Source organism: Eptesicus fuscus, chromosome 1 (genome assembly GCF_027574615.1).
Source record: "Eptesicus fuscus isolate TK198812 chromosome 1, DD_ASM_mEF_20220401, whole genome shotgun sequence".
NCBI lineage: Eukaryota > Metazoa > Chordata > Mammalia > Chiroptera > Vespertilionidae > Eptesicus > Eptesicus fuscus.
The window spans coordinates 130,095,783-130,232,080 of record NC_072473.1 but is presented as its reverse complement, the minus strand read 5'-3'; the positions used below and the strand labels follow the sequence as shown (position 1 = coordinate 130,232,080).

The following is a 136,298-nucleotide window of genomic DNA, read 5'->3' as shown; positions in this document are numbered from 1 at the left end:
GAGAAAAAAAGAGCAAGAGACAGATATGCAGAGAGAGAAAGGAGAAACAGAGACTCAGAATGAGATAGAGAGACAGCAGGAGAGCTGGAGACCCAGAAACAGAAATGAGAGTGAGACAAGAACGGGGGTAGGGGGATGGAGAAAGACTCACAACTAGAATCGTGGAGGGACAGAGATGAAAGAGATGGAGGATGAGATGAGGAGACAAGACCCCTTCCCTGGGGAGAGACCCTGGAGTCTAGGTTGGTTGTAGGCACATCCACAGGGCCATCTTTTTACCAGCATAACCCCCAACCCCGGGCCCAACCCTTAACATCAGCAAGGGGCCTTCCATTCTATCTCCATCACTCTATCCTACAGACAGGGACACGGAGGCCTTTAGGGTCACAGGACAAGTCAGGGGTACGTTTCCTGGGTCTTCATCTGGAGCTATGTGCAGTGGGGTCTGGTCCAGGATATGGGGATATTAAACAGATTTGGAAATAAGGCCAGAGGGCCCAGAGGGAGAGAAAGCAGTTAGAGACAAACAAGCAGAATGAGACAGAATGTGAAAGATGTCGATATGAGTAGAGAGGGAGAGAGAAGAGAAAGAGAAAAGGATATAAAGGATATAAAGGAAACGAAGAAAAGGAGAAACAAAAAGAGATAAAAAGGCAGAGAGATAGCCCTGGCTGGTGTGGCGCAGTTGGTTGAGTGTTGTCCCATGTACTGAGGGGTTGCCGGTTCAATTCCCCAGACAATGTTTTTTTTTTTCCTTCACTTCTCTCTCTCTCTCTCTCTCTCTCTCTCTCTCTCTCTTCTCTCTCTCATCAATAAAAACATACTTTCTAAAAAGACAGAGAGATACATCAAACCTCAGAGGGAAGGCAGGGGAGGGGGCAGTAAGAGATCAACCAAAGGACTTGTATCCATGCATATGAGCATGACCAATGGACACAGACAGTAGGGGGATGAGAGCATGTGCTGGGGGCGGGAGCGGGCGGGGAGTGGTCAATGGGGGGAAAAGGAGACATATGTAAAACTTTCAACAATAAAGAATTTTTTAAAAAGACAGAGAGATAAAGATGGAGAGGAACAATCATAGAGATAGAGACATGGAAAGACAGACAAAGCGAGAGAAAACCACTAGACATTTATAAAAGTAGAGAAAGAGGGAGAGCAATATATATCATGGTCACATAGAAATGATATGAAATACAGAGAGGAAAGGAACAGTGTTAGAGAAAAAGACCCAGGGAGACAGTGATACACACAGAGTAGTGGCAAAGGGACATAGACCAAGCTGCCATCTCACAGGTCTTAGCTTGGCCCTGCCACCACCTCCTATCTGGCAAATGGGGAAACTGAGGCCTGGGGATGGTGGGGGCTGAAGGAAGCAGAAAGCAGAACTATGGCCAGCCTCCCCAGGGAAGTGGGTAGGGGTAAAGGGAACACCTCCCACCTGTCCCCCTTCTCAGAGGAAGCCAGTGGCCTTGGGGTGATTTCAAAAGTTGGGCGGGGATGGCAGAGATAAGCAGTGGGGGGTACTGACCCCCCCACCATGGATGAGGGAGGAACTCTGTCTGCAGACCCAACTGAGGTGGGGGAGGGGGAGTCAAGCCGGAAACCTTGGGGTTTCTGAGAAAGTCAGAAGGCAAGATGCAGCAGATAGGGATGAAACTGGGGAACAGAAGAGGGTGAACCCCCAGGTCCAAGGGGGTGACCAAAGGGTTCATGGGACTCTAATTCTACACTCCATCCCACCCAACCCAGACTCCTCTAGAGGGGGAGGGAAGGGAAGATGGGGGCAGGAAAAGAAGAGGAAGAGGAAGAGGAGGACAGGAGGGAAAAATGAGCAGAGAGAAAGATGAGCAGAAAGAGAGGGAGAGAAGGATGAAGAAAAAGGAGGAGAGGAGAGAGGAGAGGAGCAGATGTAGAAAGGGGGGAAGGGATAGAAGGTGGCTCAGGGGGAGGAGAGGAGAGAAGAAGGAAGAGATAGAAGAGAAGAGAAAGGGGACCAGGGAGAGAGGATGAGGGGGTAAGGGAAGGGGAAGGGTGGGGGGAGAGTGAGGAGGAAGAAGGAGGAGTGGAAAGAGAAGGAAGAGGGAAGAGAGGAGAGAAGAAAGAAGGGAAGTTGAGTGAGAGGTGGGAAAAGAAGAGATGGGAGGGAGTGAAGAGGGAGAGGAAAGAGAAGAAAGGGTGGAGGAGGAGGAAGAAGAGAAGGAAAGGGAGGGAGGAAGAGGAGAGGAAGGAAGAGAAGGGGTGTAGGAGGGAGAGGAAGAGGGAAGAAGAAAAAACAAATGAGGCAAGAAGGGGAGGAGAATGGGAAAGGAGAGGAGGACGGGGAGTTAGAAGATAGAGTAGAAGAGTAGGGAGAGATGAGGTAGGAGTGGTAAGGGAAGAAAGAGAGGAGGGGAGGGGAGAAGGGACCTACAGAGATGGGAAGGAGGGATGTAAAGATGGAGTGGATGGAGTGGGGGGAGAAAGGAGGAAAGAGGGTGTGGAGAAGAGTGGAGGGGAATGATTTCAGTGTCTGAGGACCCCTCCTGTCCTCACAGGTCAAACCTCAGAGGACCCATGGAGTTCCCTGGCCTGGGGGCCCTGGGGGCCTCTGAGCCCCTGCCCCAGTTTGTGGACCCTGCCCTAGTGTCCTCACTACCAGAGTCAGGGGTCTTCTTCCCCTCTGGGCCTGAAGGCTTGGATGCAGCAGCTTCCTCCACTGCCCCAAGCACCGCCTCGGCTGCAGCTGCTGCACTGGCCTACTACAGGGATGCTGAGGCCTACAGACACTCCCCAGGTAACTCCTTTGGGTGTTTTTTATGGCATGGGTTCCATGCTGTTGGGGTTGCCATGGAGACCATTGGCTAGGGTAGAACCCAACAAAGAGGCCATCTTGGAAAGGGCCGGAAGCCTTCACGAGGCTATGTGGACCACATTGTCTACGTATGTGCAGGCCTGGGAATGTACATCCCCAGAAGGCCACATCAGGAATGAATGTTGTAAGTAGGTGGGGGTGGCCCTAGTTGTGAGTGGCCCATGGGGCTCCACACAGTTATGCTCAAAGCCCATTGGGAAATGGCTGCAGGTGACTACAGCTGCCAGGGTGACCAGTGGGGCTCAGATCCAGGAGTCCTTCAGGGCCAGCAGCTGTTCTGGCAACCTATGGGAAGGGGGGAAGGTGGGAGGGGGGAAGGTTGGCCACCATGCTGGGGCTGTTGGGCACCACTGCATCCTGAAAGCAGGATGGCGTCAGACCTTCTGTCCCCTTCTTTCTTCCTTCCCATACCCACCCCCTAACAGTCTTCCAGGTATACCCATTGCTCAACTGTATGGAAGGGATCCCAGGGGGCTCACCATACACCAGCTGGGCCTATGGCAAGACGGGGCTCTACCCTCCCTCCACTGTGTGCGCCACCCGCGAGGACTCCCCACCCCAGGCCTCAGAAGACCCGGATGGAAAAGGCAGTTTCCTAGAAACGTTAAAGACAGAGCGACTGAGTCCGGACCTGCTGACACTGGGACCTGCAGTGCCTTCCTCCATCCCTGTCCCCAGCAGTGCCTACGGGGGCCCTGACTTTCCCAATAACTTCTTTTCTCCCACCGGAAGCCCCCTCAATCCAGCAGCCTATTCCTCCCCCAAGCTTCGTGGAACCCTGCCCCTGGCCACCTGTGGTGAGGTTCCCCAAAAGGGACAGGGGGGTTCAGGAGGGGGATGGGGTCCAAGGCAAAGTTGGGCTGAGCCTGGTCCCTCTTCCCCCCTGTCCACCTCTCCAGAGGCCAGGGAGTGTGTGAACTGCGGAGCGACGGCCACTCCGCTGTGGCGGCGAGACAGGACAGGCCACTACCTGTGCAATGCCTGTGGCCTCTATCACAAGATGAATGGGCAAAACAGGCCCCTCATCCGACCCAAAAAGCGCCTGGTAAGACCCCAGGCCTGCCACCCCTCACCCAGGTACTACTGTTCCCACTCCGTGCAGGATCTCTGTCCTCACACTCTATGAGAACCCCGATCCCCCCCTGCCCCATCGACTCAGGGACCCAGCTCTGTACAGGAGTGTCTACCCTCAGCCCACCCTCAGGCTGCAAGCAGGAACGCTGTCCACTCCCTGCCCAGCAGTTTTCATACTTGGCTGCACACTGGGGTCACCATGGGGCCCTCCCTAGATGTGTTGATTTACTTGGTCTGGGGCGCTGCCTGGGCATCAGGATTGGTTCCGACTCCCCAAGTGAGTCCAATGTCCGCCAACGTTGAGAACCACTGATGCAGTCCCCCACACCATCTGGAAAGCCCCGGGACAGGAGGCCATGTCCTCGCCCCTTAGAGAACCCTCAGTCTACGCCTTGTCCAGGAAGCCCTGCCTTCACCTTGACCCTCACCTCCTGGGTCCCCCACCCACCCACCCCCAGTGCACTGACCCTCACATTCTTGCTGCCCCCAGATCGTCAGCAAGCGGGCAGGTACCCAGTGCACCAACTGCCAGACAACCACCACAACACTGTGGCGGAGAAATGCCAGCGGGGACCCTGTGTGCAATGCCTGCGGACTCTACTACAAATTACACCAGGTGTGCCCTGCCTCTTGGAACCTGCCCCCTCCCCCGTTCCACCAACCCTCCCTTCCTTCTCCTTTTCCTTTCTTGTATTCTTCCTATCTCCCTTCCCTCTCTTCTTCATCCCCTTCCTCTCTTGTCCGTTATTCTCCTCCCTCCTCCTTCCCCCTCATCCCTCTTCTCTGCACCTCCATCTTCTTCCTGACTTTCTTTTCCCTCCTGCTCCCTTCTCTCTCCTCCATTTCTCAGCTCCTTCCTCCTCCCCTCCAGCCATCAGCTAGTCCAGTGGTCAGCAAACTCATTAGTCAACAGAGCGGCAAACCGTGGCTCAAGAGCCGCATGTGGCTCGTGAGCCGCAGTTTGCCGACCACTGAGCTAGTCCTATGGCTAGAGGCTCCGCCAGCCTTTCCCCAGCTTAGGGCCTCACAAGCTCATGATTCCTTGGGGCATTATCTGTGCCACAGGTGGGGCCTGCTCCCCTAGTCCTGACCCAGTTCCCTACTCTTAAGGAATGGGGTGGAAAGGGTGTCCCTGGTGGAGACGCAGAGGCCAAAGTCTGAGATTAGGAAACACTCATGGCCTCTCTTTCATCAGGTGAACCGACCACTGACCATGCGGAAGGATGGTATCCAGACCAGAAACCGCAAGGCATCAGGAAAAGGAAAAAAGAAACGAGGGTCGAGTCTGGGAGGCGCAGGACCAGCTGATGGGCCAGCGGGTGGCTTCATGGTGGTGGCTGGGGGCAGCGATGGTGGGAATTTTGGGGAAGTGGCCTCAGGCTTGGCATTGGGCCCGCCTGGCACTGCCCATCTCTACCAAGGCCTGGGCCCCGTGGTGCTGTCAGGGCCTGTCAGCCACCTCATGCCTTTCCCCGGGCCCCTGTTGGGTTCACCCACAGGCTCCTTCCCCACAGGCCCCATGCCTCCCACCACCAGCAGCACTGTGGTGGCGCCACTCAGCTCATGAGGACACAGAGCATGGCCTCAGAGCAAGGGTGGGGTCCCGCTCCACAGTCCCTCTACAACCCAACCCTCTGGGCCCCCCAAACCCCTTGGTCTGGACCATCAAAGATTTGTAAAATAAAGCACCCATGTCCTGAAGTTGGAGGTGTGGGTCTGAGTGGGACTGAATAAAGAGCCGTGGTAGGGGGTGTGCCACGGTGCCCATGGCTCTCTGGTGATGGCGTGAGGCTGGGAGACAGCACCCGTGGCCCTTCATGATAGTGGGTTGGGATGTGCAAGTATAACATGATGTGTGTGTGAAACCGCTTGTGACAGCAACCAGGGTGTATGATATGGCGTGTACATGCCCACATCATGGGCAGAGACAGTGTGTGGTGGCTGATTGCTCTGTGAGGTGGTGACCATGGGGGTGAGGTTGTGAGAGATGGTGTGCCTGACACCAGGCGACTGTGAGGAACGGGGCACAATGACTGTGTGAGAGGACGTGGGGGTATGTGTGTAACGGGGTGTGCTGAGGCAACATGTGAGGTTGTGCTCATGTGACTGTGCACCACGCAGGGTGGTTCTGAGACGGTGTACCAGGCACAGCATGTGTACCAGGCTCAGCATTGGATAAACAAACATTTCTGGAATGCTGAGCAGGGACTGTGTAGATGGTATGTGGAGACCTAGCAGCATGTCAGGAGAGCTTTGTGGGTCTGGTAAGGGCAGTGCTTGTGCGACAGCATGTGTATGTGAGCGTATCCCATGTCATGTGCCCTGTCACGGTGCCTCTGAGTGGCTGACAGCGTGAGCAGCTCTGTACATGTGTTTGTGGAGGCATCAATACATATAGTTTCAGTCTGTAAGCTAGGGACCCACCTCCAAGGGACAGAAGACATGTTCAGGACAGCAATGGGAGGAAAGAGGGGCTGGAATGGCAGCCAGCAAGAAGGGCAGAAGGCCAATCTGAGACCCTGGGGTTGTCCATGGGCCCTCCTGTCCCTCATCTCTTCTCTCTCTCAGCCCAGCTCGGCCTGCAGCCCTGTGGGAAATGGTAGAGGAGGAGGGGGGAGATTAGGAGACAAAATAATCTCCAGGGGGGACATTTAGACCCCACAGGCGGGGAGCTCCCCACAGTGCCAACTCCCTCCCCAACACACCTACCCACCTGGGTGAACTGCTCCCCCTAAAGTGGAATCTGTTCTCCCATGGAACAAGCCCTCACATCGGACATGCACAGAGTCAGGTGACATCCCAACCCAGACAGGTTAAGTGGCTCTCCCGGGGCCACACAGCTGGTGGCACAGGGCTGAGCCAGGCTCCGGGGCTTTGCCTCCACACCGCCCAGAGGCTCCTCACCGCAAGCAGCACCGTCTCCTGGGTGCTCACTGTGCACCACAACAGCTGGAAGGCTCAGCTGCTTTCGTTCATGAACACCTGAAAAAACATCTAGTCCGGCCAGTGTGGCTCAGTGGTTGAGCATCCACCTATGAACCAGGAAGACAAGGTTGGATTCTTGGTCAGGGCACATGCCCAGGTTGCAGGCTGGAACCCCAGTGAGGTGCATGTAGGAGGCAGCCGATCCATGATTCTCTCTCATCGCTGATGTTTCTATCTCTCTCTCCCTCTCCCTTCCTCTCCGAAATCAATAAAAATATGTGTGTTTTTTAAAGAAATCCCCATCTGTAAACTCTTTGGGAACCCCAATTGAGTTCAGGAGCCTTGCTTCCATTGTTGACAATGAGTCCTGACGTCACTCTGCACAACAATCCCTACCTCACGCCCCACCCCACAGAGTCCACAGGAACCCGTGATCCAACTCTCAACATGAACCTGTCTTGAACTTACATGGAAAATCCTTTCCTGAACCTGTGGTGGGGCGCCTGTCCTGACCCCCTGCTTTAAGTCCAGACCTCATCCTATACGGGCACCTATGGCCTCACCTGGAACAGGTCCCCCTGCCCGTACACTGGAAACACTCTCCTGACCCTGTCTAGGAGCCCTGATGTGACTCTCTCTGACAGCCTTGTTCTAGAAGCCTTGCCCTCACCTTGTACAGGAGCCACTGTCCTGACTGTGGCTAGTGGCTACCACATGAAACAGCGTAGCTCTGGGGAGTCTACAGAATCCTGAAGCAGACACTGCTATAGGCTCATCAACCCTGTCCCCCTTTCTTCCTGACTCACTCCCTTTCCCAGCCTCCCTTACAATGACAGGTGGACATGTGACAGTTCTGGTCAATGGAGTGAGCAGAGTGACATACACGACTTCCAGGCCTGGCCCATAGGAACTTCTCATGGGCCCTGGCTGGTGTGCTCAGTGGTTAGAGCATGGGCCTGTGCACCAAAGGGTCTCGGGTTCAATTCCCAGTCAAGGGCACATACCTGGGTTACAGGATTGACCCTCGGCCCCAGTTACAGGAGGCAAGGGATTGATGTGTATCTTTCACATTGATGTGTATCTTTCACATCGATGTTTCTCTCACACACACATTAATCTTTCCCTCCCTCCCTCCCTCCCTCCCTCCCTCCCTTCCACTCTCTCTAAGAATCAATGGAAAAATATTGTCTGGTGAGAATTAACAAAAACAAAAAAACCTCTCATGGAATCCTCCCTTTCTCATCTACCAGCTGAACAGCGATAACTCCAAGGACTCAAAGGAGAGCAGAGCCACAAAATGGAAGTTGCTTGGGTCCATGAATAACCAGTAGTAAATATTCACATTGGATTTTGTATGAGCAAGAAACATTTACTTGTTAAGCCCCTGAGATTCTGGGTTTGTTTGTTACAACAGGTAGCCTAATTCAGCTCAATTAATAATAATCTTTTGACTGAATCTGGACATGAATACCTGATCTTACGTTCTATATGAACACAGCTCTGGAGCTGTACAGAAACACCTGTACTGAGCCTGAACTGCACCAACCAGTCATATGAACCTGTCATAATGCAGTCTAAGAAGCCCCATCCTGAATGTTTATGGGAACCCATAGTCTGGAGCTTTCTAAAAACATCCGTCTTGTCCTGTCTAGAAACCCCTGCTTGGTTCAGAAGAACATTACAGAAACTGTAGGAATCCCTAGCCTCACTCTGTACAGGAACATTTATTTATTTATTTTAAATATATTTTATTGATTTTTTTATAGAGAGGAAGGGAGAAGGAGAGAGAATTCGAAACATCGATGAGAGAGAAACATCAATCAGCCGCCTCTTGCACACCTCCTAATGGGGATGTGCCCGCAACCAAGGTACATGCCCTTGACCGGAATCGAACCTGGGACCCCTGAGTCCGCAGGCCGATGCTCTATCCACTGAGCCAAACCGGTTAGGGCTGTACAGGGACATTTACTTGACCCAGTAGGAAAACACCAGAAGTGATGGGACCCTGTCCATGAATCTGTCCTCACACCTCACACAAAAGGAACACCTCTGCTCAGGAAGCATGGAACTTCTGCCCTTAGTCCCTAGAAGGGAACCAAAGACCGACACTCGATTGCAGGGATCAGCAAACTAGAGCCTTCAGGCCCAAGCCAGACCACAGCCACTTTTTTGTCTTTTTAAAGGGAAAGAAAGAAGAAGGTACCAGAGGCTCTATGTGGCCTACGAAGCCTAAAATATTTACTATCTGGTCCTTCGTAGAAAAAGTTTGCCGACCTCTGCTCTCTTTTGACTATACAGAAAAATGGGCCTTGACCCTTACAAGACTCCCTACTCTATTACTTTGCAGGCATCACAACCTCAGAGGGTTCTTCGGGGTGTATTGTATCATTGTGTGTTCTTTGGTGTACGTGGGGGGGTTTAAAGGTCTTAAGGGCTGTGGCTCTCTTCCACTGGGACAAAAGACTTGTTCAGGCAGTAAGAGAGTGGAAGGGAAAAGGCGGCTGAAACTAGGGTTTTCAGGAGGGTTAGAGGGCCCGGCTAGTGGGTGGTGGGGCTGTCAATCTGTTTGTTAGTCAGCGAAGCTGAACCCCAGACCGCTTATCTTTCCGGCCCCAGCCTACAGCCCGGTAGGAAATGGTGAAGAATGAGAAAGGGAGATTAGGAGGACAAACCCGCCTCCTGCGGGGCTATTTAGACCCGGGGTGGGAGGGAATTGTCCCTCTCCCCCGCCCCCGCCCCCATCCCGCAAAGGGGCACCTAACTCCCCCTGCCCCTAGGCACACACTGGGAAGCAGAGGTTGCTGGGTGGAGGCTGACCAGGAGAGCTGCTGTTCAAGAACATTCTGGGCCTGGGCACTATTTTATCACCATTTTCCAGATGAGGAAACTGAAGCGCGGAGCTGTTCAGTAACTTGCCCAAGGTCACATGGCTAAGTCACGTAACCTCAGTTTCCTTATCTGCAGGGCGGCCTTCATAATGGGAACTACCTCCCAGAATCGCGGCTTACAACAATGCCTGACACATTAATACTTGCTATCATTACAGTTATTTGCCCTATTAAGACTCCTTCCGCGCCACCATTTCTGCAGCAGAATGTTAGTAACACGTGGTGAGCACCACCTCGTCTAGATGGAGAGCAGAACAGACTTTCTGGGCAATGTTTGACAGACCAATATGGAGTCTCTGTCAGCCATGACAGCTAGGTCAAGTGGCGATATGCCCAAGACTGAGGCAATGGGGTAACGGAATGCGCTTGGGATGGGACTCTGATAAGGACTCCATCTGGACACCGAGATGAGTGGGGCCGCCGCCCATTGCGGGCTATAAAAACTCAGAGCTTCGACCATTCCACGAGGCAGCTTGGCTGTACCTCGTGTCAGCTCGGAGCCCAACAGGACCTTGGTTCCCCCAGCCCCTGGAAGCCGCTGTAGACGCCTGGTTTGGGACCAGCGTGCGCCTCTCTAACCCTGGAGGCCACGGGTGACTGGGGCTTCGTGGGGCTTGCTCCGCTGCTCTATGGCTTAAGCTCTCCCTTCCTGCGTGTCACCTGCGTGTCCATCTATTGGCTTACTTATGGGGGCAGTCCCCCTTGATAAGCCCGGCATTGTGGAAAGACACAATCACGTGTGAGTGATTCCTTTCGGGGATGTTCCCTTGCTCACCACACACCCTGGTGAACATGGATTCAGAAGATCTTCACCACGTGCCCGACAGGTGTGGTTTCAGTGGCCGAGCATCCGTTTGATTCCCGGTCAGAGCACACCCCCAGTGTGGGGCGTGCAGGAGGCAGCTGATCCATGATTCCCTCTCATCATGGACGTTTCTGTCTCTCGCTCTCCCTTCCTCCCTGAAACCAATCAAAATATATATTTTAAAAAAGAAAAATCTTCACCACATTTAGCATCATCACCACTCCCACTGGACGGCCACCAGCCACCTTCCAGTTTCCACCAGGCCCCGGCCCGCCCGCGCCACGTCATCAGCGCGCGCAGCGCGGGAAAGCCGCTCGCGGCAGAGAAGCCGCCTTCGCCTAACTCCCTCGTTCGCTTGCCCGTTTGCTCTCTTGAGTCACCTCAAGGCACAGTTGTCGTGGGTCCGGAGGGCTCCTAAGGTGACTGGACGCGTGCGGAGGGACGGCGGCCAGGGCAGCGGGGACAAAGGCGGCGGCGGTTGGGGGCGGGGCGGACGGGAGCCTCGGCGTCGTGTGGAACCGCGGGCGCGCGCGCTCCGCGCATGCGCGGCACGGCCCGCGGCGCGCGATGATGACGTCCCCGCCGGCCGTTGGCGAGCTCGCGGGAGGCGGAGCTCTCAGGGAGCGCGGCCCTCAGGGTGTGGGCGGGAGCGGGGCGGTCAGTAGAGGGAACCGGCCCAATGGAGACGCGGGCCTCGGCCCCGGCAGCCTCTCACAGGTGGCGGGGAGTTGGGCGGCGCCAGTCCCGGGCGGGGTTTGAGGCCTGGGCCGCGCTGGGCCGTCTGTGCGGAGCCAAAGGGATTGGTTGGCGTCGACGGAGGGGGCGGGGGTTGGCGGGCGGTGGCTGGAATCTGGCCGAAGGGGTTTGGGAAAACGTCGGGGGGAGGGTTTGGGCGGGGGGTGGGGTTTGGTGGGGGAAAGGGGCCGTCCCCCTGAGGAGCGGTGCTGGTTGAAACGTTAGGGACGGAATCTGGCCTAGTGGAAGGTGCCCGGCGGCGGGGAAGGGGTGGGGTTAGGTGGATCGGTCGGGGTGGAGTGGGGCCGGGGCCGGCTGACTGAAAGGGTGGGTGATTTTCCCGGGGGATTGGGTGGAAAGGGCAAGTCTGCGAAGAGGTGGGGTCCGGGCGAGGCTGAGAGGAAGGAAAGAATCTGGGAATGGTTTGGTAGAGCGGAAGCGGCGTGATTTGTTGGAACGATCGGGCCCTCGAATAGACTGAATCTAGGGGGGGCAGGGTAATTGCTTTTTGAAAGGGCAAAACTTTGAAAGAAGAAAGAATAGTGTTAAAGGGGTGGAGTCTAGTGGAATGGGCGGGGCCAGGTGGAATGGACATCCCAGTGGAGGGAGAGAGCCTTGAGAGAGAGGGAGTTTTGGACGGCAGTGGGTGATAGGATAGCATAAGGGGCGGGGCCTGGGAAGAGGCTGGGGTGTAGGGTCCTCAGGATACCCGAGTCCCTTCAGTCACCTCCACCGCACCCCCTAGAACCGCGTCAGGGGTGAAGTCTCCCCGACCATGACCTCCACCGGCCAGGATTCCGCCACAACTAGGCAGCGAAGGAGCATACACAGCCCCCAGACGCCCCCCCAGGACGCCAGCATCATCTCGGTGAGGCCCCAGACCCGTCCTGATGAGGGGGAAGGGGAGCAGTGGGCCGTGCAGTGGATTCTGACCTTTCTCTCTGTTTGGCAGAAGCCAGGTGTTAAGAAGGGTACTGGACTCCGCCCCAGCCCCAGGCTAGCAGAGGTGAAGAAGAAAGGCAGAATGAAGAAGCTCAGCCAAGCAGCAGAGCAAGACCTAGTCGAGGGGATGCAAGGGCTGGTGAGAGAGGCCTGGCCATAATTTAGCCTTCTGTGACCGTCACAACCCTGAGGTCCTCCATCTTGGACATTACGGGATGTTACCTCGGCCTCAGACCCTAAATGGATCAGTGTCTCCCATTTTGTTCCCCTGCAGGATCTGACCCTTGAGGCCAAGACACTCTCCGGTACTGGCTTGGTGTTTGATGAGCAGCTAAATGACTTCCACTGCCTTTGGGATGACAGGTGAGACTTGACTCCCCCCGCTGTCCCCAAACCACACAAATATGCACACGCTGAGCCATTAGCAAGAACCGATCCTTTCTTGCGCTAGCCTAGAGACTGGCGGCAGATGACTTAGGGAGGTGGGGCTCAGGTTTGAAGGGGTTCTTTTCATTTAGCCAGCAAACATTTATTAAGTGCCTGCTGTGTGCCAGGAGTTGGTGATACAAATGTGTTGGACAAGACAGACAGAGTCCCTTCTCAAGGAGCTGATAGGTGAGTAGGAGAGCAGATCATTAAACAGCCAACAGCAGAATGAAGTGTTTAATACGGGAGGGAGGACTTAGGACCAGGGTCTTCAAAAGTGTTTAGTAAGGATTTTAGACTAGCGTCCAGGGTTCCCAGAAGGTATCCTTGAAAAGGAGACGTTTGTGCTGAAGCGGAAGAATTACACCTTCCATTTGCTCACACATGTGATCCATCAACACATTCTTTTGTCTCTGTGTGCACAATGTATCCCGTATCTGACTTCTCACTGCCACCACCGTCATCACTCACCTAAACTTGCAGAGGCCCCCCCCCCCTCACTTGTTTCCTGTTTCCACTCTCATCCATGCTGTCTGTTTTCCACACAGCAGCCTAAAAAAACATGTGCGAGATGATGTTCTCTTTCTTAAAATCTTTCAAGGACAGATCATTACCTTCAAGGTAAAGTTCAAACTCTTCATTTTGGCCTCTTAGGTTCCACGTGACCTGGCGCCACATCACCTTGGTGACTTCATCAGCCAGTCCCTCTTCCTCATTCGTTTCACTTCACTGCACTCACACTGGGCCCCTTGCTGCTCTTCCAACATGCCAGGCATTCCCTCAATTCCAGGTCTTCGCCTTGGCCAATCCCTTTTCCAGAGATCCGTTTCTGCCTTCTCTTCTTCCAGTTAACATTCCCATCTCAAGGAGACTCTCAGAGAGGACTGTGCCTGGCTACTCCCCCCCCCGCCCCCCGGCTCTTACACTTAATCTTTGAGATCTTCCTAGCTCATGTCATTGTTTGCTCATTATATGTACTATGTTTTACCAGTTCAAGTATCTATCTCCCCTATCCCAATGGAAGACTCAGAGTGGCAAAGGACTTCAGGGACATGGCAGTAGACAAAACAAAGAAACCCTAGTGTTTGTGGAGATTACAGTTTTGAGGGAGAACACAGATAGTAAAACAAAGTAAATGATACAGTGGGTTAGAAACAAAAGTTCTGTGATGCGCAGGAACACTGAAGCAGGAGGGAGAGTAGCAGAAAGAACAATGGAGGGAACTCTTCAGTTTGGAAAAGGATGGCCAAGGAGTGCCTCACTGATATCGGAAGGAGGTGAGGGAGTGAGCCATGAAGATAATGTGGAAACAGTGTCTAGGCAGGAGGGGAAGCTAGCAGGAAAGTATGTGGCGTGATGAGATGGGAACCATGAGAAAGTTTTGAGAATAAATATTTATCTTTGGTATTGCTAAAAAAAAAACAAAAAAAGTTTTGAGTTTAGGTGGGACATGATCTGATTTGGATTTTAACCAGTGTCTGGCTACTGTGGGGAGAAAGGACTGTTGGGGGAGTGAGGGCAGAAGTAGGAAGGACAATGAGGAGCTGACTGTAGGAGCCCAGGTGGGAGATTATGGTAGCAGCAGTGGGGGTGATGAGGAGAGGGACAGGCTCTGGATATGTTGTGAGAACGGAGCCAACAGGTATCAGGGGTAACTTCGAAGTTTCTGGTGTGCACTGTTGGATGGAGAAGAATGCAGGACCAGCTGTGTTGCTCACCAGTGTCCCTGTGTATGTCTGTGTGTTCATGTGACTTATCTCTGTCAACCCAGCTTCCCTGAATGCCCTGAGCGGCTCCATGCCATCAAGGAGCAGCTGATCCAGGAGGGCCTCCTGGACCGCTGCGTGTCCTTTCAGGTGAGTTCCCTGGCCAGCACCTTGGGTGGAGGGCAGGAGCTGGCAGGAGCTGGTTTTGGCCCGCACCTTAGCCCTTTGTTCCTTGTGTCTCCTCAGGCCCGGTTTGCTGAAAAGGAAGAGCTGATGTTGGTTCACAGGTGAATTCTTGGTAACCTTGTAGGGACAGGGAGGAGGCTACCCTGGGCCCACCAGGGCAGACTGGATGCTTTGGGAAGGAAGCTCATGGGCTCTGTGGCTTTGGGCAAGTTGCTGAACTTCTCTGAATCTCATTGTCATTGCCAATAACTGGGGGACTAGTAAATACAAGTTCCTCGGGAGGGTTTGATATATGTTGGGTGCTTAGAATGGTGCCTGACATACCATCAGCCTGATGAGCTATTGTTCTTATTACCATCTGGTATGTAAACAACTTGTTATTGAGGAAGTCTGGCTTGTCCAGGGGTCTGGTGCATAAAGGGCTTAGCTGGGGAGGAAACAGGGCCCCGGCTCAGGGCCAAGGAGGGAGGCAGGCCCTTGAATCTCATCTTCCCTGTCTGTATCCCCAGCCTAGAATATATAGATCTGATGGAGACAACCCAATACATGAATGAGGGAGAACTCCGAGGCCTAGCAGACACCTATGACTCAGTTTATCTGCATCCGGTAGGGATGAGAACTGTGAGGGCAGAGGGTGGTAGCAATCCTGGGGATGCCCATCCCCACACCTCCCCCACCCTAGGGGAAGCAGCTGAGTGGACAGGGCTGATCTCTCCCTCACTCCCTCTCTGGCTCCCCACTGTCTCTCCAGAACTCATACACCTGTGCCTGCCTGGCCTCAGGCTCTGTCCTCAGGCTGGTGGATGCGGTCCTGGGGGCTGAAATCAGGAATGGCATGGCTATTGTCAGGTAGGACCTGCCAGCATTTGGGTTTCTACGCTTTCTTCCGTCAAGTGTAAAATGTATTGATAATGGGTAGTATATTTGTAATGGGTAGGGTATTTATGTGCTTAAAATGCAAATGGGCGTACAAGAAAAAGTCTCCCTCCCACTCCGTCCCCCAGACACATGCTTCCTCTCCTGGAGGTAGTCACTGTAACCAGTAACTCATGTGTGCCCCAGAAATAGTCTGCGTTTTCATGGAGTAAATACCATATTTCGTTGATTCTAAGATGCATATTTTTCATATTGGTAACATCTTGAAATTCAGATGCATCTTGTAAACAGTGACATCTTAGAATTCAGTTGGCAGCATTTTCTGCTTTGTTGTTGGCATGTAAAAATCACAGTACATCTTATCATTGTTGGCACCCCAAGAACTGATGAAAGGCAGAAGATGGAGCCTTTCTCCTTCCTCCCCTATTTTAGGGGAGGGCTCCAGCATTCAAGATGCTCCCTTCCATACCATGCATTTTCCACTTAGACATTTCAAAAAGCTATTCTCTAACTGTACAGCTTAGACCCACGTAGAACGCCACTGTGCAACAGTAAGTTAACCGGCTCCCTACTGTTGGGCATTTTGGTTCTCCCCAATCATTTACTGTTTCCAAAAAATGCTGCACAAATATTGTTGTCCATTTATAAACAGGTGATTTTACCCTTTTTGCTATATAGGCTGTGGGCTAAGTCCCCAGGAGCAAAATGACTGGGTGTGAGGGTGTATACACTGATCATTTCAAGGAACATTATCAAGTTTCCTTCAAAGAGAGAGCAGTAAACTGGGGGTGAGAGTCTAAGGGCTCCAGTTACTCAGTTCCTGGCAGATTGGCAGGCATCAGCACTGGGGGAGTTGGTGGTCTAACAGGATTAGAGAGCAGGGGAGATTCTGTTCCTCCTCTGCAGAGGAGGAGCCCCCAATCTGTGGCTTTCCCTGTCCTGCCTAGGCCTCCTGGACACCACGCCCAGCACAGTCTTATGGATGGATATTGCATGTTCAACCATGTGGCCGTGGCTGCTCGCTATGCTCAACAGAAGCATGGCATTCAGAGGTCAGCAGCAAATAGCAGGGCAACGGTGATGGGGGGTGGCACAGGTGGGGTAGCCTGGTGTGGGCATTTCCCCCAGGTGCACCTGGATTACCTTATACAGCGCCCCCCTCTCTTCCGCTCACAGGGTCCTTATCGTGGATTGGGATGTGCACCATGGTCAAGGAACACAGTTTACCTTTGACCAGGACCCCAGGTATGCCCCCACATGCCACCTCAGATGCTAGATTCCCAGCCACCCCCCACCCTTAGAGGCCCAACCAGAAGGGGCCAGGAGGGAAGGGAAGGCATTCACATTACATTGGGCCTGCCCTGGGACCAGGTTCTGTGCTGCTCTCTGCGTGTCTGAGCTCTTAATTTCACTGAGGCAGGGACTGTTGAGTTCCCCATTTTACAGATGGGTGAACTGAGGCTTACAGGTTCACACAGAGAAGAATGGGAAGAGATGAAATTTGCTTCCACAAACATTTAGAGATCTTGCTTACCAATTTACCCTGGAGCTGGAGTGAACCTCAAATTACTACATCATTTTTTTGTAATTATGATTACTACAAATTATTTATTTAAAAAATTAAATAAGCCCAGCTGGTGTGACTGAGTGGTTTAGCATTGACCCATGAACCAAGAGGTCACTAGTTTGATCCCCAGTCAGGGCACATGCCTGGGTTGCAGGAGGCAGCTGATCGATGTTTCAGTCTCTATCTCTCTCCCTTCCTCTCTCTCTAAAACCAATAAAATACAATTTTAAAAAAATTAAAGAGGCCCTGGCTGGTGTGGCTCGGTTGGAGCATCGTTCCATGCACCAAAGGGGCGTGGGTTTGATTCCTGGTCAGGCCACATACCCCTGGTCAGGGTGCATGCGGGAGGCAGCCAATTGATATTTCTCACATTGGTATTTCTCTATCTCTTCCTTTCTCTCTCTAAAATCAATTTGAAAATTTTATAAAAAATAATACAGAACTGTCTATAGCAGTGACTCTCCTATAATCCCTATCACTTCAAAAATAATTGTTGATAGTTTATGTTATATCCTTACGGAATTTTTCATATAGATGTATAAATATTCATTATCATTATTAATACACTGCCTAATGGGGTAATCCTCTACATCAAGCGTGTCAGATTCAAAGGCTAACACAGGCCAAATAAACAAGGTTTAGGTTTACAAAACAAAAGCTTCAATTTTCATAGAAATGTAGGTTTATTTCTATAGAGACATGCTGAATACAAAGGGCTGAAATAAATGAGTCATCATTAACATAAAATAATAGAACATTTTAATAAAAATTAATATTTTTTCTTGAACATTAACTTACCTGACACTGAATAACTGCACAAATTAATAAGCGTAACGCAAATAAAACTATTTTTCTTGTTCTCCGAAAGCGAAATATTTCCTGTTGTGCACACCACACAAGTCAGTACAAGACTAATGATGTGGCAACCGGCTGCTAAAATATTCGCTTGTTAGTATTAGTGGAGAGAAATGGTGCGCCTGCACATAAGGGAAAAGAATGCAATACGATTATAGTAACCAGTCATTAGCGAACATTGTAGTTCATTATTAATAACTATGTATAACAGGATATTGTTAATAAGCTACGAAATTTTTATTAAAACGTTTCTTACATACTGTTATATTGGCTGTGCCGCAAAAATATTCATGGTGGGCTGCATGCAGCCTGTGGGCTGCGAGTTTGACATGCCTGCTCTACATGATCTGTGGCAATTTGCTTTTTGCATTTAACAGCATGTGGTAGACACTGCTCCATGTTAATACTTCTAAAAAGTACCTCCTTTGTAAGGGCTGTACAGTGTTCCATTGTATGGCTATACCTCTGGTCATTTAACTCCAGGACATTTACGATGCTTCCCAGGTTTTGCTATTACAACTCTACAGTGAATAGTACGGTAAATATTTAATTTCACACTTCTCTGAGTATATCTATAGGATGAATTTCCAGTCATGGATTACTGGGTCAGAGGGTTGGCATGCTTTAAAGTCTGGGATCTGCTGCCGGATTTCCTCCAGAAAGAGCAGCAGCTTACCCTTTCAGCAGAAAGTGATTGAACTAGTCCTCAGTAGGAGACGCTACTGAGTAATTTTTGTTTATCCAGTCTTCTGTCGGACAGACTGTGTAGAATCCGCTTCTTCCCATAGATCCCGAGCTCCCATAGCCCATTATCTAATCTAGATGGGCTGTTCCGTAGACATTGCTTTATTATTTTCTAGCATTCGATGTTGCTGACAGATGTCTGATGTCAGTGTGATTTTCATTCCTTTCTGAGTAATCTGGTTTGTATAAATGAACAAGAATTTATCCATGCCCTTCAATCTCCCTTCTCCCCATCTCTCTGTCTCTTAACTCCAACAGCAGGGTTTTGGGGTGGAGACAAGCTGGACGGTCCTTAAAAGACTATTATGAAGACAAGGAAAATTAAAGCAAAGTAGTTAAAAGAAAGAAGTAAACTTAGTGAATGGGCCATTGGGTGAGCTGGTTATTCAGGACTGATTTTGTGTGCAGTGACCTGGAACTGTGCTTGATTTCTCCAGAAGGGAAACCCCAGGTCATCCCTTGGGCCCCCGGAGCCTCAAAGTACTTTCCAGGGATTTGTTGAAGTCTCTTATTGTCTGAAGCCTTTCTCCCATTCTGTCTTTCTGGGTGGATACTTGTTTAACATTCCTTTAATGTCTTTTGCCTGGGATCGTAGCAGAGTGGGGAGGTAAACCTGTGCTATCAGTTCATCATTCCTTCACTGGAAGTGAGACTTATTTTCTTTCTTTATTTTAATTTTTTTTTTTTTTCTTTTTTAAACATATATTTTTAATTTATTTGGAGGAGATAAAGTTAGACATTCTTCTGGCAGTAATCTAGAGTTATGCCAAATCAATTACCCACCCCAACCCCATGTCTCTAGAAGCACTCTTTGTCACCTGGTGGCTCTAATTAACAAAAACAAATGTTTTCGGTGTTGTATTGTATATCTTTCCACTCTGAATTACAAAATAGCTTTCTTGATGTTCTTTTAGTTGTTTTACAAAGAATTGGCATTAAACCCATAGATAGATTTAATTTTGTAATAATGACCTAACTACCTATTTCGCAATTGTTTTACTTTCCTTTGGATTTACATCTTTTGCATATCTAAGTATGAGGACATATAATATAACTAATAAAATGGTGATTTATTCAAAAATTAGTCCAAAATTAATTTTATTAAGGCCTTGTTGACTCAATGGCAAACAAGATAATGTTGTTCTTTTTAATTTAGTGTGTTAATTTCTGCAAAACAAGCCCGTTCCCTGATGGAGGGGCAGAGATATGTTGAAGTTGTAGTGATGACATCAATATTTTAATTTTTATTTATTTATTTGAAGAGAGAGAGGAGTGGGTAGGGAAAGAGAGACATTGATTTGTTGTTCCACTTATTTATGCATTCATTGCTTGATTCTTTTTTATTTATTGACTTTTAGAGAGAGAGGAAGGAGGGGAGAGAAAGAAATATTGATCTGTTATTCCACTTACATATGCATTCATTAGTTGATTCTTGTATGTGCACTAACTGGGGATTGAACCCGCAACCTTGGCATATCCGGATGATGCTCTAAACAACCGAGCTACCCGGCCAGCGCCAGTCAAACTTATTTTAAAACTTCCTTCTGTTTGCTTCATAAGCTTCGTTTACTGAGTGTTAGTTCTCTTAATTCTGGTGGCTCTCTTGTGGGGTTGCCTTTCTTCACATCTTTTCTTTCGTTAGTTTCTCCCCCTGATAATAATCTTCATGTTCTATGGGCTATTCCTCTCCCTTTAATGGCTAACTTAGTAAAAAAAAGTTTAGAACTGGTGTTTACCTATCAGAGTAAAAATAAAATAAAACCCAATCATTTCCCCACCTACTCAATACCAGAGCTTTCACATAAATTTCCCTAATCCCAATACATTTTTCTGGATTTCATAAATCTTTTTTTGTCAATTTTATTAAATTGTACAACTACATTGTTAACATTCATTAAAATGGGACTGTCATGCATTTCCCTAAAAAGGGAAGAAAGCTGCCTTAAATCCTTCCTGGAACAAGGCAGGGAGCGATGAACCGATGGATGGATGGATAAGAGATTATTCATTTGGATTGCCTCAGTCAGGATTAAGCCCTCCCACGGCCCGCTGGAGGGACCATTGTGTCTTTTCAATATCTGTTCTGTGTGTCAATCCCCCTCACTGCTCTGAGTGCTCTGTTTCTCACCTACATAATAAAAGAAGTACTAGAGGTGGTCGAAAGGTATTGTGAGGAAGGAATTGTCCCCTCACTGGCCTCATGGAGCCCTAGCCAGCACCCCCACTCCAGTTCCACACACAGAACCAGCTCCTAACTCCAACTTCCCAGTCTCTCACTTTATTTAGGAGAAACACCAAGCTCCCCAGCCTGGCCTGATGCTCTGGGCAGCCTTAGCTGGCTCCCACCAATGGAAAGCCCCATGTGGGCCTCCCAAACTCACTGGGTTTGTCCTACTGTTACCACCTTGGACACAGGGACAGGTGGGTGGGTGGGCATGATCTAGTGTCCCCATGGGGTAAGGAGCTCTCAGGGGCTGAGATAGATCCACTCACTCTCAGGATCTCTGAGCAAGACCTGGGTGGGCATTGAGGGGGCAGCAGTGTTTGCCGAGGGAGGAGTTCCAGGAAGAGATGAAATGAATGAGTGAGTGATGTAATAGGTAAACATGAAAAAAATGAATGACTGTTTGAATTAAAGATTTAATAGGGAAAATAATGAGAAAATGAATGAGTGGTTGAACCAACTGTGGTAGCTGTATTTTGGGAGTGTCTGGTGCATTGACTCCTCAATCCCCCAATCTCTTTTTTCTCTCTGCCCGCAGTGTGCTCTATTTTTCCATCCACCGCTATGAGCAGGGTCGGTTCTGGCCCCACCTGAAGGCCTCTAACTGGTCCACCACCGGTTTTGGCCAAGGCCAGGGATATACCATCAATGTGCCTTGGAACCAGGTCAGTGTCTGTCCACCTGTTGCCCCCAGAGTGAAGCTCACCCCTGCCCTTCAGTGGTTCAAGGCAGAGGGCAGAGCGTCCCATCTCACCATCGTGTGCCTCTGTCTGCAGATTGGGATGCGAGATGCCGACTACATTGCTGCTTTCCTGCAAATCCTGCTGCCGGTCGCCCTTGAGGTCCGGGGGTCTGGGATGATTTGGTGCAGGGTGACAGTGAGGGGTGGGCCATGAGGACAGGTGGCCTCATGTAGTCCTTTCCCCCCTCAGTTCCAGCCCCAGCTGGTCCTGGTGGCCGCTGGATTTGATGCCCTCCAAGGGGACCCCAAGGTAAGGCGGGCTCTCTGGAATGGCAGGTAGGCAGAGGGAGGCTACTTGGAGCCAGACTGACCCTCCGTGTCTCCCCAGGGTGAAATGGCCGCCACTCCAGCAGGGTTTGCCCAGCTCACCCATCTGCTCATGGGTCTGGCAGGAGGCAGGCTGATCCTGTCTCTGGAGGTGAGTGACTCACTTCATCTCTGAGCCCGTAAATCCTAGAGGACATAATAACAAAGCTTGCAAGTCCAGCATGAGTTCCTGTCCCAGCATTTCCGCTTCCTAACTGGACGGCCTCGCCTAAGTCACTGGACTTGTGTGATACTAGTAGTAGTCATGTCATAGCACTGTTCATTGAGTGAAAGGAAGTCACCTTCTAAATTCTTTGTTGCTCAACATGTAGTCAGCACCCTAGTGCTCATGTTACTACTACTCTTCCCTGGTAACATCTGGTTCTTCCCTAACCCCCTCACCCTATTCTCCCAGGGTGGCTACAATCTTCGCTCCCTGGCTGAGGGAGTCAGCGCCTCACTCCACACCCTTCTGGGTGACCCCTGCCCCATGCTGGAGTCCCCCGGGGCCCCCTGCCGGAGGTAAGCTCGGGTGGTAGAGGGAGAAAGTGGGACCCTCACTGCCCACCTTGGGGCCGTTTGGTCACTCTTTCCCTTCCCCTGCCCTCCAGTGCCCAGTCATCCCTGTCCTGCACTCTGGAAGCTCTGGCGCCCTTCTGGGAGATCCTTGTGAGATCAGGTAGGAGGCAGGGAGCAGGTTTAATGGGGGGCGGGGGTTCAGGGATGGAATGAGCCGTGAGGCAAGACTGTCTTCTAGAACCTACTCTGACTTTCCTGGGCTGCCTTGGTGGGAGAGGGTCAGTCCCCCTCTCTCACTGGGCCCTGGTTTCAGGCCTCCCACCCCTTGTTACATTTGAGTAAACTGAGTTACTGAGTATTACATGACCCAGGCTCGGGGAGTAGGATGAGTGTGGTCTCCCCTTGCAGGTGACTCCCTGGACGAGGACGAGGATGGAGACAATGAGGAGGAGGAAGAGGAGGGATCGTGGCCACCCCCTGCGCTCCCAATACCAATGTGGCCAATATTTCAGACTCGCACAGGGCTGGTCTATGACCAACGGATGATGGATCACTACAACATGTGGGACAAGTATGCGACGGGAGCACTCGGCTAAGTGTAAGTGGGCAGGGGTTTTTCCCCTCCTCAAGCATTAAGCCCTGCCTCTGTGTCCCCACTTCCCAGCCAACACCCCGAGGTGCCCCAGCGTGTCTCACGGATCATGAGCCGTCTGGAGGAGCTGGGCCTTGCGGGGCGCTGTCTCACGCTGCCCGCACGTCCTGCCACAGACGCTGAGCTGCTCACCTGCCATAGGTCAGACTCTCGTGCCTGGGGGTGGGATGGGGCTTCGGTGCACACATGCCACCTGGGAGCTGGAGCCTGGGTATGAGTTGCTGCTGGGGGTCGCAAGAGGGGCCTTGGAGGGGACAGAACCACGTGTCTATTCCTGATGCCCGCTCTGTGCCTCCAGTGCTGAGTACGTGGCTCGTCTACGGGCCACAGAGAAAATGAGAACCCGGGAGCTGTACCGTGAGAGTGCCAGCTTTGACTCCATCTACATCTGCCCCAGCACCTTTGCCAGTGCCCAGTTGGCCACTGGTGCCACATGCTGCCTTGTGGAGGCTGTGCTGGCAGGAGAGGTATGGCTGCTTTGGGGTGGGGCTCTGGCTGGGAGAGGCGGTCCTGGGGGAGAGAGAGAGGCTACTCTGAGAAAGTTGGGCAGGGCCTGAGAAAGGGGGGGTGAGGAGGAGAGCCCTGCTCACCCGAGGCCTTGCTCACCGGGAAGTGCAGCCATGGGGATGTGGCTGCAGGACCGGGCCCCCCTGGCAGCTGGTAGTGGGAGGGAGGGGCGAGAACAAGCAAGGGGACAAGGAGCAGGAAAGCAGTGAGGGCGGTGGTTTGATCTTGGCTCCCTGCTCCTCCCTCCAGGTTTTGAATGGTGTTGCCCTGGTGCGTCCTCCAGGACACCACGCAGAGCAGGATGCTGCTTGCGGTTTCTGCTTTTTCAACTCTGTGGCTGTGGCTGCTCGCCATGCCCAGGCCATCAGTGGGCATCCACTGCGGTGAGGGCTCCCTGACCCCCCCGCCCCAGCTCAGTGCTTACTCAGCAGGCCCCCTAGTACAGCCCCCAGGACTTACCCAGAAATATCCAAGGGTCTAGCCTCTCAGTGCTTACTTGGAGAAGACTCCAACATTGTGATATCCAGGTGATATGAAACAGGATCCAGGGTCCCTTCCCAGCATTTCTGGCCCCTGACGACTATCCCAACAGAACCCAGGGTCCAAGCCCCCAGTGCTGACCTACATAGGGCCTGGCTCTGGCCCTGAGTACTTGTTCGGGACCCAGCCTCGGCTGTCATCCTTACTTCGATAGGAACCACGAACTTGCCACCCAACACTTTCCCTGGGGACGCAGTCTGGCCACCCACAATATATGCCCCTGCAGACAGGTCCCAGGGGTCTGGCCTCTGCCTTCTCCCAGGGGGCCGGTGTCCTGGGTAACTGACAAGCTCTCGGTCCTCAGGATCCTGATTGTAGACTGGGATGTCCATCATGGCAATGGAACTCAGCACATATTTGAGGAGGACCCCAGGTGAGGGGCGCGGCCAGGGAGTAGGTGCGGCCAGGGAGGTGGGTGCGCCATGCTTCAGGGGTGCCAGGCTGCTAACCAGGCATGGACCCCTCCCCATCCTGTCTCTGGCAGTGTGCTCTACATTTCCCTGCACCGCTATGATTATGGCACCTTCTTTCCCATGGGGGATGAGGGCGCCCCCAACCAGGTGGGCCGGGCCGCAGGCACAGGCTTCACCGTCAACGTGGCCTGGAATGGGCCTCGCATGGGGGACTCTGAGTACCTGGCTGCCTGGCATCGTCTGGTGCTGCCCATTGCCTATGAGGTACGCTTCAGGATGGATGTGACACAGCTGTGTGGGCAGCAGTGCGTGCACATGTGTCTGACTTCTGGGTGACTGATCCTGTGGGACAAACAGCAAAGGGGAGGGGGAGTGGCTGTGATGGCCTTTGCCTATGCGACTGCCTTCTCTGTGTGCAACTGTGAGGGACTTCCTGGTGTGCGGGGGTGGTCTTCGTGTTCCCAGCTGTGTGTCCTGTGTGTACACCATCACCAGTGGCTCTCTGTATGTGACGGTGGCCCCAGGTGACTGCTGTCTCTGTGGGGCTGCATGTGCAAACTGGGGAGGGGTTTGAGTGTATGTGAGCTACTGCACAAGCGGCTGTTTCTACCATTTCTGTGGCATGGGTGCTCTTTCTGTGACAGCCGGTTTGTGACTTTCTGCACGTGGAAGGCTGTGTGTGACAGTCAGCTTTCTGGCTGTTTGTGTGTGTCTGTCTCTGACTGGGGGTGGCCTGTATATATTTGCCTGGTTCTGCATGAGTGGCTGTAGGTAACCACCTTCTCCATGTGTAAACTGTATGTGTCTGTCTGTGGCAGATTGTATGTGTGTGGCTAACTCAGAAGGCTGATACATGCGTCATCTCTGACCTCTGTGCAGATGCACATGTTCAGATGTGTGCATGTGTCTGATGCACAGTGGCTGTGACTACCTTCTGTGTGTGTAACTGAAATCGTGTGTGACTATGTGTGTAAGTGACCAACTGTGTGTGTGCGCGTGCGTGTGTGTGTGTGTGTGTGTGTGTGTGTGTGTGTGACTGTTGTTACCATGTAGTGATGGCACATGTACAATTGTGTCTGTGCAGGGGTGACTGGATTACTGTCCCCTCTATGAGAAACTGTGTGTGCATGACTAGTAGGACGTGCAGTCCCATCCAAAGGTGACCATCTTCTGTGTGTGGCATTTGATTGTCATTTTCTGTGATGGAAGTATGTGTGCACTTCTCTTTGGCACCATATATATAAAACCTTGTAACTTCTGCACATGTCTCACATGTTTGACCCAGGGAGAGGAGCATGTATCTCTTTCTCTCACCCTTGGGCATGTGTGTGAGGACATATCTCTGTCTCTCTGTGTTTCATGTCATCATTTCTTGATGGCTGAATCTTCACGTCTCAGGACTCTGCCTCTAGGCCCCATCTGCCCATTTCTAGTGTTTCATGTCTCTAAATCTGTGTCTGATGTGTCCTTAACTGTCCATCTTCTCCATGACTCTCTGTCTTGTGTCTCTACGTCTTCCCTTCCTGGTTTCAGGGCTCTGATCTCTTGTTTCCCAGCCTCCAACTCTCATGTCTCAGTGTCTCTGGATCTACCTCACCTACTATATACCCAAGCCCGCCTCCTCTCACGTCCATGCATTTCTTCTCTCCCTACCCCAGTTTAATCCAGAACTGGTGCTGGTCTCAGCTGGCTTTGATGCGGCATGGGGAGACCCGCTGGGGGGCTGCCATCTGTCACCTGAGGGCTATGCCCACCTCACTCACCTGCTGATGGGCCTTGCCAGTGGCCGAATTATCCTAATCCTAGAGGTAACTCCTTTGGTCCCTCTTTCCACTGCGGGGGGGTGGTTGGGAAGACTTGGAATCCTGCCCTTTCTGCCAGCTGGCTGCAGCACTGGGGGCGATTTCCTAAAATCTTCTTTGAGTGTCCCCACCTGGGATTGTTGGCACACACTGGGCATTAATAATAACACCAGCATTGACCACTTCCATTGAGCGCTCATTATGTGCAGACACTCTTCTGACACTTGACAGGCATTATAAATTCATTGACAAAGCAGCCTTCTGAGGTGAGGTCCACTGACCTCATCATTTTCCTCTCTCAAGAGCAGGGGAACTGAGGCACAGAGAGAGATAGTGACTAGCCAGAAGCCACACATTTAATAGTGGCAGCCTGACCCCAGAGCCTATCCTTTTCACCACTACTTAAACTATCTCTATCAAGTTCCTGAGATAAAATAAATTCACTGACTTTTTGTAAATTATTCCGTGTTCCCACGCCCTGGGCCTCAGTCTCCTCATCTGTAAGATGGGGCTGGCTAATCGTGGACGAGTGCCTGGCATACGGTAAGCACTGTAGAAGTGCTAAAGCTTCTGATTATTATGCACTGTTAATACACTAGCAATCTTATGTGCTTGTTTTCACTACTTCACAGATGAAGACAGTAAGTCCCAGAGAGATTGATCGGCTAGTAAAAAGTCTCACAGTGTGCCCAGACTGCTTGTGGCACTGCAGAGTGAGGGTTAAGAACATGGACTCTTTCATCAGACAGCATAGGCTCTGAGCCCAGCGCTGCCTTTTCTCAGCTGTTAGGACCTCAGACAAGTCATGTAACCACTCTGAGCCTCCATTTCTTTATCTGTAATAACAGCAGAGACTGGGTTTCCTATAGAGTGTGAGAAAAGGGGGTCCCATACCAGGTCAGGACAGGGGTTCATGTGGGGAGAAAGACCAGTTGTTCCTGTGCTAGGTTTGAGGCAGGGGCATCTGTGGGTTCCTGTACTGTGAAGACACATTCCTACACAGATTGAGCATGTGTGGTTTGAGGACTGAGTTAATAGCATAAGATCCTTAGAATAGGGCCTAGCATACAGCAAGTACTTAATGAACAGCAGCTATTACTGATGTTACTCAGCATTATTGTTATAGTGGTTGTTATTATCTTGCACTTCACATCACAGTTTATCCCCCTCAACAACTGCCTCACACAAGGGGTACTGCCATCTGACAAATGTGGGTTCTATTCACTTGTCCCCAGTTGCCACCTTCTAGGCTTGCAGGGCCCTGAGGCAGGATTGGGAAGCAGGACATCTTGCCTCCCAAATTCCCTGAGGACACTCCATCATACCTTTCACTCTCTTTCTCCTTAAAAAGGGTGGCTATAACCTGGCATCCATCTCCGAGTCCATGGCTTCCTGTACCCGCACCCTCCTTGGGGACCCGCCACCCCTGCTGACCCTGTCTCGGCCCCCACTGTTAGGGGCCCTGGAATCAATCACTGATACCATCCAAGTCCATCGCAGATACTGGCGCAGCTTGCGGACCACGAGTGAGTGGGCATGGGGAATTGGGGACAATGGGGGGCTCGGGAGGGCAGGGATTAGAGGCAGGAGAGGGGATAGCACCCATACTCAAGGATCTCCCCCCCCCATGGTTTCAGAGATCGAAGACAAGGAAGAACCCTTCAGTTCTAAGCCGATCACCAAGGAGACACCCCAACCAGCCAATCCTGGGTCAGCTAAGAAGCTGACCGCGCTAGAAGAGAATATTCTGGATGAAAGCCTGGGGAAGGCCACATCAGCATCATCTGTGCAAGAGTCCACTCCAGCTGTTGTGGAGCTCACTCAGGACCAGCCCTCAGAGGCAGCCACGGGGGAAGCTATGCTGGACCATACCACCTCGGAGGCAGCCACACTGAACCAGACTACCTCAGAGGCAGCCGCGGGGGGAGCCACGCTGGACCAGACCACCACAGAGGAGGCTGTGGGAGGAGCCAAGCTGATCCAAACCCCTCAAGCCTCAAGCACTGACAACCAGACTCCTCCTACCTCACCTGTGCAAGGAGCCACATCCCAGATATCCCTCAGTACACTGATTGGGAATCTCAGGACCTTGGAACTAGACAACGAGGCTCAGGTAAGGCCCACCAGCACACCCAGGTAGGGGAGAAGAAGGGGGCAAGAATCAGGACTCTCAGATACATCTCTTGCCTCTGTGTATCCAGGAGGCCCCAGAGTCTGAGATCCCAGAAGAGGAGGGGCTACCAGAGGCAGCTGGGGGTCAAGACATAGATGATTCGATGCCAATGCAGGCCTTTGGGGACATTGACCAGGTGAGCTCAGGGAGTGGATGGAACTGTGGCTTCCTTCTTTTACCCATTTGTGCCTCCAGGTAGGAGCATATGATGCAGGGACATATAATGGGGAGATAAGTCCCTAGCTTACTCCGTTTTACCCACCTGGGCTATGTTCCCTCCCCCCCCCCAGGCCACGTTTTATGCTGTGACACCACTCCTCTGGTGTCCCCATCTGGAGGCAGTACGCCCCATTCCTGAAGCAGGCTTGGATGTGAGCCAACCTTGTCAGGACTGTGGAGCACTTCAGGAGAATTGGGTGTGTCTGTCTTGCTATGAGGTATGCAACAGAGAATGGGGATGGGGCTGAGGTTGGCCCAGGAACCAACCACAGGTGGGTGCTGATCCTGATCCCTGCCCAACATTCACTCCCTAACCTCAGGTCTACTGCAGCCGTTACATCAATGCCCATATGGTCCGGCACCATGAAAGCTCGGGACACCCACTGGTCCTCAGCTACACTGACCTGTCTACCTGGTGTTACCCATGTCAGGCCTATGTTCACCACCAGGTGAGCCCTAGGCAGGAGCCTCTAATGTATACACACTCACTCCCGCCACACCCCCCCCCCTTCTCTGATCAGATAAGGGGGAAATGGAGGCCCTTCTGCATGTGGGCTAGTCCAGGAGATAGGGCGGTTGAGGGCTGGAGTGGGGGCAGCCTCCTGGCTGAGGTAGAGGGGGTCCTCACTCTCTCTTCCCAACCCTCTCTTGCCTCCTCCTCAGACTCTCCTAGATGTGAAGAACGTCGCCCACCAGAACAAGTTTGGGCAAGACATGCCCCACTCACACTAACTCCCAGGATGTGCTCCTCTGCTCCACCTTCTGAGGCCCAAGATAGACCAGCATTAGTTCATTCCAACCTGTACCTTGGACGAGGGGCAGCTTCATCCATCCTTCCTGAAAACCCTTTGCAACCCCCCAAGGGTGCTGATTTAAGTTTAAATACATGTAAGAGGACTATGATGATTAATTGTAGCTCTCCCCCTGCCCACTGACTGCCCTAGGGACTCCCATCTGTTCTGCCCCAGAAAGAATGGGATAGCTTAGTTGCCTCAAGAGGGGGCTGATATCAAGAAGATGATACTTTGGAGGGAGTGGGGAGCAACTGGCAGGTATAGTGGGGTTGCATATGTAATAAAGTACAAGCTGTTACAAAACCTGGAGGAAGCCTTTTTTATTAAGTATTCTTATTGATTTTTAGAGAACAAGGAAGGGGGAGAGAGAAACATCGATCGGATGCCTCCTGCATGCCCCCTGTGGGGTATCAAGCACACAACCCAGTCATATGCCCCGACCAGGAATTGAACCCGCAACCTTTCAGTACACAGGACGATGCTCAACCAACTGAGCCACACCGACCAGGGCTGGAGAAAGCCTTTTAATCATGAGTGAGAGGAGAACCCACACTCCTGGCCAACGGGGCTGATGAGTATAGAGGAAATGAAGGCATGGGTGTTTGTCAGGTCAACCCCCTGCCCAGCCAGCACCCAAAAAGCTAACTGGAAATAGAGCAGTTTGACTGGCTCCACTATAGATTAAATGGTAGAATCCGTGAGGAAACAAGTGCCTTAGAAATAGGAGCCTCACAGCCAGTCCCAGCTACACCCTGGGCTGAGAAGGCAAGAAAACTATCAGGAAGTGTCCTCAGCAGGCCTCAGTCTCCCCACCTGTCTTTTTGTCCTGATTTGGATGAGGGGTGTGTCCAGGTTTAACATACTTGAATTTTGTAATCATGGGTAGTAGCTTCTTGGGGGAAGGAATACCTACTATGAACCAAGGGCTGGGAATTGGAGGATAATTTGGAGGTTTTATTTCTCCCACATGAGAATTTGGCAAAAGTCCAAGGCTGAGGTTTTCTGGACTTTTCTTCAGGGCCACATTATGGCCCCAAAATGATCACCAGAGCCCCACCCAGTCAAGAAGAATGGGGAAGGGGAAGGGAGCTGTGGCTAGCTCAGTCCTTCCTTTAAGGAACATTTTGGATGCCCCCTCCAGTAACCCCTGCTTATATCTCATTGGTCAGAACTGACTATGATAGCTGCAAGGGAGTCTGGGGAATGTTTTAGCCTTGGCACATGTCCACCTCATACCAGGTTCTTTATGCCCTGACAGAATAACCACTCCTCTGCCACTCTTTCCCTCCAGGAACGGACATGACGCTCTGTGGCACCTCTTTCCCTCCAGGAACAGACAACCCTCTCCCAAGCTACCAAAAAAGCCTGCTTGTGACAGAGCAGGCTCCATGGCCTCAAAGAGGCCCTCCCCAAACATTTCCCAAAGTCTAGCCACTCAAGTCAAAAACCCGACATCCCAAATACACTAAAAACCCAAAACCGCAGCCCTAATCGGGGCAAGGTAAGGGCGAGGCGCAGCCCCACGCAGAGGGTACACGCGCGCGCGGAGGTCTGGCCTCAGGCAGCGCACCCCAACCAGACTTCCTTGGCGGCACCAGCCGGCCGGGGCAAGACCTGCGCTCACCCTCTCACTCCGGGCGGGGGGCGAGGCGAGGGGAGGGGAGCTGCCGGTGGAGGGGCCTGAGGGCGGGCCAGGCGCATGCGTATCCCCCGCCCCCCGCTCTCTGCTCCGGGGTTAGTGCTGCACCTCTTCCACTGTTGGTCCTGTCAGAGCTGCAGCGAGTTCGGGTCCCAGCGCCAACTCCTCTCCCGGACTGAGGTGAGCCGCTGGCCGGGCCCTCAACCAAGCCCAGCCCCGACCTGGGAGGGCTCTCCACCTAGGGCTGTAGGTGGTCTTTACGGGGACCCTTCCTCTCCTGCCGCTTCTCCTCAGGGGGCCAGCCCCCACATCCCAGCCCCTCCGGCCTCCGGCTTTGTGGAGGCCGAGCTGGGCCGGGGCCGTGCCGGCGGGAACGGGGCTGCGAACCCGCAGCCCCAGCCTCAGGGCGAGGGGTCCGTGCCCTAGCCTGGCCCGCCTAAGGACAAACTGGCCGAGATGGTCCAGGCTGAGCACCAGGTCAGGGCTTTAGGGTCAAATTGGGGAGTCACTCCTCCCTGCCCCAAACTTCCCACTGCACCTGGCTTAGTCGCGGGGAAGGACGGTGGAGGCTGTCCCGCACTAGCCCTTTAAGGGGGCTTGTAAGGGCTCCCATTGGGGTGGTCCCCCCACCCCCCACTCTCCCCGAATCTGCCACCCCCAACCCACCCCCCACAGGTAGTTAGGCGAACACAAAGGACACACAAAGGATGCGGTCCTGGCAGCGGGGATGGGGGTGGGGTGCGATGGGGTGGGGGAGGGGGGTCTCCGGGTCTCCAGAACCCCATAATGACACTCCAATAGCACTTGGCGCAGCAAGTGGTTGCGAAGGTGAGACCTGTCTTCTGGTGATCTCTGATGGGCTGTGGGACCTCAGGCTCCTCACGGAGAGAGTGGCTGCGCTGATGATCGCCCCCTCCTCACCAGGGTGTCAGGAGGCCTGGGTGTTGGCATGGCCGGCAGGTAGATGGGGTCTCCGTAAATAATACCTAGGCTTTTAGGATCATAGTCACAGCCATGGCGACTTGCCAAGCGGGAAGAGCCCATCCCAAATGGCCCCACCCTCAAATAATGGAACCCTCAGATTTCCATCTGCCCAGGCCCCAAGCTGAGGAGTCATCCTTGACCCCCTCCCCTGCCTCTGAATTTCACCTGCCAGTTAATTCCACCTTCGGAATATACCAGAATCCGACCTCTCCTTGCCACATCCACCGCCCTCACCCGCTCCTCCCAGTTTGTCCTCGGAGCTAAATCTTCTCCCTCTTTCTGTCTCCCCAACGTTGGGGACCCCCAGACCTCTGTCCTGTTTAACTCTTTCCTCACCATGCCCCCCTTTCCGGGTGAGCGCATCCAATAACTGTTCAGGGATCTCTCTGGCTGGGCTGAGGACCACACAGCTGGACCTTACTGACCTCTGGCTCCGAAACTCAACAGAACCCCCCCACACACACATCTACCCCCAAACTGCCATTGCTCCTGGGTTTCCTGGGAGAGCAGCCATTAAGATGCATTTCCTGCGGCCACACACTGAACTGAGATCACGATGTGTATTGAATGAGTTAATGGTGACTTGCTGTTAATAGATAACACTCATTTCACTGAGCGCCTGCTGTGTGCCCATGCTCTTCTAATTGCTTGGTGATTTACTTGCTTATCTTCTTTACGGTCTCTTTCTCACTTTTAGAATCTAATCCTCCCAAGGGCAGGGACTTTATTTTGTTCACTGCCCCATACCCACCCCCACACCTCCCACTACCCCCATTCCCACGTCCGTCGCCATGCCCGGTATGCCAGGAGCTTCTCGAAGTAATGAATGAAAATTGAATCATAACAAACATGCTAACATTAACCAAGCACCTCTGCATGCTTACCACCTGTTGCTGACATATCTTTGTTGTTTTCTGGCTTCCTGACTACATCGTCACATTTTTGAGGGCCAAGGTTTGTTAATGAATTTCCCCCCACTTTGCCACACAGTAGGTTCCTGGTAGCGGTATGTTGAATAGGTAATAAAGACTGAATTTTAGACAATGGCTTACAGACCTCATAATTTGCTTATTTATTTGGTTCATTGTCCCCACCTTTTAGAACATATACTCCCGGGGGAGGGGGGGGGCGGGAGGCAGGAATATTGCTCAGCTCTTACTGTATGACAGGCATTGTGCTGGGCTGGGGTTCAACAGTTAAAAACTCAAAACCAAGCCAACGAAATCCCTGCCATCCATCCCTCTGGAGTGCGGCAGGACAGCTAACGGGCCGGGGGGGGGGGGGTCCCTTTTGGGGTGAAGAAAATGTTCTAAAATTAGATTGCTGATGGTTGCCCAACTCCGTGAATATACTGAGTCATTGATTGTACACTTTAACTAGGTTAACTTTATGGTATATAAACTATCTCAACAAAGCTGTTTCGAAAACCCCTGCCTTCACAGAGCTTATGTAGTAGAAGGGAATGGAAGAAAATAATATAAATAATGTGTATAGCATACTAGAAGGTGATTAGCACACACTGGGCACGCAGCAAATGTTGACTCAGTGACCCCAGCTGCCCCTGGCCCCCATGGTCTCCTCACCTAAACTGCTACTGCCTGGCCCCCGCCCCCCCCCTATTGTCTTTCTTCTCTTCCCAGTCGCAGGGCCTTCTGTCTGCATCTCTTCCCTGAGCATGGCGCGCCCCAAAAAGCCTAGCATGCTTGATCTGGGCCTGGGCACCTGGAGCCCTGGCACCCAGGAGGAGAGTCGCAAGGCTCCGGCACCTTCCAGGGGCCAGCAGCTGCCCGAGTACAAGGCGGTGGTGGTGGGCGCGAGTGGGGTGGGCAAGAGTGCACTGACCATCCAGCTGAACCACCAGTGCTTTGTGGAAGACCACGACCCCACGATCCAGGATTCCTACTGGAAGGAGGTGACCCTGGACCACGGCGGCTACATTCTGAATGTGCTGGATACAGCCGGGCAGCCCACTCACAAGGCCCTGCGTGACCAGTGCCTGGCTGTTGGGGATGGTGTGTTGGGTGTCTTCGCCCTGGATGACCCGTCATCTCTAACCCAGCTGCAGCAGATGCGGGCCACCTGGGGCCCTCACTATACCCGGCCCCTGGTCCTCGTGGGCAACAAGTGCGACCTTGTGACCACCGCTGGAGATGCTCATGCTGCGGCCGTAGCTCTGGCCAAGAGCTGGGGGGCCCCCTTCGTGGAGACCTCAGCCAAAACGCGGCAAGGCGTAGAGGAGGCCTTCGCCCTGCTCATCCACGAGATCCAGAAGGTTCAGGAGGCCGTGGCAAAGGAGGCTGAGACTAAGTCCCGCCAGCAGAAGACCACGTGCCACTGCGGCTGCTCTGTGGCCTGAAGGTCTTGATCAAGAAACATGGACCATCCCCCAGGCCAGGGGGGGATGCTTCCTTGCTAGGAGAACCCCAAGACTAGCTGTGTGGGACACCGGGTGTATTTAGGATAGATGGACCCCTCTTCTGGGGCGGTTTTCGTTCGGTGGTGGGCTTTTTGGTAATGTGGAACATACTGTTGGTTATGTCTTGTCAAGTTCAGAGATTTTGTGGAAAATGAAATAAATGGTGTTCTCTCTCAGGTTTCAAAGCTGCCTCCATGCCAAGCATTATGTGGGTGGGTGTGAAACTGGTTAGAATGGTAGTTGAATTGTGAGAGCTCTTTCATTCAAGAAATGTGGGGGAGCCCGCTCTGTGCCAGGCCTGGCTTTGGGTGCAAAGGATGTAGAGGCACACACACACACACACACACACACACACACACACACACACACAATCCCTGCCCTTGTATGACATACGGCTATGTATTAAAGGCGGATGAAGGGATAAAGCATGACAGGGAGGTCAAGGAAAGCCTTATTGAGTAGGTGACATTTAAGCACAAACTCGCAGATAACTAGGGGCAGAGGAAATAGCCAAGGCAAAGGCCATGACCACAGACCAGCTACCAACACCGACTCCCAGGATCTCCAGAACCAGGCAATACAGATAGGGTGGGTTCGATACAATGGAAATATGTAAACATTACAAGTCAAGCTAACAAATGTAAGCTATGTCCTATCATTCTACCTTGACCCATTTCTGGTACTGCTCAGTGCCAGCATGTGAATGGGTGGGGAGGGCTGAGCCCTGGCTTTGCAGCCCACTCCCTTTCTCTTATGCTGGTAGCTGGAAAGTGGCACCAAAGCCCGAGTGAGGCCTAGAAATGGGGCACAGACCAAAGAAGGGGTCTCTAAAGAGTCAGACCAAGGCGAGGGGGCCATCAAAAAAAAAGAAAAAGAAAAAAGAGCGGCCATTACCAACCCCTAGAAACTGCCACTGAGACAATGCATAGCTGCTTTAGATCTTATTTATTGTGGGGCCCGGGGTGGCTATCTTGGGGCGTTCTGAGGGCAGTAACTACGGCTGGGGGGGGGGGGGCCGCGGACCTGCGGGTGTCGGGGGAGGGGCGGCCATGGGTCCTCGCTGGCGGAGCAGCAGCCCAGCCAGCGGCTGAGGAGCCATCAGGGTGTTGGGGGAGGAGCGGGCAGCAGTCGGGTGTCGGGGGAGGGGTGGTCAAGGGCCCTCGCTGGCGGGGGGGAGCAGTCACGCCTTTGAGGAGTTGGGGTGTCGGGGGCGGGGTGAGGGGTGGCCCTGGACCCGAGGGCGAGCAGGATCCCCGGCGGTGCTCAGGGCGGCAAGAGGCGGCGCGCCTGGGGCGCGGGGGTCTCCAGGCGCTTCACGCGCAGCAGGGCCCCCAGCACCCCATCAGGTGGCACATCGGGGCCCAGGTCCTGGTCGGCGGCGGCGCGGCGGAGGCGGCGGCGCTGGGCAGCCACACCATCGGAATCCGGGCTTCCCGTGAGGATCCGCCCCAGCAGGTACCTGCAGGGGAGCAGGACGGACGGGTGTGTGGGCTTATCAACGCCCCGGCCCTAGGACCCAGACGGCCCTGCAACCCCATACTGTCCCCCCCCCAAAAAAAAAAAAAACACCAGGCTTCGAAGTCCCCAGCCAGACATCTATCTCTATACCCACACCCTGGTCCAGGGCCTTCCTCCCTCCCAGGGTCCCAGAACCCACGTGTTCGCCCGGGATGCAGGCGCCCGCCCATCCCCGCGCCCGCTACCTCAGCAGTTCAGGGTCCACATCAGACGTGTCGTCCCCGTCGTCCTCAGCCTCGGGGCCCGCGGGGCCATCGTCGTAGATCGGGGGCCGGGGTCGGAGCGCCGCGGCAGGGACGGGGGCGGGAGCCAGCTGCGCGGCCAGGGCGGCGGGGTCCAGGCGCGCGCGGAGCAGGGCGCGGGCCAGCTGCGCGGCGGGCGCGTCCGGATCGTCCTCCAGGCCCGCGGCCGGGTCGGGGGTGCGGGGGGCGCCCCACAGGCGCAACAGCTGCGCCAGGACGCGCGCCTGCTGGTCCTCGGCTTCCTGCGCCTCGGCCCGCGCCCGCTCCTGCCGTTCGGCCTCCAGCAGGTGCGCCAGCACCCGGGCCAGCTCCTGCACCGCCTCCGCCGCCTCGCCCCGAGCCGCCGCCCGTCGGAAGCGCCTGGGGACCCCGGCCTCACCCAAGGGCGCCGAGGCTGCGCCCAGGCCGCGGGGCTCCTGCGGAAAGACAAAGGGCGCCCATCAGGCCAGGGACCCCAAACCCGGGGGTCTCCAAAGGCACCGTGGCTCCTCAAATATACCCAGGCACCCCTAAAGCCACTGGAGACCCCCAAATATCTCCAGGCACACTTAAGACCACAAAAGACCCCTAGATCCCCCCCCCCCCCAACACACACACACACACACATAGCAATTTCCTAGTGATTCAGAACTTGCCCCAGGGCTTCTGGAAAAATGGCAGATAAAACAGCTATAGACTTTTCTATGTTAATATTGGGGACAATGGGAACCTATATTTGCATTTTATAGGCTCCCATTATCCACTTGTTTTACCCAAAAGGTAGCAGACTTCACACCTTGCTTTTGGGAATCTGGATCTACATCAGTCCCTTAAAAACATCCTTTCTTTCTTTTTTCTTTTTTCTTTTTTGTCTCCCCGCCCTCCCCCCACCTTCTGCATTGAATCCATTTTGTGTGGATGTACAATATTTAACCAGTCTTCAATGGATGAACATTTGGGGTGTTTCCAATCTTTTGCTGTCTTATAAATGATGCTGGAACGAATAATGGTGTTCATATATCATTTGGCATGTATGCAAGTCTATCTGTAGAATAAATTATCCAGGTGACGAATTTGCAGTTCAGTTTTGATATAATTTCAATCAGTTTAAAGAAATAAAAGAGGGTATCGCAAGTACGAGCCAGGACATCAAACTGGCTATGAATGAAGATTTGAGAAATAAAGATCCAGGTTCTAGAACATCTCAGGATATATTTTAAATCAAATTAAAAACTAAACAACTAAACGGAAACAGAAGATTAGACACAGCACAGGAAACAAGAGGGCTGAAGAGAGCATAGACACAGATGCACACATACTGACACATGCTGCATGACAGAGGTGGCACTGCAGGGCAGCGGGGACAGCTCAGACTTCTGCAATAAAGCATGCAGGAACAACTGACCCAAATTTGAGAAAACGGAAAAGAAAGAAATTTGACTACATTAAAATTGAGATTTTCTTTTTGTCTGAAGACACCGTAAAAAGAATGAGAAGTAGCCCTGGCCAGTGGCTGTGTTGGTTGGAGCATCGTCCAGTACACCAAAAGGTAGCGGGTTCAATTCCCACTCTGGCGCATGCAGTAGACAGCCCATCCCTGTTTCTCTCTCATGTCGACGTTTCTGTCTCTCACTCTAAAATCAATACAATAAAATAAAGTTAACTGTAAAAATAAGAACCATGCCCTGGCTGGTTTGGCTCAATGGATAGAGCGTCAGCCTGCGGACTGAGGGGTCCCAGGTTCGATTCCGGCCAAGGGCACATGCCCGGGTTGTGGGCTTGATCCCCAGTAGGGGGCATGCTGGAGGCAGCCGATCAATAATTCTCTCTCGTCATTGATGTTTCTATCTCTCTCTCCCTCTCCTTCCTCTCTGAAATCAATAAAATATATATATTTAAAAAAAAGAAGAAGAAGAACCGAAAGTAAGCCAGAGTGGGAGAAGATGCCTGCAACACAAACCAAATAAAAGGTTAGTATCCAATATTCAAAGAACATTTAAAAGCAATAAGAAGCAGGCAAAACTCATGATCAAGTATTTCACAAAGGAAACAAAAACAGTCACTAAACATATGAAACATAGTAAACTTAAGTAGTAATCAGGAAAGTGCAAATTAAAATACCAGTGAGATATGATGCATAACACAGCCAAAAAGTTGCTAAAAAGGCAAAAAGTCTTGCCCTAACCGGTTTGGCTCAGTGGATAGAGCATCAGCCTGCAGACTGGAGGGTCCCAGGTTCAATTCCGGTCAGGGGCATGTACCTTGGTTGTGGGCACATCCCCAGTGGGGGGTGTGCAGGAGGCGGCTGGTTGATGTTTCTCTCTCATCAATGTTTCTAGCTTTCTATCCCTCTTCCTTCCTCTCTGTAAAAAGTCAATAAAATATATATATTTTAAAAAGGCTAAAAGTCTAATAATGCCCAACGTTGGCATGGACGTGCAAAAAAAAAAATGGAAACTCTCATACGTTGCTGGTTGGCAATCAATTGCCAAAATAACTTCGAAGAGCATTTCGGCAATGTCTAAAATGATGTACGTCTCCTCTGACCCGCTCCTGGGGTATTACACTCCAGCGTAGCATGCATCCATAAGCCATGGTATACTCATATGCTTTTCAAATTTTTCTGTTTATTGATTTTTCAGAGAGAGGGATCTGTTGCTCCATTTCTTTATGCATTCGTTGGTTAATTCTCATGTGTGCTCTGAGCAGGGATTGAACCCGAAACCTTGGTGTAGCAGGACAACGCTCTAACCAACTGATCGACCTGGCCAAGGCACTCATATACTAATGATATACTCATAGGAGAGAATATTATGCAGCAATAAACAATGAATTATAGACCCTGGTTAGAGCAGCATCCCAATATGCCAAGGTTGCGGGTTAGGGCAAATCAATGACTCTCTCTTTCTCTCTCTCCCTCCTCCCTCCCTCTCTCTAAAATCAATAAATAAAAAGGATTAAAAATGAATTAGAGCCACACACTTCAATGTGGAGGTTATCTCACAACCAGTGTAGAGAGAGAAAACGAATTCCCCTGGAGATACCTAAGTCTAAGTCACCTAATGACTTCCTAGTGATGACCAGAGACCAGAACCGCTATGATTCCATTTCCATGAGGAAAAACTAAACAAGATATTGCATATGTCATAAGATACACACAAAAGTAAGGGATCAAAGAACAGGAAATGTTGGATCGTTACTATGGAAGAGAGGGGCTTCTTTGGTCACGTTCTGTTTCTTAACCTGAGTGGTAGATACCCATGGGGGTTATTTTCTCGTTATTCCTTCCATTGAACATATATGTTAATTATATTATGTCATAGATACAATATTGATTAGTTTTTGAAATCCTCCAGCTCTGAAGAGTTAGAGGAGGCTGTGACCCAAGTGCCCTTGGCATCCACCACCCCTCAGCCGCCAAGGAATCACAATCAGCAGCAATCACAGCCTCACACACACACACATGGACTGGCAGGCCTTGAGATGTCACATATGCAATGCAGCACTGCCACATGCACGGGAAAAGAACTGCACGCATTCACGCATGGCTGCTCATGCTGTGACAATGGCCAAGCTATCCAGATGCAAGGACACACCCCCCCCCAAAGACACAATGCAGCAGAGACATGACCCCTCTTTCCGCAACGACATAGCTGCACAAAGACACGGGCAGAAAACGAACACACGCCCAACATCTTAGTCACTCGGTCTAACAGAACCGAAATGGACACGGGGATGCGAAGATCACGCCCTCCCGAGCAAAACCGAAATCACACACGCGTGCGCGCGCGCGCACACACACACACACACACAAACACAGACACGCCCAAAGGTCACGTCATTGCTGTAGGATTCGCAAACATACACAGGGTGTGACTAAGAAAAGGCACACAGAAGCACCCCCGGCAGGCACCATTCCCGCGCACTGCACACCCGGACGCATGAACGACACCTTTGTGTGGGCCCTCGGAAGCGCTCACATCAAAGGACACACACAAGGACCCCACACCTCACCGCCTGTCATCACATCACACGCGCACACACATCCATGCGCGCATCCCTTCCCGTAATAGGTGCTGGTCCCATGGACAGCGCCACGGGCGCCGGGCGGGGAGGGATGGGCAGGGCGCGGCTGCGGGCTGAGCCCAAGAGACTGCCGCCCCCCCCCCCCATCCCCCCACGAATCCCCAGGGACCCAGCCTGGCCCTGGCGGCCGGACCCCGGGCCACCCTCACAGATGTCTCCGCACATCCGGGGAGCCGGGGCCAGCGAGGCTGGGGTAGCATCCTCCCCACCCCCACTGCCCGCCCCGGGGTCGCACCTTTACGGGCCGGGCGCAGAGAGCGGCGGGCGGCCGAAGTAAGCCCAGCAGCAGCAGGACCAGAAGGCCGACGCCCCCGGCCCGCGGCCCGCCGAGCAGTGGCGACCCCGCCATGCTGCCCCAGCGAGCCGGGCTCCGGACGGGCGGACTGGCTGGCAAATGCGCAGCGCCTGGGCTAGCGGGCCAGGCTGCGGTGCTCTGCGACTGCGCACTCCGGGGTGGAGGGTTGGGGGGGGGGACCTGCCATCTCCTGCCCACCCCCTCCCGCCACTAGACGCAGGCGCATCCTCCGATCCTCCGAGCTCCCCCTGCAACCTTTCCATCCGGCCCGTCTCCATGGAGATGCCCAAGGGGCAAGGTGGAGAGCTGGAGACAGTGATGGCGGTTGCCATGGCACTTGGAGGGCAGTTGCCCAGGCAACAGACCTTGCTGTCGCCTTAACAAACAGACTGGAAAAATGGACTCAGATGAGTGGAATGGGGGTCTGGTCCCCACCTCTTCTGCCTTGAGGAGCAGATATATGACTTTGTTTCCTGGATGGACAGTTGCAGAACGCCTCTGTGGACCAAGCCCTTTATGGGGCATTGGGTTCATTCAATTCGGCTGATGCGACCATGGACAAGTCAGTCCACCATTCTAAGGCTCGCCTCATCACCTGCATAAAGGGGTTACTACTAACTGCCTCTCATAGTGACTTCAAAGTTGTAATAAGAATGACACTCAGTAGGAGCTCAATACAGGCGCCTTTCCATCCTTGTCCTTATTTCTTTGCTAGTATCTTCATCCCTCTCTATGGCTCTCCGTGGTTCTCTTTGTCCTGCTGTGCCCACAGTGGTAACTGTCTTCCTCTGCCATCTGTCTCTCCCTGCCTCTCTTCCTCTCTCTTTCTCTTTCCAACCCTCCTACTGCCTCTGTCTTTATTTTACTGTCTGTATTTATTTGTTTTTATATAAATACATAGATAGGTAGGTTTTACCCATTCATTTGTTCCAGAGAGTATTTCAAGCCACTTAAAATGGCACATCAAAGGGAAAAAATCTTGGTAAAACTGTATCCATGGGAAGGAAATGTTAGTGGTGATGTATGGGTGGGGAGATAACTAATGATTTGTCACTTTCTTCTTTTTAAAAAAATATATATATTTTGTTGATTTTTTTACAGAGAGGAAGGGAGAGGGATAGAGAGCTAGAAACATCAATGAGAGAGAATCATCGACCAGCTGCCTCCTGCACACCCCCCACCAGGGATGTACATGCCCTTGACCGGAATCGAACCTGGGACCCTTCAGTCCGCAGGCCGACGCTCTATCCACTGAGCCACACCGGTTTCGGCTGTCACTTTCTTCTTCACACTTTTCTCTGTTGTCTGAAAAAAATGTTGCAATAAGTACATATTACTGTTATAATCAGATAAAGATATTTGTATTTTGGAGTTAAAATGAAGTATGGTAACATGGCATAAATTAAAAGCGAAGAAAAGAAAGATCCATTTATGTTGCTATGAGTTTATCTAATCCATTGATTCTAACTGCCTCCATCTCCTCAGTATTACAAACAACTTTACAATGAAAATCATTATATGCATCTCCTTATGGAGCTGAAGATTAAATACCCAAGGCTGGTATAATGGACACACGCTTAAGGTGGCTCCCATGATCCTTGCCTCCTGGCATTCACATTCTTGTGTAATACCCTCCCCTTGAGTGTGTGCATGACTAAGGTGACCAGAAGTATATGCTTACATGTATTTAATTATGTTAAAAACTAGAGGCCCGGTGTGTGGATTTGTGCACCCGTGGGGTCCCTTGGCCTGGCCTGTGGCTCTCCGACATCTCCTGAGGGGTCCTGGATTGCGAGAGGGCGCAGGACAGGCCAAGGGACCCCTATTAGGCTGGACGGCTGGAGAGGGACTGCGAGAGGGGTCCAGGACATGTCCGGCCTGTCTCGTCCAGTCTCAATCAGCCGGACTCCAGCAGCAAGTTAACCTACCAATCGGAGTGTCTGCCCCCTGGTGGTCAGTGCCCATCATAGCTATTGGAGGAACGGTCAAACGGTCACTTAGGCTTTTATATATATAGATGAGTTTGAGACAACCATCTTGTCATTTCAAGGGAGGAGACTTTCACTCCCTTGCTGGCTCTGATGAAGCAAGTGGCCACTTTGGGGAACCTCGTGCAGTAAGGAACTGAGGATGGCCTCTAAGAGCTGACAGTGGCCTCCAGGGCATAGCCAGCAAGAAATTAAAGCCCTGCCCTGACCGGTTTGGCTCAGTGGATAGAGCGTCGGCCTGTGGACTCAAGGGTCCCAGGTTCGATTCCGGTCAAGGGCATGTACCTTGGTTGCGGGTACATCCCCAGTAGGGGGTGTGCAAGAGGCAGCTGATGGATGTGTCTCTCTCATCGATGTTTCTCACTCTTTATCCCTCTCCCTTCCTCTCTGTAAAAAATCAATAAAATATATTTAAAGAAAAAAAAAAAAGAAAAGAAATTAAAGCCCTCAGGCCTTTGGCCCTGGCCAGGTAGCTCAGTTGGTTACAGCATTATCCTGATGCACCAAGGTTGTGGGTTTGATCCCCCATCAGGGCACATACAAGAATCAACCAATAAATGTGTCTCTCTCACATTGATGTTTCTCTCTGTCTCTCTCCTTTCTCCTCCTCCTCCTTCCACTCTTCCTAAAAAAAATCAATGGAACGAATATCCACGGGGTGGCGGGGGGGGGTGAGGGCATGAGTGGGGGGATGGGGGGTCAATGGGGGGGGATAAGGACACATTTTTAATACCTTAATCAATAAAGAAATTTGAAAAAAGAAAGAATAGCCACGGATAAGGATTAACAACAACAAAAATAAAGGTCTATGAATAGCTACATCAATTCTGCAGAAGGGGAAATATCACCTTACACCTGTCAGAATGGCTATCATCAATAGGTCAATAAACAGTCTTGACCAGTGTGGCCCCGTTGGTTGGAGTGTTGTCTCACACATATGCCTGGGTTGCCGGTTTAGTCCCCAGTTGTGGTGGGTGCAACCAATTGATATGTGCCCTGACCAGGAATTGAACCCGCTACCTTTTGGTGTATGGGACTGCCCTCCAACCAATTTAGCCACCTGGTCGGGTGATAGGGTAACTTTAAGGGTCTCACTGGGAAAGTACCCTTGAATGTCATACCTCCAATATGTAATCACTAGAGGCTTGGTGCACGAAATTTCATGCATTGGGGGGTCCCTCAGCCCAGCCTGCACCCTCTCGCAGTCTGGGACCCCTCGCTCCTTACCACCCGCCTGCAGTGGAGGCGGGAGAGGCTCCAGCCACCACCACTGTGCTCGCCAGCCGTGAGCCCAGCTTCTGGCTGAGTGGCTCTCCCCCTGTGGGAGCGCACTGACCACCAGGGGGCAGCTCCTGCATTGAGTGGCTGCCCCCTGGTGGTCAGTACGCATCATAGTGACTGGTCATTCTGCCGTTCGGTTGATTTGCATATTAGGGTGTTATTATACAGGTTGGCAAAGACTGTAAAGGCAGGATGTGGATAGGAACCAAAGACTCAAGGCCCTTTTAAACACTTCCAAAGGGGCCATGAGCATATTCTGTGGTTTCTTTTCCAGGTGAATTAAGCTTCTCCTGAAATGATAGGGGAGATGGCTCCCTTTTGTATTCCTGACGGGGTGTCTCATCTTTCCAATAACAGGGACACGCATTGCACATATTTAAATAACTCTATAATTGCTCAGCTGGCGGTTCAGTGGTTGAGCATCAACCTATGAACCAGGAGGCCCTGGTTCAATTCCAGGTCAGGGCACATGCCTGGTTATGAGTTTTATCCCCAGTGTATGGCATGCAGGAAGCAGCTGACCAATGATCCTCTCTCATCATTGATGTTTCTGTCGCTCTCTCTCCCTCTCCTTTCCTCTTTAAAATAAAAAATATATTTAAAAAATAACTCTGTTATTTTAAAACTCTGTATAGTTTTTTATGCTTTATAGTAGCTTTATTTTTTATTTTTTTACAATATACAAAGTAAATCTATTACCAGATTGTAGATACAAAATAATTAGCCATTTACATGCAATAAACATTAATATTTCAAAAGAAAGATTTTAAATATAATATCACCAAAACTGTACTAACAGTATAATATCACAAAAGTTGTAGGAAATATTAAAAATCTGCAAATAGCCCTAACCGGTTTGGCTCAGTGGATAGAGCGTCGGCCTGCGGCCTGAAAGGTCCCAGGTTCGATTCTGGTCAAGGGCATGTAACTTGGTTGCGGGCACATCCCCAGTGGGAGGTGTGCAGGAGGCAGCTGATCTATGTTTCTCTCTCATCGATGTTTCTAACTCTCTATCCCTCTCTCTTCCTCTCTGTAAAAAATCAATAAAATATATTTTTTTAAAAATCTGCAAATAGCAGGATTACTTCTATTATATTCTAAAATATTTTTTTCTCTGGCTCTATTTTTGTTCATCAGTTTATGTTGTTCATTATATTCCACAAATGAGTGAGATCATGTGATGTTTATCTTTCTCTGACTGGCTTATTTCGTGTAGCATAATGCTCTCCAGGTCCATCCATGCTGTTGCAAATGGTAGGAGTTCCTTCCTTTTTATAGCAGCGTAGTATTCCATTGTGTAGATGTACCACAGTTTTTTAATCCACTCATCTGCTGATGGACACTTAGGCTGTTTCCAAATCTTAGCTATGGCAAATTGTGCTGCTATGAACATAGGGGTGCATATATCCTTTCTGATTGATGTTTCTAGTTTCTTTGGATATATTCCTAGAAGTGGGATCACTGGGTCAAATGGGAGTTCCATTTTTAATTTTTTAAAAATATATTTTGTTGATTTTTTACAGAGAGGAAGAGAGAGGGATAGAGAGTTAGAAACATCGATGAGAGAGAAACATCGATCAGCTGCCTCCTGCACACCCCCCACTGGGGATGTGCCCGCAACCAAGGTACATGCCCCTGACCGGAATCGAACCTAGGACCTTTCAGTCCACAGGCCGACGCTCTAGCCACTGAGCCAAACCGGTTTCGGCCCATTTTTAATTTTTTGAGGAAGCTCCATACTGTTCTCCACAGTGGCTGCACCAGTCTGCATTCCCACCAGCAGTGCACGAGGGTTCCTTTTTCTCCACATCCTCGCCAGCACTTGTCATTTGTTGATCTGTTGATGACAGCCATTCTGACAGGTGTGAGATGGTACCTCATTGTCGTTTTGATTTGCATCTCTCGGATGATTAGTGACTTTGAGCATGTTTTCATGTGTCTCTTGGCCTTCTGTATGTCAAAAACTCTGTATAGTTTTAACCCTCAGAAACTCCACAGCCATTATCATTCCTAATTTTCAGAAAAAGTATAGAGAGACCAAACGAAATTCTAAAAACAAAATTAACCAAATCCTGAGAAAGCCTCAGCCTGCCAAGGACTGAGGTGTTGCCATTAGCCCGGATGGCAATCAGATCGAATTTCCCCCAGGGACCACCTCTCCTCAGCTACTTCTCGGTTAATAAGGTTAATAACAGACTACCCGCCGTGTTTTGTCATTTCACTTGGAATCCTAGGGTCTACGCCTTTCCAGACCGATGTGATTTAATACAACTGGAGTCTCCGATGACGCCTCCAGGTGTCTGCGTTTGCGAGGCACCCACCTAAACAAAGCCGGCATGATCAAAGGGAAAACCGCCCTGGGGCAGCAATGGAAAACAGTCAAGGGCGGGTTCTGAGGAATTCTCCAGAAGCTGATGGCTACGGAAGTGTTCAGCTTCTGCCCGAGACCACTGAGCCACATTTTAGTGCAAGTGGTCAGTGCGCATCATAGATTAATGTTAAGTACCGGAGAGACATTGTGGGTTTGATCCCCCATCAGGGCACATACAAGAATCAGCCAATCAATGTGTCTCTCTGATACTGACTATATCAGAAAATCTCCCTTGGGATATAGTCAATATTATTCTGCCCTGGCTGGGGAGCTCCGTTGGTTGGAGCATCGTCCCCACCCACCAAGGTTTCGGGTTCAATCCCGGGTCAGGGCACAATCCCAGGTCAGGGCACATCAACCAATGAATGCATAAATAAATCAAACAACAACTTGATGCTTCTCTCTCTCTGTCTGTCTGTCTCCCTTCCTCTCTTTCTCTAAAATAAAAAAAAAAATTAAAAATGCCCTAGCTGGTTTGGCTCAGTGGATAGAGTGTCAGCCTGTGGACTGAAGAGTCCTGGGTTCGATTCCAGTCAAGAGCACATGCCTCGGTTGTGGGCTAGATCCCCAGTCAGGGGTTTGCAGGGGGCAGCTGATCAATGATTCTCTCTCATCATTGATGTTTCTCTCTCTCTCTTCCTCTCCCTTCCTCTCTGAAATCAATAAAAATATATTTAAAAAATAAATTAAAACATACGTTGTTAAAAATATATATGTATTTTTAAAATTAAAAATAATAGCCCTAGCTGGTTTGACTCAGTGGATACAGTGTTGGCCTGCGGAATGAAGGGTCCCAGGTTCGATTCCAGTCAAGGGCACATGCCCGGGTTGCGGGCTCGATTCCCAGTGAGGGGCATGCAGGAGGCAGCCAATCAATGATTCTCTCTTATCATTGATGTTTCTATCTCTCTCTCCCTCTCCCTTCCTCTCTGAAATCAATAAAGACATATATTTTTAAAAATTTTTAAATAATAATATTGTAATAACTGTGTATGTTGTTAGATGGGTGCTAGACTTATCTGCGTGATCCTTTTGTAAGGTACATAAATGTCTAATCACTATGTTGTATACCTGAAACTAATATAATACTGTATGCCAAATGTAATTCAAAAATAGATTAATAGCCCTACCTGTTTTGTTTTTAATATATTTTATTGATTTTTTACAGAGAGGAAGGGAGAGGGATAGAGTTAGAAACATCGATGAGAGAGAAACATCGATCAGCTGCCTCCTGCACACCTCCCACCGGGGATGTGCCTACAACCAAGGTACATACATGCCCTTGACCGGAATTGAACCTGGGACCCCTGAGTCCGCAGGCCGACGCTCTATCCACTGAGCCAAACCGGTTTTGGCAGCCCTACCTGTTTTGGCTCAGTGGATAGAACATAGGCCTGCAGACTGAAGGGTCCCAGGTTCGATTCCAATCAAGGGCACATTCTGGTCAAGGGCACGTACCTTGGTTGCATGTTCCCAGCCCTGGTCGGGGTGCATGTGGGACGCAACCAATCAAAGTGTCTCTATCTCTTGCCCTAGCCAGTTTGGCTGAGTGGATAGAGCAAAGTGTCTCTCTCACATCGATGTTTTTCTCTCTCTGTCTCTCCCTCTCCCTTCCACTCTCTCTTTAAAAAAATCAATGGAAAAATATCCTCAGGTAAGGATTTAAAATGAATAAATACAAAAATAGATTAATAAATTAATTTTGATTCTTCAGTATTTTTTCTTTGTATTCCACTATTCATTTTAACTATTATTGTACTTTGACACTATCTAGTAAGCAAATAAAATATCCCTAGTTGGTATGGATCAGTGGATAGAGCTGCAGACTGAAGGGTCCCGGGTTCGATTCCGGTTAGGGGCACATGCCCAGGTTGCAGGCTTGATCCCCAGTGTGGGGGTGTGCAGGAGGTAGCCGATCAATGATTCTCTCTCATCTTTGATGTTTCTATCTCTCTTCCTCCCTCTCCCTTCCTCTCTGAAATCAATAAAAAATATATTAAAAATATATATCTCTCTCAGTATGATCTCCCTTATTCTTTGATCTCCTATGGTCTCCTCTACCATTTAAGAAAAAAAAAAAACAACTCTCTTGTGTGTTTTCTTAGACTGGCTGAAACTCTGAATTTGATTGCTAAATCTCTCTCTCTCTCTCTCTCTCACACACACACACACACACACACCTGCAACTGATAAAAAAATTAATAATGCTGTTCTTTTCATTACCTCAGAAGGGAACTTTGCTCCTATAAGCCCCTTCTGGTACTTAACATTACTCTCAAACCTTGACCTTGTAAAATTTGGACAGTGGTCTCCCAGACTGTTTCTGCTGAAGTCATTACAACTAAGTCAGCATGACCTCGCCCTTCAGAACTGGGACCTAACCCGGGGGCACTTTGTTCTCTTCGGAGACACTCCAACCTGTTTTGCTCCTGTTGAACTTCACTCAAGAAACACGTCCCTCTTGCCCTAGTCGGTTTGGCTCAGGGAATAGAGCATCGGCCTGAGGACTGAAGGGTTCGATTCCAGTCAGGTCAAGGGCACGTACCTCAGTTGCAGGCTCCTCCCTGGCCCGGGGCCCTGGTTGGGGTGCGTGCAGGAGGCAACCAATCAATGTGTCTCTCTCACATCGATGTTTCTCTTGGTCTTTCCCTTTCCCACTCTCTCTAAAAATCAATGAAAAAATATTCTCAGCCGAAACTGGTTCGGCTCAGTGGATGGAGCGTCGGCCTGCGGACTGAAGGGTCCCAGGTTCGATTCCGGTCAAGGGCATGTACCTTGGTTGCGGGCACATCCCCAGTAGGGGGTGTGCAAGAGGCAGCTGATCTATGTTTCTAACTCTCTATCCCTCTCTCTTCCTCTCTGTGAAGAATCAATAAAATATATTTTAAAAAATATATTCTCAGGTGAGGATTAACAAAACACCCCCCCACACAAATATGTCCCTCTTGAGGCATACAAATTGCCTTTTTCATCCTCTGTGGTCCACCTTAAACTAATATAATATTTTTAACTAATGTAATATTGTATATTAACTGTAATGGAAAAATAGATTTGAAAAATAAATGATATATCTACTCCCAATACAGTCTGTGCTCCACAAGGATACATGAGGCTTACACCTGCCCTGCCCGCGGCACACTAACTTGCTCTGTGTATTCAGGAAAATCATTGCAGACATTCAAATATTTAGATTTACGTTCCTCCTGTGGGCCAGGTGCCCTGCGGATTTTCAGAGCTCCGAAAATGAGACCAGCACAGGCTCCTCAGAACTGCCAGTAGGGGGAGCTGACTTCCTCTTCAAGTGAACTGCAGTTCTCACGTGGGAACAGTCTCTCACAGATGACACAACGGCTACTCTCGAAGTTCGACAAACCAATTTACATGGGAGGCACCCGGAGAGTATCATGCTAAGTGAAATAAGTGAAAGACAAGTATCACGTGATCTCACTCATATGTGGAATCTAAGGAACAAAATAAACTGATGAACAAAATAGATCCAGAGACAAAAGAAGCAACAAACAGACTGTGGAATCTCAGAGGGAAGGCGGGGGAGGGTGGGTGGGTGGGAAGAGATTAACCAAAGACCTTGTATGCATATATGCATAACCCATGGACACAGACAATGCAGTGGTGAAGGCCTAGGGTAGGGGGGAGGTGAGGGGGGTAGAGAGGGGGCTGCTAAAAGGGGTGTCAATGAAGGAAAAAGGGGACATAGGTAATGCTTTCAACAATAAAGTTTTTTTAAAAAAAAAAAAAAAAAAGAAAGCAGCCCTAACCGGTTTAGCTCAGTGGATAGAGCGTCCGCCTGCGGACTGAAGGGTCCCAGGTTCGATTCCCATCAAGGGCATGTACCTTGGTTGCGGGCACATCCCCAGTAGGAGGTGTGCAAGAGTCAGCTGATCGATGTTTCTCTCTCATCGATGTTTCTAACTCTCTATCCCTCTCTCTTCCTCTCTGTAAAAAATCAATAAAAATAAAAAAGAAAAGAAAGCAGAAGGAAAATGAATGAATGAAGGGAGATTGAAGGGCATGGATAAATTCTTGTTCATTTATACAAATCAGATTACTCAGAAAGGAATGAAAATCACACTGACATCAGACATCTGTCAGCAACATCGAATGCTAGAAAATAATAAAGCAATGTCTACGGAACAGCCCATCTAGATTAGATAATGGGCTATGGGAGCTCAGGATCTATGGGAAGAAGCGGATTCTACACAGTCTGTCCGACAGAAGACTGGATAAACAAAAATTACTCGGTAGTGTCCCCTACTGAGAAGGAAAATGAGTGAATGAATGAATGAATGAATGAATTCATTACCAGAGTTGTCATGAGCAAGCTCATAACCCTTGATTTCCTTTGGCCTGCCAATGGGGCACCTATGCTTTAGCAAACTCTTCTTGCTGTACTTACCTAAATAGTATCGGTCAGGTAGAATAATTTCTGATGAGGCTAAAAGAAAAAGCCACCTGACTGTCTCCAAGACACCAATTGGACTTTGGGACATGTTTCCATGGCCTGGGTGCGTTGGGTCAACTAGGCCCTTGTCTCCAGGGTCTATTCTGAGGACCGATCACTATCATTTCTGGAACTGGCTGTGGTGCATTCAAATGCCACAGCGCAGCCCTTGTCACATCAGAGGAGTCCGCGGCTCCGTCTGCAACAGAAGGAGCGGAGGGACTGGCCCCGGTCCTACTAGAAGCAACTCGCTGTGAGCCACCTCCAGATTGGCAAAATCTCGGCAATGGTGGAGACCAGAATACACAGATGCGTGTCCTGACTTCATCTGACTATAATAAAGAATCTGTCCCTCCTTTTTTTTTTTTTTTGTTTTCTTTGACTGGTGACAGCTTTTAAGGTTCATGCCCTCCCTCTCCCCCTTTCCCCCGTATCTAGGCAAGCTATAAGAAAGACTCGGTGCTCCTTCCTTTGGCACCGGCAGGAAGTTCAAACCACCCCAAAATTTGGTTGTGTGTGGGATCCCTCACCCTGGCTCCATCCCCTAACCACAATAAAATCCCAGACCAGCCCTGCTGGCGTGGCTCAGTGGTTGAGCATCAACCTAGAAACCGGAAGGTCAGGGTTTGATTCCAGGTCAGGGCATATGCCTGGGTTGCTGGCTCCATTCCCAGTGGGGGGCATGCAGGAGGTGGCTGATCAAATGATTCTCTCTCATTACTGATGTTTCTTTTTTATTTAATATATTTTTATTGATTATAGAGAGGAAGGGAGAAGGAGAGGGAGAGAAAAACATCAATAATGAGAGAAGCATTTGATTGGCTGCCTCCTGCATGCCCCACACTGGAGATTGAGCCCGAAACCCAGGGCATGTGCCCCAACTGAGGCCTCCAGGTTCATAGATGGATGCTAAACCATGATGTTTCTCTCTCTCTCTCCCTTCCTCTCTGAAATCAATAAAAAATATTTTTAAAAAAATTTATTTAAAAAAAAAATTTTAAATCCCAAACCAGTCTCCTTTTTCTGCTCTCTCCAGAAAGCCTCATTCTATAAGAAACCATTTCATACCTTCGTTGTGCCTGTGTGTGTGGCTTAACCTGCGAACTAAATTTTGGGGGGGTGTGGGGAGGGGCGGGGGGGTCCGTCTGTCTCTGCAGGGCGATCACAACACTGACTTGGACAAAAAGGATCCTGAAAAAGAGAAATGACATCCTGGAGCGGGCCTGATGCTAACTCCCAGGCCTTGGTGTGTCGAGGGGCTGGCTTGGCCCTCACATGTAGGCCTTGGTGCTCTCCTGTTGAACAAGAACGAGCGCACAAAATATCAACGTCAGACAAGGTCACTCTGTCACCATGATGGATCAAGACAAAAATCAGGCCACTCTATAATCAAGTCTGGGTACAGACAAAAACATGAACATCGTCCAAACCACAAAAGGACCAAACACCCTCTGTCCTGTCTGAGTGGCTGCTGCCTCCTTACTGGTTACGGCTCCATTCCTTTTGTCTTCTAGGTATGAATGACTCAGATACTCCACCATAGAATTACCTGTACTTTCTGCTAGTAGCCAAATCCACAGTGAGGTCCTGCTTCTTTTTTTAAACATATCCTGAGGTGAGGGTTTTTTATTTTTTAAATATATATATTTTTTATTGATTTCAGAGAGGAAGGGAGAGGGGGAGAGAGAGAGAAACATCAATGATGACAATCCTCGATCAGCTGCCTCCTGCACGGCCCCTACTAGGGATCAAGTTTGCAACCCGGGCATGTGCCCTTGACTGGAATTGAACCAGGACCCTTCAGTCCGCAGGCTGATGCTCTACCCACTGAGCCAAACCAGCTAGCAGTGGTCGGCAAACTCATTAGTCAACAGAGCCAAATAGCAACAGTACAATGATTGAAATTTCTTTTGAGAGCCAAATTTTTTAAACGTAAAATTCTTCTAATGCCCAGGCCGTGGTATTTTGTGGAAGAGCCACACTCAAGGAGCCAAAGAGCCGCATGTGGCTCGCAAGACGCAGTTTGCTGATCACGGAGCTAGGGCAAGTCCTGCTTCTTTTTTAAAAAATATATATATTTTTTATTGATTTTTTACAGAGAGGAAGGGAGAGGGTTAGAGAGTCAGAAGCATCGATGAGAGAGAAACATCAATTAGCTGCCTCCTGGACACTCCCTACTGGAGATGTGCCCGCAACCAAGGTACATGCCCTTGACCAGAACCGAACCTGGGACCCTTGAGTCCGCAGGCCGACGCTCTATCCACTGAGCCAAACTGGTCAGGGCAAGTCCTGCTTCTTTAACCCTCCCTGAGATCATCTAACACAAACCCACATCCTGTCATGTCTTTTCTGAACCCCCTCTTACTAAGATGCCCCAGAATTTTCCATGATGCGCTTTCTCCCTTGTTATGATGAACTAATAAACCCTACTTTGTTCACCTGTTGGCCTTTGGCTGAAGTCCATTGATATTATTTGCTTAGAAAATTCAAGAGAATTATATTAGACCTAATAAGAGAAGCAAGTAAGCAAGGTGCCTAGAAATAAGGTTGAACAAGAAATTGAGTAGCTTCCCTTTAGTGATACAAAATTAGAAAACATAACAGAAAATGACATTGTTCATCATGATAACAAAATTCATCAACTTCCTGTGAACAGATTGAGCAAGTAAAGTATAAGCTCTATACATTTTTACAGATAAGAAAAAGTGACCTAAATAAATAGACATATAATGTTCTAGGCATGAAGAATCAACATTGGATAAATGTGTCCCCAAATTAATCTATGAAATCAAGTTAACACCAGCAGGATTCTTTTTACTCTTCTAAGTTATGAAAAATTTCTTTTTTAATATATACATATGTATTTATTTATTAAAAATATATTTCTATTGATTTCAGAGAGGAAGGGAGAGGGAGAAAAATAGAAACATGAAGGATGAGAGCGAATCATTGATTGGCTGCCTTCTGCACACCCCCTACTGGGGATCTAGCCCGCAACCCGGGCATGTGCCCTTGACCTGAATCAAACCCAGGACCCTTCTGTCCGCAGGCCGACGCTCTATCCACTGTGCAAAACCAGCCAGGGCTAAATTATGAAATATTTCAAACGCACAATAATCTGTGGAAGATAATAATATAATGAATACCTGGGGACTCTTCTCCCAACAGATCTCAACATTTTGTAATTTGCCTCAAGTCTTTTTCTTTTCTTTCTTTTTTAAAAAAATATATTTTATTGATTTTTTTACAGAGAGGAAGGGAGAGGGATAGAGAGCCAGAAACATCGACTAGCCGCCTCCCGCACACCCCCCACTGGGGACGCGCCCGCAACCAATGCACATGCCCTTGACCGGAATCGAACCCGGGACCCCTCAGTCCGCAGACCGACGCTCCATCCACTGAGCCAAACCGGTTTCGGCAAGTCTTTTTCTTTAAGAAACAAAGTGACCTGCCATCAGGAGGTCAAGGTTTGATTCCTGTCATTGATGTTTCTATCCCTCTCTCCCTCTCCCTTCCTCTCTTTGAAATCAATAAAAACAGAAAAGAAAAGAAACAAAGTATTTCAGCTCTAGCTGAAACCTATCAAATAGCTTCCCTACCCAACTCTATATCTCTCCCTCCTTCCTCTGAGGTAACTGCATTTTTTTAAAATATATATTTTATTGATTTTAGAGAAGAAGGGAGAGGGGAGAGAGAGATAGAAACATCAATGATGAGAGAGAATCATCGATTGGCTGCCTACTGCATGCCCGCTACTGGGGATCGAGCCCACAACTCAGGCATGTGCCCTTGGCTGGAATTGAACCTGGGACCCTTCAGTCCACAGGCTGACGCTCTATCCATTAAGCCAAACCAGCTAGGGCTGAGGTAACTGCATTTTAATTTATTATCTATCATTCCCTTCATGTTTTTATGATTTTTATTATGTGATTTGGGATCCCAAAACAGCATATGTTATTTGCATGTTTTAAAAAATTTGTTTAGCCCTAGCTGGTTTGGCTCAGTAGATAGAACATCAGCCCTCGGGTTCGATTCTGGTCAAGAGCATGTACCTTGGTTGCAGGCTTGATCCCCAGCCCTGGTTGGGAATCCTGTGGAAGAAACCAATTGATGTGTCTCTTTCTCTCTCTCTCCCCCCCCGCCCCCATTTCCTCTCTCTCTAATAATCAATGGGAAAATATCCTCAGGTGAGAATTAACAACAAAAAATTTGTTTCCAACAAATATACTGTATATAGCAGTCTTCAACTTTCTTTCTTCTGTGTTCACATTGTAGGTTTGAGAATTATCCATGTGGGTACACATGGCTCTGGTACATAGCTAACTCTTCAGTGAGCTATGATGTACATACAGAAAAGTGCACATCAGAAGGGTACAGCCTGAAAAATGTCCACAAACTGAATACACAGACACGTGTACCCGGCAACCGATCAAGAAACAGGACGTGCCTGGCCAGGTGGCTCAGTTGGCTGAACACAGTTCTGTGCTCCAAAAAGGTGGCATGTTCCATTCTGGTCAGGGTGCATACCCATATTTTTAAAAATATATTTTTATTGATTTCAGAGAGGGAGAGGCAGAGAGAGAAAAACATCCATGATGAGAGATAATCACTGACCAGCTGCCTCCTGCATGCCCCCTACTGCGGATGGAGCCCACAATCCGGGCACGTGCCCTTGATCTGAATCGAACCTGGGACCCTTCAGTCCGCAGGCTGATCCACTGAGCAAACTGGCCAGAGCAATAAAAATATATTTTTTAAAAATATCCTCCGATGAGGATTAAAAACAAACAAACAAAAAACAAACAAACACTTAAAAAAAAAGAAACAGATCGTGACCAGTATGTCACCCCATGGGCTCCCTTTTGCCTGGTTCCAGTCACTGTCTTCCACATGGTAACAACCACAATCGTTTTTTTAAAATATATTTTTATTGATTTCAGAGAGGAAGGGAGAGGAAGAGAGAGATAGAAACACCAGCAATGAGGGAGAATCATTGATTGGCTGCCTCCTGCACACCCCACACTGGGGATCGAGCCTGCAACCCAGGCATATATGCCCTTGGCCAGAATTGAACCTGGGACCCTTCGGTCAGCAGGCCAATGCTCTGTCCACTGAGCCAAACTGGCTAGAGCAGTGGTCGGCAAACTCATTGGTCAACAGAGCCAAATATCAACAGTACAACGACTGAAATTTCTTTTGAGAGCCACAATTTTTAAACTTAAACTTCTTCTAACGCCACGTCTTCAAAATAGATTCGCCCAGGCCGTGGTATTTTGTGGAAGAGCCACACTCAAGGGGCCAAAGAGCCCCATGTGGCTCGAGAGCCGCAGTTTGCCGACCACGGGGCTAGGGCAATAACCACAATCTTGACTTATAACGGCATGCTTTAAGTTAGCCTGATTTTTAAACGTTGTATCAAGACAATCATATGGTATGCACTCGTTAATGTCTAACAGCTTCTTTTGTCCAACATTGGGAGATTCATCCATGTTACACATATAGAATTATAATTGTTCATTTTCATGGTTCTATTCTGTGCACAAGCTAACAAGTTCGCCTGTCGCAGTTTTACACACACACACACACACACACACACACACAGGTGCCACAAGACCTGTGTGTCAGAAAAATAGGCTATTTATTATTCACAGCAAAAAGCACCGGTCAGAGCAGTTCCTCACGCCCCAATTTGCAGGTGGCCAGATGTTTGCGTCCCATGCCATGGGTCACACTGCAGGCGAGCACCTGAAATTAGGAGACTGAGCGTCCCCCCCCCCCCTGCTCCCAGTTTTTTATTTTATTTTATTGTTGACAGTGTTACAGACATCCCCTATTTTTTCCCTTTTTGCCCCCTTCCACCCAACCCCCACCCCACCCCAGGCCTTCCCCCATACTATTTGTCTCTATCCCTGGGCTATGCATATATGCATATATGTTCTTTGCTTAATCTCTTCCTGTCGCCTCCTTCCCCCTCCCGCCTCCCCCCGCTGAGATGTGTTATTCAGTTCCTTGTATCGATGCCTCTGGACCTATTTTGTTTGTCAGTTTATTTTGCTCCCTAGATTCCACCTATAAGTGAGGTCATGTGATGTTTGTCTTTCTCTGCTTTCTCTGACTGGCCTATCCGGCTTAGCATAAAGCTCTCCAGGTCCCTCCGTGCTGAGGAGCCTGAGCTGTTAGGAAGCTGCAGAAACACCTGACCATCCTCCCCCCCTTGGATGGAGATTATTAGTTACCCGGGAGTATAAACAACTGGTTGGGGATGTGGGAGGGCCATGTCTAGGTTTATTTTCCAAACTAGTCTCTAAATCTCTCCAGAGAGCTACACTAGCTCTAACTTTCAAAACTGCTTTTCAAACATGCCCTTTGCTCAGAAGGCCTGGCCCACGTAGGAAATGAGCATTCCACGGAGACTTGGCTCCAGCACATCGCTCTATAAACATTCTTGTACATGTCTTTGGCTAAGCTTCGAACATTTCTGTTAGCTATATACCTAGAGATGGTATCACTGGATAATGAGTGTGTATATATGCAGCTCTAGCAGATACTGCCAGTTTTCGAAAATAATTGTCCCCATTTATACTCTCATAAGCTGTGAATGAGACACCTTGTTTTTAGAATTCCTTAGCAACACTTGGTGTTACCAGATTTAATTTTTTTTTGCCATCTGATTGATATGAAATAATATTTTTTGTCTTTTTAAAAAATATATATTGTATTGATTTTTTACAGAGAGGAAGGGAGAGGGATAGAGAGTTAGAAACATCGATGAGAGAGAAACATTGATCAGCTGCCTCCTGCACACCTGGGGATGTGCCCGAAACCAAGGTACGTGCCCTTGACTGGAATCGAACCTGGGACCTTTCAGTCCGTAGGCTGACGCTCTATCCACTGAGCCAAACCGGTTTCGGCAATATTTTTTGTCTTAATACACAGCTCCCTGATTTACTATATTTTCTTTTTTAAAAAAATATATATTTCTTTATTGATTTCAGAGAGGAAGGGAGAAGAGATAGAAACATCGATGATGAGAGAGAATCATTGATCGGCTGCCTCCTGCACACCCCCTACTGGGGATCAAGTCCGCAACCCAGGCATGTGCCCTTGGCCGGAATCGAACCCAGGACCCTTCAGTCCACAGGCCCATGCTCTATCCACTGAGCCAAGCCGGCTAGGGCTACTATATTTTCATACATTATTGGCCATTTGGGCTTCCTCTTTTGTAAACAATTTTCCTCATCCTGTCCTAGCCAATTTGGCTCAGTGGATAGAGTGTCAGCCTGCAGACTGAAGGGTCCCAGGTTCGATTCCAGTCAAGGGCACATGCCCAGGGTTGCGGGCTTGATCCCATTGTGGGGTGTGCAGGAGGCAGCCGATCAATGATTCTCTCTCATCATCGATGTTTCTATCTCTCCTTCTCCCTTCCTCTCTGAAATCAATAAAAAATATTTTTAAAAATTTAGCTTCACAGGCCTGTGTTTTCTTTCTAATGCTCCCTAAATAAAACTTCAGAGCCCAGTCTTACAAGAGTCCTCATAATTAACTAAAGAAATCTGAGGAAAGGCGATGCCCCCCTCTCTGGGCTGTCAAGGGAGAGCTTACATTCTGTACCATCTAGTTCATACCATCTGATTTGGTGAGGTGGTCAAGTGAGAAACTGTGTCTTGAGTTTGAACACAGAGCCCTGTGTGAATGCCCAGAATTGTTGCTGACTTGACCTTGATTAAGACACATCTGTCCTTGGCCCTGTCCAACCAGCTCAGTTGGTTTGAGTATCGTCCCATACGCCAAGGTTGTGGGTTTGATCCCACGTCAGGACACATGCAGGAGTCAACCAACAAATGCATAAATAAGTGGAAGAACAAATTGACGTCCTCTCTCTCTCTCTCTCTCTCAAATAAAGTTTAAAAAAAGAGAAGTCTGTCCTTGAAGTGATTACGTTAAGGAGGCTAAGAAATTGTGGCGATGGCCTGAGAAAACCTTCCAATGACACCCGTAATCATGACTGATAACGTGTGGTCCTGGAGATTACGTTGCAAATGACATCTCTGAAACACTAAGCGCAATAAATAAGGATATGAAGCCCAGCCTTGTCTCTCTCAGGCAGTATAACTGTGGGTAAGTTGCTTTCCTCGTATGTATAATGAGGGGGACACAGTCAAGTTTCTCCGTCACCTCAGAAGTGATCATTGCACTTGGAGTGTGGAACACAATCCAATATATAGATGATGTGTCATAGCATTGTACACCTGAAACCTGTATAATTTCATTAACCAGTATCATCCCAATAACTTCAATTAAAAACACAAGTGGCCAAAACCGGTTTGGCTCAGTGGATAGAGCGTCAGCCTGTGGACTCAAGGGTCCCAGGTTCGATTCCGGTCAAAGGCATGTACCTTGGTTGTGGGCACATCCCCAGTGGGAGGTGTGCAGGAGGCAGCTGATCGATGATTCTCTCTCATCGATGTTTCTAACTCTCTATCCCTCTCTCTTCCTCTCTGTAAAAAATCAATAAAATATATTAAAAAAAAAAAACCCCACAAGTGACCAGTGCACACCCTTCTTCTTCCACACGATCGCAGGCGGTCAGGTGAAGCTGTAGACTCCCCGTTGGTCCGCTCCAGAGGTTGACCCTAAATGGACTTCTTGAGATGGCTCCCAGTTCCCAACATCCAGGGCACAGATCTCTAAAGACATATCACCAGGAGAGGCCGCCCCTCCCGCTCATCTCCATGAGCTGGGTGGCTGGGGAGGGGACTTCAGAGCTGTTCTGCTCAGTCAGGCCCTGCTCTCCAACTGCCACTAAGAGAACAAAGTTCGTAAGAACACTCGGACCAGCAACTCCCAGACTCAGGGTAAGGTATGTGCGCCCGACTCTTTTGTCTCTCTTACTTTGTCTCTCTCTCTGCTCAACTCTTTTGCTTGTCTTGCTCTGAAACTCTCTGCCCGTCCATTTATTTTATTTTATTTTTTTGGTCTCTCTGACTCTCCCAATTTCGGTCTCCATCTCCTCACTTTCATTCTCGTTTTCCTTGTTCAGTTGTTGTACTGCTTTTTCTGTTTCTTGGTGTTTCTTTGCATCTGTCTCTCCTTTGACGCCTCTGTCAACGCAGACATTTCTCTCTCTTGGTGTCTTTGTGTCTGTCTGTCTGTCTGATTTCCCCATGTCTCTCTCCTCATCCTCTCAGGGCTTCTGAGGAAGTGGATAGTGATCCGCCCTCTTCACCGTCCAGGTTGGATCCCCTGCTCTTCCCCGGTTCTGTCTATCTCTGTAACTCACCAAATATCCCCCCACAACCATGCAGACAGGTGGATGGCAAAACCAGAGGCCACAGGGAAAAAGAGCTACCAGCCCAGCCGGTGTGGCTCAGTTGGTTGAGCGTGGACCCATGCACCAAGAGGGTGCTGGCTAGATTCCCCGTCAGGGCACATGCCCGGGTTGCAGGCTCGATCCCCAGTGTGAGGTGTGCAGGAGGCAGCCGATCAATGATTCTCTTTCATCATGGATGTTTCTCTCTCTCTCCCTTTCTCTTTGAAATCAATAAAAAATATTTTTTAAAAAGAGTGGAGAAATGCAAGAGTGCAGGTGGGCATCTCTCTGAAGACGCTCAGCTAGAAGTCAGGTGGGCAGAGGCCTGAGAGCCTTCTGGCGGTCCAGCCCCTCACTCCAGCTCTAAGTGCCACCTCCATCTGATGCTGAAGTTCTTCCTGCGTCTGTGCCTGCATTTCTGACCCTCACCTTCTTCCTCTTTCTCTGTTCTTTGTCTTGTCCCTCTTTTCATTCATTTCTTGTATGTCTCTGCCTGCATCTCTTTGTACATCTCCATTAGAGCGTCTATCTCCCTATGTGTATGTCTCTGTTTTTATTTCTCTCACTTCATCAGTTTCTGCTTCACTCCCGCCTTCTCCCGTTCTCTGCAGTCCCTGCCCCTGGAACCCACCAGGGATCTGAGACCGCATCTCCTTCTTTGGGGAAGTGAAGTGGGCCACCTATTTGGTCAGGGGTCGGGGTCTGAGGACCGGGTCGCCCCCAGGCCCGACTAGGAGCTGGGTGACACCCGGGACTAGTCCCCCCACAGAGCACACCCCCAGCCCGATGCCACTCTCCATCTCTCACCTGATGTCCGCCTGTAGGGTGGGGTTCTAAACCCCGTGCTGGTCTCCCCCCCCCCCCCCGCCCAGCCAGTGGCTCAAGGAGCCGGAGCTGAAGGCCCTGCACTTCCCCATGAACCGCTCCATTGCTCCGGGGGCCCAGCCACCTTAAAGATCCCGGGAGGTGAACCCAGCCCAAGGCTGGGGCGTCTGGGCTTTAGGGGTACCTGAAGGGGCGGGGCCTGAAGATGCAGAGGTCTAGAGGCTGAGGGCAGGGAGGCTGCAGATCTAAGGGGCTGTGGGGGCGGGGCCCACTGGGAGGGGACCAGGGAGGTACAGTAGGGACTGGGCCTCAGAGGAGGCTGGGCTGATATATAGTAGGGCCTGTAGGAACCTTCCAGGGCAGTTTGAAAGGTAGGAAGGGGGTGGTGCCTGAAGACACCAGGGGCTGGGAGAACCACAGCAGCTTTTGGGGGAGGAGGTGGAACCTGAGGATTCCTGGAAGGCAAAGACCCCCCAAAAGCTAATGGGACGGGTGTTTGATATGATCAGGGTGGGATCTGGAAATACAGGGGGCGGGGAAGGGGTTGACCTGGAGCCAAGGAAGGGTGGGACCTAGGTACACAGAAGGGGCAGGAACAAAGGAAGTGGCCCAGAAATACAAGGGTTGCAGTCTGGGATAGCCTGGGTCGGACTGTGCAACTGGGTTTGAGGCTGGGGCCCTACTGAGGCCCTGAGAGCTGCGTGCACAGTGCCCGCCACCATCACCCTGCTCTCCCCGGCTGGGCCGGCTGGGCTCTGCCAGGCAATGAGTAGGTCAAGCAGGCAGTGTTGCAGTTCTACCATTGAGGGTCACCAAGTCCCTGCTGAAGCCTTGGGGGAGGGGCCGGGGACTCAGCAGTTGCACCTCAGGGAGTGCACAACGTTGTATGAGAGGGCATGCCTACCTCTGCCATGGCTTGCACGAAAGGGCCAGCTTTTATGTCTCCCATGAGGCCATTTGCACAGGAGCACTTGCACCCCCGTGGAGATGTCTGCATCACCCATGGAGGGCTTTACACGGAAGAGACAGCTTTTGGGGCCGATGTCCATTCAGAAAAATCTTTCCCATAACGCCCTGGCCCAAAATGAAAGCTCACTTCGCATGATTTTGTGGTTCCCCTTAAAAAAAGATACTGACAGCACTGAGCATCGCAGAGCAGAAGTATCGGTGGTGCATTAGAGGAGACTGAGGCAGGGCGCCTTCTTCAAGGAAGCCGGGTCTCCCTGACCCTTACTTCTTCCCAGGTCCATGGTGATGCCAGATTGGAGGGGGATTATTTTCACACCAATGGGGTGACTGGTATCCAGAATGCCAGAGTTCACCGTGAGGTCAGATTTCCCAGACTTGGCAATGGGGGCCTGGGAGGGAGGGGTCAGAACCACCCCCCAACACGCCAGCAATCCCTGTTTCCTCACTTCTTTCCCAAGCCTATTCCTCTATGTACATATGATTCACCACCTGGCTCCCACACATGCTTACTCATGTACCTAGTAACATCTTGATTCATTCCCCCTCCTGCTCATTCATTCTACAGACGTCCACTAAGGCCCGCTCTCTGTGGGACTCCAAATCCTAGGGCTTCTGTGTCCCTGGAGAGGCTGTGCCTACTGTCTCAAGAGGCGCTCCCATAGGTAGCTCAATGAGTACACACACAGGCATTTCAAAACTGGTTTTAAATACTCATCAGGGCGAACAGGAAGGGTCTGGGGTAAGAGCTTGTTACATGTGAGTATGGGGTGGGGCTGGGGTGCCCTGAGAGAAGGGCAGCTGGGGTGCCCCACCCCACCCTGGGACGAGGGAACAGAGAGTAGAGGCCCTCTCTGGAGGGTCCCAGGGCCAACTGGGAGCCAGCCCTCCCTTCGAGGTAGATCATCGGGGAGGAAAACAAAGAGGAGCTCCCACGATGGTGGGGACAGGCGGTCACTTCCTCAGTGGTAGCCGTGGTAGCCCGAGCCTGGGGTCCCCTCCTTAGAGGGCAGCTGGCTGGGATCCTCCAGGAACGGGGGTGCTGGAGAGGGGAGAATCCAGTCAAGGTGAACAAGGGTGGCTAGGCAGAGCATTACCCACCTCTCCCTGGCCAGCTCCACCAGGCAGGCACTCACCGTTGCGGAACTGCTGGGCAGTGTAGCGAGTGAGGAGGATGCCAACACCCTCGATGAGGGCCAACAGGATGCCCCCCATCATTGCCGAGCCCACCATGGCCAATGGGCCACCTGGAGGAGCAAGGAGGCAGGGAGAGAGGTGAGTGCTGGCAGAACAGGGTGGAAGGGGCCGGAGCCGGGGCCAGGGCTGGGGGCACTCACTGCGGGCGGCCAGCACGGCCCCAGTCAGCGCTCCGCTGGTGATGGAATTCCAGGGATCCTCCTTGCCCCGCACACGCACCAGGCCACAGTCGATGGTGGAGAACAGGCCCCCCCACACTGCGAAGCTACCTGCAAGGGGACAGAGGCCCAATTAGTGTTCCTGGGGAATCCCAAGAATCCACGGCTCAGGGACTGGGGACTTCCGAGGCTGAATGCTCTGGCAAAGGGGAGACAAACCCAGACGCAAAGAGATAGCAAACGCCTAGGGCCGTGGTCGGCAAACTGCGGCTCGAGAGCCACATGAGGCTCTTTGGCCCCTTGAGTGTGGCTCTTCCACAAAATACCATGGCCTGGGCGAGTCTATGTTGAAGAAGTGGCGTTAGAAGAAGTTTAAGTGTAAAAAATGTGGCTCTCCAAAGAGATTTCAATCGTTGTCCTGTTGATATTTGGCTCTGTTGACTAATGAGTTTGCCGACCACTGGCCTAGGGGGTATTCCCCACATCTGTCCTTGTGGGAGCTACATCTTCCAGCTGTCTCTAATTGTAATCGACACTCCCTTCTCCTTCATAGGGAGGTGACAAGTTTATAAGCACATTTACCTTCTATGTGGCTTTAAACAGAGCAACTCTGATCTCCGTAAACCACCACATAGAATTGGAATTCTGCTCTTGGTTTTAGTGAGAAGGAAACAGGTTAGGAAAGCCAGTTAACCATCTGGTAGTTAAGATGTTTACTGAGGCCTTATTGTGTCCTGGGACCCGATCTAGGTACTGTGGGTTATTTGACTTCTAACTTTAAATTAGTTATTATTGAAGTGCTTAGCAGAGCAACTGGCACTTAGTAAATGCTATGTAAATTACATAAATGACAAAGTGACTGGGGTGGTTACTGCCCTTGTCATCCCCATGTTACAGATGAGGTTGAGGCTAAGCCACTGTCCCGAGGTCACACATCGGGCAAGAACCAGGGTCTAGACTTAAACTCCAGAACTCACCCAGATTAGACTGTTGGGAAATGCCCCTCTTCCAGGAAGTCCCAGGCAGAGTTGGGGCTCACGTGCGGACCTCCAACTTGAGGACTAGACCCAAAGCAACCACCACTGCCAACTCTGCCACAACCTCTCCTGTGTCCCCAGGCCTCTCACCTCCAATCTGAGGGGCTCGGATCCTCACAGCATTGGCACTACCTCTCAATCGGTGCCGAATTCCCTGGGGAAAGTGAGATGAGAATCAGAGCAGGGCTGAGGCCCCAGGCAGACAGGGTTTTCAGCTTTTCAGAGCCAAGGGGATTCAGGGGCATTCAGTGGTAGAGATGTGGAGAGGCAGCTAAGGACTAGGGGACTGGGGAGCACCCCAACACAAGTATTCCCTTTTAAAAATATGTTTGTTGATTTCACAGGAAGGGAGAGAGAGAAAAATCAAGGATGAGAGTGAATCATGAATTGGCTGCCTCCTGCACACCCCCACTGGAGATCAAGCCTGCAACCCAGGCATGTGCCCTGACCGGGAATGGAACCGTGACCTCCTGGTTCATAGGCGGATGCTCAACCACTGAGCCACACCAGCCGGGCACAACAGAAGTATTCTCAAAGCTGGCTTGAGAAGTTCTCATCCATCTATCCAGTTCATGATTTCTGAGCGCCTGTGCCAGGCACCACGCTGTATGCAGGAACAGAGCAGTGGACAAGGCAGACTGGTCCCTTCCCTCTCATAGCTCACATTCTAATGAGACAGACCCTGAGCAAGGGTACAGGTAAGCAAGTCAGTTTCAGCAGCAATATGTACCCTAGAGGAAACAGGATAAAGAGAGATGATAGCAGCTGAAGGACAAGAAAAGACCTCTTTAAGGAAGGGGCACCTGTGCTGAGACTCAGAATGAGAGGGAGAAACTTGGGTAAAGATCCAGGCGTTACAGGAGCTGAGGGGATGGGGAGAGAGACATAAATTGCAGAGACCTTGGCAAATGGATGGCAAAGTATGACATTTGATTAGATCTCCAGGAGGGGGTGTCAGAGAAAGGGACAGAATTTTTTATGATAAATTAAAAACATTTTTTTAAAATATATTTTTATTGATTTCAGAGAGGAATGGAGAGAGAGATAGAAACATCAATGATGAGAGAGAATCATTGATCCGCTGCCTCCTGCATGCCCCCCACTGGAAATCAAGCCCACAACCCGGCATGTGCCCTTGACTGGAATCGAACCCGGGACCCTTCAGTCCGCAGGCTCTATTCACTGAGCCAAATCAGCTAGGGCTAAAAACATTTTCTTAAATTTAAGGCTGTCTTCCATCTGCCAGTTAAACTCTTGTCACTTCCCTCTGGCCAGGTTTTTGACCCAGAATCTGCCTCTAGGTAAAATCTGCCTGGCTCAGCATACACAGAGAATTTGGTGATGTGGATGAAAAGGGGGCTCTGTAATAAAATCACAAGGTGATCTGATCATAAATTCCTAACTAGAGGTCATGGTGGGCAGTCTTGTCTCAGGCCTATAACTTCCCTAGTAAGAAGGTTATCCTTGCCGTAAGCAAGCTCTGTCCATTGTTTCTGTGCATCTAGGTTAACACACCTCTGAAATGCCTCTTTTTCAAACCCCTCAGAATCGGAACCACCCTCAGAGATCACATAATCTTAACTATCTTATAATCCAATCAGAGATGTCCCTGTTTTACTTTCTCCCTAGTTCATGTAATCCTCCCTATGTTCCCTCCTTAATTCCAAATGTACAAAACCGCAAACTGTCATCATGGGAAGCATTTTTCTCCATCTGTTGAGACCTTGCTTCCAGCCGTGTCCTCTATATGGCTCAAATAAGCTCTAATGAAGCTTTATAAAATTTTCCTACAGCTTTGCACCTTCTTACGGCGACAGTGGTGACCATTTTCCCAGCGCAGCACTTTCACAGAGATGCTACAGTTGGGTTGGGGTGAGGGAATGAGGCCATGTTTGCAGTTTCCCCAAACCCCAGATTCTGGAGTCAGGCCTGGCACATGGTAGGCAAGCAGGCACCGGAATGATGGAAGTGCATGTAACTGACTCACGACAGGGGCATTGCGGAAGCCCTTGATGGCCTGGAAGACTCCACCGCCGATGACGCCCATAGTGAAGGCTCCACCGCAATCATCCACAATTCGCCATGGGCTGCAAGTGTCAAGGGGAGGATGGGGTTAATGTGAGCCCTCCCCCTAGGCCAGGCCACAAGGACTCTTTCCTGCTGGGAGAAACCAAGTCGTTTGAATGGGAAGTAGCATTTCAGATAAGAAGATTATTTCCCCCTCCCATTTAAGCAAAATAAATAAGTAAATAAATAAATAGTGCTTTGCCCTCTCCACCCTCCCCTCCTTTTGCAGTTAACTCAGGAATGAGCCAACCGCTTTACTATCAAAGATGAAATGAACTGATATACGCTAAGAGTTGGCCTGTTTGAAGAGAACACTATAGAAGTGTTAAGGGGCTAGTAGTGTCATTAACTGGCTGGTGTTGTCGCATCCCCTTCTCCGAAAATGAGTGTGTCCAACCAAAGGCCCGCTCTCTTCCCCTCTCTTTTATTTTTATTTTTTAAAATATATTTTATTGATTTTCCACAGAGAGGAAGGGAGAGGGATAGAGTTAGAAACATCGATCAGCTGCCTCCTGCACACACACCCCCTACTGGGGATGTGCCCGCAACCGAGGTAGATGCCCTTGACCGGAACCGAACCTGGGACCCTTCAGTCCGCAGGCCGATGCTGTATCCACTGAGGCACACCGGTCGGGGCTCTTCCCCCGTTTTAACCTCGCGCAACTGGAAACACCAGGAGCGGGCTGTGGGGAGGGTCCCGCACCACCTCCGTGCTCACAATAGGCTCACCTAGGCCCCGCCCCCATTCCCTATAGCAACCCGGGGGAGAACACGCGCGGTAGCCGGGGATTTCCACTCAACACCGCGCCACCCCTGGCGGGGATGGATTTGACCAGCGCGTCTCTTTTCTAACAAGAAGAGAGAGACGGAGTCAGAGGAGAGGTTCGTCCTGAACCGCACCTTCTCCAGGACCGTGGTGGCCCCTCTTAACGGAACCCGAGTGCGAGGGACCAAGTGAGGGGACGAAAAGAGCCAGCTCAGCGTCTCCGGAGCCTGGGCCGTGGCGCTGTGGGGCCTGCGCCTCCCCCGCCCGCCTCCCCCAGCTGGGCGCGGGGTCGCCAGAACAGTCCCGAGGCCTGTAGCCGTCGCCGTACCAGGGCTCCCGAGCGTACTCCTCCATGGCGCCGGCGTCCCGCCGCGCAGTCCCGCTAAGCCCCGGCTGTGCCACGCCCCCTCGGTACACGCACACAGACGCCCGAGCTTCCACCAATCCCGGGGCCGCAATTAGGTGGCTGCGTCCCACGTCAGGCCAACGGCGCGCTCTCATTGGCTGCCCGGAGGTGTCATCTTTTTCGCAGCCTGAGCTTCGCCGAGTTCATTTCCAGTCGCGGGGAGAGACGGTCTGGCTCTGGGCTTTGGGAGGGAAGAGTCGCGTGGTCCTGGGGATTCTAGCGGCGACCCCAGCGACGCCGCCCGTCTGACAGCTTGCCACTACCCGCGTGACTCTTATTAGTAACGTCGAGGGACGTGCATATTTTGAAGCCGGAGGAGGTGCTCCCCCCCTGTGCACCTCCATCCGAGCTCTTTGGTTCCTCCCACCCGGCAGTCTTTGGGGGACGTTAGGTGAGACCATTTCTGTGGCGTGGGGGAGCCGCGTTCGACCCCTACCCCTACGGCAATGGGCGGGCCCTGGGCCTAGGAGAGGAACTGGTTTCTGGAGCACCGGGCCTGAAAAAAAAAGGGTTGGTGAGAGTTTTGGTAATATTGTAACCTATCTCTGCCACTTTTGAGCGCAGTTTCGTCTGCCCAGCTACTGGTGAGGTGGTGGGGGTCCAGATGAGCACACACTGGGGACGGGGGGCGCTTGCTTATAGGGTCGATTCATATTTTCTCCGGAGCTGGTTTTTAATCTGTCCATCCGTCCCCAGATCTGCCTGCTACCCGCTATGCCGCTGCCCGTTGCCCTGCAGACCCGCTTGGCGAAGAGAGGCATCCTCAAACATCTAGAGCCCGGTGAGAGCGCTAAGAGCAGAGGGGCCTACCATGTGCCCGGCTTGACAGGCACGCACTTTGTCCTTGATACTTCCACTTGTATGATACATGGGCCTACTGTGCGTCAAGCTGTGGGGTGGCAGGCATTTTTTTTGTTAACCCTACGGATTCCTGATACCCATTCCTACTGGGTGCCAAGTATGGGGTGGGGGTGGGAACCCGGGGAAGGTAGACGTTTCATCCTTCATATTGACAGCTGATACCTATTTGGGCCTACTGTATGCCGGATTCAGTCCATCCATGGAAGTGATTACAGAGTATCTATTAGGATAGCTGTCATGTACTGCAGTCTCCTGTACCTCAAGGACAGTGGCAGGATGCTGATACTGTGTGCTTTACCATAATGATAACATTTTTTCAGACCTACTGTGGTGCCAGGCACTATGCTGGTGGTATATAGATTATTGTTCACCATATCAGTATGTGTTTTGGTTGTACTAAGTGCCTGGATACACATTATGTTATCTCTATTCGTTGCCAGGCCCTGTGCACCTAATTTTTTTTCTGATGGTATATACCTTATTAATAATACTGGTGATTATAGATGACATCTCTTTTGGGCCTACAGTGACAGGCACTATGCCATTGCTGAAATACACAATTCATCATTATTTATATCCACAACTGAAGTCCATGACAGGCCTACTGAGGGCCTAATACACCTTTTTTATTCTCCTGATGTTCACTGACAACAGTATGCGTCAGGCCTCAGGAACTGAATGGACTCAGAGCAGTGTTTGAATAAACCCCTGGCTATCCAAATGCTTGCTGCTAAAAAATACAGGAGTCAGGAATCCTCGACTTCCCAAGCTTGGGAGCGGAATAGATTTGGACATTTTTAGAGAAACTTGTTGCTGTTTCAATTCGTTTCATCCAAATCGATTTTGGTAGTGTGCTACAATGTACTCCTTGAGCTCAGGAACTGAAAGAATGTGCATAAATCCCTACCTAACCTCTGAAGCCACATAGGCTTGGGTAACAGTGTATCTTATATCAGGGGTGGGGAACACCATATAAGAGCCGTGAAATCATGTGGTCTGGCCCTGCCTAGGCATTAGGAGTGAGTTAATGAAATGTTTGACCAAACACAGCAGGCTAATTTTTGAGTTGATAATTTTGTGTGGCCCGTGAATGATGTTATAAATATCCAAATGGCCCTTGGTAGGAAAAAGGGTCCCCACCCCTGTCTTATCTGAGCCCAGGAACAGGACAGATTTAGGTACGTACATGTTTTGGTAAGTTCGCTATTTATTTATTTGTTTATTGTTTTTCAAACTCGAAGAGAACATGTATGTGGAAAAAACCATAGAGGTAGAAGTAATTGATTGAGGAAATGGACTCAGGAATGGCCCTTGGAGCTTGGGAGCGAGGAAGGTGACGGTGACGCGCCTGGGGGAAAGGGGAGGGGAAGGGATAGGCGCAGGCGGGAAGGAGAGCTCGGAGTTGGCTATTTAGATGCCAGGACTTGGGCTGTGAGCGCTGTGTGCCATGGCTGGTGAGAGCTGGCACACGCACACGTGTCCGTGTGAATGTGAGCGTCTCTCCAGGCCCAAACTGTAGGATGAGGAGCCCCGATACTTACTGCTCTCCTCCTCTGCCTGTCCTGGCAGAACCAGAGGAAGAGATCATTGCTGAGGACTACGATGATGATCCCGTGGACTATGAGGCCACCCGGTTGGAGGGCCTGCCACCCAGCTGGTACAAGGTGTTTGACCCTTCCTGGTAAGCCTGGGGACCTTCGGGGGGGGGGGGTGGGGAAGAGAACGTCTGATTTTACCCTTCCTGTGCTGTCCCTGGCCTTGGGGAGATGGGGGGACACAAGGGAAGGGATCTGGAGGGTCGTGACATGGGGTAGGTGTAGGTAGAGATTGGGAAGCAGCTGAGGCTACAAGGGGAGGGCATCCATACTGACACTTCTTCCCTCCCTCCCACTGCCCTGCAGCGGGCTCCCTTACTACTGGAACGTGGACACAGACCTGGTATCCTGGCTCTCCCCCCACGACTCCAACTCCATCGTTACCAAGTCGGCTAAGAAGCTCAGGAACAGCAATGCAGGTGAGTTGGCAGGTCCCAGGGTGCCTCAAGCACTTCGAGCATTTTCTCAGAAAGGGCTCAGTATGCCGAAACCGGTTTGGCTCAGTGGATAGAGCGTCGGCCTGCGGACTGAAAGGTCCCAGGTTCGATTCCGGTCAAGGGCATGTACATTGGTTGTGGGCACATCCCTGGTAGGGGGTGTGCAGGAGGCAGCTGGTCGATGTTTCTCTATCATCGATGTTTCTAGCTCTCTATCCCTCTCCCTTCCTCTCTGTAAAAAATCAATAAAATATATTTTTAAAAAAAAAAAAGAAAGAAAGGGCTCAGTAAATGCTAGTGGGTCCAGGAGGGACAGGGGAGACAGGCCAGCCCAGCCCCAGGTAAGAGAGGCTGGCAAGCCGAAACCGGTTTGGCTCAGTGGATAGAGCGTCGGCCTGCGGACTCAAGGGTCCCAGGTTCGATTCCGGTCAAGGGCATGTACCTTGGTTGCGGGCACATCCCCAGTAGGGGGGTGTGCAAGAGGCAGCTGATCGATGTTTCTCTCTCATCGATGTTTCTAACTCTCTATCCCTCTCCCTTCCTCTCTGTGAAAAATCAATAAAAATATATTTTTTTAAAAAAAAGAGAGAGGCTGGCAAAGGCCACAGCTGCCGGGTTCTGAGGTGGGAGGAAGGAGGTCACTTCAAGGCTTTTGTGTCCCCAGATGCTGAGGAGAAGTTGGACCGGAGCCACGAGAAGTCGGACCGGAGCCACGAGAAGTCGGACCGGGGCCACGAGAAGTCGGACCGGGGCCACGAGAAGTCGGACCGGGGCCACGAGAAGTCGGACAGAGACCGAGAACGTGGCTATGACAAGGTGGACAGAGAAAGAGAGCGGGACAGGGATCGGGACAGGGACCGGGACAGGGACCGGGACCGTGACCGTGACCGTGACCGTGGGTACGACAAGGTGGACCGAGAAGAGGCCAAAGAACGGCGCCACCATCGCCGGGAAGAGCTGGCTCCCTACCCCAAGAGCAAGAAGGGTAAGCTGAGCAGGGCTAGGCCTGGGGAAGGCTGCGGGCACAGGGGCGCAGCACGTACAGAAGCCCTTACTCCCCCTTATGCGCGTGCCTGAATCGGGGGGGGGGGCTTGGGAGAAGGTCCTGCAGCCATGGCCGCTGGGGATCCATTTGTTCTTGCAATGGGGGAAGCTCAGTGATCAGAGGTCCTTTGTGCCTCCATCGAAGACCTTGTTCTGCCACCTCCTTCCACAGTGTCAAGCCGGAAGGATGAAGAGTTAGACCCAATGGACCCCAGCGCATACTCAGATGCGCCCCGGTAAGTGACATGGACGCCCTGCACTTCCTCTCTGCCTCTCTCTCTCCTTCCCTGACTCATCGGTTATTTGGGGGGGGGGGTTGCCGGCCACCTCCCACACTCCCATCCGCCTGACCCTCTTGTCGGCCCCAGGGGCACCTGGTCAACAGGACTCCCCAAGCGGAACGAGGCTAAGACGGGGGCAGACACGACGGCCGCCGGGCCCCTCTTCCAGCAGCGTCCCTACCCGTCCCCAGGGGCTGTGCTCCGGGCCAACGCCGAGGCCTCCCGAACCAAGCAGCAGGACTGAACCGAACCCAGGCAGCAGGGCTGAACCGAACCCTCGTGGTTTTTTTAATTAAAGCTTTACAGTGGCTCGAACCCACCAGGCCAGAGTGCTTTCCTTCTCTTGCATTTCTGAGGCTTTCCAACCCAGGGTGGCAAGACGCAAAGCAGTTTATTTGCAAAAACTCACCTAAGAAATACTGTGGGGGGCGGGTGGCAGGGACATATGGGGGCAGCAGGGGCTAGAGGCTGAGGTGGTTCCTATCTGGACCCTCCTTATCAGACAGTTTAGGTGTGTCAGCCCTGTGTGGGGGTGGGGGTGGGGGCGGCGGGGACAGGGGGGATCGGTGTCCGTCTCCCCCCACCCCTAATACTGATCAGAGTTTGGTCCCGGCTGTGCCAGGGCAAGAAGGGAGGACGAGGCCAGGCCAGCGTCTTCAGTCCCAGCAGCTACGAACCCTTCACCTTGGTGAGCAACCTGTGGTGGAAATGGGAAGGAAAGAAAAACACAGAAAGCTGGGGTGGGGCGGGCGGGCAGGCAGGCAGGCAGGCATCCTGAGCAAGCGAGGGTGACAGCAATGAGGCTGGTAATCCTGGGGTTAGTAATGGAGCGCATGTGTAGAGAGCAGGTCCCCTGGGTCAGAAAGCTACACGTGGACTAAATAAATACAACATCTTTATTTGGCATTAGGTATTCTGACATTGATTCATTACAGTTCCTTAGAAAACAAAATCAGAACAAGTTAATCAAAAATAAAGGTCCAACGGCCCTATTTACACATAGCAAAGACAGCCCAGGCATCTCCCAAGCGTGCGCATGGGCACAGACACCCCCCTCCCCCCACACACACACACATACACACACACACACACACACACACACACCCGGGAGACAGTTAAGGGGTTAATAAGCTTTGAGGAGCGCATGGGGCAAGTTCCATATTTCAGCAACTTTAAGACACACACACCCCCCCACCCCCCACACACACACATGAATTCAGGATGCCTCATTCAGCCAGTGGGGTAGCAAAGAGTATGGTTGGCAGCTTCATTTTTTTTTTCTCTCAGAAAACAACCCTGCATCTGGCAACTGACGGTATTTCTTTGATTCAGTCATTTCAGGGACCGACCTCCCTGCTTTTCCCATACCCTGGATCATCAATGATCGGATTACCCCAATCCCCCCAAACCACTAAAAACCACCTAGTCCCAATTTCTGGACCAGGCGGATGCAACCCCTCAGCTCTCACCCCAACCTGTCCCACAAGAGACCCACTCTCAGGGGTCTCGGTGTCAGGGAAGCTGCCTGAAGGCTGCAAAGAGAGCTGCTAACATGATCCAGCGTGGGGGTGAAGGAGAGCAGGCCTGGAGCTATGGGAAATGAACCGCCACAGGCAGGCATCAGTCATTATTTAAAGAGCTGGAGGATTTTTTTTGTCCAATTTGTCCTTACAAAGGTAGAGGGACGACTGGGAGGGACTCTCCCCAGGCATGAGACAGGACACCTCTGGCTGAAGGAGGGAGGCCGGTAAAAAGACCTTCAATGACAATAACCCTCCCCAACCTGGTCCTCAAAGGGGTTAAGACTGGGACAGAGGAGGTGGCTCTAAACACCCCTCCATGGGAGGGGGGGTTTCAGCGGACAAGGAAGGCTTCATGTAACGCCCGCCCAGCCCCAAGCCCCTCCCAAAGTCTCAAGGACCTGGGATAAAAGTCCTTAGACCCCCGAGGGGCCAGGCCCCAGGGGCAACGTGGGGTCCTGCAGATGCCCAACACCCTCCACCCAGTCCCCCTCCCCGTGTCCCCACACCGTGGCCAGCCCTCACTTCACCAGCACTGACTTGGGCAGAAAGGGCTCCGTGCTGAGGTCCCCACGGTGGGCAGACAGCTGCGGTGGCGGCGGCTGCCCCGGAGGCTGCTGGTGCGTGCAGGGCCCAGAGGCCGCGGCGGGAGCGGAAGCCATGGCTTTGGCGGCACCTCGGGGAAGGCTGTAGAGGTAGACGGCGCCGATGACCAGCCCGGCGCCCAGGGCAAACAGCGGGTCCACGTGGAAGCCGAAGAGGCGGATGGAGGCAACGGTGGACAGCACGATGGACAGGGAGGTGGCAAAGCCCTTGAGGATGTTGTCAGCGTACTTGACAACGACAGCCACCAGCAGCCCGCCAAAGGCCTGGTTGAGCACCACGCCCCAGACAGCAGGCGTGTAGCCGAAGAAGAAGCCCCGGTGGGCCACGGCGGCGCCCTCGGCCCACCAGAGGCCCAGCAGGCCCAGCAGCGTGCCGAAGAGGCCCAGCTGCAGGTTGCGCAGCCACACGGAGCCGGAGCTGCCTTTGAGGATCTTCTCAAAGTAGACACCTGCAAAGCCCGAGGAGAGACAGGAGGCCACGACAGCTGCGAGGCCCACCCCGGGGTTCTGGTCCAGGGGCCGGGGGCCCCCGCCGCCGGCTTGCTGCGCCTGGACGATGGCGACACCCGTGAAGAGGAGCAGGAGGGAAGCCCACTGCAGCCGGGAAAGGCTGCGGTTCAACATGAGCACGGAGAACAGGGCCGTGGTCAGGATCTTCAGCTGGTACGTCACCTGCGAGTGGCACGTGGGAAGGTACTGAGAGCTGCGGCTGACCCCCGACATGTGCACATGGGGGACAGCACATGAGACAGGACAGACACCTGTGGCTGAAGGTGTCCTGTCCCCCATTGTGCCTGTGGGCCCCCGGGCACAATGGGGGGACAGGGTAGATGACAATAAAAACAGCAAACATTCCCAGCTGTTGCCCACGGACAGTTATGGCTAAATTGCTCTGAGGTTCCTCCCAGAAGGTACACAGGAGGTTGACTGTGCAACAAGTCCCCGGCCACACCCAAGCCCACATCCCAACCCCATTTCCTGGCTGTGTAATGAGGGAGAAAGCACTTGCCCTGTCTGAGCCCTGACATCTGCTGTCAAATATGGCTGGTGTATGTCAAACGCCTCACACAGAAAGGAATGAGTGAATGGTAGAGGTCTTGAGGACGGAGGTCTTGATCAATACCTGTTGATACAAATGAGTCCGCCACACAATATTAGCAAATTATGTGCTGGGTGTGGGTGTAAGCACTTCATTCGTTTGATCCTCATGTATGAAGTGTGTGCTACTGTAATGTCTAATTTAAAGACGAGAAAACTGCCCTAGCTGGTTTGGCTCAGCCGAAAGAGCATCATCCTGCGGACTGAAGGGTCCCAGGTTCCATTCCCGGCAAGGGCACATGCCCGGGTTGCAGGCTCGATTTCCAGTTAGGGGGCGTGCAGGAGGCAGCCGATCAATGATTCTCATCATTGATGTTTCTATCTGTCTTTCCCTCTCTCTTCCTCTCTGAAATCAATAAAAATAGGTATTAAAAAAAATAAAGATGGGCAGCCGAAACCGGTTTGGCTCAGTGGATAGAGCGTCGGCCTGCGGACTGAAGGGTCCCGGGTTCGATTCCGGTCAAGGGCACGTACCTTGGTTGCGGGCACATCCCCAGTAGGGAGTGTGCAGGAGGCAGCTGATCGATGTTTCTAACTCTATCCCTCTCCCTTCCTCTCTGTAAAAAATTAATAAAATATATTTAAAAAAATAAAATAAAAATAAAAAATAAAGATGGGCAAACTAAGGACCAGGGATTTTAAGTGACTCACCCAATACCACACATCACACAGCTAGAAAATCGAGCTGGGATTTGAACCTGGACAACCTGGCCCCTGAATCCAGGCTCTTTCACCATTTCATAAGGCTGCCTGAAAAAATAGCCTGAAGCTTATCTATCACCAACCAAGGGCTCTTCCCGGGTGGGCATTATATCTTTTAAACATCCCAGCATCCCAGTGAGTAGCTATTACCATTTCCATGCCCATTTCTCACGGATGAGGAAACAGACGTCAAGGGAGTTGCCCGGATATTCCAAAGGTGATAAGAGATCCAGCTCTCTGCAGCCCCACCCCCGTCCCCACCCCCACCCCAGCCGGTTCCTCCAGGGCCGGGCTGGGCTCGGGGCTCACCTGGAACGTGGCAGCTGGCAGGTTGGAGATGGCAACATACTGGAGGTTGTTCTGCAAGGTGTAGATGAGGGAGGGCACGGCGAGCTTGAAGGTGTCCACGTACTGGACCAGGACAGCCTCGTGGAGGAAGAGGACCAGATGCTTCACGTTACCTTGGTGGATGGAGGAGAGTCTTTTATTTTTTTAAATTATTTTTATTTTTTTAAATATATATTTTATTGATTTTTTTTTACAGAGAAGAAAGGAGAGGGATAGAGAGCCAAAAACATCGATCAGCTGCCTCCTGCACACCTCCCATTGGGGATGTGCCTGCAACCAAGGTACATGCCCTTGACCGGAATCGAACCTGGGACCCTCCAGTCCGCAGGCCGACGCTCTATCCACTGAGCCACACCGGTTAGGGCGAGGAGAGCCTTTGAGCACGGACTACCAAAGACAGGGATCCTCTGCGCGCTGGGACTAGGCCTGGTCCCGTGTCTCCCCCCCCCACCGCCTCCCTGAGGACTAGAATGAGTCCGTGCTCTCACTTTCCCTACAGAAGAAGCACGTCTCCAGTAGGCCTTTCGGATACTCAGTTGGATAAATACAGCAGTCCATTAACGCTGGACGTAACACTGTGTCTGAGAACCACAGGCCATATCTCACTCCTCTCAGAGCCTACCTCCCTGGCGCAAAGCCCCATTCAGGGCAAGCACTCCATACACATCTGCACAACGAACTCATCAGCATGAAGTAGGATAGTGGGAAGCAGAAGCCCAAGGAGTGTAGGCGGAAGGCTGTTTATCAAATAGGGATGATTTTACACTCCACCCGTAGGCTTAACCTAGCTCCTTACTGGCCTGCACGCTGCCCGAGGGGCCATCTCCCACTTGGCTGCATCTTTCTGTCAGCCCTACACACACCAAGCAGTTACCCCCGACACGTGGAAATACGCACGCTGGACTGTTCAGCAGAAAAGTCTGGTTGGGACGTGCTCCAATCAATCAATGGGGATATTTTCCTATATGATAAGGCCTTTGCCAAGCTCGTCCCACTTTTTTTGCAGTTCAGTGTCACTCCTCAGGGAAAACCCAACCACTACACAAGATCATCACGGGACCTGTCGATGCTCACTCACACTCCCCGTCCTTGCCTTTCATAGCATTAACCCCAGGAGTAATGATCAATGTCTAACCCCTTACCCGAATTTCCTGGGCCCAGGTGTTTGGGTGTTTAAAAATTTCCAGGTGTTAGAAAGGTAACATGGTCAAAATGCTATATACTTCATATAACACACCCCACATGAATGGGCTACACACCATCATCAAGCACATTCATAGTCCCACCACATGAGAAAAAGAAAAACACACAAATATATCAATAGCCCCACATCAGATCAGGCCCAGCTTTACCCCCAAATTCAGAGAAAAGGAAAGTGGGGAAGCCCTAACCAGTTTGGCTCAGTGGATAGAGAGTCGGCCTGCGGACTGAAGGGTCCCAGGTTCGATTCCGGTCAAGGGCATGTACCTTGGTTCCAGGCACATCCCCAGTAGGGAGTGTGCAGGAGGCAGCTGATTAATGTTTCTCTCTCATCCATGTTTCTAACTCTCTATCCCTCTCCCTTCCTCTCTGTAAAAAATCAAAAAATATTAAAAAAAAGAAAAGAAAAAAGAAAAGCGGGGTGTGTGTGTGTGAAACTGTAGGTAAGACATGAAAGCCTATGACTAAGTCTGCAGCTATTTGTTTCTCCCCATCTAATGGATCAGCCCCATGAGGGCAAGATGCAAGTCTGCGCTGCTAACACCCCACCTCCACAGCCACAGCAAGGCCTGCCAGGCAGTGTTCGCTAGAAAGTGTCTGAGAATCAGGAGCAGAGCAGGTAGGTCCCTAAACTGCTGTCTCCCAGGGCCCCGGAGCTAACGAAGTGGGTAAGAATGTCTTGTTCAATGTAAGTGCTGAGGGCAGAGCCACATGCAAGGCCTTTATAGAGAAATGACTTGGCAACATTTTAAAGAAGGCCTTTGGGAGGGGGGGGGGGTTAAATTAGGAGATAAAGCTACCTTATAGGAAATACAGAGGATAGAAGAACATGTTAAATACAGAGGATAGAACTACTGGGAGGCAGTCAGCAAAATCTAGGTTACCCAAAGTCTACAAGAAAAATGACCTGGTTTCTTCAACAAATTAACTAGAGAGAGAGAGAAAAAAAAAGAATTGGAGGGAAATCTAGAGGTTAACAAACTCAGAAGACATTAACCAAGTACAAGACACTGATCTTGGTATAAACTTGACTCAAACACTCATACAGAAAACAGACTGACAGCTGTCAGAGGGGAGGGTGGTGGGCAGCTGGGTGAAAAAGGTGAAGGATTAATAAAAACACAAACAAACAAAAACACCATCTAGACTCTAGCCCAGTGGTCGGCAAACTCATTAGTCAACAGAGTCAAATGTCAACAGTCCAACGATTGAAATTTCTTTGGAGAGCCAAATTTTAAACTTAAACTTCTTCTAACGCCACTTCTTCAACATAGACTCTCCCAGGCCGTGGTATTTTGTGGAAGAGCCACACTCAAGGGGCCAAAGAGCTGCATGTGGCTCGAGAGCCACAGTTTGCCGACTGCGGGTCTAGACAAACAATAGTATGATGACTACCAGAGGAAAAGGGGGGGTGGGGAGAGGTTGGAGATGGTAAAGGGGGGATAAATGGTGATGGAAAGAGACGTTGACTTGGGGTGGTGAATAGACAATATACAGATGATGTAATACAGAATTGTTGTACCCCTTAAACCTATATAATTTTATTAACCGATGTCACCCCAATAAATTCAATAAAAAAACTTGACTCAAATACATTTTTAAAAATGTTTATGACGCCCTAGCTGGTTTGGCTCAGTGGATAGAGCGTCGGCCTGTGGACTGAAGGGTTCCAGGTTTGATTCCAGTCAAGGGCACATGCCCGGGTTTCGGGCTTGATCCCCAGTAGGGGGCACGCAGGAGGCAGCCGATCCATGATTCTCTCTCATCATTGATGTTTCTATCTCTCTCTCCCTCTCTGAAATCAACAAAAAAAATACTTATTTAAAAAAATACTTCATGTGGGACATAGGGCAGGCCCTCAAATAACATTGTTTTCTTTAATGTTATTGTGTTATAACTATTGAAATGCCTATGAACTTAACTCATTTGTATCAATTAGCCTGTGGTAAAACTGGTTTCGTTATACATTGTTTCATTTAAAGTTGCTGAACCTACTGATGACATTAAGTGAGGAGTTACTGTAGTTCAATATAATAAGGTGGGGGGCACAGGTAGGCAGACACATAGATTGGCAGTGAGGGGATAATCACTGACGCTGATTGTTTTTTTGTTTTGTCTTTTAGTAATCCTCACCTGAGGATATTTTCTCATTGCTTTTAGAGAGAGTGGAAAGGGAGGGGGAGAGACAGAGAAACATCAGTGTGAGGGAGACACACTGGCTGGTTGCCTCCCTGGGATGGAGCCTGCAACTGAGGTACATGCCCTTGACCTGAATCGAACCTAGGACCCTTCAGTCCGAGGGCCGATGCTCTCTATCCACTGAGCCAAACCGGCTAGGGCTCACTACCACTGTTTAATAGCAGAGTGGCTACCAGTTGATAATTGTTGAATCTGGGTGATGGGTACAGGGATATTTTCCTATTTTATCATTCTCTCTGGTCTTGTGTTTGAAGCTCCTCGTAATAAAAAGTTAGAGAGAACTAACTAAATCATCATGTGAGGGTCACCTGCCATTGATGGGTACAGACTGGCTCCCTCATACAGGGTTTGGGGTACAAAAGTGTAGACGGAGCTACTCATAGCTGTACTTACACACTTCCCAGGCAGTTCTACAGAGTCAGAGGTATTACCCCAGCAAACCCTCCATGTGGGCGTAGGTCTACACACACACACACACACACACACACACACACACACACACACACAGGCAGAATCCTACCGGACAACTCCGGTACAGCCCCCCTCCCTGGCTCATACCCCTCTTCTGTGCGAAGAGTAGCAGCAGGCAGGTGAGACCTTTGAGCACCTCGGCCATCACCACAGCAGTGGTGGCAAAGAAGCGGTCGCCAGGCAGCGTGCGGGTGTAGCGGATGCTGAGGATGAGGGAGGCATTCTGGACCACCAGCACGGCTAGGGATATGTATTTGAGGCGCCGGTGAGCTGTGGGGAATGGAAGGAGCAAAGGTGAAGAAGGTGTCAGGAGCTGCTTGGGGCCTAGCCATACCACCCCCCTCCCCTCCCCCCTTTCAACCGGCATCCTCCTGGCCACCATTGCTTTCTCCTCCCTCTGCCTGCCCATCCTAACCCGAGGAGGGTCACAGGAAGAAGATCCAGAAAGGTAGAAGTGGGTCAGGCCCATACCTGGAATCCTTCTGGAGGTGTTAGGAAATGGACACCCCGCTTCCCCTGAGAAGCAACTCTCCCCCAGAAAAAAAATAGCAACTCCAGTCTCAACATTTATGGAGTGCTTACTGTGTGCCTATCACTGGGCTAAGGGATTTATATGGATTACAACAGACCCCAATGTTGCTCTGATCTCTGAAGGAACTATGAGGATTCCCATTTTATGGATGAGCTAACTGAAGATTTCTATGGCATGTTGCTTCTATTTAATGAAGGGCTGTTCCATGTAAAGAATGATACTCTAATACAGGGAATGAGACCACTGTATAAAGCAGGTTCGCTGCCTAAGAAACAGCCTTTCTCCCAACTAAGAAATGATTTTATTCTGCCACACTCAGAAGGGTCTCTCCAACCCCTCCCTCCTATGAGGACAGATTCTTTCTGACCCCAAATAATTGAACAAATAAGATCTGATTCCCACACTGTCCCAAGGATTGAGCCCCAAATAATCAAGGATTACTTCACCAAAAATGGTCTGGTTCCTTCAATGATATAAGGACATTTCCCCTTACTCCACATGGTCCAGTCCTCCAACCACTGCATTCCTCTACCTCCGGCCGAGAATTAGTCCTTGTTTTACTCACACAATGAACAATCCTGGCTATAAGGAAGGGCCTGGCACCCTCAGAACGTCCGTTCTCTGCCAGATAAGGAAGGACTGCCCCCCCCCACTCCAACATATAATAAACCTCCGTTGGGAGGGGACCCCCAGATGGTCTGCTCCCCATATAATGGAGGACATCCCCATCCTCAAAATGGACTCTCTAAATCACATAAGGACCTGCCCCACCCTAACTCACTATAGCCCCTGTCCTTTTATAAGGAAGAACCTCCACCCAGAATAGCCTGTCTCTTCTATGAAGAAGAAACTCTCCCACCCTCGCAATGGTCTCTCCTTTCCATAAGGAAGGACCCACACACACACTCAGAATGGTCTTAGCCTCCCCACGAGGAAATATCCCCCCTAGACTCAACATAGCCTCTGCTCTCCCTGTGCAGAAGGAACTCCCCTCATCACCCTCGGGATTGATGGCTCCCACCCTCCCAACACACTCACAATGGTCTGCTCCTCCTTCCCTCCCCACCCATCCTCACCCCCGCTGCACACATTGCTCGGTCCATATGGGATGCTCCCTCTCGCTTCTGCCATGCACCTTCCTGACATCCCCCAGCGATCCTGCCCCTGCCCCGCCGCCGATCGCTTGGCCACGGCCTGCCTCACCCGCGCTCATGGTCCCGGGCTCCAAGGCCCCCGCGGAGACCACCCCTGGCCCGGCCGCCGCGGTGGAACAGCCAGACCCGACCGCTGCCATGTTGGCATCTGCCTGGCCCGTCCCCTCGGCAACAGCAGGCCACTTCCGTGTCTGGCACTTCCGCTTCCGGGCGTTTAGGGTAAGCTAGGACGAGGGACGGGCCGGCCGGAGCAGTGGTTTTCCTCGTCTGGTCCTGATCGCCCAGTTTTGAAGCCTCAGGACCCGGGTTCCACGTGACAGGGAGATCGCGCGTGCGGCCAGCTCAGCCCCCCCTCTTCCCGTTACCACACCCGCCCTCTTCATTGATCGCGCTTTCCAGATCACCCGCCCATCCCGGCTCCTCCTCTCATTGGTTCGGTTGCCCCGCTTCTAGCTCGGTTCTTTATTTGGCATGGTCTTCGGATGGCACGGCGCTTTCCAAACCAAAACCAGGTCTTTCCTGGTTGGACTGGTTTCTCTTTCCCCTCTCAGAGAGAGGACCCACCCCCCCTGTGCGCCTTCGGGCTTTTTGGGAGCAAAAGGATGTTTGAGGAGGCGGGGCAGGTGCAGGTCAGCCAGGTAATCTAATCAGGGCAGTTGAGAATATCCAAGTGAAAAGGCACAGAATTTACTGGAGCCAGAGAAGGGGGGGAAAGGAAGCCAACATTGAGATGGAGAAGGAACTACGTGGACCGGTAAGCCTGCAGGCGAGGGGCTTACAGGTGAGCTTTTGAGAGCAGGGCAAGAGAAGGTACAGCTGCGTGAACAAGTGAAAACAAGATAGACTAGGGAAGGGAAGTCAAGAATTAAGGGAGATAGATGAGCACTGAAGGGTAAAAGGGAGAGGGGGAAAAGGTAAGGGCCAAACAGGTGTTAGAAATCAAGGGCTGGTAAGATCCACTCTGCCCTCAAATCTAGCCCCGCCCTCACCCTGAAAGGGCTTTTCTTTTCCCATGAGATTGGATGAGAGGGAGGACATTTTGTCCTGCCCATAAGCTAGCCATCTTTAATCAGGGAGGTGTTCCCAACATCTTCAGTATCTGTGTCCAATGGAGCCCTCCCGCACATAGTGGTCATTATGTAAGAGCTGGGGAAGGGGCGCTGTCAATAGTTTTGGGTGAGTCCGGGAGAGATCTTTAGGATGGCACCACAACACAGGCTCCCTGAGGGCAGAGGTGAGGTCCACTCCACCTCCCTCTGGGCTCAGCACGCCGCACATGCTCCACAGACGCCTCACACTGCAACCACAACCGGCCAGTCACTTGTGATTCTATTACGTTTATTAAATAGTGGGTTTCCACACATGGCTTTTTAAATAATCCAGGCATGTGGGGAAGGGAGAGGATGACACAGTTGGAGCTCCCTTCCTCCGAATACATAAGTATTTACATTTCAGCAACTGGACAATCCTGGCTCAGAAGGAGGCAGCAAGAATCCAAAAAAGGTGGAGGGGGAGGCCCTAGGAGAACAAACAACAAGACTTAATTCCCCCACCCTATCCCCCCCAAAAAAACCATCCAACCCATCCTAGTGGACTCTGGTGGTGTCCATCTCCCATTCCTTCCCAAATCTTGGAAGGAGGGTTTTCTCCTCACCAGAATAAGAGCACTTGGAATAACAGAGTAGGGTCCCTTCACCAAAAAAAAAGAAAAATAAAAAGAAAGAAAAAAAAAAGCCCTAGAATAACAATAGGGCATTACCTCCCCCAGAATAATCAACCCTGGGCTGAGGTAGGCAAACAGCTTGACTGAACATGGAACCTTAACCTAAGCTAGAAGAAACAGTCCCTTTACTAAAATAAGAGCTGCTGGGGTATCCAACAAAAGCACCCTTGTGCCCAAGTTAGAGCATTTCAACTAAGTCTGTGTGGTGTAGCAGGCAGGAGGTGCCAGTGTAAGGGCTGTAACAGATTCCTGGGGCTCAGAATGGAATTAACTTCAAACAAACATTACTTAGTAAAATGAGAAGCAAGGAAGTCCCCCCCCCCACCTCCAGAATAAGAAACCACAAATTCTGGGGGGGAAGGCTCCTTAACAGGATTTGGGATGGGGACTGGGCAGACTTGGCTTGTTTTCTGACCCCTGATCCCCAATCTCTGACCCTAGTAACACTGGATTTTTAATGACCTGTAAAACCAGATCAACAGATGTCCTTCTATCCCTGTGGCATGACCATGGGACACAACCCAACTAGGGCAGCAGGGACCAGGCCAAAGGGGCAGAACCCCCTTTAGGGGTGTCAGGGGGTGCATCCTCAGCTGGTGTCTGCATCCAGGGATCCACCAGGATCTCCTCCAATGAGGGTCGAGCAGAAGGTTTAGGGTCCAGGCACCGGCGGATTAGGGCACAACAGTCTGCAGGTCGGAAACACACAGGAAATTGGCAGTTAGTTGGGGTCACCAGTCCCTGGGAGGTATGGAGTCCACTGGGCTAGGGCTAGTGAGGGCCTCACCTGGGGACACATGGTCAGGGAAGTGGAGCTCAGCCTCCAAAATCTCCTGGTCCCTCTCGAAGGGAATGTCCCCGCATACCATGTCATAGAGAAGGATACCCAGTGACCAGACAGTGGCCGGGAGGGCATGGTACTGGTGACGAGAGATCCACTCCGGGGGGCTGTATACCCTCGTCCCTGCGTGTAAGCCAGAGGTTAGACCATTCTTGGATAATGCCCTGATTTCCACCCCCCATCCCCACCCAGGAAGTCTAGTCCTGTCACCACAGTAGGGGCTCTTTAAATATAGCAGCAGGGTCTCATCACCAGAGTAAGAGCACTAAAGACAACAGAGTCCCCTCACAGAACAAAAGCACTTAACCTTTTGCACTCGGATGTCGAGATTAAAATTACTCTTTGAATGTATCAATCATGTGAAATATAAAAAAATCCAAATAAATACGTTTGTATGAAAAGAAACTCCAGTTTTTTATTCTACTGCCGCGCTTTGTAAAATCTGGGGTATTTAAAAAATTAAATCCCGAGTAGAATAAAGGAATCGAGAAAAAAGCAAGCGAGTGCAAAGGGTTAAAAGTAAGAACCTTATAGTTACAATGTAGGTAAAGGGTTATACCCCAGCACTGGAGATCAAAGGTCAAGAGTCCATAAAAAGGTAAAAAAAAAAAAATCCCCCCACTGAGATTTGGAAAAGCCTTACCATCAAAGTCAGTGTAGGGTTCATCATGAAGCAGGGCGCCAGAACCAAAATCAATGAGTTTGATAGAGACTCGGCGGAGGTCTATCAGGATGTTCTCATCCTTGATGTCACGATGAACAACCCCCCGGGTGTGGCAGTGCCGAACTGCTGCCACTACCTGGGCGAAGAGGCAGCGGCTCCGTTCTTCCCCCAGCGGGCCCTGCTCTGTGATGTAGTCGAAGAGATCCTGGGCAGGCAAAGGCCGCTCCAGGACCAGCATGAAGCCCTCCGGGGTCTCAAACCAGTCAAGCAGGCGGATCACACCAGGGTGTCCACCACCTGCACCCACCTTCCATAGCAGCGCTACTTCCAGTGGGCACGTGACCGACTCTGACTGTGGGAGGAAACAGGGAGAGAGAAGGGGACACAGGCATTAGGCCAGTAGCTCTGAGGCTGACTTCGGACCTGAACTTAAAAAGTGTTTCTTTTTAAATCCTCGTCCGAGGGTATTTTCCCATTGACTTTTTTTTAAGAGTGGAGGGATGGGGGAGAAACATTAACATTAGACACACAGATTGGTCACCTGCCACTCACAACAGGGGCCGGGGATTGAACCTGCAACTGAGGTACAGTGCCCTTGACCGGGAATCAAACCCCGAGACCCTCTGGTCCACCGGCGGAAACTGTAACCACGGAGCCAAATTGGCCAGGGGTAAAAGTGGTTCATAAAGAAAGACTATATTATGGAATATTTTATCTGCTTTGTTCACGGACATCTCCAAAGAGTTTAGAACAGTACCCTATGCACAGTAGGTGCTCAGTAAGTGTGAAAGAGATGAAAGCACTTTACAGCATAGCATCTGGCCCCGAGTTAGCACTAAATAAATACCATTACTGTGTAATGGTTTCTGTTTTGCTCACTGACATAGCTCAAGCACTAGCACAGTGCCTGGTAACAGGGTAGGGCTCAATACATAGTATGTGTTCAATAGGTGAAAGCAATTAGTAGAAAAGCTACCACAAACCGAGCTTTCAATAAAGGTAACATTTTCCCTAGTGCCTAGACTTGTGCCTGGGACATAGCAGGTACTCAATAATATACTTTTGTTAAATAGCTGAAAGTAAGCGATTGTAAAGGAACAGGCACAAATTAAGAACTCAATGTTATCACGGTATATATATATATATTTTTTTACTGTTACCAAGCATCTAGAACCAGGTTGAATGAAAGTGATTAGTGGGACTTGGAATACAGTAAGCTTTTTATGATGAAGCAAAACCTGGGGCATATCTTGGTACTCAATACAGGGCATCAATGTTACTGGCCACAAAAGCCGCCCCTCTAGAAAACCCACGTGGGCGCAAGGACCTTCAGAAGCAGCCTTTCTGCCCGAGATGGGGCCCTCTGCTGGCCACGCCACCGACTTGCACAGCTGCAGACAGGTTTTCTCACGGCGATGAAAATGCCGCTACTGCGCAGGCGCGCCTCCCCAGACCCCGCCAGGGGGCGCTCCCGCATTTACAACTGGCCCAGACCCGCCCTGCCGTCCGTTAGCGCGCTAACGGCACAGAAGCAGCCACCGTCACTATGGCAACCAGTGACCTCTGCCCCCCCTTTTCCCACCAGCATGCCCTGCGGGCAGCCCCTGAGGCAGCATTTGGAGGGAGGACGAGAGAGGGGGGCTGGAGGGGAGAATCCAGGGCTCTGGGGGAACCAGGGTGAGTCAGAATTGTGTGGAGGTGTAGATGTCACTGCAGGGGAGTAAACACGGGCTGGGAGGAGTGATCTCGTCAGTAGCAGGGCCCAGGGAGGCGAACAAGCCATAGAGAGGCAAGGGGGCGAGTGAGCCCATCGTCAGCTATGGCGCCACCAGGTCAGGCAGGGCTCCGAAGATACTCACCAGGGTGGACCAGCCCAGCACGCGATTCCGGGGGATCACTTTGATGGCCACCTGGAGAAGCGGGCTGGGGTTAAGGGGCTGGAAGATGACCCCCAGGTCCTTCCTGCTCAGTCCTGAGCCTCATCCTAGTCTTTGTGGCCCCAACCACCCCACACCACGACCCCCAAGGAGCCGGGGACTTCTCCCTGGCCCGCCAAGTCCCCAGGACCAAGTTCACCTCTCCCACCGCCCTCAGCCCTTGGCTCCGGGCTCCGTTCTCAAGCCCAGAACCTCGCAGCCCAGGTTCCGAGCTCCAAATTTCATCACACCCAAGCGCTCCATCTTCCAAATCCAGCCCCAAGATGCCCGACTGTGTCCCGGGGTCCTGGTCCTCAAGATTCCATGCTGGAGACCTTGCCTCCCCAATCCCCCAAATCTCAGCTCTGGGTCCCCACCTTCACACACATGTACTCGTCCCCTGGATCCCGGGGTCTAGGGTCCTTAGGAACCCCCGCTCCCTGTTTCACTCTCCGGCCCTCCCGAATCCCGGCCCCTCCCCCACACGCCCACCTGAGTCGCCACACACGCACTCACACCGGCGCGCGTTCGAACGCCCCCTGCAAAGCCGGGTGCCGGCTCTTCGGACCTGACCTTACACATATTGTGGGATCGTTCCCAGTCAATCAGAAGCCCAGCCGCGGGCCTCCCGCCCCCGCCACACGCACACCTGACCCTCCCCAGATCCTCGTGGCGGATACCTGGAGCCGGTCTGAGATGCGATGTCCTGCGAAGACTGTGCCAAAGCCCCCCTTTCCCAGCAGGGGGCCAAGTCGGTACTCGGCCTCGAACGCTTCCCGATCCTTGCCTCCTACGCAGGCAGAGGCGAGGAAGTCAGGGTGGCCGCGTGCTAAGCCCCCGCCGCGACCCTCCCCCCTTCTTCCCACCCCGGGTCGCCCTCCATCGTCTCAGCCCGCCCGGCCTGGTAGCGGTAAAGAAGCCTCGCTCACCTGGCGGCGGTGTGGGGGTCACGGGGGCCACCGCAAGCCCCTGGAGAGGTTTGCTCAACATGGAGGAGGCGCTGCGCAGATTGAGCCCGCTGAGCCCGCAGGGCGTCGACGCCCTGGGCAGCGAGGATGGGGAGCCAGGACTTGGGGGCGCCAGGGTGGAAGGCGGAGAAGCCGGTGGCCCAGAAGCGCCCACAGACGGCGCAATGCTCTGATTCGTCGCGCTCGCCAGCCCCAACGCTACTGAGCCGGGGCACGCGCCTCCCGAGAGAGTCGCTCAGAGCGACGGCCCCGCCCACTTGGCTTTGATCAATCCGGACGCGGCACCTGCTGTACCCCAGCCAATCGGAGCCTGCCCTTATTTGCATACCACCCTCCAGGTCTCAAGTACCCCCTTATGCAAATACGCGCCCGGATCTTCCGTGGGGGCGGGGTCTGCTATGCAAATGAGGGGGCGCGCGCGAAGAGGAAACCGGTTCTGGGAATCCCTTTGCAGCAACTGCATTTGTTTTGGTTGTTTTTATATATGTGCGTATAAGTATATATAGATAAAAACTTAAAAAAAAAGCTGCACCCCCTCCTTTCCTAGGAAGTTGGTTTGCTGCTGCCTCAAGATTAGCACGGAGATAACGCCAGGCCCAGCTTCTAAGAATCTGGGCCAGTGGCTATCCAGAACCCCGTCTCGGAAGGGTGCTCCTCACCATGGACAAGGGTCCTAGGCGACCCATGGCCTCTGCCCTGAAACTGAAGCCAGGGATCCTGGGAGATCCTGTTCAGCTGCCAGGGAGGGTAACCCCGGGACCACTACAACAAGAGCATGCTGGTCAAAGGCAGCATCACAGAGAGGCGGCCTGTGGGGGTGTTTTTGGAGTTAACTTAGACCTGGTTAAACCCAGCCATCTCTGAGCCCAGTCAGCAGGTCCAGAATCTGGAAGGGCGGGCGGGGGAGGGGGGGCGGTTCTTGAGATGGGGGAGCAAGCCAGAGTGGTGGTGGCTTAGGGGTGTGCTCCAGGTGAGAGACAGGGGCTGAGAGGTGGTAAAATACCCTTAGTCACAAATTTGAGAAAAACAGAGTCGGGCCTCATTCTGCAGGAAGACAGACATGCACTCCAAAGAGACACACATGGAAGTACCATATGAGATATACACAAATACGTATCATCACATTCGTGTAAACTTGTCCTAGACACACATGCAGACGTGCACTGTCACAAAGAGCTACATCCACTGTCAGGCAGGCATGCTGCCAGAGAGTCATGTCCCAGAATGACACAGATACAGTCACAGGAAGACAGGCACTCCGGAGAGATTCACGTAGACCAACATTACCATGTGACAATGACACAGAAATGTCCATCAGACACACCACCAGAACTTGTCACAAAGGAACTGGCACCGTCAAATGTGCACTGTCACATAAAGACTTGTACTGTCCCAGAGTCTGTCACAGGAAGCCACACAGATGCTCGAGACACACATGCACTGCTGCAAAGGCAAACATATATATGTGATCGAACCACATAGATAGGCAGTGCCACAAAACAGACACAGATAGATCCAGTCACAGACACGCATATACCCACAGGCATACACGCAATGACATCGTTCAGAAACAGCTGCCCAGAATCCATCACAGGGACACAAATGGACATCCACCCCATCAGAAAGAACCACAGATGCGCTATCACAGACAGAACCACACAAACATGCACTCAGTCTCAGAAACAGACACAAACTGTCATCATCTGGCACACCTGGAAACAAGCCCTCATCACACACACAACTATAAACACTCCGTGAGATGCGCATAAAGACTTGAACTCACTACAGTAACGTATACACAGACAACACCCAAAAAGCAAATACACACATGTACTCTCCTTTATTCACCTGCCATTTATTAGGGGTCTACTGTAAGCCTACCAGGCCCTGGTGGGAGTGCAGATATTAGAGATAGATAAGTCAGGCATCATAGCCCTTACCCAGGAAGTTGATAGTACAGTTATTGGGGAAGGGGTAAAGACATATTTGGCCCGACCAGTGTGGCTCAGTGGTTGAGTGTCGACCCATGAACCAGGAGGTCATGGTTTGATTCCTGGTCAAGGGCACATGCCGGGGATGCAGGCTTGATCCCCAGTAGGGGGCATGCAGGAGGCAGCCGATCAATGATTCTCTCTCATCATTGATGTTTTTCTCTCTCCCTCTCCCTCTCCCTTTCCCTTCCTCTCTGTGAAATCAATAAAAAACATATTTAAAAAAGACATATTTGAAAATAGATGGGAGAAAGTGGATGAGGTAACACAGAGCTTCTCAGAAGAGACCCTCTACACATCTTGAAAGACAAGGTCTGGGGCTCGGGACAGGAGAAGGGCAAATTCTAGGCATAGGCCCAAGGTAACTGGAGGCAAAAAGAAGTAGGCAGGGGCAAATGGTGCTTACATTTCAACAGTAGAATAAATATCTACTAACATTTGAGCTTTTGGAATGTGCTAGGCACTGTGCCATCATTCATTATGTTGACCATATGCATTCTCTCTCAATGCTCACAACCAGAGTGTGAGAGAGTAGACATTAATCACCCCTGTTGTACAAATGGGCCACTTGAAACTCGGGGCCTGTGATATGACCAAGGCCAAATGGCAAGAAAAAGCTGAGGAAGTTTTCAAACCAACTCTCCAGCACACACACGCCTGACCAATGATTTCAGACATCCCTCCGACGGCCACTCAACCAGCCACGCCCTCACCTGTAGGGTTGGGCACGCATCCTTCCACAGGGGCCCCATTATTGAGGCACAGCACAAAAGACCCTTGACAACACCTGGGGCCAGCCATCCTTCCCTGCCTTGGCTTTACCCCTAGGAAGGTCGGGACACAGGACTGTCAGAGAACTGGGGGACGTGACAAAAAAGGGTTTGGCCATTCCTCAGCTTCTAAAACCCCGTGGGGGCGGTCCGGCTGGTCCCTTCCACTGAACTCATGGGAAGCATCTACTGTACTTTCCGAAGTGTTTCCTCATCAAACGATCACAAGAGCAAACATTTATGGCGAAAGAGGCAGGCAGAGAAGTTGGAAGTTCAGTCCCTGCCCTCAGCTCAGTCCTCTGCTCCCAAACCCCCCCTCTCCCCCAGGAAATAAGGTGGGCAGAGGCTACATCCTGTGCCAGTGCTGAGGCAGGGGCCGCCCGCGAGGATGGAGCTTTCTTGGTGGTAACCGGTCCAGAGGTGGATTAGTAAGCAGTGAGTCAAATAGGGACAAACGGGGCCCCAGAGAGACCCTCCCGGAGAGCATGCAGCCCTCAGAGGTCAAGCCAAAGCCTGTATCCTCGCTGTCTCTGCCCAGAGACCACCCCCCGCCACCACACACACACTCTGCCCCACACAGAATAGAGGCGCTCCAGGGAAACTGACATTTGGTTTTATTGTGCCAAGGACATTACAGATGGCGGATCTTGTCAACACCTGCGGGGCACAAGTGCCCAATCTGCCAAGGCTGCTCCCACTCCCCACACTCAAATCCTGAGTGGCGGCTATAATCCTCAAAGGTGCCCCCAGCCCAAGATCACAGAGACTGGTGGTGGTGGAAGCAATAGGAATGCAGTGAGGTCAGAGGTTCGTTGTCCGAAGCCCATGGGACACCTGCTACCCTTGGCCCCCTACTCCGCCCTGGCTCATACGCTAGACCCTGCCCATCTCCACAGAGCTGGAGGCCAGAGACAGCAGCACGTCTCTGTGCACCCTCTGGGCCCCCCTGCCTGCCTGCCTGCCCCCAAACCAGAGAGATGCCACCTTCATAGAGTCAATGCTGTTAACTATGTCATTTTTGATTGGTTAATTTTATAAGATAAAAGTACATTTTAATAAAGAAAAAAATTCAACATTGAAGGCTCAGACATTCTTAGGGTTCTGGGAAGGGGAATCCCCCACTTCTTCCTCCCACTTCCCTGGCATAGTTGTAGAGGTGGGGTGACAAGGTTTTCTGAACTTGGGAGGAATGGGGGCCAGGGAGGCTTTCCTTTGTCTGAATGTCTCTCCTCAGGGGCGGCCTGGCTGCCAGTTGCTTTGTCTCTGTGCCTCTCGCCTACCTTCGGCACCCTTGCCCGAGTCCCCTGTGGATTGCAGGGATGGTGCTGTGCAGGGGGCAACAGGGCACGTCAGCTGGGGAAGAGACAAATGATGGTGGTGGTGGCGGCAGCGATGAGAGGGGGTGCAGGGATGGGCCGGCAAGAGGGAGGTGGGGAGGAGGAAAAGGAGGCAAGAAGGGGGAGGAAGACGGCAAGAAGGAAGAAAGCCAAAGGTGAGGCGGCACCGGAGGGCAGGAGTGGTGGGGTTGGGAGACGGTCTCCAGTCTCTGGGTCTCCATCAACTCTTGTCTGGCGGCGGATCTCTGTGCACTTTGTTTTTCTTCATACTGTCTAGGTATTCTTGTTGGGACACTGCCAGCACCGAAGCCAGGATCTCATCGTCATCCCAGTCGTTCAGACCTGTTGGTCAAGAAGAAGGGGAAAGAATGATGGAGCCTGCCTTTTCTTCGCCATTCACTGACCCCCGACTCTGCAAATATCCCATCCAGGCCCCTCGAACTCCTATTAGAAGGCTCCCCTGGGCCTATAAAACCCACTTAGAACCCCTCTGGGACAGATCTCTTGGGCCGAAAGGATTCCCTTTTCTTGCGGAGATGGCCAGAGGCTCCAGAGCCACCCCCCAGAGACAGACTGCTTCTTCCATCTCTCCCCAGCTCCCGGCTGGGCCCTGGTTCCTAGACACAGGAGGCTTACCAAAGGCAGAGGGGGACATCTGCTGAATGAGGGCCCGGCACTCCAGAGCAGGGTAGAGGGACACGAGGGGGGAAGTCGCTGGGTCGGCCCCTGTTGAGAACTGGCTGCTTGTACCTGGGGCAGATGGACAGTCAGAGACAGGGCCCAGGACCTAGGCGGCACCTCCTAAGCCCTGCATGCTCCCTGTCAGCAAGTCACTGACCTGGTGCACAGGGTGAAGGAGGTTTGGCAAGAGCTAAGACAGTGCTTGGGGAAGGGGGCTTCATGCCCAGCTCGGCATGCAGTTCAGGGTGCTCAGGTGACCGCTGCCGCGGGGACCGGCTAGTCCACTCCTCCAGGCCACTGGAGGCGGCTGCTGTGGCGGAAGTGCATGTGGCACTGGCTTTCCGGGGCTGCTGTGGGAAAGGAGTAAGAGGTAAGAACCTACAACAGCCTCAATCTTCCTCTGTCCCGTCCCCGGGAGTCCTGGTTGTGGCACAGCTTCTACACAGGTCACCATCACTCCCAGTCACACAATGGACCAAAGGATGAAGGTAAGCTCCTTAACCCTCCTCACACCCTCACAGCCGACTGATAGGAAACCTCCACCTTCAAATTAGATCCAGAGTGCCTCCCAACTCTCCCCCTCCCCCTGGCCTGCGCCACCAGTGGCAACCTGAACTACTGTAGCAGCCTCCTCCTCACTGGTCCCCTGTTCCACCCTTGCCACTCAGACTGCATTCTGCAACCTGTTAAACCCTAAGTCAGATGCTATTCCGCCTTTGCTCACAACCCTCCAATGAGTCTGCTTCACTCAGAATAAAAGCCAAAGTCCTCATCACGGCCCACGGGTCCCTTCCCAATGTGGCCCCACTGCCTCTCTGACTTCGGTTCTGCCACACTGGCCTCTGGCCGCTCCTGAATGCCAGCAGGAGTGTGCCACCGCAGGGCCTTTGCTCCAGCTGGTCCCCTCTCTGCTTCGGCACATGCCCTTAGCTGCCTCCCTCACTATGGCTAGTTTTTGCTCTGAGGCCCACTATGCCCACACTATTTAATACTGTGAACTCCCAGCCCCACTTATTCCCTTTACTCTTCTCTCTGTTTTTTTCATCCATACCACCTCTAAATCAATTTATTCATTATGTTTACTGTTTATTTTGTTCCACTCTTGCAACAATGCAAGCATCACAAGGACAGGATCTGGGCCTGCCTGGCTCACCAATGTACCCTGTATACCTAGGACAGTATGGGCATAGACCTACAATAAATATTTGTTCAACAACTTACTCAGCGCTTGCCAACATCTACAATCACGCTAAACTCCTTGTGATTCCTCAAATGTCTATATATCCTGTCCTGTCCCTGCCCTAAAATTTTCAACCCTCCTGTGTGAATACTAACTAGAGCTCCCATCTCCACTGGTCTACTACCCACGGTCAAGGGCCCCACTGATGCCTCTGTTTCCCTCAGGGGACCACTGAGGGCGGAGCGGGCTAGACCTGATTTTATATTCTCAGCACAGAGCCTGGCACACAAGGACAATTCAACAAAAGCTAAGGCCAAGATGAGGTTCAGAGAGGGTTGGGAGCTTCCTTTTCTCCCAGATGTCAAAACTGCTTAATTTTTCTGCCTGTTTGGGGCAGATCTGGAGGGGAAAAAAAAATGGCTTCTTGGCCAGGCCAGTGACAGAGCCTAGGACCTACCTGGCTGGAGCTGCGGACCTGGCGGGCCTGTTTTTCCTGATCCCGCAGCCATTGCAGGTAGGACTCTCGAGCCACCTGCTCTTCAATAGCCTCGTTTGTGGCCTCCCAGTCTGTGGCTCGCTTCTTGTCTTCTAGCATCTGCTGTTCGATCCATGACTCCTCTGATGTCTTTATGGCACTCTTCATCAGGGACTGCTCTGCAAACTGCAAAGGTGGGAGGAACAAGGAAATGAGGTGACACTCTGAACTCTGGCCAACAGCTGGATCTGGCCCAGGGAGGTAGGCCCACAGGCCCAGAAAGAGGAGAGAGGAAGGCAAGTACTCTTACTAAGCACCCCCCTGGGCAGGCTGCCTATTCATCAGGGACTGGGGAAAAGCAGGCTTGGGTGGTGGGACTAGTAGTTCCAAACTCCTACACTCAGAAGCCCTGCTCCCAACCCCAAGACAACTCAAGTGAAGTACTGAGTCTGGGGCAACCAGGTGCCCTCCAGCCTCGGCTGGAGTTTAAAGAAGCCTTACCCAGTGATGACAGTTTCACAATGCTGAGGCCTTCCTCATCTATGCTCAGATGGCACAAGGAGAAAAGATCACCTGAGAAGTTAGCTGTATGTGCACAGGGTGGAGGGAGTAGTCAGGTATTTAAGGGGACGAGGAGCAGTATTAGCATGACGTGAGGTGCTACGAGTTGTGGGGCACTGTATGAGTGCTCTTTGTTAGACTGTGAGATACAACTGCATTTTAAAAACCAAAATAATAAAAAATATCAGAGCATATCCCAGGGAGTAAACGTGAGTATTGTTCAGCAAAATTCTAACACTATTTTAATAAGACATATACTGCACACCAATGTCTGTGTGCACAAAGTAATGATATAAAATATAATTTTTTACCTATGGATAATAGTCCAAAAAGTATCTGAAATTCTTCATTAGAATAAGACAATTTAAAAATGGGCAAAAAATCTTAACACACAATTTCATATGCACAGGCAAAGATGCTCAACACCATTTGTCATTAGAAAATTGAAAATTAAAACAAAGCAGTACCTATCAGCTGGTAGTTTTATACAGATATGGATAGTTATACATAGAAATATTTCTGGATATGTGTATACACACAGGTTAGTATACACATATATATCTCCTTAGTCAGCTGAAAGGGCCTAGAAGGAAGGACACCCTAGTACCGAGGAGCACACTCAGCACCCACATCGTGCCTTCTAATAACATTCCAATAAATGGAACCAGGGCCCCTGGGAGAAATGGCTGGTTCTAAGACCAGGGAAGGAAATATACAAGCTGAGCCTAGAACACTTTTAGTACCAGAAAGTAAGGAAGTGCTAAAAACAAAACAAAACAACAAAAAAAACCCAAAAAAATAACACACACACACACACACACCATCACAATGATGGGAGTATGTTAAAGAGACACAGGAACCAACTAAGAGCTTCCAATAGCCAAAACTGAAACAATTTGAGCATCAAAATAAAAAGAGCATTGGATTATAACCCAAAGTATAAAATAAATATCTGAGTCATATTGATATAAACAAATGGATGAATAAATGGAGGACAAGAGACAAATCTCCCTTGCAAGAATTCCAAGTAATTTATGTGAATATACTGCCCTCAAGGAGATGGAGCACAACAGCCACTTCTTTTTTTTTCTTTAAAAAATATTTTTAGCCGAAACCGGTTTGGCTCAGTGGATAGAGCGTTGGCCTGCGGACTGGAAGGTCCCAGGTTCGATTCCGGTCAAGGGTATGTACCTTGGTTGCGGGCACATCCCCAGTGGGGGGTGTGCAAGAGGCAGCTGGTCGATGTTTCTCTCTCATCGACATTTCTAGCTCTCTATCCCTCTCCCTTCCTCCCTGTAAAAATCAATAAAATATATAAAAAAATTTTAATTTATTGATTTTAGAGAGAGAGGGAGAGAGAAACATCTTATTTATGCATTCATTGGCTTTCTCCTGTATGTGTCCTGACCAGGGATCGGCCGTGCAACCTTGGCCTATCAGGCAGATGCTCTAATCAACTGAGCTGCCTGGCCAGGGCAACACCCCCTTCTTAAGTGTGGTTTGCATACAATGACTTCCTTCCAAACAGTACAAGGTAGAAAAGGGAGTGAAGGAAGGGGAGGAGTGATTTTATAGTGGAGAAAACAAACACTACTTCTGGCAAGAACAAATCACAAATCATGTTCACAGTACATACTGTTGATATGATGTGATGAGAATGGCACTTTGCTATTGTGATCTTCCTTTCTACAACCCGTAACCCCAGTCTAATCATGAGAAAAACAACAAATTCCAAAAGACCAACATCCTACATTATACCTGACCAGTACTCCTCAAAACTGTCAAGGCCATCAAAAACATGATGTGAGAAACCTTCACAGACAAAGGAGCCTAAAGAGACATGATGACTTTAGTTAATAATGTGCCAATATTGGTTCACATATTGTAACAAATGAATCACAGTCATGGTAGGTTAGTAACAAAACTGTGTGGGAAGGGAGGAGAGATGCAGGGAACTCTGAACTATCTTCCTTAGTTTTTCTGTAAGCTTAAGGCAGTGGTCGGCAAACCGCGGCTCGCGAGCCGCATGTGGCTTCGCAAGCCGCCGTTTGCCGCTCTGTTGGCTAATGAGTTTGCCAACCACTGGCTTAAGACATTCACATTTTTTTTTAAAGGAAAAAAAAAGCCATCAAATTTAAAAAATCTTAAATGTAGTGTTATGGGAAACAAGACATTGAAAAAACTATATACTGTCTGATTCCAATTAGATGACATTCTAGAAAAGGTGAAATGACAGAGTCTGTAAACAGATGGAAAACAAAAATCAGGAAATCCAGAGAAACTGTCACAGTCAAGAGGAGCCGAAGGAGACAGGACAACAACTAAACGTACTATGATCCTGGCTGGGCTCCTAGAACAGGTAAGATCATCAGGGAAAAACGGAGGTATTCTGTATAAAGTATGGTCTGTAGTTAATATAGCAATATTGGCTCATGAACTGTGACACATGTACTATGCTAATAAGGTGGTAATCAGAGTTGGGTATATGGGAATTCTCTAAGCGTAATAATTCTGCTAAAATCTAAAAGTGTTCTAAAATGAAAAGTTTATTTAAAAACCCAAACCCAAAAAAAAACCCCTAATGTTGGAGGGTGTGTTGGTGTTAGGGTGTGTGTTTCCTAAAATGAGGCAGGAGCACTTTCTGTTTGTAGGAAGTGAAACCTGAAGAGAAGATATCAAAACCCCCAGCAGGCGAATATTTATGAAAGAGAATGAGAATCTGCCAGTGTGTGCTGGGAAAGTGTACTGCCACCATCTGAGCACCTACTAGGCAGCAGGCCCAGTGCTAAGCGATGTCTGAATCAGCCAAGCTGCCAGCCCGAATTACTTGTGAATCCTGCCCTAGGACCAACAGCCAGTAAGTGTTGAGACCAGGCCTGAACTCCACGTCTCTGGAACCACAGATGTCTCTAGCTGCTGAGTTTCAGAGGAGGATCCATGTGGGGACCTAGACACCCACACCAAGCCCTAGCTCGTGGTTCCCAATAGGACTCCATATCTCAACATGCCAACTCTCCATAGCCACCAAGATGGGTGAGCCAGCTCAGACAGACAAACTGAGACCACAGAATGAGCCCTGAGAGAGCTCCTTGGGTGACTCCCTGATTTCACAGAGGTGAGACCTCAGAGAGGGGGCAGGACATTTCTGTGGGCTAGGTGTAAAACTGAGACCCAAACAAAGGTTTCTGGCCTCTAAATCCAACAGCCATCTTGGGCTAGGTGACATGCTTACCCCCGGTTTGAATGATGGCAGGCCCAGCCCCACACCAATGGTGGCCTTGTTGGGATTCACCACTGAATTGTAGTGGATATTCCGATGGTAGCTGACACGGATGGGTTCGTCCTCATTTTGGTGGATCCCATGGAATGTGTTGATGGGTTCTGCAGAAAAGAGAAGGAAGTAGCATCCACAGTGGGTGGGGCGGGGCAGGCTCAGACCAGGTGCGATCAGTCGCTCACCTACCCACCACAGAAGTACCTGTGCTATACTGATACACCTCCACAGGCCGGTTGTACATCTCCGCCATGGCCTGCATCTCAATGTGGTTGCCATGGCAGTTGTTTTTCCGTTTCCGGTTGATGTAGGTGGTGAAGTCCTCTGTGACGTAGTTGGAGAAGTAGTCTGCATTCTTCATCTGCACAACAGATCAGAGGGTCGAGGTCAGTGTGGGGAGGAGATCCTCCCACTCTGCCCCTATCCCAAGGTCTCCACAAAGTCTCACCAGATAGTCCATGCAGTGCTTTCGTACAACCTCATGCATGTCCTGGTCTCCATACACCTGGTCAGCTGTGGAGGCAGAAGGAAGGAGAAGCTAGGATTAGAACTGGCAGCAGAGAAGAGTTCTAAGTCACAGAACATCCTTGGGGTGAAGAGCTCGGGGCCAGGGAAACTTCCTTTCCTACCCCAGGGCCTGGAGAGCTCGTGGCCTTGTGGGCTGGAACGGAATCACGGAACAAAAGGCAAACAGGGACAGTTTTGAACAAGAGTACAGGTGAGAGGGACACAACCACAGGCCTCTCGCGCCGATGACTTTGTCGAGGGCTTGGATGGCTACTCAGACCAGTCAACAAACATTTAAGTCCCATAAGTGGCCCGAAGCACTATCGACTCCATACCCCCGCCTTCACTCTTCACATGAGGAAACAGGCTCAGGGAGAGTTTGTGGCTTGACCAAGTTCACACAGAAAGTCAGCGTGCGACCAATTCAAGTCTAGAATTCAGTAGTGTACCTAACTTCCTGGAGTCAGCATGGCCTTTGGAGGTTTAAAAAAAAAAAAAAAAGGAAAAGGAAAACAGCTGGGCTCTAAGCCCAGTCCTGCCAAGTACTAGTGCTAAATGACCAGAGGCAAGTGACCCAGGTGTTCTGAGCCTCACCTGCCTCACGTGTAAAACAGGAACAAGCTGGATAACTCCTTGGCAGGACTTCTTGTGAGATTAATGAGATAATGGGTGTAACATGACCAGCACTGGGCTTGAGACAGAGCAGTCACTCAGTAAATCAGAGTCCCCTTCCCCAGGGCCTAAACGTGGGGTACTATGAGGGTGACAGAGCTTAGTAAAATCCTGCCCCTGCCCACAAGCAGCACATAGTCTAGTAAGAGAGAGAAGATACATACGCACCTAAGGGCAGCCTGTGGCCCAAATGGTTCAGGCATCATGGAGTTTTAGTCAAATTAAGACACAGGCTCCCCTCTGCCTGACTTGAGGATCTTCACACATTCCTTCCCTCATTTCAGGACATTCCTTCCATCCTGCTGGATTGCCTACTTATCCCACACCAATATGTTCTTTAATAGCTCCCCACCCTCCTGGACACCTCTATCACCAGGCTTACCCAACATGTGTACAGAGGTCATCTGCCTGATCACACTGGGCTCCTACTGAGGGCAATTCACATCCAAGTCTACCCCCAGCTCAGGGCCCAATACAGTGCGGGAAACTGGGAAGTTTGCTAAGTGCACGAACAAACTCAGGGAGCCAGTGGGTCTTCTCCCGGGGAAATGAAGGTGGGCTTGAAGATGAGGCCCACATTTCACCCACTGGCTAACATGAAGGGGGAATTTTGTCTCCCCAGAGGACCACTGCTCTGATGGGATCTCCTTGGGGCAGGGACAGAATTCTTCCATGACAGCCCGTCTACCTAAGTGAAGAATCACCAGAAGAACGCCTTCGCTGCCCTCCCCTGCCCTCCCTGGAGGGTTCTGGGAGACAGGAGAGAAAGGCTGCTCTGAGATAGAATACAGGGGCCCATGTCTGTTCTCAAGTCTTCCTGGAGGTGTGCAGGGACCTGAGGGGGAGGGTGAGGGGGAGGATGGGGCGTGAAGGCGGGAAGGGATAGCCCCATCACTGATGTAAACAAGGATGTGGGTTCTGTGGCTACACTCTGCCCCGCCCCCCAGTGGCACTTCCAGCAAGTCACATGTCCTGTGCACAGGCTGGGGCCCCCCGGCTGCTGCCTTTCTTAGAAGCCAGTACCACAGAGCCCACTGTGGCTGCCTGCCTGCCAGAGCTGCTTGATAAGCTATTTCTGTAGAATGGGCCTGGGTGCGGAGGCGGCAGTGCTGTGGGCAGCTGCAGTAAACAGGAACTGAGATGGGAGTGAAGGGGTTAAACGGAGACTGGCCTGCCAGGCTCAGGGAGATGGCTGAGCTGTTTCTAGGGAAGGGTCAATCGGCATTTCCGGGCCTAAGAGATACATCGGACCTGAGCTACATGCTGGATGCAAGAAAACAGAGGAACGAGGGCGACTGGGGGACAGGGAAGGGAGTTGGGGGAGAACCCCTTGAGGGTCCCCGCATTTCCCTGCCACTGACCCCTCTGCCTTGGCAGAAAGGCTCTGCTGCCTCCTGGCTGTGTGGTACTGGACTAGGCCCTTAAACTCTCTGGGCTGCAGTATCCTCGTCCATAGGCGGAGAGAGGAACTCCTCTTCCTCTCAGGGGCGCTGCAAAGACTACAGGGGATGGTTTGCCAAACATCTGAGGCCTAGTAGGTGTTCAAGAGCCGGGGCTCCATGTGTCATGAGGAAGATGATGACGCCTTCAGGTAGCTAGCTACCCGCAAGTCAGCTAGAATGTCACCGGAACCACTTAAGCCCTTCCTCATTTCTGTTGGACTTCCTCAGCCAGAGGGAAGCCCCAAACCCAGAGTCTAGGATAGGCTGTCCTACGTGTACGCAGGACCGGCACTCGACCTTTGTGACGCCAAAGGGCCACAGACCCACCTTCTGTAATTGTACTGTAAATCTTTAGTAACCAGATTAATGTCAAATCAATAGTATAGGCTTCACAGAACAGGGTCCTTAAATGTGGGCAAAGTCTGACCTTCTCTACTTAGCAATCACATGCAAAACATAACCTTTTCTCCTGGACCCTAAGCTGCACTGATAGGTGATATAATACATGTATTTAATCACAGCTGCAGGAGGGAAATTACCAAGCTCACTGATTAGAAGATGCACCCTAGTTTAGGGATCAGTACTGCGGAAGAATATACGCTCCTCAGGACCAAGGACAGAAAGCAATAGTACCTCCCCGACAAGGAAGAGTAGAAGGATCTTTGTGATGATATGAGGTGGGAAATGCCCCGAGCTGCCGAAGAACACAGGAAGTCCTCACTGAGGAGGCTCTTGCCTGACTTTGCTAGTCCCGCCTCCGCCCTCCTCCTCTCAGAAGGTTGTCACAGAGGCTAGGGACTGGGCCGGACTTCCCTATGGGGGCCAAGGTGGGAGAAAGGGCCCAATGGACTTGCAGAGGTAGGGGAATTCAGAGAACTTGTTTTGATAGAAACCGAAACTCCCCCTCTTGCTGACGCTGCATTTGCGGGCAGTCCGCACCTGCTCTCCCCTCCCAGAGTCCAGCTGGAAGAGGGTTCCCCACTACCTCACCTCTGTCCCCAACCCAAACAGAACTCGGAAACCCTCAACACAGCACTATAATTGGTTCCCCCAAAGCCTTTTTACATTCCAACTCATTCTATCCTCACCCCACAAAACCTGACTGTACACAGGGGGGATACTGAGGTACAGAAATGTGGCACAGCTGGCCCAAGGTCACACGTTTGGGAGGGTGAAGGGGAGGCCAGGCTCTCAAGGACGGACTTCAAGCACTCATACCCAAAAAGACATTACCACCACTCCAATCCCGCTATCACCTTAACCACCTGACTCAGGGGCCAGGCCTGATCCTGTCTACCTCAGTTTCCCCACCAGCACAAGCAGGAATCAGCTGGAAAGGCCTGGGAGTGGGCAGAGATTACAAATATCAGGGGCTCTACCCCTCACTAAGGCCACAGAGGTCAGCATGAACCTCACCTCCTCAGGACCCGCCCCCCCTTCTGTCCTCTCTCTGAGCCTACAGTCACCAGCCTAGAAATGTCCATGCGCACATACACACAGCTGGCAGATCCTGCCAAAGATGTTCCCCGAGGCCGAATTCCCACACGACAACCCTCGCAACTCCAGAGAACCATCATATTCCACCAGCAGATGCCCTTGCCACCAAGATGCTGGACAAGATGCAAGGCTGTGCAAACTGCGGACCCTGCCCCCTCCTTCCTAGCCTTTGCCAGGGGTTGGGGGGAGGGGAGAAGAGCCAATAGCACGAACAGACTTGCCACAACCTCCCTCCACGGCTGCAGAAGGTCTCTAAACCTCCTCAGGTTCCCTAAAATGTAGTCACTATTTGCCGGGCAGTTGTGTGGAGAAGCCAGGCAGGAGAGCCCGGACTATCTAAAGGAGCTGCCGCACAGGGCCCTACCATTGGTTAGAGGCACCTGACGAGTGTCTCCCTGCCAGGCTCCTGCCTGCCTGCCTGCCGCCTGCTAAGAGAGCCCCAGCAAGTTCCGCTGAGAATAGAAAAGGAAGCTTGGTGTCTGCAGGAAATCTAAAAACAAACCACACAAATGTGTACACACAGCAGCCCAGGGAGACAGGGACCTGGTTCGTTCCCACTTCCCTCCTGGCCCAGTGGCAACCCCAGCCCCACTGAGGAGACGGGTCGGGGGAAAAAGCCTCGCCTGGACAGTGGCTCCAACTCCCCCAAAGGTCGCAGCCTCAGTGGGGAGGACAGCGGAACCCTAGCCTCTCAATAGCCTGGTCTCTGGAATGCCTGCTCTTCTACTCACGGCCTCCCATGGCATGGTGGAAAGACTGATGGAGGCAGGGCAAAGACCAATGGACTCTGGCATGGAGACCTTCTCCTTCTGGCCTGGTTCTTCAGCCTCCAACACCACTGTGCTGACCCCTGCCTGTGTGACCTAGATAATAGGGCCCTGGCTTTTTCTTGAGGCCCCCGTTTCCCCATTTATAAAACAGTCTACACTGACCCAGGATTCATCCCTCCAAGGCTGATGGCCCACGCAGACACACACACTGCGGCCTCCACTGGGCCCACAGAAGCCAGGCCGGAGGGGTTGCTGAGTCCAAGCATAGGCGGCGCGGGAAGGAGGAGAGATGCAGACTCACATTTCCAGGAGGAGGCTATCTGAGCACAGCAGGGGCAGGGTGGGCCACAGGATACCTCTGGAACTCGGGCTCCCACTTCCATTCCACCCAAGCCTTCGCTGATGCTCACAAGTCCCCAGTCGGGGTGGTGGGAGAGAACTGGGCACAGGCAGTGGATAGTGGTTCACACTGGGGACACCCAGACCTCCGAGGCAAAACACAGGGTAGAGAGCCACCTGCTTCAGAATTCCCAACAGTGGAGGGCCCCAGGCTCCTCGTTGGAGTCAGTAAGGCCCAGAGAGATCAAGGACTACAGCTGAGGTCACCAGCCAGTTGAGAGCTAAACCAAAAAGCTAGGGCTTTCCTAGGGCCGTGGAAAGAATGTGTCCTTTGGCACCTCTGGGTTCCCATGCCAGCTCTGCCACTAAGGACCTGAGCATGTCATTTCCTTTCTTGAGCCTCAACCTTCCCAACTGTCTCGTGGGATAAGAATCCCAACTTTACAGATGAACCTGGAGCATCCGGCTGAATGCCTAGCAAAAAGTCAGGGTCAAGGAGTGACCGAGTGTCCCCTAGGTCTGCAATCCCCCCTCCAACTCCCACCCTCAGTTATGTGCTCCTTCGACTGTTCAACGTGTGGCAGGACGTTAGAATCTGCAGCCCTCTCACCAGAGCCCAGAGCAATTGCCACCTGTCCCTGTCCAAGCTCGGCTGGCAGCAGAAAGCCAGAGGGCAAAGTCCCCTTCCCACGCACAGGTCTGGTCTGCACGGGTCGTGTGCACTCTGCCCCAGGGAAAATTCCATACGAGGCCTAGAGACCCAGGGGCCATGTACTTCAGAGGCCAGACCACGGGGCTTCGGAGGTTTTATGGAAAAAAGCCAAGGGCAGCTCAGTCAGGGGAAATGTATAGCCATAGTGCTGATAAGAAAAGGCCTTCAACCTGCCATGGTCAGCGCTTCCTGTAAGCGCCAGCCTCTTACTGGAAGGCCCCAATAGGGGGAAGGGTCAGAGGATGTGTGGGGAAAACAGCTAAATGGACACATGTGCAAATATTGCTCTTCATATGGGTTACTGCACAAGCCAGGTTATCGCTAGCGCCAAGGTCTGCCTCAAAGACCGTTCAAGACCCAGCTGCCCAGCTGCATTCTCTGCTCCTCACTCCACCAGAAGCTCTGCTTACCCAGCAACCAGCCTGAGGTCTCAGAACAGACCCCCGCCTATTCTTTCGTTGCTCCAATGACTCTAAACCTAAACTCTTTCTCTAGGAAACATCCCAGGGAGGACACAGGCATACACCCCAGGGCTGGGAGGTTGGGATTTTCCAGCCCAGCAGAGGCCATTGCCCAAACCTCCTGTTTAGTAGAAAGGGGGAGTCGACCCCTGACCCCACCTAAACTTCTTTCTTTCATCCACTCAACAAACATCTGTGACTCTGCGGCGCCACTGAGAAGAGCATTCAGGTTTTATCAGTGCTACTGTTCCATGAGGGGCTACTATGCTCTCAGGCACTAAAGGGATTTACTGGAATCTCATTTAACTGTTACTAGGTTGTAACAGGCTCAAGATATATAAAAAAATAAAAGCTGCTTGCCCAAGGTCACACGAACAATCAGTGGCCCAGCCTGGAGTGGAGCCTGGGTCAGCCCAGCCCCCCAGCAGGCACAGGGGAAGGGGGTGCATCCAGAAGGGATTGGCCCTTCAGAATCAATACTACTTCACAGATGGGACAATGACAGTTCAGAGTGAGGGCAGAACAGGAAGACAGGGCTTCGGACTCCCAGCTCAAATCTCCCATCAAGAGCACTTTTTATGGAAGATAGAGGAACCCCAAAGGGAGGATGGGATCATACTCCCAGCTTCCCCTGGAAGCTAGCACAGGACCTCAGGACTGCTTGTTGGGTTTAGAGTGGAGAGTAAATGGTATTAAGGAATTATTAATTTTGTTAGGTACGACAATGGCATTTTGGTTATGTTGAGAGAGAGAGAGAGAGAGAGAGAGAGAGAGAGAGAGAGAGAGAGGGAGGGAGAGAGAAAGAGGAAGAAACTGGGACTTTATCTGTCAGAGAAACATACAGAAATATTTATGAATGAAATAACCTAATGTTGGGGTTTTGTTTTAAACATACCCATTTCAGCCCTGGCTGGTGTGGCTGACATTGTCCCATGCATCGAAAGGTCACCAGTTCAATTCCCAATCAGGGCACATGCCCAGGTTGCCGGCTAGATTCCCAGTAGGGGGTGTGCAGGAGGCAGCCAATCAATATTTCTCTCTCACATTGATGCTTTTCTCTCTCCCTTTCTCTCTCTCTAAAATAAAAAAAAAAAACTTACTACAAAAAAATATTCGTTTCACCCTGGCCAGTGTTATCAGTGGCTAGATCATCAACCCTTACACCGAAGGGTCACAGGCTGGATTCCAGTCAAGGGCATGGAACCTGGGTTGTGGATTTGTCCCTGATCCGGGGAGTGTGCGGGAGGCAACCTGTTGATTTGTCTCTCTCACATCCATGTTTTTCTTTCTCTCTCTCTCCCTCCCTTCCACTCTCTCTGAAAAAGCAATGGAAAAAATATCCTCAGGTGAAGATTAACAACAACAAACAATACTTGTTTCAGCTCTGGCCTGGTAGCTCAGTTGGTTAGAGCATCATCCCGATATGCCAAGTTTCGGGTTTGATCCCCAGTCAGGGCACATACAAGAATCAACCAACAAATGTATAAATAAGTGGAAACACAAATCAATGTCTGTCTCTCTCTCTCTCTCTCGCTCTCAAAATCAATTAATTAAAAATTTTTTAAAGAGTTAAAAAAATACTCATTTCAGGAGAGTAAGAAGGAGTGGGCAGGGTAGTGATGAAACAGGGCTGGCCATGTGTTGATGACTAATTGGAAGATGAATGATGGGTACATGAAGGCTCACTATTGTCTCTACTTTCGTGTAAGTTAAAAAAAAAAAGGTCTATTATCCCAAAGTGAGAGTAGTATGCTGTAGTTAAGAGCCCTCGGACTAACCTACCATGTACTACCTGACCCTGGCAAGCCACTCTCCATCTCTGAGCTGCTTTCCTCGTCTGACAAATGGAAGCAATGGTCCCGACACTCCCCCAGCTTAGGGAAGAATTGCAAGGGTTTCCTGTAGTGCCTGACAGAGCAATCTGTCCCTAACCAATGTTATTTTCCTTATCACTGTTATTGCTATTCTTACTCTCACACCACCACACTGCCTAATGACGAAGGACTAGAGGCCAGATACATTTGAGGCTGTGGCCCGGAGTCCGTAAAAGACCAGTTCACTCTGTCCCCAACCCTGTCTCAGGGGTTGCTCCTGACCACTGGGACACTCAGGGGCAGCCCTAGGCCCTTGAAGGCTGAGGCAGAGACTCACCCACAGCCCGGAAGAGACAGGCGCCGTCCTCCTTCATTTGCTTGATGATGAAGCCCTTCTTGTCTCGCAGGGCCTTTTCAAACCAGTGTTCCTGCTGCAGGGAAGAGGTGTGGGGGTCAGCAACAGGAAAGGCCTGCACCCCCTCCCCAGAGCTCTGCCCTCGAGCTCCTGAGGGGCCCAGCTGATGGGCTGAGAGGACACTGGGCAGGGTCAAGTTCTCAGCCCTGTTTGACCATTCCGTGCATGCGGAGCAGGAGGAGACCTTCTTTTAAGGAGCCAGGCACTGTGTGAGCAGAAGACTTGCTCCCAGAGGAGCCCCAGCTGCCTTCTGCCTCCTGCTGACCATGCTGGGAATCCAATGCTGGACCTTCCCACAGGCAGCCAGAGGCCCAGGGCTGGCAAGAATGGGGAGCTGGGGGGAGGAACCTGGCTCTACCTCAAGTAGTTTCACCTGGGGACCCTCTAGCTACTCTAGGGGAGGAGAGATGTTGAGAAGGGAGTGATTGGTAAGATCTTGAATCCCACGTATAGCTAGGGAATGCCAAGATCTTGTATAAGGCAAAATGTATGCAAAATATGATTTTACTTGTGAGTGAACACATTTAGCATATATGTATATGCATATGTATACAAACACATATGCATACAAAGTTGGGAAGGCTATGTAACAAAATATTATCCCTAAGTGTTGCCATTGCAGGTGACTTTACTTCACCTCCTTCTTTATAAGAGATATGCTATCGCTCATCCAAAATTCCCTAACTCAAAAAGCTTTGAAAACCAAGACTTGATCTAACTTACTTGGCATCACTACCTGACCTGAGCTGAGGGGCACCCACTTACCCCACTTGGAGATGAATACTGAAACATTTCCATGCACAAACATTCGGGCGTTTGTTTACGAGGCCTGCCACAGACCCCACTGGAGGTGTTACAGAAACAGCAGACACCAGGTGAGTTCTCTAAATTCTGAAAGATTTCTCCATTTCCAAAGCACATTTGGCCCCAAAGGTTCAGATTAAGTGAACTTGTACAAAGGTGTTTTTTAAAATAATGCAGAGATGAGTAGACAGAACACAGAGCATTGCTAAGGCAATGAAGACACTCTGTGTACTATGACAGTGGATACATTTGTCCTAACTTCTAGAATGTAATCAAGAGTGAGGCCCAATGAAACATTTGGAAGTTGTTTACAGAAATGGCCCAGGGTTACCAGAATCCAGGACTTTGGGTGAGTGTGATGTGTCAATGTAGGTACATCAATTGTAATAAATGTATCATTTTGATAGGGCATGTTGATAGGAGAGGAGGCTATGTATGTGTGGGGACAGGAAGTATAGGGAAACTCTCTGTACCTTCTGCTCAATTTTGCTGTCAATCTAAAACTGCTCTAAAAAAAATAAAGTCAATTTAAAAAAAGTAGAATGTCCACGTGTCACTTCAAACATATTTTCCATTTCAAAACCAAACAAACCAAAAGCAACACCTTTCCCAGGCCTCTCACGCCCTCTGCTGGCCATCAGGAGAAGCCAGCCTGATCCAGTATCAGGACTAGGGACCAAAAATCCCACGCCTGCTCCTTGGGGACACCACCCTGCCTAGAGATTTATAGGATCCAGACAATTGCCAACCAGAGGGGAGCACCTCTCTGCAGGCCTTTTCCCCCCAGCTCAGGTGAGAGAAATTCCTTGCAAAATAGGAAGCACGAGGTTTGGATGCCAAAAGCTCTGGGTCCAACCCCAGCTCTGTCACTCACTCGCTGCAGGATTTTGGGTAAGCTCCCTGAACACTCCAAGCCTCAGTTTCCTATCAAATGGGGGATATGGGATATACCTGAAAGAGCTGTCAAGACGATCCAAGGAGCTTCAGAGCCAGAAAAGGCTTTGTAAACATTGTACCATACACTGGGGAGGTGGTCACCAGTCAGAAGAAGGGGTGAGACCAACACAGACAGAGACATACAACTGAGGGACCCTCAGAAAGTCCCAGGTGAGTGGCTGGACAGGAGGGGCTGAAGGGGGAGGGGACAAGGGAATACCCACACCCCGGGAAGGTATGGCTGGCTGGCTTTCCAGAGATGACAAAGGCACTGGGAAGCCCTTAATGGGCTTCCATGGGAAGCCCACAGACTCCTGTTTGTGCACAACATTCCAGCAGTCCAGGTGCCCCTCCTGCCCCAGAGGCCGTGGATGAGCATTTCCCCCAAACCCATCCCTGCCAAACGGGGTCAGCCATCTCCCAGCTGGGGGTCTCCAGCAGTGCAGCTGCAACTATGGCTATAGGCTGAGACTGGACTGGACCGAGGTCCTAACAAAGAAAGGCACCCAGCAACCTCCTGCCCTAAGTGTGGGGGGAAAGGAGATCAAGGGGGACGAGAGGGCCTCCTCCTTATGTATCCAGTAAAGGGTGACCAGGCAGCTACTAAGTCAGACCTTGGGCTGGCAATGAGGCCAGAGAAGTGAATCAGATGTGCTCTCTACCCTCCATCAGCTCACAAACTGCGCGAGGGGCGGGGAAACAGGCAGTGACTACACACAAGTGTGAGCAGGACCGTGAAAGAGAGGAACACAGGGGTGCTGGAGAGCACGGAGGAAGGGCCCTGGCCAGTCATTGAGACTGGCGCCCGAGCCCTAACCGGTGTGGCTCAGTGGATAGAGCGTCGGCCTGCGGACTGAAGGGTCCCAGGTTCGATTCCGGTCAAGGGCATGTACCTTGGTTGCGGGCACATCCCCAATAGGGGGTGTGCAGGAGGCATCCGATCAATGAGTCTCTCTCATTGATGTTTCTAACTCTCTATCCCTCTCCCTTTCTCTCTGTAAAAATCAATAAAATATATTAAAAAAAAAATACTGGCGCCCGAGAGGAGGTTCCACCTGAGCAAAGGATTAAAACACCAAGCCCTCCAGAAAAGCTGGTGAACTGGGTAAGAAATCACTTCTGCCACAAAGCACCAGGGAGGCCCCAGGCCAGCAATGAGTCCAGCAGAGCTCACGTCCTGGGTAGGGATATGAAGGTGAGCGGGGCAGGGCCAGGAAGAAAGATGGACTCCTATTAGCCAAATGCCTGCCTCATGCCAGGTGCCAGATGCAAAAGGTGACCTCTTAATTGCACCACAGCTCAGATGGCAGGAAGCATTATCCTCGTTTTATGAGGGCAGGAAAGAGCTGGGGTTTGGGCACCAACAAGGCCTAGTATAGAAGCAACAGGGGAGGCCTCATGAGCCATAGCATGGAGACAAACTTAGCAGGCCATGCCGGGGAAAGCCTGGTTTACCCCTAAACATGAAGGAGGCCTGAGCATTCCCGTGGCACAAGCAGGGCTTTAGTCCGAGGCAGCCAGTGTGGCATCTGTGCCTGGATGTGGAGGCCGAGCCACGAACCACCCACTGGCTTGGGCACCGGCAGCCTGAAGATGCTGGGCTCTGGCTGAAACCCTTTTCTCTCTCCCCCTGTGGGGAGATAAAATAGGGAGACCCTGGTCCTGAGTTCTAGAAAGAGTTTATACAGTCCCAGGAGCTCGTAGCACAGTCTGTTCCTTATCCCAGCTGGACAGGAGCCTCCAAAAAATAGGTGTCAATTTGGAAGTTGCTTAGGAAAATGGACTGGGAAGGACAGGCTGGAGGGAGTGAGGAGCAGGGGGCGGGGGCTGGCCCAGCCACAGAGAAGTTTACACTACATTAATGTCCTGGCCCAAGGAAGTCAAGTCCAGACCCTCAATCTTGCAAGCCCACTAATGAGCCAGTGGGCAAGTCCATCCACATCTCTGAGCCTCCACAAAGGGGCTGGGCAAAGCCCTCTGACAACAGGGGATCCCAGGTGTAAGGCTCTGCAACCTACTGCCACAAAGACCCAAGTTGCAAAAGACTGTGGGACCCAACTGACTCGGGTTCCGATCCAGCTCCAACTATTAGCCATGTGATGACCTGCTCTGAGCCAGTTTTCCAATCTGTGACATGGGATAACAAGTCTCCCAATAACAGGGATACTGGGGAGACTCAAATATTACAGGACTCGGTCCAGTAGGAGAGCACTTAATTCGTTCCTATCCCCTCCCTGGAAGGGAAAAAGAACCCCCCTGTAGTAGGCTGAATTAAGAGCCGCCCAAACATATCAGGCCCTAATCCCTGGAACCTGTAAATGTCACTTTATAAGGAAAAAGGGTACTTGCAGGTGTAATTAAGTTAAGGATCGTGAGATGCAGAGATCACCTTAACAGCATCTTGATGGGACCTAGACACAACCACAAATGGCCTTAGAACAGTCGAGGGGGATCTGATACAGAGAGAAGAGGAGACCACATACACAGAGACGATGATGTGAAAACAGGTGGAGAGCAGAGTGATGCGTTCACAAACCAAGGAATGTCAGCAGCCCCCCAGAAGCTGGAAAAGGACTGGGCTCCCCTCTAAAGCCTCTGAAAGGAGTGCAGCCTTGACAGCACCTTGATTTTGGACCAGTGAAACTGACTTTGGACTGGTGGCCTCCAGAACTGAGAGAGAATACGTGTCTGTTGTTTTCAGCCCTCTAGTTTGTGGTAATTTGTCACAGCAGCCACAGGAAAATAATACACCCCCCCCCCCGCCCGGTAGCACTCCTGTAAGCTGTGAGGCAATGTCATGTGGCTATCAGCTAGCAGGATCCACCTCTCCAGCACCCACCTCCCAGGGGGAGGGTTAGAATTAAAGCAGCAGGGGCCTGGACTCCCCCTACAGCCTGGGAAGCTGCTGACCCTACTCATCAATAAAGGAGCTGTCACTGAAGGGGGTAGGGAGCGGGAGAAGATGTTAGCAGCAATGACAGCTTATGGACAGATGTCTTCCCAGAGCCCATGGCAAAGAGGGGTTCAGTATTCTGGGCTTCACAGCTCTGCCCCTCTCTCCCCCAAAACGCCCAGCAACACTGGCTCAGCTCCATGTGCAAAACACAAGCAACCCATCCAACGAGAAACACAGGCAGATGCACTGCTCTCTAAGGACCAACACAAGCTCTCCAGGGCAGAGGGATAGGAAAGAGCAAGGCCCTAAAACCTAACGCCAGGCCACTGGGGGCAGGGGAAGGGATTTAAAAAAAAAAAAGAAGATTCGCCAAAACCGGTTTGGCTCAGTGGATAGAGCGTCGGTCTGCGGACTGAAGGGTCCCAGGTTCGATTCCGGTCAAGGGCATGTACCTTGGTTGCGGGCACATCCCCAGTGGGGGTTGTGCAGGAGGCAGCTGGTCGATGTTTCTCTCTCATCGATGTTTCTAGCTCTCTATCCCTCTCCCTTCCTCTCTGTAAAAAAAATCAATAAAATATATTAAAAAAAGAGAAGATTCTATCATTATGCAACAAAAAGAAATGAAGTACTGTTCCATGCTACAACACGGGTGAGCCTATACTGAGTGAAAGAAGCAGTCACAAAGGACAGCATATGATATGATTCCATTTCTATGAACCATCCAGAAGAGACAAATCAATCAAGGCACAAAGTAGATTACTGGTTGCCGGGCCAGTGTGGTCAGTGATTGAGCATCAATCTATGCACCTGGAGGGGAGGTCCACTGGTTCAATTCCCAGCCAGGGCACATGCCCCCGGTGGGGCTCAATCCCCAGCAGGGGGCGTGCGGGAGGCAGCCAATGCAGATGTTTCTTATTGATGTTTCTGTCTCTCCCTTCCTCTCTCTCCAAAAATTAATAAAAACACATTTACAGAAAAGTATGGATGCACAACTCTGTGAGCAGACGAAAAACCGCTTTCAGCTCATGAATTGCATGGTATGTGAATTATGTCTCAGTAAAGCTGTAAAAATCAACAACAACAACAACAACAACAATGACCCAAGAACCGATAGGCCAGGGCGAAGGAAGTGGAACATTGCCTGAAACTTCGTAGCATGCCCCCACCAAAAGCTAAGAGGCTCCACTCAAAACTTTCGCCACGGGTTAGGGCAGTGGTCGGCAAACTGCGGCTCGCCAGCCGCGGTTGCCGCTCGGTTGACTAATGAGTTTGCCGACCACTGGGTGCGGGGAGTAGGGAATAGGGAATTCGAGAAGACATTACCACGAGCTTCAGAACATTGAATCCCCAAAAAAGAGAACTGCCAAAAAACACAGGACTCAAACCCGGACAGGGACCACTTTCTGCTATCCCACTCTGCCTCCCCACGAGAGGAGCGGGCAGGTTACAAAGGCTCCTAGGAAGAACCTAAGTGATCCTGGGAAACGGCAAGAGAAGCACCAGCCAAGGTCTGAAGTGAGTCAGCCAGGTATTCACACACTCAATCACTAGGCATGGGTGGACTTTTGCAAAAAAAAAAAAAAAAAGAGGCAGCTGAGAAGAGAATTTGCCCAAAGCTATCAAGTAGCTATGCAGGAGCCTCTGGGCCTACCCAGTTCAAAAGGCCCAATTCTCCCCCCACACAGCCTTACCTCCACATCATCCAATAGGCCCCCTGACAGGCAACCCCGAGTTTCTTCACCACAGCACAGGTGACCAAAAAACCAAGCCCTGAGCCTCACGCCAAATAGGCTGCTTGTCCTGCCCGCCAACCTCGGAGAAACCCAGTTCTTTCTCAAAAGACACCCCCCATTTGCTGTCACCTCCAGGTCCAGAGGGCTTTGGTGTGAGCTCTCTAAGATCCTGAACCTAAATGACCCCCACCAGCTCCTTACCTGGCCAAGACGGAAAGAGGCCCGGAGAACAGAGGCAGAACTAGTCTGGTTCACCCAGCAAAGCCCCAGCAGAGCCTGAATGGGAACCCAGGCACCCTGCCTACCCTGCCAGCCCCAGCCTCTCCCTCCACCTGGGTGTGCATGCCCCGTCCTCGGAATGCTCTGTGGGGTCGTCAAGCCGAGGACGCTCTGAAGCCGTTCTTTTCACACAGTAGACTCTCAGTAAGGCGGCCGCGCCTGGGGAAGGAAACCCCTGACCCTAAGTTGCCTAAGGGGTTCCTACAGGCAACAGAGGCACAGTCATAGCATCGGGACAAACAGGAAGTCTGAGTAGCCAGAACAAGGACCAGATTCGCCACGTGGGCTCCCTCTCCACAACTCCCCTTTCCAAGGGATCGAATTGGCCTCCAGGCTACACATGCCCCAGTGACAGTTCAGGACCAAGCCTGGGGCAGCAGGAAGATAGTCCCCCCTCTTGTCGTCCCCGGAGGGTCCCCCCAAGTTGGATCAGGTGTGGCAGGGAGAAGCATCTTCCTCCTTTTACCCCAAGCAGTGTGAGGACAGGAAGCCTCCGCTCTGTAGTTGGGAAGGGAAGATACCCTGCAACCCCAGAGCTTTTACTCCCAAGTTCTTATGGGGACAAGAACAACGGAGGAACACCCAGCCTACGAGATGCAAAGGGGGTGTATGGAGGCGTCATTCCAGTCACCATGGCAACATGTGACATGCTTCCTCTCTGTTCTCGGGACCAGGGATGTATCTCTCCCTATCCTGTGAAGGAAAAAAGGCAGACTTGACCCCAAACCAGGGAGAGAAGAAACAACTCTTGATCCTGACTCAGTGGATCCCGAGATGATTTATCCGGCTTGGAGTAAGGGTGGGAAGGCAACAAAGGGGGCTCGACGAGGCCCAGGCCCCTGGGAAGTACAGAAAGATTTATTTGAGCCAAGCGGGGGGAGGGGGAGACAGGGATATGAGTGGAGAATCTCCTTGGAGTGGGGATGCCCCAGACCTCTTTCCCCATCTCTGGGAAGAAAAAAGCTTGTTGGAAGCGATTCAGGAAGCTCAGAATATTTCCCTGATCCTGGAGAGGAGAAGCAAGCAGAGCTGGGTCAGGCTGAGTCTCTGAATATCTGCTAGTTCTTAAGGGGAGGCCTCAGTCCCCTGGCCCCAGGCACTGACATCTTCTGAGAGAAAGCAAGGAGACGTTCCTGGCGGAAGCTAAGAGCGCCTAGGTACTTCTGTGCAGGGGGTGGGGGGGGAAAGCCTCAGGCCCCATGGGGAGGACCTCAGGTCCTTCTTCCTGGTGATAAAAGACTGCCTGGCTGTGGGAGGCTTCACCCCCATGGCAGGACAGGGCCCAGACCACTCCCTGAAGTGAAGGCGCTCTTGTCCCTAAGGGGAAGCTTAGGCCCCCGGGAGGAGGCTCAGATTCTCTTCCTCAGAATCCCACCATACCTCTGTCCCCAAGCGGGGAGGGCAGTTCTCAGGACTTAGTTCACAAGTGGAGGGTGGTCTTAGGCTCAAGTCCCCAGACAGGAAATCTCATGTCCCTAAAAGGCCGCCATGACTCAGGTGTACGTGTGCTGTCTGAAGTGAGGTCATAGTCAATGCTATCAGGGTGGACCCATATCTCAGGTCCTAAGGCAGGGGAGGTGTCTCATGTACATGCGGGCAAGTTCAAATTCTTGAGGGGGGGTAAGACTCAGGACCCTATTCCCCAGGAACTCTGTACCTATGCCCCCAAGGGAAGGGTCTCAGGAATTAATTCTGGTGGTAGGTTCTATTCCTGAGCTCAGATCTCATCTGTAGAGACACAGCAGTCACTGGGGGTAAGTAAGGGCCTCCTGTCCTTGAGGGAAAGCTCAAGTGTCCTTGGCACAGTGGGTCTCAGGCCCCTGAAGGCAGGCTTAGGTCTGTGGGAAGGCCTCAGACTCCATCTCTGGGACTCCATGCTGCCTGGATCTCAGGATTGAGTTCCCAAGGCAGAAATCTTAACATCCCTGACAGGGGGGGGGGTACTTAGATCTCTGTTACAGGGGGGAGGGGGAGCTATTACATCCCCAAGATGTGTTTTAGTCCTTCATAACTGGGTAGAAGGAGCCCATAGATCTCTGTGTGGACAGGGGGGGGGGGGGTGTCTCAGGCCCCCAAGAAAAACACTCAGACACCAGGCCCTGAGCAGAAAGGTCCCCTAAAGAATTTGCTTTGCCTAGGATCTCTGAGGGGTGCTATCTGAAGAGGCCTCACCCCCAGTCTCTGAAAGCCTAACTCCTTAAGCAGGGGGAATCTTAGGCTCCAGTAACCAAAACATTGAGTCTCATTTTCTTGAAGAAAGCCTCAGGCCTGGTGGGGGTGGGGGTGGGGGTGGGGGAGAGGGGCCAAAGGTCTATCCCTTAAAAGAAGTTTTAGCTCCTGCAGAGAGATTCCGACTCTTTTTGCCCAAGGAGGTCTCAGACTACCGAGAGGAAGCACAGACCCTAGTCAATTAAGAGAATGCGTCTCCTGTACCCCAGTCGAGTTTCTGGTCCCTGGCTATTGGTTTTGGCTCTTGTCCCCAAGGGGAAGGGACTCTTCTCTCCCCAAGAAAAGTCATATCCCTGGAGGAAAGCTCAGAAGATCCCTCTCCCCGAAGGGGATGCATATGTGTGTCTCAGGCCCTTGATTTTTAGAAGAGTCTCAAGCCACTGACGGCAGGCTTAGGACCCCTGAGGAATTGTCAGACCCCGCTGCTGAGGGTCCTGTGCTGTGTCCCCCCGGAGAAGGAAGGAGGGGTTGTCCTATACAGAGTGTCTCACACCCCTGAAAGGGTTTAGATATTTGGGGATCACTCAAACATCTCTGAGGTCTCAACCTTACTCGTGTCTCAAGAGAAAAACAAATCTCAAGCCACCGAACACAGACCAAGGTCCCTTGGAGAGTCATGAGACGCCCCTCCCAGGAGGCATTTCACTCTGCCTGTGTCTCCCGGGGCGTCCCCACCTACAGGCCCTTCAAGGTGAGGTCCCAGCACCCAGAAGAGACCACCAACACCATCCTTACGCCCTTCCTCTTATCTCGGGCCTCTAGCCTCAAGTCCTTGGGGCAAGGGGGCAGGTAAACATGGTGTCTCATGCCCCTAGCACCAGAGAAAAACAGTGACAGGCTCCGGGAGGTGACGTGCAAGTCCCCTGGGGATACCATCCGCCATACCCGCTCACCTGTCATTTCCAGCCCATACCTGCTCAACAGTGGCAGGGTCCATGGCCTCGATGCGCGCTGCAGCCGCTTCGTACTCATCCTCACTGTTGTAACCTGCGCCGACGTCCTCGCGCTCCGGACTGGCCCCGCCAACCGTGCCAACCCCGGGGGCTTGGCGCCGCCGCTTGCTGTGGCCGGGCCCCGAGCAGCAGTTGCCCACGCCCACCGAGCCGCCCACGCCCACCACCACGCCAGCCGCGCCTACACCTGCTGCCGCTGCACCGTGCGCGTCGCCCGGAACGCCGCCAGGACCGCCCGGGCCCCCGCAAGGTGGAGGGGAGCCCTGCTGGGGCCGGGGACCCGGCACGGCGCCGGGCGGCACAGCCAGCGCCCAGCGGTGAAGTGCCCCCGGTGGCCCCTGCAGCTGGCCCTGGGGCGGCGGCGAGGCCCGCTGTCGGGGCCCCACGACACCCGACTCACGGTCGCGGTCGCTGCTGCCCACGCCCGAGCCGCCACCGCCCACGCCCACACCCCCGCCGCGGCGCGGCGCCGGGGGCAGCGGCCCGGGCGGCGGCGACTCGTTGGTGGGGTCGGCGTCGGGAGGCGGCGGCTTCTTTTTGGGGAGAATAGTCATGGCGGCCCCGCCGAGTACCCCCCAGCAAACCCGGCGCGCGGCACGCCGGGACAGAACCCGGATGAGGGGCTAAACTGGTGCGCGGAGCACCACGGGATCGGCGGGCCTGGATAAAGAGATCGAGGCACCGGTTCGAGAGAGCCGGAGGCGACGCGCAGGTCACGCGACGGAAGAACCCGGATGTGAAGTCGAAGGTGAAGGCAGCGCGACGAGCGTCGTCGCCTGCTCTCGGAGTTCGGCAAGTTGATTGTTACGCTCTTTCCGGCCTTCCCGTTCAAGGGAAACTGAACCAAAACAAGCACCTCTTCGCCCCGCCCCCTCGCAGGTTCTTGAACTACCGGGTGGGGTCCAGGGGCGCCGCGCAAGCGCGCCAGAGCACAGCCCCGCCTCTGGCTCGGAAGTACGTGGGCAAAATCCTCGCCGCCGCCACAACAATCGCGGGCACCAACCTATCGAAGTGGCTGCGTGGGTCCTCGCTGACGCCCAAGGGCCAATCAGAGGTGAGCGATCGCCCTCCCGTGCCCTCCGGCTCAGATTTCACTCGCAGTCGGCGCCCGGCTTCTTGGCCTTTCTTCTGGCCGCGCCGTCCTGCTCTTGACTTCTTTCCCTGAGGCTTTGGCTCGCCGGCGGCGGCACAGCGACGGGCAGGACAGCTTGACCTGCCCCGCGCACGACAGTTTTTCCAAGCGCCTCCCTTCCGGGCTTCCAACTTGGCCGCTGTCAGTGGGACTGACAGGAAAATATCAACACTCCCAGAGCATAGCAATCCCCTGTAGCGTCAGTTCCGGTCCCACCCACCTGTAAATCCACACCCGGGGACTGGCGGGCGGTGCTTCCCGCTGTAAAAGGCTGAGGACTGCGGTGATTGGTTAAGAGGCGCGGTCACTCGAGTCCGACGAGCCAATCAAGGGACAGACAGGCACCGTGGGGACTGTGGGTGTTTGGGAAGCAGACACGCCCTCTTTGGCGCTACCTCACGTTCGCCCCCGCGTTGACCTCCCCGCCCCTGTGGCTAGTGCGCAGGCGCCGCAGAGCCGCCTTTTATTTACTTGTTTCTGCAACTGTCTTTACCTGGCTTGAGCCAAACTTTATGTATCCATCTCTGTCACTATCAGCGTCTCACGATGGGGTTAGTAAGATCTCTGCTACTGAGTAGCTGGAGAGTTACAAGCTAATCTAGCTCTTCTCCTCTTGTCTGTGTGATCTCTGGCCAAGTCATTTAACATCCACCCAAGCTCAATTTCTACTTCTCTATAAAATGGCAATGATGTTTCCAGTTTAAGGGTCAGACTCATAAAGGGTCTGATAGTGTTCCTGGCACTTAGTAAGGGCTCAATAAATTAGCATGATGGTGCACAGGCAAGGATCCCAGGCTTTGGAGTCAGGAAGACCTCAGTTCCAGACATGGATGGCCCATTACCAACTGTAGGACCCTGAGCAAGTCACTGTGTCTCAAATTTGAGCTTAAACCCGTGTGTAAAATGGGAATGATAATGCCTGCCCAGACTACCTCAGGGAGTTGTGGGGTTCCATTGAGCTCATAAACCAAGAAGCTGTTGTGAGAGGTGGGGGCTTGCTGTATCTTAGGAGCCAAGTCATACAATAGATTGACTGAAAGAGAGACCATCAAAAAGCTCTTCTGAGTGCCATCTAAACTTCCTTCAGATGCCAACCCTAGTTGAAGTCTTCCCTGAAGGGTATCCGTAATAAATGTGCTATTGTGTTTTCTTTTCATGAGACTTAATGGGAGAGGATTCAAGTTTACTGGGCCTATTGTGTTCAGGGCACTGCGCTTAATGCCTATGCACATTATCACATTGAGTCTTTTCATGACCATGTCCCTCGACCCATATATCCCACTCCCTACTGGCTATTTGTCTAGCACCACACATCTAAAACGGAACTTACAAAAGTGTAGCTAGTCATCACCAAGCACTTACTGTGTGCCTGGAACTATGTGCTAACAGCTTTGATGTTACCTTGGACAGTGTATGGCACCCCCAGCCTTTGCCCAAACCAGAAAACCTAGGAGTCAGCCTTGCCTCTTCCTCAACTCCCAGATGCCCGTCCATCCCAAGCCCTGCCAATTCTACCTCTCGAAAATTTTGCCTGTCCAACTCTTACTGCCACTACCCGGACAGGGCTCCCCTTAATGGGAGAGGACTCAGGTTTCCTGGGCCTGTTGTGTTGGCCACTACAAAAGCCGCCTCCTCACTGCTCTTCCTCCAGGAGTGTTTCTCTCGAATCCACTCTCCACAACCAGAATGATCATTCTGAAGCACAAACCTCATGATGACTTTGTTTGTAAGCCTTTAGAGGTCCCCATTATCCTTAGGATGAAGTCCAAAATCTGTATCCTAGCTTCAAAGGCCTTTTGTGATCTGGCTTACCTCTGCGTTCTCACCCTCATCGTAGCCTCACGCTCTGTTTCCCAGCTCTACTCAACTAATCTGAGTTCCCCAAAGGCCCCAAGCTCGCTCTCTAACCTCCAGGCCTTTGCACACGCTGTTTTCTCTGCCTGAAACATTTTTACCCTTTTGTCTTTACCTGGCGAACTGCCCCTCATTCTTCCTGTGCCGGCCAGGTTAGATTCTCTACATGCTTCTGTAATCCATCGATCTTAGTTCTCCTGCACTATCTTGTAATTGCTTAGCTGCCTTCCATGTTCACCTCTGTAGACAGAAATGATCTCTCCTTTTCTCATCTCTGTACCCCTAGGGCTAGCACATGATATCCAGTTAATAAATATTTGGTGAACAAAAGAAAGGATTATCTCTGTTTCCCAGAATAGCAGCCTGGGGCAAGAAAAGTTAAGTCATTCTCTTTCCCAGGGATTGGAATTCAGGTTGACCTGAATCCAAGGTCTGTCTTCTCAGTGCTCCACGGAGCTCAGTCACACAGTAGCCTCATCTACCCAGTAGTCCAAAGGAGGAATTGTAGGGGCATCCACAAGAAAGGGGGGGTGGCCACACTGAGCGATGCTTTTCATCAGGGTTCAATTCAGAGCCATTTTCTGTCAGGAAACCGGGGTTTAAGTCTCCCCCAAACCAAGCATGTGCTGCTCTGGGTCTCAGTTTCCTCATCTGTGAGTGAGGAAGCTGGCGCAGATGATGTCCGCATGTCTCAGGACCCCTCCTAGCCTGCCTCACTGGCTGGAGAGCCAACTCTTCAAGCCCCGCGTTTTCATTTCTCCTAGACCCTCATCTTCCAGAACACATCACCAACCATCTACCTCCCATACCTTTACCCACACTAGCCCTTCTACTAGTTGAAAGGAATTTAAATCAGAGTACTTTTAACTCCCCAGCCCTCCCCAGCCCCCAAAGCCACTGAGCCAGGAGGTGTTCATCCTCATCTCTCCTCTCAGGTTTTATTGACTGATGAAAACTCCATCTTTGTCAGCCACCAGCTCCACAGGGGCAGTGCTGGGGACAGGGAACCTGAGATGATGCCAGATAAATCAGCCTGAGAGCAAACAGAGTTCCGGAAGGTGACCCAAGAGGGAGAAGAGAGAGGAATATGTGGAAAGGTATTGTGGGACGAGTAGAGAAGTTCCTTCTGCCTCCTACAACTCCCAAGAGTTCAAGAACAACCCAGGCCTCAGCTCCTGGCGCTTCTGGACGCCTGCCCAAGTACGAGGAATCAGCTCATGATCTCCAAAACCCAGCCCAACCCTTGTTGGTTGCCAGGTGCTTATCTCAGCCGGTCCAGACTCCGGCCCAACCCAGGAAAGAAGCAAACCAGAGGGGAGAGGAGGAGGAGTATTAGAGGTGGCCCCTCTGATTAGGGCAGATGTAAATGCAGCAAACTGGGCAGAGGCTTTGCATAATGTCACAGCAGCAGCTGCTATTGCTAGAGTTTGCTGGGGGCCCAGCAGAGGATGGAGTTGCAAGGACCCATTTCCAGCAGCCAGAGAAGGGGGCTAGTGTTTGTGCTATCTGTGTGTGTTGGGAGAGGCAGCCTGACCCCTGAGGCAAGGCCTGGGGGTGGAAGGTCACTGCTGAGGCCACAGCCCATGAAGCCTGTGGTTGCATTCCAAGCTTTGGAATTTAGGTGTTGTTGGGCCTGGTGGAGGGTGGGGACCTCTCTTGGAGGCCAGAGCAGAGGGGATGGTTCTCTTCCCAGAATCCCCAAACCTCCACAGCCCCCTGACAGAGAGAAGAGGAAGTCTCACCTCTTCTCAGGCTAGAGCTCAGATGTCAGGTGGGAGCCTGAGGGCCCAAGGGGAGGAGCATGCAGGAGGCCAGCTGGGGGGAGGGTCTGGTCCCAGTGTGCTGGGGCCTGAGGAAGCCTAGCAATTCAGCTCCCACCAGGAAATCTGTCTGGGGTGGGGGAGGTGTCCCATTCCCTGGCTATATCCCCACAAGGTAGGCCATTCCATGAAACTCCATTGCATAGTTCTCAATGGGGGGGGGGGCATTCCCCAAGCCTGCCCCTGTCTGTCCCCCAAAAAATATGGCTTTGGAAAGGAGTCCCCAAGAATCAAGAGGGCCCTCTGGATGGTGGGGCCCAACCCTCACAGGGAAGAGATCTTCACAGTCTCAGGGAGGAGGCAAGGGGTACCCAGGCTAGAGTTCCTGAGGGTGCTGCTGGCCCCGCCACCGCCGCCAGGGGAGGAAGGTTGGCTCTCATCTGGGGTGTTGGCAGGAGGGGTAGGGATACTGATGATGGCAGCCACAAAGTCCCGGCTGTCGCAGTTCAGGTCAAGGTTGTCGTGGAGCTTGGCATTGAGGCTTGAGCGGCTGTGGATAAGGGTGGGAAGACAGAAGGTTCTTAAAAAGTCATCTTAATACTTGCTACGGCACTCTTGACATTTATTGAGCATCTACTGGATCCCTGGCACTAAACGGTTCCCCTGCACCCCCAATCACTGTGAGGGCTCTGAAGTTAGGCAGCCCTGGGTTCGAATCCTGATCCCAATTTTACTACTCTAAACCTCTCTTTTCTCTCATGTGAATAATAATAATACAGTAAGTATTAATAATAATAATACAGTAAGTCCAAACTTAACATCGTTAATGAATTCTGTGACTTTAAGTGAAATGATGTACACCCAAATTTTACCACAGGCTAATTAATAAAAACAAGGGTTAAGTTTCTAGTCATTTCACCAATGTTATAACAAAATGGCATTGGGAATATTAGTCATAAAAAAGGATGAAATCTTACCAGCTGTGACAGCATGGATGGACCTAGGGCAGTGGTTCTCAACCTTTCTAATGCCGCGACCCTTTAATACACTTCCTCATGTTGTGGTGACCCCCAACCATAAAATTATTTTCGTTGCTACTTCATAAATGTAATGTTGCTACTGTTAATGAGTCGTAATGTAAATATCTGTGTTTTCCGATGGTCTTAGGCTCTACAGCAGCGGTTTTCAGGTTGACCCACAGGTTGAGAACCGCTGCTGTGGAGCCTAAGACCATCGGAAAACACAAGGTATTTACATTACAATTCATAACAGGAGCAAAATTACAGTTATGAAGTAGCAACGAAAATAATTTTATGGTTGGGGGTCACCACAACATGAGGAACTGTATTAAAGGGTCGCGGCATTAAAATGGTTGAGAACCACTGACCTAGAGGGTATTATGCTAAGTAAAATAAATCAGACAGAGAAAGACAAATACCAGCCCTAGCTGGCTTTGCTCAGTGGATAGTCAGCCCATGGACTGAAGGGTCCAGGATTTGATTCTGGTCAAGGGCACATACCTAGGTTGCAGGCTCTCTCCCCGGCCCTGGTCTGGCACATGGGGGAGGCCACCAATCGATGTCTCTCTCACATCAATGTTTCTCTCTCTGTCTTTCCCCCTCCCTTCCACTCTGTAAAAATCAATGGAAAAATATACTCAGGTGAGTATTAATAACAACAACAAAAAAGACAAATATCATATGATTTCACTTATATGTGGAATCTAAAGAAGAACAAACTTGAAAAAACAAAACTGAAATAGACTCAGAGATACAGAGAACAGACTGGTGGTTGCCCGAGGGCAGGGGAGCTGTGGGACTGGGTGAAGAAAGGTGAAGGGATTGAGAAGTACAGATTAGTAGTTACGAAATAGTCATGGGGATGAATGTACAGCAGGCGTCCTCAAACTACAGCCCGCGGGCCACATGCGGGTGTTTTTGCCGTTTTGTTTTTTTACTTCAAAATAAGATATGTGCAGTGTGCATAGGAATTTGTTCATAGTTTTTTTTAAACTATAGTCCGGCCCTCCAACGGTCTGAGGGACAGTGAACTGGCCCCCTGTTTAAAAAGTTTGAGGACCCCTGATGTACAGCATAGGGAATATAGTCAATAATATTCTAATAACTATGTATGGGGCCAGGTGGGTACTGGAAATATTGGTGGGAACACTTTATAAAGTATGATGGTCTAACCACTATGCCGTATACCTAAAACTAATACAAAGAATACTGAATGTAAATGGTAATTTATAAAGAACAAACACAAAAAAATAAAATAAAACGATATTGAACAAAATGATGTTATTCAAGAACCTGCTGTATTGCTACCTCACAGGGTTCTTGTGAAGATTAATTGAGATAATAAATGATACAGAGTGCTCAGAATAGTGCCTGGAGCAAATGGGCGTACAGACACAAAACATCTATTATGATAGATTCCTTACAATCCTAAGTCCTCATAATAGTGTACAGTAAGAGAGCTATGTAATCTTGTCCCTGATCTTTCTGATGTTACCTCCCACCACTCTCTCCCTCCCTCACTCCACTCTACTCACAGTAGCTTTCTGGTTCCTTATTAGAGACATACAGACCTAGTCCTGCCTCGGGGTCTTTGCACAGGCTGTTTTCTCTGCCTGCAAAGCTCTTCCTCTAGATATCACATGACTCACCCCTTCACCTCCTTCAGGTCTTGGCTCAGATATCACCTCAGCAAAGCTCTCCCTAACCACACGGATAAAACTACGTCATACACTGTTCTACTCTCTCTGTCCCCCATCCCTGATTTATTTTTCTCCTTGGCACTTAACACACTGCATCATCTGTGTATTTGTTTATTAACGGTCACATCCCACTAGAATGTAAGTTCCAGAAGGTCAGGGATTTCTGCCTGAACTGAACTCCAAAGTGCCTAAAGCTCTGCCTGGCATATAGTAGGTGCTCAATAAACGGCAAGAGATTGAATGAAGAGCAAGGAATTCCGGACAAGATAAGCCCAAGCTCCCAGCATGGAGGAGTTTGGGTTGGAGCTTGACTTGCTAGGCCTGAAGTCATGAAATCTCAGACCCCTCTGGTCTAAGCTCTGAGCTTCCTCAGGGATGGCCAGGGGGTGGGGGTTTCTTACCTCTGAGGGACAGGGCTCCTCCGCAGCCCCGCCAGAGTGTCCAACTCCTGCATGCTGCCACGGCTGACCGAGGCAGTGGAGTTGGCAAGGCGGATGGCACGGCGCTTGGCCCGGCGGGGGCAGCAAGAGGATAGAAGGCTGCCAGGCCCCACTGGCTGGGAGGACACAGAGGTGCTGCGGCTGGTGCGGCCACCCAGCGAGACGGCACCCAGGGCCTCGTTGAAGGTTAGCTCATCGGTGAACTCATGGCACTGTGGGAAGAAGGGAGGCACGGTCACAAGGCGCCACATCAGGGCTGCCACCGCCACCAGGCCTTTGCTCATGCCCTGCCTTCCTTTCCGGAAGTGGCTCCCTCTTTCCTTCCCTTGCCCACCCTTCAAGGCTCGGCTCTATCAGGCCTCTTCTAGGAAGCCCTGCGTGAGCCTCCAAGTCCACAGGGGAGAGCTGGCTTGGTCGCAGAGAGACCCCCTTCCCTCTGCCATGCCCCTTCTCCTTAGGCCTCACCGTTGTCTTCTCGAGACAGTGCAGCAAGTGGTGATGTTGTTTCTCAAAAGCGGACCGGTTCCTGACACACAGGGCCTGTTCCTCCCCACTGCCGCTGTCCTGGAGCGGATGGAGCAGACAAATGAGGTCAGCACCTTCCTCCTCCCATCACTGCTCACGACCAACCCCGATCTGGGACCTGCCCACCTCAAGGCCCCTGTTCTGCTTGTACTGCAGGAAGGCGTTGGTGGTCCCACTCTTTGCCAACCGGATCCTTGCTAAGCGCACCTTCTACAGAGAGGAGAGAACGAGTCAGGTGGGTGAACACAGGAGGTGACTGACTGGCTTGGGGTGGGGGGAACAGGAGATGGAAGGGGCATCTACCTGCTGTGCTCGGCGCTTGTCAGCGCGCTGGTTCTGGTGGTAGATGCGGCTGAAGTTAGAAACAATGACTGGCACAGGCAGAGCGATGACCAGGACCCCACTGAGTGAGCAGATGGATCCGAAAATCTTGCCAGCAATGGTGCTGGGCACCATGTCTCCGTATCTGGGGCCAGAGGAGGTAAGGCAAGGTCAAGAAAAGTGCCCGCCCACCCCTCAGTCCCCCACTGCATCCCATTCAATCCAACTCATTCTGTGACCCTGGCCAGGCACTCAAACTCTCTGAGCCTCAGTTTCTTGCTCTGCAAAATGTGAGGGATGGATGACATTTCTGGTCACCAGCGGGGGTCAAATGAGAATGGGCCCTCAGCCCCTGCCATCTGCTGCCCCCTTGCGATCTGTGCAGGCATCTGACTCAGCTGGAAATCTATTAATACCCAGCATGGGGGAGAAAGAGGAAGTTATAGGCAGTAAACATGGCCTCATGGAGAGAGAGAGTTCCACCACTGCCAGCCAGCTGAAGGGCTCTGAATCCCTGCTTAAATCTGTCTTACCTTCTCTAGGTAGGACCCCTTCCTGTTCCCCCAGGGAAACCCCAAAACTGTCCTCACGTGTTTCTCCATGCCATCCCCTACCCATGGAGATGGAGCAGAGCCAATCTCACCACCTTGTCTCACAGAGGGAGTGCAAACCAAAGTCAGGGAGGTTCCATAACCGACTTGCTCAAGATCACACAGCATCCTTTCGTCCTAACCACAGGACCAATCGGACGCCCTCCACAAAAGACTGGATCCTCAACTAGGAGACATGGGCAGCTGCCCACCCACCCAGGGTTGTTGTGAAGACTAAATAGGGTAAAAAAAAAAAAACCCAAAAGACTAACTAGGGTAAAAGGCATCAAAATACTCAGTTCCAATCCATTTTCAAGGCTCAGTATTTGTTTGTCGACCTAATCCTGAACCTCCAACCAGAATTAATTTCTACACTTTAGAAACCTCAAATCAACTTTTCTATACCTCTATTAAATCTCTGAGCAAGCTCAATCCATCCCTTCAACAGATACTGTGTATACCTAATCCTGGTGACAGAAATTAGGTATTTTTATTTAAACTCATGTTGTTCTTGAAGACACCCTGTGTCTGCCCTAGACAGTGTCTTCAAGAACAACATGAGTTTGGTGCTTCCATTTGATGTTTTTATCCCAACTATTTTCTTTCAAGGATTATCAGCAAAAAAGATACTGCTGAAAGTATCTTATTCTGGAGAGCCACAGAGGTAGTGCCCCACACTATGCTTGTAGAGGGTTGGGAGTTGTGGGTCCTCAAGATGGAAAAGGGGGCCCTGGCTAGTTTGGCTCAGTGGATAGAGCGTCAGCCTGTGGACTGAGGGGTCCCAGGTTCGTTCGATTCCGGTCAAGGGCACATGCCTGGGTTGCAGGCTTGATCCCCAGTGGAGGGCATGCAGGAGGCAGCCGATGGATGATTCTCATCATTGATGTTTCTGTCTCTCTCCCTCTCTGAAATCAATTAAAAAATACATATATATATATATATTTTAAAAAAAGATGGAAAAGGGGGTGATATAAAACCAATACCTATTTATCCTGTACCAGAAACTTTCACAACCACGATGTCACTAAAGCCCCTCAAAAAGGGATCATCTTCTCATGTTACAGAGGGGAAACAGGCCCAGAGAACACACGGTCAACAGGAAGAACACAGCTAAGACAATCCTTGAACCCAAGTCATTGTCAAAGCTTGGGTGGGATTTGCAGATTCGTCCAACTCCCTCCGTTTTTACAGATGAGCAAACTGCAGCTCAAACAGAGCTCGTGTGCCTAACCTTTTACAGAAAGGGTGAGTGTAGCGGACGGATCGGGCAGCTCCCCCGCACAGGGTCTGCAACTCACCCAAGCGTGGTCATGGTGACAATGGTATACCAGAAGGCTGCGGGGATGCTGGTAAAGTTCGTCTTCTTTGTGCCCTTCTCGGCGTAGAACATGACCGTGGCGAAGATGATGATGGCCATGGTGAGGGAGAAGAGGAGGAAGCCCAGCTCGGAAGCACAGCTCTTGAGTGTGTAGCCCAGAATTCGCAAGCCCTGCGAGTGCCGCGAAAACTTGAAGATGCGGAACACGCGGAACACGCGGAGGGTGACGAAGGCGCCGGACACATCCTCGTTCTTGGGCACGAAAAGGCCGATGTAGTAGGGCAGGATGGCCACCACGTCGATGAGGCTCATGACGCTGCGCAGGAAGCGGCAGCGGCTGGGGGCGGCGAAGAGGCGCAGGAGGTACTCCCCGGTGAAGATGAGCACGCAGGCCGTGTCCATGCAGAAGAAGGCCGTGGGGAAGCGGTCCCCGCACGGCTGCTCCCGGGGGGGCCGCCGCGCCAGGCTCCGGCACGGGATGGTCTCCACCACGTTGGCGATGACCGACACGGCGATGAAGAAGCCGGTCACGTAGTAGAACACGAGGGCCGCCGTGCTGGTGTGCGGGTTCTCGAAGGCCCGCCAGAGCCTCTGGCGCAGGGAGCTGCCGGCCCGCAGGGCTGGCCCCTCGGCGGCCTGCTCGGCCTCCTCGTCCTCCGCCAGGCGCTCGGCGTTCTCCTTCTTCCGATCCCGGTACTCCTCCAGGCAGCAGTCGCCCACCAGCTCGGGCACCAGGCCGTAGAAGGCCAGCTCTTCGTCGAAGGCCTGGATGCACTCCTGCCGCGGGCAGTGCAGGCGGCCGGTGCGGTAGAAGTTGAGCACGTGTCGGAACATGTCCGGGTCGCGATCGAAGAAGTACTCGCCCGAGTCGGCATCGTAGAAGAACTCCTTCTCCGAGCTGCCCAGCAGGGTGTCCGGGTACCGGTCCAGCGTGTTCTTCCACGTCTCGAAGCGCCGCCCGCTCACGTTCACCACCAGAACCTCGTCCGCTCGGGAGGCCTTCACCCCTGGCGCCGGGGGCAGGGGCTGCTGGGCCAGGGGCAGCCAGCCCACCGCAGCCGCCCGCGCAAAGGGCAGCCACGTGGCCACGCCTGCCGCCATCCTGCCGCGCCCCAGGCCCCTCGGAGACTTGGGGGGGGGTGGCCTTTAGGAGAATGTGGCTGTCTCCAGGATGGTGGGGGCTGGGAGGGGCCCTGGGCCACTCACACGAGGAAACTGGGGATGTCTAGAGAGGCCAAGAGGAAACTGGAGGAGGAACTAGAGGCAGGGGCAGGGGCTTGGAGGGCATTTAGAGGGCCTGGGAGGGACCAGACAGGTGGCTTGAGGGACTGAGAAGGGGCTAGGGGACATGGAAAGGAGCAGAGAGGGGGCGTCTGGAGGGACAGAGAAGGATCCGAGGGAGCCTTTAGGGACAGATGATTCTAGAGGGGTCAGCGTGCGCCTGAGATATCTGAGGGTATCTAGTGGGGGCAAGAAACATGGGAGCTGTCTACACTCGGGAGTTCTGATGGAAGAAGGGACTAGATTTAGCTGCGTTGGAGAGGGGATTGGGGCATCCCGGGGGTAGAAATGGGACCAGAAGGGTTTGAAGAGGCTGAGATCAGTGTCTGGAGGGGAGTTCTAGGCTAGGGGTGGTGGTGGTGAGAAAGGTGAGGAGGGTGGTCCACACCCTGAAGACTTCTGGGAAAAGATAAGGGGGTTGGAATCCCTTCTTGGATCTAGGAAAGGGGTTGGTGCACCACCTAGGGGATGTCTATAGAGCCAGGAGGTTGTAAAGAGGCTGAGAGGTGTCCTGGGAGTGCCTAGAGCTGCCAAGAATAGCCTGGGGCGGTGTCTACATTCTACAGGAGTTTGGGGAAGGAAGGAGAGGTGGGGCTGGAGAAGGGAGTGGGGTGTCGAACGGGGTAGAGCAAGGGCGAGGTTATTTTCCAGAGGCTGAGAGGTGTCTGGGGGAGAGGGGTATCTTGGGGGGCTGAGAAAGCCTGCTCCACTCTCAGGAGTTCCAGGGACAGGGAAGGGGCCTGGGGAACCCAAGGGGGCTGGGCTCAATTGGAAGGAAGTTGGGGACACACACCCAGAGGATTGAAAAAGACTAAGAGGAAAAGGGGGTTCTCCTCAAAATGGGTCGGAAATTGGAGTGGGACGTTGAAAGGGAGTTGGGTGTGTCTCCAGGAAGGGGGGCTGCTGGGCCTGGCAGGAGGCTGATGAGGGAAGCCAAGATAAGGCTGTGTCCCACTACTGGGGGCTGGTCTGGGGAAACCACACCCCGAGGGGCTGGTGGTGCGCGCTGGGCAGCAGCAGTAGCAGCAGCAGCGGCTGCAGGAGGAGAAGCAGCCACAGCCGGGCCTGGGAGAGAAGGCAGCACGGACAGGGGAGGGGGCTGGGTCCCTGGGAGGAGGCTCTGCAAGGACAAGGTCCAGCAGGACCCAGGGGGACTGTCCCAGGATGGGCTAGGGCGTGGGAGCTGGACCAGGGAAGGGCAAGGACAGCGCTGTTAGCGGCCCCCTCCCATTACCCACAGGGCCGACCTCACCTGTGTCCCCACTGCAGCAAACGGCAACAGCGGAGGGGCTGGGGGTACCAAACACCGGAGCTCCTGCCCCCCTCTGCAGAGCTGCCCGAGTTCTCCTCCTTCTCTGGCTCTCTCTCCCCGCCCCTCTGAGCTTGCCGGGAGATGGCGAAGCAGGGAGGGGCCTCGTGGCTCCCAGAGCCCCCTCCCCTAGGACCGCCTGAGAGGGACCCTGGGGAGACTCCGCCTCCTATAAAGCTGGTTGGGCCTCAGTCGCGTCATCTGGAAAATGGGGGTGGTAGGGAGCTTTGCCAGTTCTCCCCACCTCCTTCCTGGACTCCCCCTCTCCTTGCCCAGCTCCTACCCCTCTGCCCCTAGGGGACCCCACCCCCACCCGTCTGAATCAGCAGCACTTAGCAGATGCGATCGATGGGGAGGCGTCTGTTAATGGCCTTAGAGCGGAGTGCCACGGGGAATGATGCAGCGCTGTCCCGTCCCTGCCCCCCAAGGCTGGAGGTGGTGTGGATGGAGGACTGGTGGGGAGCGTTTCTCCAGATCGCCAGACCCCCAAAGCTGCTGAGGGGGGGGGGGGGCATGGGTTAAAGCCAACTCTAACCAAGACTGCTGGGACCGGAGCACCATCCTCCTGGTTTTGAATGTCACATGGGGGGGCGGGGAGAGAAGAGTGCAGATGGGGACAAGTGTGAAGTCCCACCCCATACCAGCTTCTTTCCCAGGCAGGCCCACTCTGAGGGGCAGTGTCCATCTGTCCACATCCAGGAGCCTCAGATCACGCCTCCTCCCTTAGAGGGCTCTGCTGCTGTGGCTAGAGCACTAGGTATATCAGGTGCCTCTGGCAGGAGGGGTTCAAACCCCCAGCTTTGCTGACTTGCTGTGTCCTTGAGCAAGTGACTTGCATTGTTTCCTCAGCCGTCAGATGGAGTTGCCCCAACTCGACATTGTTGGGACCATTAATGGCGTGATGTGAAAGGGGGATGCTCAGGGCATGGCACACGGAGGCCTCATTTTTAGTAACTAAAGGTGTGTGGTGCTGGGGAGCAGAGATGCAGGGCCAATTTTAGCCTTTCAATTTACCTCCACTTCCTAGCTCATCACACTCCTGATTTGTCCATTTCTCTATCCCTCCACCCACCCATGCATTTGTATATTTACTCCAACTACCTAATGACTCACCAAACTATCCATATGTAATCCCCTGCTCCCACATTATTTATTCACCTACTTTCTCTTCCCATTCATTAGCTCATCCATCGATCTGCCCACTCGCCCATCCAGTTATTCCCCTAGCCATCCATCTGTCCACTTACATCCCCACATGCCCATCTTCTACCTATTCACCTACCAATCCATTTATCCATTTATTCACCCAATCACCTATTTATCCATCTGTCCATTTACTTCCCAGTCTATCCATCATCAATCCATGCAACCTTCTAATTTATCCATCAGTTCATCTACTTATCCATCCTCCCATCTGTCTACTCATCCAGACCTACATGCCATACACATCTATTCACATATACATCTGCAGATATTTCTGTTCCACTCAGTTTGAGGGGCTAGTCCACAGTAACTGGAGACAGGCTGGGTGAGGGTGGGGGAAGGAGAGTAAAGTTGTGGCCAGAGACTTCCCCCCCCCCATTCTGGTGGTGTGACCCCCCCACCCCCACCCAGTATATCCCTCCTACTGGTTGGAAAGAATGAGAGCAGACAGTCAGTGGATGGGCCCGTCTGGCCAGATGGTATTTTGGCTGCACAACCTTTACACACACACACACACACACACACACACACACACACACCCCACACATACATATATGTTGCTAGAATGTTGACATGGACCACACCCCACCCAACATCCCCAATCCCAAATGCAGAGTAGCCAGGCTTCCAGACATAAATTAAAAATAAAATAAAATAAAAAACAGTTGGTCTCTGGGAGGGAGAACTCATGCAGAGATGAAGGCAAATGCCCCTGGGAACCAGGCCCAAGGAGGATGAGAAATCCCTGCCCCTCCCCTCAGGATCCTCACTCCCCAGGGACCACTGTCCTAAGACAGGGTCACTAACAACCAGCCATAAGGCCTCCAACCCCTTTAATGTCCAGTGTCCCAACCTATTTGATTTTGGTGCCAGCCCCCATTTCCCCACTTCAGCCCAAAGGAATAGTGTTCAGGGGATGGGGAGGGGAGGGAGGGGAGGCAGCCCGCAGGTCTTTAGCTGGATTCTCCTGGTGGTAGGTCTGGCTCAGGGGACCCCACGCACTCCTTGCTGAGCCGCACAATTTCCTGCGACAGAACTTCCATGTCCTAAGAAACAAACAAGCCATCAGGGGCCAGAGAAGGTGGCAGGGGAAGCCTGGGGTGTCATCCTTCTTACCTCATTAAGCAATGCCTGGGACAGAAAAGGTGGATGTGTGAGGGTGTGGAAGCCCCTGGAGCTGGGGTCTGGATATGGGAATGGATCGCCTGCTGTGCATGGTGTACTGGAGAACAGGACCCCCACCCTGGCCACCTTCTTTCTAGTAAATGATGAGCTTGCTTCTCAGAAGCAGGTGCCAGGTCTGCATTCCTTTTGACTTCCCCAGAGATGGAGTAAGTATTTGGGTGGTAGGATGGGCACGTGGACATGTAGGTAGACACATGGGGGATCCATGGCCATCCAATAGGACAAATGAACTATTCAAAGGACAGATGGAGGACAACAGGTAGGCAGGCAGGTTGCTGGGTGTGTGGGTAAAAGCCAAGATAAGGGGTGATTGATGAGCAGGCAAGAAAGAGAGCAGTAAGTCAGGAAATGGGTGCAAAGACATGGGGCTGATGATTAGATGAATTGGAAGCAGATGAACAAAGAGCAGGGGGATCGCTGGGAGAGTTAGTTGACTGTGTGTACGAATGGATGAGTGAATGGATGCAAGGTCAGAGGGAAGAGTGAACAAATAAACTGACAATAACAAGTTGACTGGACGATGGGAAGATGAGGATGAAGGAATGGTTGGTGGATGGGCGGGCGGGGGGGGGGGGGACTGGCAGATGACCTAGGGCCGTGGTCGGCAAACTGCGGCTCGAGAGCCACATGCGGCTCTTTGGCCCCTTGAGGGTGGCTCTTCCACAAAATACCACGGCCTGGGTGAGTCTATGTTGAAGAAGTGGCGTTAGAAGAAGTTTAAGTTTAAAAAATTTGGCTCTCCAAAGAAATTTCAATCGTTGTACCGTTGATATTTGGCTCTGTGGACTAATGAGTTTGCCGACCACTGCCCTAGGGAGTTGGGTGGCTGCATGGACAGATGGGCAGGCTGTAGGCCACTCGCCTTATGCAGATGCATATTCTTGGTGAGCTGCTCCTCCAACATGTTCTGTAGCTTCTTATTCATCTCACGAAGGTTCTCGTCGCCTGGCTTCACTAGGTCTCTCAGGACACTGCCCAGGCCGCTGCGGTCTGTGTGGCCTGCTGCCACGGACACATCTGCAAGGGCCCAGGCTGAGAGCCGCCCCCTCAGCAGAGCCAGAGGAGAAATGGCCAGAGCAGAAAAGAGGGAAACAGAGAGCGGCGGGGGGGGGGGGGGGGGGGGGGGGGAGAGGGGAAAAGCCATACCGTGTAGGGGGCAGAGGCTTAGCCACGTGAACCCTGGCTGTCACTAACTGCACAGCCCTGGGAAATGGGGATAACAACTAAGTCATGGAGCTGGGAAAATGTATATGACTCCATGTAAAGCACAGAGCACAGTTCGCTCTCGGCACATGTCAGTCGGTATTATTCCAATTCATAAGAAAAAAGAAAAACCACGGGAGAGAAGAAGGTTTGAAAGAAAGGGGCAAAAGAAACAAGAGGGGGGAGAAAGAGAAGAGGAGAGAGGGGAGGAAGAGGAGAGAAGAAGGAGAAAGGTGAGGAAGAGATCAGGACCCCAAAGTGATCCACATACAGAGAAAGGAAATTTCTGGAGATGGGACAATACAGACAGGAACGGTGTGACAAGATGAAGGGGAAATGGGGCACAAAGAAGAGAGAAGGGAGAGAGAGAGAAGAGCAAGAGACACACGGAAAAGAAAGGAGAAAAAGGCAGAGACACACTAGAGAAAGGAGAGTGGAGAGATGACAGAGACCCAGAGGAGAGGGAGGAGCCAAGATTAAGCGAACAGAAAGAAAAACACACAGGTACGGGCCTGCCCTGCTCTCCCCTCCGCCGGCTGTGGTCTTGTCAGGACTTTGCTTGGTTCCAAGAGGAGAGAACAGAAGCCTGGGCACTGGATCGTGGGGAAGGAGGGAGCAGGTGAAAGGCTGGATGAGTGGGGAGGGCTGGGGAGGGGGCACTGACCGATCCGGCTGTCCATGACGTAGGTCTCAATGATGGCGCTCTTCCTGCAGAGGTCCTCTGCCATAGAGGCGCTGCTCACCTCCAGGTGCTTCACCTGTGGGGGGACCCCACCCACCTCAGACCCTGGACTGCGCATGTTCCCACATGAGGAGGGGCCGGCCAAACATCAACCACCCTGCCCCGGCCTGCTGGCCATGTGGGAACAAGCAGGCAGGCAGTACCTTCTCCTCTAGCATCCATTTCTCCTGCTGTGTTTCTGCCAGGCGCTGAAAGAGCTCAGCCACTTCCTCATCTGACAGCTCCGCTGGTCTGGGGGGCTGGGCCTGAGGGCTGCTGGATAAGGACTGCAAGGAAGAGGAGAGGAGAGGACAGCCTGGGCTTAGTACCGCGCCCCAGACAGACTCAGGGCTGAGCATGAGAACCAAGCCCAGGGTCAGGGGGGTATGTGTGTGTGGAGGTGGGGGTTTCCTGCACCCAGGGCTGTAGGCAAGCCTCGGCACCCTCAGAGATTCTGGCTGCCCCTCTGGCCTGAAGGGGAGATGGAACCGCCACATCATAGCCTTATGGAGAGCGTGAAGGCAGAACCTGTAGCACCTGTCACCTAAATTCCAGCGGACAGGACACCCAGGGGAGAGAGGAACCGGTAGAATGCTGTCACCAGAAAGCCAGCAGGAAAATGCAAAAGGCGCAACACTTTCTGCAGATCACCTGGGCTGGTCTCTCTTCTACAGGTTGGCGTCACAAAAAGGGACCAGACTAAATTCAAGAGACTTAAGGCACAGAAAGCAACCAGATGCAACATGTGCTCTGAAACAAAACGCTGGTTTACAGAAAACCAGCAATAAAGGACGCTTTGGAGCCAACTAGAGAAATCTGATTAAGGGCAAAATATTCGATGAGATGAAACATTTACCGAATTGGGAGGGTTAGAGACCAGCTGAACAAAAACAGGTTACTTATAATCTCATTTAGGCTTTAAAAAAAGAGAAAGAGGCCCGGAAGGGTATGAACTAAGGATTTATAGTGGTGGTCTCTGGGTTGAAGATGTAATTGCTTTGGATTTATTTTTTTAAATATTGCTTGTGAAAAATAAATAAATAAAAATATTGCTTGTGCCTAGCTGATGTGGCTCAGTGGTTGAGCATCGACCTATGAACTAGGAGGTCACGGTTGGAATCCCCATCAGGGCACATGTCTGGGTTGCAGGCTGATTCCCCACTAGGGGGCATGCAGGAGGCAGTCAATCAATGCTTCTCTCTCATCATTGATGTTTCTCTCCTTTTTCCTTCCTCTCTGAAATCAATAAAAAAATATATATATACATTTTAATATATTTTATTAATTTTTTACAGAGAGGAAGGGAGAGGGATAGAGAGTTAGAAACATCGATGAGAGAGAAACATCGATCAGCTGCCTCTTGCACACCCCCCACTGGGGATGTGCCCGCAACCAAGGTACATGCCCTTGACCGGAATCCAACCTGGGACCCTTCAGTCCGCAGGCCGATGATCTATCCACTGAGCCAAACCGGTTAGGGCTAAAAATATATTTAATAAAGATAAAAAAATTGCTTGTGCGTTTTAAATTCTTTTCTATTATGCACACATATGGAATAATAATAAAAAATATTTCCAAATAAAAGTAGCTGGCAAGGAAGCTGACATAATAGACAACAGTAACAAGTGATAATTATGAATAGGAAAAAGGGACTTGCTACATGGATGATGCACCTACTATGAACCGCTTATGTTAATGGCACCAGGAAAGGCAACATGAACTCACAGAAGATGGAGCAGGGCCTTAAAGAGAATAATCTGCTTGTCCCCTACTTAGCAATCTGAATAAACTTGGTGAGCTTGGGGAAAGGTTGACAAGGAAACGTATGTGCTGGGCCCAGAGTAAGAGGTGGTTGCAGTGGGGGGGGGGGAGGGAGAGGACCCCAGAATTTGAGGAGGAGCAGCTGGAGCTGTAGGCTCTTCCTTGCCCCTTACCCGGGCTGGAATGGTCGCGCTCTCCTTCTCACGCAAGATCTCCCGGTAACTGAAGGAGGAGACGCTACTGCTGTCCCCAGTCTGGGTTCGGCTTGGTGAGTTCATTTCTGAGAGAACTAGCTCCTCGAGGCCTGGGCAGAGAAGGAAGAGAAACCTGAGCTCCAATCCCCCAGGTCCCCAGGGCAGCGACTGGCAGGAAGAGGCAGAAATCGATTTGACGAGATGGAAAAAGGCAAAAAGACACTCAGGCAGACAGAAGGATAAGGAGAGGCGGAATCAGAAAAGGGAGTTGCCTCTCTTGGCAAAGCCACACACACCAGAAACAGAGGTGAAGAAATGGGGAGAAAGCCCTGAGCGTCAACCAGGAGGTCCGAGTTCGATTTCCGGTCAGGGCACAGGCCTGGGTTGTGGGCTCGATCCCCAGTGTGGGGCGTGCAGGAGGCAGCCGATCC

General features: G+C 51.5%; 11 protein-coding genes and 1 long non-coding RNA gene across 25 annotated transcripts in view; 5 read left to right on the top strand and 7 right to left on the bottom strand.

Annotated features, from left to right (window-relative positions):
* The first annotated feature begins 2,556 nt into the window (after positions 1-2,556).
* On the top strand, positions 2,557-5,495 carry GATA1 (GATA binding protein 1). The gene is made up of 5 exons (XM_054714145.1): positions 2,557-2,776; positions 3,280-3,651; positions 3,754-3,899; positions 4,419-4,544; positions 5,124-5,495. The coding sequence occupies exons 1-5, from the start codon at positions 2,557-2,559 to the stop codon at positions 5,493-5,495; spliced, it is 1,236 nt and encodes a 411-aa protein (XP_054570120.1).
* Positions 5,496-11,475: 5,980 nt separating this feature from the next.
* HDAC6 (histone deacetylase 6) lies at positions 11,476-29,772 on the top strand. 2 transcript variants are annotated; one of them, XM_008158212.3, is made up of 29 exons: positions 11,476-11,530; positions 12,027-12,149; positions 12,234-12,362; positions 12,498-12,586; positions 14,421-14,505; positions 14,602-14,642; positions 15,051-15,147; positions 15,293-15,390; positions 16,365-16,469; positions 16,594-16,662; positions 21,346-21,472; positions 21,584-21,649; positions 21,740-21,799; positions 21,878-21,967; positions 22,271-22,377; positions 22,467-22,534; positions 22,783-22,945; positions 23,039-23,167; positions 23,325-23,493; positions 23,783-23,916; positions 24,378-24,446; positions 24,558-24,750; positions 26,145-26,294; positions 27,640-27,814; positions 27,926-28,401; positions 28,490-28,597; positions 28,752-28,898; positions 29,001-29,129; positions 29,344-29,772. In XM_008158212.3, the coding sequence occupies exons 2-29, from the start codon at positions 12,057-12,059 to the stop codon at positions 29,410-29,412; spliced, it is 3,435 nt and encodes a 1,144-aa protein (XP_008156434.2). In that variant the 5' UTR covers positions 11,476-11,530; positions 12,027-12,056; the 3' UTR covers positions 29,413-29,772. The 2 variants fall into 2 exon arrangements, with proteins under 2 accessions (XP_008156434.2, XP_027990781.2); XM_028134980.2 differs by lacking the exon at positions 11,476-11,530 and adding an exon at positions 11,601-11,608.
* Positions 29,773-33,772: 4,000 nt separating this feature from the next.
* ERAS (ES cell expressed Ras) lies at positions 33,773-34,453 on the top strand. The gene has a single exon (XM_008158264.3). The coding sequence runs from the start codon at positions 33,773-33,775 to the stop codon at positions 34,451-34,453; it is 681 nt and encodes a 226-aa protein (XP_008156486.1).
* A 1,106-nt stretch (positions 34,454-35,559) lies between these two features.
* PCSK1N (proprotein convertase subtilisin/kexin type 1 inhibitor) lies at positions 35,560-40,722 on the bottom strand. The gene is made up of 3 exons (XM_054718587.1): positions 40,574-40,722; positions 36,217-36,689; positions 35,560-35,972 (listed from the first exon to the last, which is right to left on the bottom strand). The coding sequence occupies exons 1-3, from the start codon at positions 40,685-40,687 to the stop codon at positions 35,777-35,779; spliced, it is 783 nt and encodes a 260-aa protein (XP_054574562.1). The 5' UTR covers positions 40,688-40,722; the 3' UTR covers positions 35,560-35,776.
* Positions 40,723-62,521: 21,799 nt separating this feature from the next.
* On the bottom strand, positions 62,522-67,495 carry TIMM17B (translocase of inner mitochondrial membrane 17B). Its single transcript, XM_008158213.3, has 6 exons — positions 67,387-67,495; positions 66,213-66,312; positions 64,316-64,379; positions 63,171-63,299; positions 62,970-63,080; positions 62,522-62,875 (listed from the first exon to the last, which is right to left on the bottom strand). The coding sequence occupies exons 1-6, from the start codon at positions 67,410-67,412 to the stop codon at positions 62,796-62,798; spliced, it is 510 nt and encodes a 169-aa protein (XP_008156435.1). The 5' UTR covers positions 67,413-67,495; the 3' UTR covers positions 62,522-62,795.
* On the top strand, positions 67,449-71,997 carry PQBP1 (polyglutamine binding protein 1). Of its 7 annotated transcripts, none has more exons than XM_054714132.1 (8): positions 67,449-67,469; positions 68,161-68,245; positions 69,450-69,503; positions 69,895-70,006; positions 70,227-70,339; positions 71,022-71,342; positions 71,574-71,637; positions 71,770-71,997. In XM_054714132.1, exons 2-8 carry the CDS (start codon positions 68,179-68,181, stop codon positions 71,924-71,926), a joined length of 888 nt encoding a protein of 295 aa, XP_054570107.1. In that variant the 5' UTR covers positions 67,449-67,469; positions 68,161-68,178; the 3' UTR covers positions 71,927-71,997. The 7 variants fall into 7 exon arrangements, with proteins under 7 accessions (XP_054570107.1, XP_027990752.2, XP_027990753.2 ...); XM_028134951.2 differs by lacking the exon at positions 67,449-67,469 and adding an exon at positions 67,631-67,855; XM_028134952.2 differs by lacking the exon at positions 67,449-67,469 and adding an exon at positions 67,883-67,974.
* A 254-nt stretch (positions 71,998-72,251) lies between these two features.
* SLC35A2 (solute carrier family 35 member A2) lies at positions 72,252-81,737 on the bottom strand. Of its 2 annotated transcripts, none has more exons than XM_054714131.1 (5): positions 81,561-81,737; positions 79,913-80,095; positions 75,917-76,068; positions 73,743-73,889; positions 72,252-72,379 (listed from the first exon to the last, which is right to left on the bottom strand). In XM_054714131.1, exons 1-5 carry the CDS (start codon positions 81,649-81,651, stop codon positions 72,269-72,271), a joined length of 684 nt encoding a protein of 227 aa, XP_054570106.1. In that variant the 5' UTR covers positions 81,652-81,737; the 3' UTR covers positions 72,252-72,268. The 2 variants fall into 2 exon arrangements, with proteins under 2 accessions (XP_054570106.1, XP_054570105.1); XM_054714130.1 differs by having other exon boundaries at positions 72,302-72,379; positions 73,743-74,479.
* Positions 81,738-82,832: 1,095 nt separating this feature from the next.
* PIM2 (Pim-2 proto-oncogene, serine/threonine kinase) lies at positions 82,833-87,819 on the bottom strand. Of its 4 annotated transcripts, XR_003614714.2 has the most exons (7): positions 87,585-87,702; positions 87,336-87,445; positions 86,599-86,649; positions 84,719-85,091; positions 84,022-84,198; positions 83,697-83,923; positions 82,833-83,029 (listed from the first exon to the last, which is right to left on the bottom strand). XR_003614714.2 is itself a non-coding variant. In XM_008158219.3 (6 exons), exons 1-6 carry the CDS (start codon positions 87,643-87,645, stop codon positions 83,760-83,762), a joined length of 936 nt encoding a protein of 311 aa, XP_008156441.2. In that variant the 5' UTR covers positions 87,646-87,819; the 3' UTR covers positions 82,833-83,759. The 4 variants fall into 4 exon arrangements, 3 of the variants coding, with proteins under 3 accessions (XP_008156441.2, XP_027990749.2, XP_054570104.1); XM_008158219.3 differs by having other exon boundaries at positions 82,833-83,923; positions 87,585-87,819; XM_028134948.2 differs by lacking the exon at positions 84,022-84,198 and having other exon boundaries at positions 82,833-83,923.
* Positions 87,820-90,981: 3,162 nt separating this feature from the next.
* On the bottom strand, positions 90,982-117,679 carry OTUD5 (OTU deubiquitinase 5). 2 transcript variants are annotated; one of them, XM_028134932.2, is made up of 9 exons: positions 116,312-117,679; positions 106,444-106,537; positions 98,341-98,405; positions 98,097-98,253; positions 97,851-97,999; positions 94,040-94,243; positions 92,560-92,752; positions 92,358-92,471; positions 90,982-92,063 (listed from the first exon to the last, which is right to left on the bottom strand). In XM_028134932.2, exons 1-9 carry the CDS (start codon positions 116,903-116,905, stop codon positions 91,942-91,944), a joined length of 1,692 nt encoding a protein of 563 aa, XP_027990733.1. In that variant the 5' UTR covers positions 116,906-117,679; the 3' UTR covers positions 90,982-91,941. The 2 variants fall into 2 exon arrangements, with proteins under 2 accessions (XP_027990733.1, XP_008156443.1); XM_008158221.3 differs by having other exon boundaries at positions 92,560-92,749.
* LOC129148630 (uncharacterized) lies at positions 117,343-125,881 on the top strand. The gene is made up of 4 exons (XR_008555633.1): positions 117,343-117,405; positions 124,938-125,016; positions 125,128-125,262; positions 125,841-125,881. It is a non-coding gene; the product is annotated as an uncharacterized LOC129148630 (long non-coding RNA).
* KCND1 (potassium voltage-gated channel subfamily D member 1) lies at positions 121,329-128,182 on the bottom strand. Its single transcript, XM_008158223.3, has 6 exons — positions 126,991-128,182; positions 125,085-125,247; positions 124,908-124,991; positions 124,722-124,820; positions 124,218-124,468; positions 121,329-121,647 (listed from the first exon to the last, which is right to left on the bottom strand). The coding sequence occupies exons 1-6, from the start codon at positions 128,109-128,111 to the stop codon at positions 121,422-121,424; spliced, it is 1,944 nt and encodes a 647-aa protein (XP_008156445.1). The 5' UTR covers positions 128,112-128,182; the 3' UTR covers positions 121,329-121,421.
* A 3,259-nt stretch (positions 128,183-131,441) lies between these two features.
* Positions 131,442-136,298, bottom strand: part of GRIPAP1 (GRIP1 associated protein 1) — a 21,255-nt gene continuing 16,398 nt past the window's right edge. For both annotated transcript variants that reach the window (XM_008158224.3, XM_028134929.2), the window contains 5 exons: positions 135,847-135,977; positions 134,077-134,199; positions 133,856-133,949; positions 132,851-133,005; positions 131,442-131,849 (listed from right to left, as the gene is read on the bottom strand). In XM_008158224.3, the coding sequence (XP_008156446.1) occupies positions 131,757-131,849; positions 132,851-133,005; positions 133,856-133,949; positions 134,077-134,199; positions 135,847-135,977 (596 nt within the window). In that variant the 3' untranslated portion in view covers positions 131,442-131,756. The remainder of the gene's footprint in view (positions 131,850-132,850; positions 133,006-133,855; positions 133,950-134,076; positions 134,200-135,846; positions 135,978-136,298) is intronic.

Bases quoted from the DNA above. Each gene is read 5' to 3' on its own strand.
- GATA1 (XM_054714145.1), top strand. From the start codon at position 2,557: ATGGAGTTCCCTGGCCTGGGGGCCCTGGGGGCCTCTGAGCCCCTGCCC. The intron at 3,900-4,418 runs GTAAGACCCCAG...TGCTGCCCCCAG, and splicing joins TCCGACCCAAAAAGCGCCTG to ATCGTCAGCAAGCGGGCAGG. The intron at 4,545-5,123 runs GTGTGCCCTGCC...CTCTTTCATCAG, and splicing joins TCTACTACAAATTACACCAG to GTGAACCGACCACTGACCAT.
- HDAC6 (XM_008158212.3), top strand. From the start codon at position 12,057: ATGACCTCCACCGGCCAGGATTCCGCCACAACTAGGCAGCGAAGGAGC. The intron at 12,587-14,420 runs GTGAGACTTGAC...CTGTCAACCCAG, and splicing joins CACTGCCTTTGGGATGACAG to CTTCCCTGAATGCCCTGAGC. The intron at 15,391-16,364 runs GTAGGACCTGCC...TGTCCTGCCTAG, and splicing joins AATGGCATGGCTATTGTCAG to GCCTCCTGGACACCACGCCC.
- ERAS (XM_008158264.3), top strand. From the start codon at position 33,773: ATGGCGCGCCCCAAAAAGCCTAGCATGCTTGATCTGGGCCTGGGCACC.
- PCSK1N (XM_054718587.1), bottom strand. From the start codon at position 40,687: ATGGCGGGGTCGCCACTGCTCGGCGGGCCGCGGGCCGGGGGCGTCGGC. The intron at 36,690-40,573 runs GTGCGACCCCGG...GTCTTTCCGCAG, and splicing joins TCTGCGCCCGGCCCGTAAAG to GAGCCCCGCGGCCTGGGCGC. The intron at 35,973-36,216 runs GTAGCGGGCGCG...GCTCCCCTGCAG, and splicing joins GTGGACCCTGAACTGCTGAG to GTACCTGCTGGGGCGGATCC.
- TIMM17B (XM_008158213.3), bottom strand. From the start codon at position 67,412: ATGGAGGAGTACGCTCGGGAGCCCTG. The intron at 64,380-66,212 runs GTGAGTCAGTTA...CACTTTCCCCAG, and splicing joins GCTTCCGCAATGCCCCTGTC to GGAATTCGGCACCGATTGAG. The intron at 62,876-62,969 runs GTGAGTGCCTGC...TCCCCTCTCCAG, and splicing joins TGCCCAGCAGTTCCGCAACG to CACCCCCGTTCCTGGAGGAT.
- PQBP1 (XM_054714132.1), top strand. From the start codon at position 68,179: ATGCCGCTGCCCGTTGCCCTGCAGACCCGCTTGGCGAAGAGAGGCATC. The intron at 69,504-69,894 runs GTACGTACATGT...CTGTCCTGGCAG, and splicing joins CAGGAACAGGACAGATTTAG to AACCAGAGGAAGAGATCATT. The intron at 71,343-71,573 runs GTAAGCTGAGCA...CTCCTTCCACAG, and splicing joins CTACCCCAAGAGCAAGAAGG to TGTCAAGCCGGAAGGATGAA.
- SLC35A2 (XM_054714130.1), bottom strand. From the start codon at position 81,651: ATGGCAGCGGTCGGGTCTGGCTGTTCCACCGCGGCGGCCGGGCCAGGG. The intron at 76,069-79,912 runs GTATGAGCCAGG...CCATCCACCAAG, and splicing joins ACTCTTCGCACAGAAGAGGG to GTAACGTGAAGCATCTGGTC. The intron at 74,480-75,916 runs GTGAGCCCCGAG...TGCCACTCGCAG, and splicing joins TGCCAGCTGCCACGTTCCAG to GTGACGTACCAGCTGAAGAT.
- PIM2 (XM_008158219.3), bottom strand. From the start codon at position 87,645: ATGTTGAGCAAACCTCTCCAGGGGCTTGCGGTGGCCCCCGTGACCCCC. The intron at 87,446-87,584 runs GTGAGCGAGGCT...CTGCCTGCGTAG, and splicing joins GACCCCCACACCGCCGCCAG to GAGGCAAGGATCGGGAAGCG. The intron at 85,092-86,598 runs GTGAGTATCTTC...TTCCTCCCACAG, and splicing joins TGCTGGGCTGGTCCACCCTG to TCAGAGTCGGTCACGTGCCC.
- OTUD5 (XM_028134932.2), bottom strand. From the start codon at position 116,905: ATGACTATTCTCCCCAAAAAGAAGCCGCCGCCTCCCGACGCCGACCCC. The intron at 106,538-116,311 runs GTATGGGCTGGA...TCTTCCCTGCAG, and splicing joins ACCCTGCCACTGTTGAGCAG to CAGGAACACTGGTTTGAAAA. The intron at 92,753-94,039 runs GTAGGTCCTAGG...CCTTTCCCACAG, and splicing joins AGGTCCGCAGCTCCAGCCAG to CAGCCCCGGAAAGCCAGTGC.
- KCND1 (XM_008158223.3), bottom strand. From the start codon at position 128,111: ATGGCGGCAGGCGTGGCCACGTGGCTGCCCTTTGCGCGGGCGGCTGCG. The intron at 125,248-126,990 runs GTGAGTTGCAGA...CTCTGGCCCCAG, and splicing joins GTCACCATGACCACGCTTGG to ATACGGAGACATGGTGCCCA. The intron at 121,648-124,217 runs GTAAGAAACCCC...CCTTATCCACAG, and splicing joins AGGAGCCCTGTCCCTCAGAG to CCGCTCAAGCCTCAATGCCA.